General features: G+C 36.5%; 1 protein-coding gene across 5 annotated transcripts; it reads right to left on the bottom strand.

Annotated features, from left to right (window-relative positions):
- Positions 1–4,314: 4,314 nt before the first annotated feature.
- TBC1D15 (TBC1 domain family member 15) lies at positions 4,315–76,955 on the bottom strand. Of its 5 annotated transcripts, none has more exons than XM_036865467.1 (18): positions 76,883–76,955; positions 52,100–52,198; positions 51,563–51,637; positions 47,401–47,539; positions 42,404–42,614; positions 35,389–35,491; positions 34,346–34,396; positions 33,840–34,037; positions 32,604–32,732; positions 31,518–31,621; positions 30,479–30,573; positions 20,272–20,388; positions 14,479–14,579; positions 10,537–10,636; positions 9,688–9,785; positions 7,559–7,675; positions 6,930–7,016; positions 4,315–5,641 (listed from the first exon to the last, which is right to left on the bottom strand). In XM_036865467.1, exons 1-18 carry the CDS (start codon positions 76,910–76,912, stop codon positions 5,420–5,422), a joined length of 2,076 nt encoding a protein of 691 aa, XP_036721362.1. In that variant the 5' UTR covers positions 76,913–76,955; the 3' UTR covers positions 4,315–5,419. The 5 variants fall into 5 exon arrangements, with proteins under 5 accessions (XP_036721362.1, XP_036721364.1, XP_036721366.1 ...); XM_036865469.1 differs by having other exon boundaries at positions 14,479–14,519; XM_036865471.1 differs by having other exon boundaries at positions 14,479–14,516.
- Between the last annotated feature and the right edge of the window lie 44,941 nt (positions 76,956–121,896).

Here is a 121,896-nt window from a genome sequence, read left to right as displayed (position 1 = left end):
GTGAGATATTGCCAGATAAGGAGACCTTCAAACACAAGATCTTACCGATGAAGAGGGCCATGTGATCATGAATGGCCATGCTGATAAACAGCTGACAGATGAGACAAGGTCCACGAAATTAGGGAAGTTTTATGTTAAGGGCATCAATGAGTCCTCAACGTAGGTATCTGTCCTACTGAAGACAGTTGTAAAAACAAGAGAGAAATAATATAAGCCAGTCCTTAAACCACCTGGAAAATGGAAGTAGATCCTAGGAGGCTGAAGACTTCTAGGAAAAAAATATGGACAAGGTGATATAAATAAACAAAGGAGTATCCACGGTGCACAACTGGGTCAGACCCATCTTTCCACTCCTATCAACTTCCCCCACTACACACACATACTTCCATTTGTAGGCAAAAGATGAGAGACCCCGAGGACTTCTTACTCTTCCCTCCCTCCCTCACCATTCACCCTCGCCACCCTGGCCAAATAAAAATCCAACTGGGAATAAAATGTCATCAAAAGGAAAGCTAAGCTTCAGAGACGTAAAGAAATGTGTTTGAGGGGAAGGATAAAAGGAAATAAACTGAAAGTAAGAAAGAATTCTCCTGGTCATTCCCCAAGGTGAACGGAGAAGGCAGGTGAATTTATTAAAGGATAGATACGGGATGTGAGAGTATGGAGATATTTGGAAAAAAATCAATAGTGATTACTTTGAGATTGGGAATCAACAAAAAGTCTGATCTCTTTCCCTTAAGTAGCTTGTCTTTTTGGTTTTAAGCCATCATTCCAGCCTATCAAGTTTGTGTCACAAGCAAATTTGACATGTATGCCTTCTATCCTTAAAGTACACTGAATAGGAGAAGAGAAAAGGTTGAACTTTACAGCACAAAACCAACCTAACAATCAGTTTGGTTGGATTTTTTTTCCCATTGACATTTGACTCCTAGAGCTTACAGGGTACATTTTAGGTTCTTTGGCAGGAATTGTTCACTATTACTACCATCCACTCCTAATTCCTCCAACCTAACCACATGAATACCATACCAAAATAAATTTATGCCATAGCTAAAGTATTTTCTTGATTTGGTAGTATACTATCAATAAAAGGAAATGAAATGAGCCTGCCATGACTAACTTTTAAGAAACTCAAGCAGGCTTCTACGTAACAGCATTTTCTTTTCAACATATTCACAAACCAATGTCACGTACATAGTTAATGAAGTTGTCATCTATCCTGTTAAGTATCTACAAATGAATTAAAAAAAAAAAAAAAAGGTAGCAGTACGGGGGAAAAAAGGCTTAGGCTCACCTGAGACCTTAGAAGATCCCACGCTTTGAATGAGAAGTCTTCATAAAATTGGTTATGCCATGATAGTCAGAATGAGGGATGGGCCTGTGCTCACATGAAGAAAAGCTCCAAGCTATATCAACTCAAGTGGCCTCCACCACTTCAACCCGTACTACAGCAGATGAAAGTGAGCCTGCAACACCCATGGAAAAGAGATACACAATTTGGCCATACGACATCTAAAGCAACCTAAAAACAGCTCTAGTTTTTTTTTTAAAGCAGTCTACTAACCCATTGGGTCTGGTACCTCCAGACTAGTGTGGTGTTGGAAGTATCTATTATTGACTGTTACAGCAAAAGCCCATTTCTGAAGTTGATAGTCTTCTTAATTAAAAAAAAGCTGAAAGAGAACTGGACTGCTCACTGATCACAGCTAAGCTTACTGGAATTTGTTCTTTTCACTCTGTCTACTTTTTCACATAGAGAGAGATGTGAGGAACAATATACCACATAGATATTTGAGGAGAAACATATTTAACAGCCGACCTATTATTCTAACATTTCAATTCTAACTTTAGGGATTGAACTGCATTAGGCAAATATGATATTTCTGATTCCTGATAGTTCTTGAAGAAGAGACTTAGATTACAATCAGTTTTTCTTTACAGTGACTTTGTTAACAATGTAGCTTCCCATGGGCTAAAAGAGTGCTTTTGGATAACCCAAAAGTTATAGAAGTATGTCCAATCGCACTGCCCTACCCCACCCCACCTTTGCATCTAAGGATGACACACTGTTTTTCCTTAAGTCAGGACAGATAACCTGAAAAATAGGAGTCTATTTATAAAACAGTGAGAAAAATACTTGCAATCAGAGCAATCCTCAAAAATCTACAACTTAAAACTCGCATATTATAAGGACCCAAAGGGAGAATAGGCCAAATACATTATATCATTCAAATGGCAGTATTCACATTGAAAGTACAAATAAGTACAGATGTTTAGTACTGGATAATCACATTATATACTGATGGAAACCTTTCAGATTCATCTCAAATTTAATCCTGTTTCATGTTCAGAAATAAAATGACACTGAAAGTTTGTCTTCAAAATGTAAGAATGGAGGGGGAACCTATGGGCTAAGATGACTGTCATCACTTTTTACTAAAAACGGTGACCAGAACTAGGGCAAATCCACCCGAGAAAAATCAAGGAACTACTTTCTAAAAACTTAAGGACTTGCCTATCTGACCATAAGTCAAAATGTTAAACTATAAAATACACTATATAATGCCAGTTCTCTAACTTCAGGGAGGCTCAAGAACCACATGGAAGCCTGTTAAAATGCAGATTCCTTAACCTCACTTCCAAAGATTCTGATTCTGTAGCTCTGAAGTAGAGCCTGGATATGTATTTTGACAATACAGACCAAGAATTTGGAAATGAGCACTCTAAAGATATTTTAATTAATGGAGGTTCAGCATATAAAATCATTAGCGTGGGTCAAATTACGTCATTATCCTCACATTATACAATTTATAACAATGGTTTTCAACTTTTGGGGAAAATCAGAGAAACTTTTGAGAAACTATATTACCTTTCCTCCGAAATATGCATGTATACTCACAAGATTTCAAATACAATAAGAGGTTCATGCATCTTCTGAAACCCCAAGTAAAGAAATGCAAGCTGGAATGATGTTACCTATTACATAGTTACACACAAAGTCAAGTGAAATTCTAGGTTCTTCAGTAAACATTTTGGGTTACTTTATACAAAGTAGCTTTGATAATGGGCATAATTACATCAATTTCCTGTAAGAATTAGTTGGCATCCATAAAAATCTTTGGAAAGGTCAGGTTCAGCAAGAATCACTATCATTCTCAAAAAGTTGTTTTCCTTACTCAAAAAAGCTTTAGTCATCACCAAGTTTCTAACATTATAAAGAGGTGAAGAATCTTCGACACACGAAACAATCAAAATAGGAATGATCTCCAATGCAAAAAGGTTTCCCATAGACTCCTATCAGAACTGAAAATACGTTTTACAGCTAAATTACTTGAATTTTAACTTTAAATATCACATAATATAGCACACAATATTTTACATGTTATCGGCATGGACAGAGCATCTTGTGAAAACTGAAACAAATCTTTAAAAAGTTAGACTAAGACATTTACCTGAACTATCTATTTTAGCAATATCAAACAGCTCAAGTTCACATGGTATTTGATAACTGGATTTTGAGGACTCTAATTAAGTAAGACTTTACTTAGCACTACATTAGTATCATTTCCATATAAAAAATGGGCTAAAGAGAAATTCAGACTGTTTAGTAAAAATGTTTTTAACAAGTAGCTTTAAAATAATAGAACTTGACAAAAGTTCAACTTACTAAATGTATTACGATTTTTTAAAACTCTGAAGTAGATATTATATTACGTAGTAGAAAAAAACTCCCCAAAAGTCCCTGTCCAGGAAGAACAAGAAGGACATCAAGATGTTCTCAGCGATTTCCTCAACAGCAGGAAATGAAAGGCTGGAGATGCCAAGGTTTTGATCAGTTTACTTTTTTTTTCTCTGAATAGGCTGACTCATTATTAACTGATGAAAGATAACACACACATGATATTAAAAACTAAAAATCTAATGGTTCTACTATCATGACTGTCAGTTAATGCTCAAGTAAGAAAAAAGTTCTTTTGGTTCCCTAGCCTCTGGGGGAAAAAAAAAAAAATCTACCTACTGGACCATTTTAGAACTGTGTTTTTTATTTTACATTATTAACATCAATTGTAGGAAGCTGCTTTACTGATTCAGATAATTATATCCTCCAAGGCAACACTATGCCCAATTTCATGCTAATAAAAAGTTTCTTTAGTTCTATAAAGGGTCATGTTTCTTGCTTATTTCCACAATGCATTCAAATGACTGTTTCTATCACATAAAAATATACGAGGCACTGGGGCCCATCTTGGATTTTTTTCTTCTGATGAAAAACTAGCAGATTATTTCTAGGTGTAATTTAACTGAAAACACTACTTCAACTTCAAATTTATTTTAATGATATGTACAGAACTTAACAAATTACAATTAAAATGGAATCAGTTATGTTAATTACACATAACTTAATATCATGCAACACTGCATGGTAAAAACAACAGCTTCATTCATATACAAAAAAGTATTATTTTGAGACTCACGAATAGTATATTGAAATTTTTGACATAAGCTTTTTGTAAAGAGTATTTCATAAAAATTTAAAGACCTGATTAATCAGTTAATACATTATTAGGAAAGATAGTAAACTTTATTAGTAAAGTGAGACTACAAGCAATTAACTTGAAAATTATACCAGGTACAGGGTTGGATGTAGTCTCATGAAATAAATGTTTGGTTAAGAAAATAGTTTTGAAAAAGATCTCATATTGAAGCTATGTATTAACTTCGTGAAATCAGGTTATATAAATCAATAGTCAAGTTTATTCAGTTAAAGAAAATATGCCTATCCTTTCTTATACTCATAAATAAGTACTTATACAGTCTTTATATACAAGTGAAGAAAAATTCAATGTAAAAAATATACTGCCAATCCACTTCTTATGGTTGAAATAGCTCTTTATCTACACATTAAATTGCATTGATGAAAATGGCCAATTTATATCACATTCAACCAGCATAAATATTTAAGCTGTATTGTTGTAAACAAAAGAGAAAAACAAATTCTTTTATTTCGTCACTGGGTAACAATCTACTTCTCAACTTAGAATGCTATAGAAAGGCTCAACATTTAATCAAATCCAAACCCACTGAACTTGGAGTAAACAAAGTGAATGTTTTCAAAGTGCATAATTTCCAACTCATCCACTTGTAATATTTATCCAATTCCAGTTCATCAGCGAGAAAATAAAATGTACTTAGCTATAAAAATACTAAGGAATGTTATTGAAAAGGAAAGGCTATTTGGTAGAAGTAACTACAAAAATAATTAGTTTAAATCTTCGTAAAGCTTTAATGCAAGAACATCAGTACACTTTCTTTCCATAAACCTTAAAGCATGATCAATAACAAGATTTTAAATTTCCACCTTTCCAGTACTTGAAAAGAAGTTGCAACGAAGTGTCTCTTCAAAAAGCAAGAAGAATGATCATGCAGGTGTTACTCTGCTGACATTTGGGGACATGGATATCTCTGTTGGGTTGTCATCTCTGGCTCCACTGGCAGCAAGTACAGGCAAGGAGTTACTCTGAAATGCAGATGTCGGACAACTAGTCATGCCAACATTTTCATCTTCACCATTGTCTGAATCTGGTGTTGTAACTTCACTGTCCTGAAGCCCCAGGATCTCACAAACTGCTTGTGGCAACTCCTGAATAAGAAAAATCAAATATAAAATCATCATTCACCATAGAGGAAAAGTAATCACAAATTAACACTTCTATTTAATACTACCATCTAAGCATTTGCTTTAACAGTGTAATTGTTATGCACCCTCTCAAACCATCCTTCTCCACTCCAAATGAAACCCTAACCACTCGTTTTAGTAAGTGGTTCTCTGACCTTCTGTTCTGAATTAGCCACTCTCCACCCCATCCCACCACTCCCACAAGCATATTGTTTTCTAATATTCTACATTTATTTCATTCTCCTTATTGACACCATCTTTCTCCCTCAATACACAGAAGTTCCTTAAACATAAGAAGTATCTCACTGACAGGTTTTGTGTGTTTTTTTAAATTTAGTTTGGCTGCATTGGGTCTTCATTGCTGCGCACGGGCTTTTTCTAATTGTGTCGAGCAGGGGCTACTCTTCGTTGCAGTGCACGGGCTTCTCATTGCGGTGGCTTCTCTTGTTGCAGAGCACGGGCTCTAGGCGCACAGGCTTCAGTAGTTGTGGCATGTGGGCTCTAGAGCACAGGCTCAGTAGTTGTGGTGCACGGGCTTAGTTGCTCCGCGGCGTGTGGGATCTTCCTGGACCAGGGCTCGAACCCATGTCCCCTGCACTGGCAGGCGGATTCTTAACCACTGTGCCACCAGGGAAGCCCTCACTGGCAGGTTTTGAACAGAACAGCTATCAAATAACTGTGTGTAAAACTGAACCAAAATAAATATTTGGAACCATGATCAAATGACACAAAGACCAAATAAGAATTCTCATAAAAAATATAAAAACCAAAATACATCAAAAGTGTAATACTTTGGTTTAAATGCAGAATATAACACATCAACTTTGCCTTGTTTTTAGAGATTATTAAGAGTTTGACTGATACAAATGTAATGACATAGACCAAATACTCTTCATTTAATTATTTCTGATTAGCGTCTGTCTTTACTTAAAGATACTACATATTTAATATGAGGTCCTATTCTGTGTTCTTTGATTAGGTAATTTATCAATGCTTCTGCAGCCCCTTTAGTGTTTTCATTACTTTTGTCATTTTGCCTTATTATTATATGTTTCCTATCTAGCATAATTAACCAATTGTTTTCAATTAAGTGCTGTAAATTTATAATGGTAAACAAATGCTAGCCAATGCTTTGTGTCTGCCTTCAACTTGCTGCCAATTTTACTTCTAAAAGGAAAAATTATCTCTTGACCTCAATCCACCAAAAACATACAAACAAAAAAATCTTGTAATTACTTAAAACACTGTATACCTTGCATTTTACCATCTGTAGAGAAATTGCTTCTGCCTTGCATAGTACATCTTCCACATCAATTTTCATGGACAATTCATTGATATGCTAAAATAAATCAATAAAATAATCAATAAATAAAATAAAATAATTCAGTTTCAATGAAAATGAAACACTATTATATTCTACTATACAACTTATTACCAGTTATATTACACTGTAGATAAAATCCTTAAAATAACAACACCCTCATACTACAAGTAAACAGGAAATTTAATATATCTTTCATTAGATCATTTCAAGTTTTAAAGCTAAAGAATAGTTAATAAGCTTATGGAACATTAAATCCAGCAGTTGTCCCAAGTCTACTATCTCAAGTTATAAGCAAAAGAATTTTTTTAGAAAATTAAACTACACAAAAGAGCATTTGTTGAATTTCCTTTTCTTCCTAATTAGCTAGGAAAAATAACTGGCAATATGTACTTGCTGAACTGCCATTCTCAGAGAGTCAGTCCTAGTACTGACTGTTATTGATAAAATTTAAGTTACTTGAGGGATTCAATAATGCTCCAAGGAAATGTATGTATATCAATACCACCAAAAAGAGGAAAGAGCCAAAATATTAAAATTTAAGTTAAAGTAATAACTACCTTAAGTATTTCATTAAAGCCATAATGCTTTTCCATTATTTGCTGCTTTTCTGATTCCAGAATAGCACAACAGAGAAGAAGATGGAAATTTTTACATGGTAGTTCAGTCCACATTACCTATAAAAAATAGAACACCTATTTAGTAAACTCTATCAATTCTAAAATATTTTCCTCACAGATACAATGCTGAACTCTGAATGACTTCTGTGCAAAGCACGAGTTGCCTAGATGGAGTAGTCCACTCTTTTTCTAGTTAAGAAATGAGGTGTGGGGAAGGAAAGTCTTACTTTTACGTACGAAGTAACTATTATATTAATAGTTAATATAATATTAACTATTATATGAATATGATGAGTTCCAAATGTGGCTCTTTAGGTAACTACAGTAACACTGAGCCTAACCAGTATGATAAATGGTATTAACTAAGGAGCCACAGTCATGAGGTTAAAGTGTAAGGGTTAGAGGCATTTTCAGTATTTTTCTGAACCTTCAGTTTTTCACTTTTAAATCATCTTCAGTCTCGGTGGGGCGGGGGGCTGGGGGGAGGGGTACAGGGGAGTTAAATCACGGGAATAAAGATTCAGTTATACACTGCATGGAATCAAAAACACCCAGAGGTAGCTCTACATTCTAAACATCATATTATATAACTCAGAATATCCCTGACAAGAACTGGATTGACCACCCAAAATTTATACCCAAATGTATAAAACATTTGATCAATAGCTGCACTTCTTCCTAAGTATAGCTAATGCCCTAAAACTTAAGTTCTTAATTTCCCCCTGGTTAATGTACCTAATAATATCATTTTTTGGAAAGATCAAAAGAGCCATGTAGACACTACTATTAAAGCATACCTGAAATGTTTTTACTTCTTTTACCAGAAGTAAATTAAGTAGAATAATTTTCAGACTAAATCCAATTCTTGAAAGTTTAATTACAATGCAATTAACCTCAAAAGTTTCATTAAAAGTTCCAATTTATTTGGTAAACACAGACTAAGGAGTTATTACAGCTATGTTGATAATTTTTAAAAAGAAGTTGAGATAACAATTTAATAAAATTGATTAACTTTAAAATATGATTCTAGGTCAAGAACATGTGAGTTTTCCTTCTAATTTCAAACAAAGAAAGTGATCCTCCGTAAAGTGGTGATCCTTCAATCAGTGCATCACCTTCTCTAATGGCAGCACAGTCACCAGAAGTACAGGAGTCAATTTCCAGGTGTAAAAGCCTCAGGGTGCCCACTGTATACAAGTCTATTTATTATCCAAACAGATTATTTCCCCCATTCTTTCCTTGGGAATATTTCTGTCATCTTTACTTTTATAAAGATAAGGCATCAAGCAGTCATTATACCAATATTCTATTTCAAAAGCACATCCATCTGTTAACTTAACAATTAACAGATGTATAAGAAGAAAATAATAATTTTCTGTTTTTCATCAAGAGTTGCCCTGGGTGCAAGAGGGAATAAAAGGATATAAACCAAAAACATGATCATGAATATACTCTAGAGAGGGGAAGAGGGAAATGGGGCTTGGGGTGGTGCTTAAAGATATGAGCTATATCTTTAAATATATTTTGTCTTGGAAAGAAAGAGAAAAAACCAGAAGTGAATGCGGCAAAATATTTACATATGTTAAATGTGGATAGTAGGATATTTGTTATATTATTCTTAGTATTCTGCTCCAACTTAAATTTCTTTAAAAAAGCAAAACACAAGTCAGTTCCCTCCCAATATTTCAGACTACAAATAAAGTACTATCTCAATTGACTGGCTGCCAAAACTTCCTTAACTCTATTCAAATCTACACCCAAATGTGGCAGAGCCTCACATAAAGTCAAGCCTTCCAAGGAAAGAACACAGGCACAAGTGGTCCAGAGAACTGGTTCTGGGAAACCCACTGGCACCCAATCACACAAGGATTTGATTTACAGAAAAAAGCTCCAAAGACCACACATTCAGTTCAAGATGGTTAATTTTTAAGGAGAGACCACAAACCATTAGAATTTTCAGAACATAACTGCTTTAGAAATTTCAGTCAAAATATTATAATCCATTTACTCTACAGATACAAAATGTTTCCATAAAAAATATTAATTTTTACAATAATTTAAGAACTTACCTCCCATAATCGAAGAATATCTAGAAAACTAAATTCCCTTTTAAATCTGATTAAAAGCCATCTGAAGCAAAAATAAAGGTATCCAGAGTCCTGGGATTCTACACAGAAAAAAATATATATATGGCTTACTCTTATGCTAATTATCTCAGAATACAGTGACCTACTTCAAACTCAAATTTTTCTATTCATCTTAGGCTATTAAAAGTCCTATAAATTTAACTGCCTTCTACTAATTCAAGGAAACAATTTTAATTTGCAGGCTAACTTCTTTAAAAGAAAACCACCAAATAACAACAAATACAGTTGACCCTCCATATCTGCAGGTTCTGCATCCGTGGATTCAACCAAACATGAATGGAAAATTTTTGGAAAAAAAAAATTTCCAGAAAGTTCCAAAAAGCAAAACTTGAATTTGCCTTGCCTAGCAACTATTTACATAGTCTTTACATTGTATTTACACCTATTCACACAGCAGTTATATTGTGTTAGGTACACTAAATAATCTAGAGATGATCTAAAGTCTACAGGAGGATGTGCATAGGTTATATGCAAATACTGCACCATTTTACATAAGGGATTTGAGTATCCTCAGGTTTTGGTATAGGGGTGGCAGGTGGGTCCTGGAACCAATCCCCCACAAATACTGAGGGACAACTATAGTTCATTTTAAAAATAAACTGTTTTAAGGCAAAATTATACAAGGACAGTTTGGTCCCACACTTTTATTCCTCAGAGGAACCCAGGCAACATTGGTAGAGTATATACATCTTAAAAAGAGCTCTTTACATTTTTTCTCTGTTAGTATTACCTTACAATTTGCTGGGTATAGTTTTGTTTCATTAAACTTACCTAAGTAACTGCAAAATCCACTGTCCAACAATCGAAGTAAGGTACTTAGCTGAATTAGCTGGGTCTTCATGCCTTGCATTTGTTCTTCAAAATTTTGATGCTTTAAAAAAATAAATGTTATCACATAAGTTATATTTAATAAATATTTTATAGTACATAATCACCGATAACTATGCCATGAATATAATGACAAATGCTGGATTTATACCACACTGGTTATATTTTAAAATCACAACTAATTAAAATGCTAAAGCAACATTAAAAAGGAGGGAGAGAGAATCTTTGGTCTCAAACTAAGAATTATTTTTTCCCTCTATTCGTTTTTTTTTAGATAAAGAATAATGCAGAGACAGCAGGAGTAGACTGACTGATATATCAATACTTATTTCTTATGTCAAATAAGAGACTTGGTGAATGGAACACACATTGGAAAATAGACTTTTATCAAATCACTTCACTGTTAAATATTTCTTCAAATTAACATGAAATAAAATTAAGTTTAGCTTTAACATATATCGCATGTTAAAGAATTAGCTAATTATTTCTTAGATTTGATGACATTAGGGAATCTATGAAGTCAAAACCATTTTCATAACAACACTAAAACAATCTATGTATTTTGCACTTTAAATTCTCCCATAAGTGTAAAGGCTATATGATGTGTGATATTGCAATAGACTGCATACAGGAGCGGATATGCAAGTCAGCTGTGTTCTATTAAACTAAACTCCTAAACTAAACATTAAAGAAAATGAAAAATGGAAAATAATCCCTCTTCTCAGTAAACTCTGTTTTGGAAAAGTTACTTTTCATTAAAAAAAAAAGTATGTATACCAAGGTGTAGCAGGTTTACTGTCATTTTTAAATGAATGAATAAATAAATATTTATAAATTTCCTAGCATTAATTTTTCATATGACAAACATCAATAGATATAACCCACATAAACAAAAGCTCTTGGAATCCTCAATAATATTTAAGAGTGTGAAGGGGTCCTGAGATCATAAAGTTTGAGAACTACTGTGGTTACATGTTTTAAATAATCTTTGAAGTTTAAAAGATTCCCTACCAACACTTCAGTCAAGGTTTGGGGATGGAGAGTGCACCAAAATAAAGCCTTCTTAGATGATTCTGATCCCTTTAACCCTAGTGTTCTAACCCCTTTATGGTGAACTACTGCCCTAACCTTTGTGAAAAGCCTAAGAACAACATCCCCTCCCTCACACTTCTTTTTTAGTTTTTGAGAGAATAATAGTGTTTTATTAGAAGTATCTATCTGATTAGAAACCATTCATTCCTGGTAAAAAAAATTTTGAAAATTAAGGGCTACTGATTCTCAATAAAATGGCTTCTCTTCAGTGATTTAAATAGTTTAATTAGTGAACGAAATAGTTTTACAGACTAACGCAAGCCTTTGGGATATAGTTTCTTCACATTTCCCACATGGAACTATAAGGGAAAGGCAGAAATAACTCTTTGATTAACAGCATAATTTTTGTTGTGACATGACCAAAAGCTAAACTTGGTTTGGAAGTACCAACATGGCATAGCCACTGCTACCCACTCTGCTATAAAAAGCAGCACTCCCAAAACGACAGAAGCCAACTTCAGAAAAGTAGCTACTCCTGGAGAAAGGGAAATGAGGTCAACAGTGGATATACAAAGGGCATCAAGTGTAACTGTAAATAAATACGTGTGTGCATACATATACATAGGTATGTGTGTGTGTGTGTATATATATGGATGGGGGTGAGAAGGAAGGGTGGGACAAAACTATATGGCAAAATGAATGGTGGCTATAAGAAAGTTCGTCAGATCATTTTGCAAATATTTCTATATTTCGAAAACAAAGTCTATGCCTAGACCTACATTAGATGTAAGTATCAACAAAAGTAAATCTACAGACACTGAATTCAGCCTCACTAAAGTAGTTAAAACTTATGTTAAATAAATCCATAAAACAAAAAGGAGTCAAACAGCAGCACAGATTCAAGGACACCAAAACAACAGCAATGCAGTGAAAAATAATTGTGCGGATTATTTTGATTGTAACTTATTGCCCTTTCATTCAAATATTATGAAGCAAAAGATGTTAGCAGACAATATATTAAGAGATCTTTTTAGAATAAAGACTAGAAAAATCCCCAGACCATTCTCAATGGAAAAGGCAAACACAGAACATTTACTGTGAAAGAGACAGAACAAAGAACTTGAACCTTCATACACAAAAATGACAAATAGACTGTGAAGTGGTACACTGCAGATGTTCAGAAAGTAGTCTTTACATTTGACACCTAAATACATGCACACGTATGCATGTATGTATTTTTTTGGCACCACAAGCCAATATATTTGAACATGCCAATATTAGCTCAGTTTTATGAAAACTATTACTATAAAACACTAAATGCCGTATGTTTGTGCTAATTCTTGGAATACCTACTGTAAGTAGAGGTCTAAACTAAGCACTGGGGAAATATTCATGTGTTTATTCTACAAAAATCTGTTGAACAAAAACCTCATGTCAGGCATTAGGAAAATTCTGGAAGCATATCAGAGAACTAGTTAAATAAAGACATGACCCCTTTATCAAGGTGCATACTAGCTCTAGTGAAAAGAGGATAAACAACAAAAACACAAGGAAAGCAGACAAGTTTTTACACAATTAGTATCAGTTGTACAGACCTTTATAACAAATGCCTCAGGTTTCTAGAGCACCTGGGAGTAATTGGAACTAAGAAGGCAGGTAAAATCAATCAATCAAAAAGGTAAGGAATACAAACTGATATTACCATATTACTGCAATTAATAATCTTTCCAAATAATCCAAAAACATTAATTCATGGTAAAAGACTATATAATTTGAATATTACTTTAATAGTAAAAGAATATTTTAAAACTATCAAATCTTATCAAGTATGGAAAAGAACTAGGAGAAGTGAGGATGAGTTGGAACCATGGATAAGAGACTTGAGGAAATAGATAAAATTGGGACAAATTAGAAGGGGAAATAACAAATAGGCAAGCAAGAGAGGAAGAACAGAAGTAATCAAAAAATAGAAGTAATCAAAAAATTTCACATCTGTATCCCAGACTCTCCACTACAGGGAAACATTTTATATGACTACATATTCAAATCTTTATTCCTTTGCAAGCAAGCCATCTCAATATCCAACCATCAAGGCCCAGCATCAAGTATATTTATTTTATTTTGAAACAGTACAGTGACCTATGTAGTCAGGTCTTTGGATTTCATATGCTTTTATATGCTCTTAGCCCCTTTCCTTTTTTTTTCCCCTTTCTAATAGATTACTTGAGAAGACTGTGCTATTTTATTTTCCTGTTAATACTGTACTATTGTCCTAGAACTCTGTCTCCAAGATATATCAATGATAATAGATAAAATGTTCCTTATAATAATATGTATATATAGACACAGTTCAACTCTAATAATCGCATGCTTAGGAAAAAACTAAGAAGCTGTCAACGTTACAAATAGTTCAAACACATCTGGAGAAAAATCAGCCACTATAATGACAAAATACAAAATGTTCACAAAAGCTAAGGATATTACTTGGCATGACTAAGCTTTATCTCTGAAACAGATGATATGAAAGTTCAACTACTTCACAAGAACTGAAATCATCTTTTTCATCAATATTCTATAATGACTCATGGTTCTGCAGATCATAAGCATTTACCAATATTAAATCCTGATTATTCCTGTTCTATAGGCACTTACTATCTACTTTTTGTATTGAAAACAATACCAGCATTTCCAAGCCTCTTGAAAAGGCTATTTAAAAAAGAAACAAATGAACAAACAACATAGAGCAGTTTTTTTTAAGTTCTACCATAATTGGCTAAATATAAACATCAATCTTATATAATAAGATTATTATACAACTAAAATTTTCAAAATTAGTTTGGAATGGAACCTTACCATTTGGTCCATGTAGGAGGCAAAGCACCAAAAGGCATCTACTTCATTTTCCATCACATATAAAAGAGGGGAAAGTAAGTCACTCATTCCTTGCACATATCCTAAGAAGAACAGAAAAAACTAATCATATCTCTAAAAACCTAAGCTTTATATATCCATCTGTGCATATCACCACCATTTCACTTAAAACTGCATCTTTTTTCTTGTTTTCAGAAACTGGTAGATACTGATGTTCGTAAACAATGAGGAGGAAATCTAGCAATCAGGTGAGAAAGGTGAGTTGTTTTGTACTGAGATATCAACAGATACATAACTGCTAGCATGTGTCTTAGTGTAAATATCATTATCAAGAGAGGGTAATATTATTAAAAAATAATGTGCAAAAAAGCATTATGATAAAGAAGAGGGGTGAAGGGAAATCCAGAGGAATATCAACTTTAATAAATATTAAAAAAAAAAAAAGTCAAAGGGAAGAAAGTTGCAAGGCCAGAGTAGTCAACCACCACCAAACTACGAGGAATAAGCCCAGTAAAATAAGAACTAAAAAGGATCCAACTGCTTTAGCAACCAGACATTGGTAATCTACCCAAAAGAAATCACAACAAAATTACCTCTTTTAAGTGGTTGTATTTATGTTCTTTTTTTTCCCTTTTGCTGTTACTCTAGACCCAACCAATGCTAGCCAATGGTCTTACTTAATCCAATCAATATTTTGTACCTAAAACTACCATTTTAACCACCTTTCTCTTGTGCTCTTATAATTTCTCATCATGACACTAATTTGCAGCCCTAGATTAAAAGAAAAATTGGAAAGTTAAAGAATCAGGCCCCTCACTTAAAAAACAAACAAAAAATCTTTGTTTTGCTTTTCACCTGACCACGTCAAACGTCTTATTTTTTAGTTCCATCTTATAAAATCCTCAATTTTCTTAATTGTTTTACAATTAAATTTCAGACTTAAGATACAGATTCTTGAATCAACAAAGGAACAAGAGCTCTTACTAAGCCTTTTCACAGACATATCATTCAACTTTGGTAACTTTTGTACATTCGTTAAAGTTACATAGAGATTTTTTTTTCCCAGTGATAGCTTGGGAAGTCTGTGGAAAACATAGTCTTTCATTTGCAGCCAACACTTACATTCTTATCATTCACCAATATCTGTGTGCAATGAAGCCATTTAAAACAGTGTATATTTTTAAAAGGGGGGGTATATTTCTGCCTGCAGTCATACACAATTTTACATCACTCTTCCTATTCTGGAAGAAAACTTTAAAAATGACCCCAGGAAGCATGTAAGCCAAAGTCTCTTGAGAAAACTCAGATTAAAAGTATAACAGAAAGAAACAGTTCACTTCAGGATCTCCTTACACATAAAAGTTTAGCTCTATCTGCTCTTAGCCTCTACCCTGTTGAAACGGAGCAGGACCCTATGGTCCTTGCCCTCCACCTCCTCCGCCTGCCTTTTGCCTGTGGAAAAACTTTAGCCAAAGAATAAGTTTAACCAGAGAAGTGAGAAAATGCAGAAACAAAGGAAAACAGTCAAAGGAGACCAAATAATAATAGTTTAGTCATTAAGCATAGTCAAGGATCTTTAGTTCCTTCTTAAGGGCTGTAGATAATATTCTGAGCCATATCCTGAGGTCTGTCTTAAAGATACTGAAACCCCCAGCAGGTGGAAGAAGTTAACTACATGATGACCAGACTGCAGCCATGAGCTGCCACAATTCCGAGAACTGGCCTCAAAGAAATGGAAACAAACCGACCCTAGAGCTGAAGATTAGCTGTACCTAAAACAATCAAGATGATGCTGACCAGACCACTGATGACCAATTTCAAGATGGTCAGAGCTGACTGTGCTGTTTCTGCACAGAGCCCCTCCCTCTGTCTATAACAGCTCTTGCCCACTGACTGTCAGTGGTGGGAGTCGGCCTCTGGACAGACGTCCGCCCTTACCACCCCCAGACCCCAACACTGACAGCATCCAAAACAAAACAAACTTTCCTTTCCGCCAACCTGGCCTCTTTATTGGCTTTTGAGCAACGAGCAGCCGGACCCCACTTTCAGTTACACTATCATCTACTGCTACGCCTAATCCCTCCCAACCTCACTATGTCTACCCTACACCCTGCGGAAAAGTATGTCTCTACGCACGTTAGCACACACACACACACACAAACTTAGGTTCCCATGGCAGGTATCCAATTATTACAGTACCAAACAATGGAGTTACCAAGACATTTAGAGAAAAGTGCTAGAAAAAGTGGCATACGACATGATATCTAAATGTAAGCATTTATACAACTTTATTGCAGATGCTTTTTTAAAAATAATACACACGACATGATTAATTCTGTGTGTCAACTTGAGTGGGCCACAGGATGCCCAGATGTCTGGTTAAACAGTATTTCTGGGAGTATCTGTGAAGGTGTTTCTAGAAGAGATTAGCATTTGAATTGGTGAGCTGATTAAAGCAGATGGCCCTCAGCAATGTGAGTAGGCATCACCCAATCCACTGAGGACCTGAATAGAATAAAAAGATGGAGGAAGACTGAATTTGCTCTCTGCTTGGTTGGTTGAGGTGAGACAGCGCTTTGCCCTCAGTGCTCCTGGTTCTCATGCCTTCAGACTCAGGACTGGCACCTACGCCACTGGCTCTCCTGCTCTCAGGTCTTTAAACTATACCACCAGCTCTCTTGAGTCTCCACCTTATAGATGGCAGCCTGTGGGACTTCTCAGTCTCCATAATCACATAAGCCAGTATCTTATAAGAAATCTTTTTTTTTCTTTACTTCTTTCCCTGACTAATACAACACTTTTAAGAAAGAATAAGTAGGTTAGAAGGAAGACTAGATTGTTATCATCAGAACTTTCCTACATGGCAATGACACAGTGAAAGCAATGACAAATATGAAGGTTAAACCAATTAAAGCATGAAGGAAATTTATGTGAATTCAACAAAGTGGAAAAGAGTACCACTTTCCTGGGTCTGACCACATATAGTCTGTAACAGAAATATTTCAAAGCATGCTGTTCGAAAGATTTACAAAGCACCTTTCCTCTAGGGCGGAAAAAGTGCTTTATTATAAAGTTATAATGAATAAAAATTTCTAAGAAGCTAATTTAATCCTTTAAGTCTTCAGCTTTCTTACAGGATCACTACCATAAAGTTTTAGTTAAAGCAAGCAGTCAAATTAATCTTCATATTGTTGTTGCTTTTAATCCATTTTATTTTATACATGATGTTCTTTGGGGTATGTCATGAGTTGTGGGTGTGGAATTAATGTACAAATTCCTTTTAATTAAAGAAAGATTAAAGCTGTTTAAATTAGCATTCAGTGATGCTCAGATTCTGCACTAGTGCTGACTGATGAACATCTTAATCAGCACTACTACAATTTCTGAAGTAGTTCCCCCAAATTATTTTCATAGCAAAGTTGTTTCCGTGTGGAGGTGTGAGAAATGAACTCCTTACCATCCTAGTGTACACATTCTTAAAGAGAAAAGAAAAATTTCATCTATATACAGGTCAACATTCCAGGTTAACTGAAGCTTATTCGGTTATTAGAAGATCAATTTTATTTTTTTAAATCTTAAGAGGTGGAAATCATTTTTTTTTAACTAGACACTCTCCTGCCTTCTTACATACAGTATTTTGAGTATAATTTAACCTTTTACTGCTTATTCAGGATCAGATTATGAACATACACTGTAAAAAACAAAACAAAACAATACCTCCCATAGAAACAACTTAGATACAGTGTCTGCAATAACTAAAAATTGCTCTTCCTTGAGCTCTTCTGTCTGCTTTTGGTAACTTTTGTCTTCTTCCTCACTATTAATGAGACTATATTCAACACAAATACACCTACACCTCATCTATGGGCTAAGAAGCCAAACAACTCAATAGGAAAGAATCAACTATAAGAGTAAATTTACAGCCCGGATTACTTTGCTATGAGTAAAAAGCAAGAGATTTGGTCCAGTGCTTTATGAAAACTACCCTGACTTCTCCCAAGCCCAGAGTTCTTAATAAAATCCCTGGGTATGTTTCAAATAACTTAAAGTATTTGACTGGAAAGAATGTGGGGTTAATACAGACAAATGGAAACAGCAATTTATCCGAATAGCTGGTCTGGGACTCAGTTCCTGAAAAAACTGAGCATTCAGGAACTCCTTCTGAGAATATGCATTAATTCCTATCTCAAAATTACCAACTGAGAGTACAGGGCAATGCCTTTTGTTCCCTAGGACGACAGTCCTATTCCCCACAGTGGTTAACAGAAACTAAGACGGCAATGGGTCAGGGTGCTGAATGTGTAAAGGTAAGAATGCCAGGCTGAAATAAAGACCTGGGTCTCTACCCCCAGTCCAATATTTACTACTTGTACAACCCTGAGTCACTGTCTAAATCAATATAACCTTACTCATAAAGTGGGGATTATCTCCCCACTTCTTCAAAAGGCTTCTAATAGAATCAAAATTGAAATCCAAGTTGAGTAATAACAGCACTCTGTAACCTGAGAAGCACTCTACTAATATTTTCAACAATCCAATTTGAGGCTCACTATAGGTGTGATAGACAGGACTGGCTACATTTCACATTTTAAAGAGAAATCTGTGATATTCAACTATTGTCACCAGAGGCTGATGCTTCAAGATCCATAACAGAATTTACATCTTCCCCTAACTTACATATAAGAATCCAAAAGGAATTCACATAGATACAAACAGTGAAGAAAATGTACCCATAATTCAAGTTTCATTTGGGTTTAATATGACAAATACCCAATTACCTTCCCCAAAAGATGTCTCAAGCTCTATTAAGGTAATCTGGAAACATCTACTTTCACTATCCTCTACTTGGGAGTCACTAACATCAGTAGGTAACTCAAACTTTTCCATTCTTTATACTTATTTAAAGGTTGATGCTTAGGGAATTTATTGGTCCTTTAAAGAAACAGCTCAAGTTCTCTTGTCCCTTAAAATATTGGTTCCTTAGGCTTTCTATCCCTTAGCATCACTTCCCCATGCAATCCCCCACTCCCACCACCAACCCCAGTCTTTCCAACCCATTCTTGGTAGAAAACAGACTAACCAAGAAAAGAGAGTAAGCTCCACACGCCCTAGATAATTATCTGCACCATTTGTCTATAATATCAAATCAGCATTTTCTTCACAAGGGATAAAGCCTATCAAAAAAAGGTTCCCCAACTTTCTCAATTCACAGTACCCTTAGTGCCTCAGGAACTGTTTCCAAGGCATCCCTAGGCTCAAAAATATTACTAACAATTTCCATTTATTAAACAGATCCAAACAACTTAATATTTATATCCTATTTAACTTAACACCTGTTGGGGCACTACACTACTCAACCTTGGAATCCAATTGGATACCACCATCCTCATCTATTTTCACACAGTACTTGCTTATCATAGCAAGGCCAAAACTCTGCTTTGTAAAGATATAACTTCATCAGAAGGAGTCTGGTGATCTAATGATGAAAACCCTGAACTACTCCAGCTAGTAGTTAGAGCAGTGTCCTACAGACGTCACTGTATTTCCCTCAAATATTTAAATATCCCACATTGTCCCCATGAGTCTGCTGCAGCAACCCAGTGCTCCTTGGTGCACAATTTGGGAACCACAGCCTTTTAAGTTTCCAGTCCCCTGTGGAACACCCCTATAAAACTAGGCCACAGAACTATTTACATGTGCCTAACAGGTTAATAAATTTAAATTCTAAATAAACGTACATAATATCTTTAATTAGGATGTTAGAGGAGAACTTACCTAAATCAAAATCATACATACAGTAGGTCATCAAAATGTCATGAAGCAAAATCAACCCTGGATTATCTTGGCCTTCATAAAACTTGTTTGTTCGATCTGTTCTGTTAACATCTTTTTCTGAGGAAGAAAATCATCACATATTTGAAAACCTTTAGAATAACAGATTTTTATAAAGCTCACATCTTACAAGTACAGAGTTATTTTTCTTGTTATTAATCTTACTCTCTTGTCAAGCTTTTAAAATGAAAAAATTCATCAAATTCCATTTCAGATATGCAATAAAGTAACATTTTGGAAACCTCCTCTTGGGTATATTTTAAAATATTTTTCAATTTTTATCTAAACATAGAAATCTTTTAATTGAATAGCAGGAAATACATTCAATTAATTAAAACCAACACCAAGTAATAGTTCACATTAGTTAGCAATAAAAATGCCAGTCATGGGCTTCCCTGGTGGCCCAGTGGTTAAGAATCTACCTGCCGGTGCAGGAGACATGGGTTTGAGCCCTGGTCCAGGAAGATCCCACATGCCACAGAGCAATAAAGCCCGTGCGCCACAACTATTGAGCCTGAACTCTAGAGCCCGCGAGCCACAACTACTGAAGCCTGAGTGCCTAGAGCCTGTGCTCTGCAACAAGAGAAGCCACCGCAATGAGAAGCCTGCGCACTGCATCAAAGAGTAGCCCCCGCTCGCCACAACTAGAGAAAGCCCGTGCAGCAACGAAGACCCAACGCAGCCAAAAATAAATAAATAAAATAAATTTATAAAACAAAAAAAAATGCCAGTCATGAATACATGTGATAGGCAGTAGTATTTGAAAACAGTAATGAAAAAAGTTACTATGCAATCAAGTGTAATCAAAGAGATTTGTTTCATTCATAATTGCTTCATTCATTATGAGAAGTACTGTCAACTTCTTTGTCATGTTCCATAATCATCTTTAGGACAAATTACTTCTTCATTCTCATATATACATTATTCAGTTTACATATAAAATAAATAAATAAATAAATAGTTTACATATAAAATAAGCAATCTATTTTAATTTTGAAAAAAAAGAAAATCCACATTTTTCTGGAAACGATTTCAAAACGTTAAAAACAATTTTAGAAACATCACCAGGAGTGTATCTCAAGTTGTACTGACAATTCAATTAACAAACACTGATACCTGCTAGATGCATCTTGTTGTGAAAGACCTTACAACTAAAAAGGCATTCCCCGAACTTCAATCCCTCAGTAAATTACGAAAAAATAATTTAAAGAAATTTAAAGTGATTAATTTACTCTATAATCAATTTTGTTTAAAAGTTATAACTGTCCTCTCCCCCCATTAAATTGAATAATCTGAAAACATTCTCAATAATTGCTGTGAAGAGATGAGGAGGTATTTTACAACAAAGCAGAATCTAACGTGACATGAGTTTAGATTCTATAAGGGCATTTTAAAAATCAGCAGGACAGGGCTTCCCTGGTGGCGCAGTGGTTGAGAATCTGCTTGCCAATGCAGGGGACACGGGTTCGAGCCCTGGTCTGGGAAGATCCCACATGCCGCGGAGCAACTAGGCCCGTGAGCCACAACTACTGAGCCTGCGCGTCTGGAGCCTGTGCTCCGCAACAAGAGAGGCCGCGATAGAGGCCCGCGCACCGCGATGAAGAGTGGTCACCGCTTGCCGCAGCTAGAGAAAGCCCTTGCACAGCAACAAAGACCCAACACAGCCATAAATAAATAAATAAATAAAATAAATAAATTTTTAAAATGATATAAGGGAAGTAATATATCTAGAAACTATTCCTAGAAAGAAAATGAGCACTGAAATTTTTTTTAAAAGGTCTTCACTAAATCCAACTCTCTATCTAACTTGATGTAGCTAAAAAAGACTGAAGAAAAGCACAACCATGCTGACTGATCCATTTTATATTCACTATCACTAACCTCAAGTGGATCCTTAATGCTGCCTGGCAATCATGCTCTATTTCCCTCAGCATTCCCTCTCTCTTTTCATATAGCTGTTTTACATCTTCTCCTCTCTCCTCAAGCCTCCAACGTGTTACCTTCTCCCACACCTTAGCTCTGAGGATCTTGTTTCCTATTTCTGAGAAAACAGAAGTTATCCAAAGAGAACTTCCACAGATTCCCACTATTTTAACCACATAACTGCACTTGTACCCAAAGTCTCCCTTCTCTCCTATCATTATACATGAGCTTCCATGATTGTGGCTACAATCAAATACCTCCTCTTGTGCATGAAATCCATGCCCTATTGGCTACTCAAGGACACTGCTCTAGTTAATTCTTGCCTCCTTTTCTAGTTTCACAAGTTTTTCCTCCTACTGGACCATTCCCACCCAGCATTCAACCATACCATTGTTTCTCTCATCATCATAAAAACCTTTCTTAACCTCACTTTTCCCTCTAACTGCCACCCCATTTTCTCCCTGACTGTTTACAGCAAAACTTCTTCAAAGAGCTGTATACATTGTCTCCATGTCCTCTACTCCCATTCCCTCTTGAACTCACTCCAGTCAGGCTGTCACATCCACCACTCCACCAAAACTCCTTTTTAATCAAAATCTTCAGTGATCTCCTTATTACTCTGTTCAACAGTCAATCCGAGTTTTCATTTTACTTGACATCCCAGTCACTCCTTCTTGAAATACTTTCTTCACTTGACTTCAGGACAAACTCTCATGTTTTCTCTCCTTTTTCTCTGGTTCTTTTCTCAGTCTCTTTTCCTAATTGTCCCTACTTGTAAGTTAAAGTGCCTCAGAGCTCAAGTTATCAGACCTCTTCTTTTCTAAATGCACTTGCTCCCTTGGCAATTTCATCTAGTCTCCTACCATCTATATGTTGATAACCTCTAAATTTCTATCCCCAGCCCCTAGCTGTCCTCTGAATTCCAGCCCTATATATCCACTTCCTACTCTTAAGGACATTCAATAGGCTTTCTCAAACTTAATATGTCCAAAACTAAACTCCAAATATTCCCCTCCAAACTTGCTTCTCTCATAGTTTTCCCTGTCTGAATAAAAAACAGCAACTCTATACCTCCAGTTGCTCACCTTAAAAACTCTGTCATTCTTGAGTATTTGCTTCTCTTGTCTGACACTGATATATCTGCTAAACCTCCAAAATACATGAAGAAACCAACACTGAGGCCTCCCACCCACTCACTCCACCCCCCACCCTGACTCACTCCACTCTAGCCACACGGTCTCCTTGCTCTTCTTCTAACATGTGGAAGTCCTAAAGCAGAAACAAGTCTAGACCATGTTGTTCCCCTCTGCCCAAAATGTCCTTCACCCAGATAGTGGTAAAGCATACACCCTCTGCTTCTTTAAGTCTCTATTCAAATTTCACTCAAGCGCTAGCCACCTGGCTCAAGCAACCATCATCTCTCATCTAAATTACAGCAATAGCCTCAAATGGTCTTTCTACTTTCACCTTGCCCCTCAGAGCTATTCTCCATATAGTAGCCAGAGTGATTTGCTAAAAACAAGTCAGATTAGGTTACTCTTCTGCTCAAAATCTTCCATTGGCTTCCCATCTCTGTCACAGTAAAAGTTCGAGTCTCTACAATACACTACAAGGCTCTACGTGATCTGTACCTATTCCTCCACTGTTTCTTCTCTGACCTCATCAGTTTCTATACTCTACACCAACTCACTCCAGCCACACCTCCCAGCTGTACTTCAAACATGCAGAGACCCTGGAATGTAATGTAAACAAGTCTAACATGTGTTGTTCCTTTCTGCTTGGAATGCCCATCACCTAGATATCTGCATGGCTCACTCATTCCCCTTTTCAAGTTTCTACTCAAATATAACATCCTCAGTAAAAGCCTTCTCTCGTCACCCAAATTAAACCTGCAACATCACACATTAAATCTCCTAACCATCTTCCCTGCCTTATTTTTCTTATTTAGCACTTATCACTAATATACCACATATGTTACTTACTTGTTTACTGTCTGCTCTTCCCCACAAGAATTTTGTCTGTTTTGTTCACTGATGAATTCCCAGTGCCTAAAGGAGAGCCTCATATATAATATGCACTAAGTAAATATTTATTAAATGAATGAACATATGATTAAAATAATCAATGTGATTTCCAAAAAGACCCCTGGTGATTCTAACATGCAGCCAAAATTAGGAAACAGTGCTCTAAAGACTTGGATTCCTGGGCCTTCTTATCTACCTCTTTTTTCCCTAGGTGACATCATCTATTCCCATGGATGCTTATATTGATAATACCCAAATTTATATATCCTACCCAGACTACTCCAGATTATTCAACTAGCCACTTGACATTCCATTTGTATATCTCTCCTTAAGATATATATATAACATCTAATTCAATTTCACTATACCTCAGGCGTCTCAGTAAGTAGCACCACCAAATGACCAATTTCTCAAGCCAAGAAATGTAGTCCCATCCCTGATTTCTCTTTCCCCTTCATAACCCACATTTAATACATCAGAAAGTCTTATCAATTTTATCACCAAAATATAACTTGAATCCATCTACTTCTCTACATCTCCACCACCACCATCTCTTGCTTTGGAGTCATTCCTACTAATTGGTCTCCCTGTTCCTACTCTTACCTTGATTCAATCCAATTTCCACAGAGCAGAAAAAATGACTTTAAAATATAATGATCTTATTTAAAATACTCCAATAGTTCCTCTTCATACCTGACAGTCAACTTCTTGGCATGATCCACAAGGCCTACAGCTTATCTGTATATTTTTTTTCAATACAGAGAATTTATACCAAAACAAACAAACAAAGAAAACAGCAACAAAAAGCTTTTGGTAATTTTTCCTGAAGAATACTTTTGGGAAAAAATATTACAGGAAAAAAATGTTTTAAAATGAATGTATACATACTTCTATTAGTAGAAAGCACAGTATAGTTGAAAGGCCACTTAATAATTAGATCTGATTATGAAGGAGTCTATGCTATGGAACTAACTAGATAGATGACTTAAGACAATTTACTAACCTTTTCTGAGCTTCAAGTTTATTATCTGCTAAAAATGAGAAAATTGGACTAAATTTTGTTTCAATTCAAATTATATAATGGGCATATAAAACATCTAAATTTTTCTTCCAATCTCATGGAAACAGTGAAAATAGGACACAAGAAAGATTGAGAAGATCAGAGTCATCACTGCTGTTGCTTGACAAAAGGGGAAGAGTATGGCATGTGGAAGGAAAAGGCTTAACATACTGGATTAGTTTATCTCTAAGATCTCTTTCAGTCCCAATACTTCCAAGCAGGAAGAAACAGTCCATTATCATTTTCCCTACTGAAACAGAAAATAACAGGAGGCTTCAGTTGGAAACTTCAGATAACCCCATGCCTCAAGATCCCCAACCTTTTGTCTTAACCAGAGGAAGGACATAGTTTATTCTGGTCTAATTTATTTTTCAGGAAAAAAAGTTATTTTTCGACTGAAAATTGAAATTTGTCTTTATGTCTACACAAAAGCTGCCAAATCACTCAGTTATGTTAGGATTTCTAACTATGATTTACAGAATTTTTTCTTCCATAGGATGGTGGTGATGACCGTGGTGATAAAAACATCCCTCTATCTTTATTTATAAAGCTATAGATACACAAAACCAAATACAGCATAAGAATTTTACAAATAAGTTCCACTACTATTAAAAATTATCCTAAAATTATATGGAGGCTATGTAAAATACTTAACAGCATTAATACTGGGTACTGCCCTTATTAACCATGTGACTTGGACAAGTCATTTATGCTCTCAATGTTCAATTTTCTTATCTGTTTAATGGAGGTTATCAGGTAGACATATACAGCAGTAATTATGCATACCTTCAGTAACTTATGCCAACCTGGCCTTTATCATAAGAGCCAGACAACCCAGGAATTATTTAGAAATAAGTCTAATTCTTTTAAAGTAAAATTCTATCAAGTATCTCTTTTTTAGAGAATAGATATTCCCAGGTAAATAGTTACTCAATTCTTAAATACTGATAAAAAATTTACTATCTGGAATCATTTATTTAATTAAAAATAAAATATATGCATATTAAGAGAAGGTCTGGAGGGATATAAACCAAAGCCTCTTAACCACAGTTGTTATCTTTGAATGACAGAAACAAAATTTTTATTTTCTTCTTTTTGCTCATCTATAGTTTCTAATTTTTCTGTAATAAACACAAGGTGTTTCTGTAATGAGGAATAACAATAATTTCTTAACGAAAATTAACAAGTAAAGTTAAACACTTCTTTTTTAATTCATGTTTTGGAACTCAAAATGAAATATATCAGTATTTATACTGACTGAACTCATATTCTTATTGGAAGAGGAACAACCAAGAATATTAAACACACATTTTAATGTACTTTCCATTCTGATTTCTTTTTTTTTAACTGAAGTATAGTTGATTTACAATATCACATTAGTTTCAGGTATATAACATAACATAGTGATAAAATTTTTATATATTACACTCCATTTAAAGTTACTACAAAATAACAGCTATATTTCTCTGTGCTGTACAATATATCCTTGTTGCTTATCTATTTTATACATGGTAGTTTGTGTCTCTTAATTCCTACCCCTATCTTGGCCCACCTCTCTTCCTTCTCCCCACTGATAACTACTAGTTTGTTTTCTATATCTCTTAGTTTGTTTCTGTTTTGTCACACACATTTGTTCATTGTATTTTTTTATATTCCATATATAACTGATAAGAGTATTCGTCTTTCTCCATCTGACTTATTTCACCAAGCGTAATACTCTCCAGGTCCATTCACTTTGTTGCAAATGGGAGAATTTCATTCTTTTTTATAGCTGAGTAATATTCCGCTGTATATGTGTGTGTGTGTGTGTGTGTGTGTGTGCGCGCGCGTGCGCGCATACATCTTTACCAATTCATTTGTTGTTGATGGACACTTAGGTTGCTTCCATATCTTGGCAATTGTAAATAATGCTGCTATGAACATTGGGGTGCATGTATCTTTTCAAATTAGTGTTTTCATTTTCTTCAGATATATATCCAGAAGTGGAATTGCTGGATCATACGGTAATTCTATTTTCAGTTTTTTGAGGGACCTCCATACTGTTTTCCATAGTGGCTGCACCAATTTACATTCCCACCAACAGTGTACAAGGGTTCCCTTTTCTCCACATCCTCACCAACATTTGTTATTTGTGGTCTTTTTGATGATAGCCTTTCTGTCAGGTATGAGGTAGTATCACACTGTGGCTTTGATTTGCATTTCTCTAATGGTTAGCAATGTTGAGTATCTTTTCACGTGCCTGTTGGCCATCTGTATGTCTTCTTTGGAAAAATGTCTACTCAGGTCTTCTGCCCATTTTTTAATTGGTTGTCTGGTTTTTTTGAGCTGTTTATATATTTTGGATATTAACCACTTATCAATCCCATCATTTACAAATATTTTCTCCCATTCAGTAGGTTGTCTTTTCATTTTGTCAGTGGTTTCCTTTGCTGTGCAAAAGCTTTCAAGTTTAATTAGGTCCCACTTGTTTATTTTTGCTTTAGTTTCCTTTGCCTTAGGAGACAGATTCAAAAAAATACTGCTACAATTTATGTCAAAGAGTACTCTGCCTATGTTCTCTTCTAGGAATTTTTATGATTTCACACCTTACATTTAGGTATTTAATCCATTTTGAGTTTATTCTTGTATATGCTGTGAGGAAATGTTCTAATCTCATTGTTTTATACGTAGCTCTCCAGTTTTCCCAGAACCATTTATTGAAGAGACTGTCTTTTCTCCATTGTATATTCTTACCTCCTTTGTTGTAGATTAACTGACCATAAGAGCATGGGTTTGTTTCTGGGCTCTCTATACTGTTCCACTGATCTATGTGTCTGTTTCTGTGCCAGTACCATGCTGTTTCAATAACTGTAGCTTTGCAGTATAGTCTGAAGTCAGAGAGCATAATACCTCCAGCTTTATTCTTTTTTCTCAAGATTGCTTTGGCATTTTGGGGTCTTCTGTAGTTCCACATTAATTTTAGGATTATTTGTTCTAGTTCTGTGAAAAAATGTCATACATTTTCAACCCCTTCTCACTCTCTCCTCCTTCTGGGACCCCCATAATGCAAATGTTGGTATACTTCATGTTGTCCCAGTGGTCCCTTAAATTGTGCTCATTTTTTAAATTTGTTTTTCTTTTTGCTGTTCTGATTGGATGATTTCCATTATCCTATCTTCCAGACCACTTATGTGTTCTTCTATATCAGCCAGTCTGCTATTAATTCTGCTAGGGTGTTTTTCATTTCAGTCACTGTATTCTTCAGTTCTGATTCTTTTTTTATATTTTCTAATTCTGTCTTAAAATTCTCACTATGTTCATCTATTACTTTCCTTACTTCAGTAAGCATTCTTTTTTTTTTTTTTAAATGAGCGCACCATGAGGTTTCTCTTTACTTTTTTGTTGTTGTTGTTTATAATTCTTTATTTATTTATTTTTGGCTGTGTTGGGTCTTCGTTTCTGTGTGAGGGCTTTCTCTAGTTGCGGCAAGCGGGGGCCACTCTTCATCGCGGTGCGCGGGCCTCTATCACGGCCTCTCTTGTTGCAGAGCACAGGCTCCAGACGCACAGGCTCAGTAGTTGTGGCTCACGGGCCTAGTTGCTCCGCGGCATGTGGGATCTTCCAGACCAGGGCTCGAACCCGTGTCCCCTGCATTGGCAGGCAGATTCTCAACCACTGAGCCACCAGGGAAGCCCCAGTTAGCATTCTTATTACTAATGCTTTGAATTCTTTATCTGGTAAATTGTTTATTTCTATTTCATGAGTATTTTCAGGGGTTTTCTCTTACTCTTTCGACTGAGACAAATTCCTGTGTTTTCTCATTTTGCTTAACTTTCACCTAATTTCATAGAGAAACCGTTTAAGGGTGTCATTATGTGGGAGAACCCCCATACAGTTAGCATGTGCCCAGTGGCTTTGGAGGGAGAGCTGGATTTGACTTGAACACGGGTCACATCTTTCCTGAGAGCATGCTGGTAGCTATCACCTTGGTAGGAGGTGTGGTTGGAGACGAAGGGCCTAGGGCCAGAGCCAGGTGTGACCTGGGGCTTCGCCTCTGCTTGGTGGCTGTCACCTCCCTTTCAGGGAGAGGGCCAGGTCCAAGCTCGCTTCCTTCCCTCTGAGTGTGCACCCCCACGTATCTCCTCCACCAGGGACAGTGCTGGAACAGGAAGGGCTGGTGTGGGCATTCCGAGTGTGTAGGGGCATGGGCTATGGTGGTCCAGCAAGGGTCAGACATTCACACTGCTTCTGACGTTCCGCCTGTGTAAGTGCCAGTAATGGCTGCCCCCACCCTGCTCATATGCTGCTTCACGTCTGAGCTGCTTCTGTGTCTCACAGCCGATCTCCCAAGCGGGGCTGAGGTGTTTGCTTAGCTCAAGCCAGGGTGTGCATTGGGGCAGTCACAGGAAACCAACCAGCCACTTGTACAGTCTTCAATCCACCCCCTCCACCCTGCCTCAGGAGCAAGCAAGCATGTGCACATTCCTCAAGAGCAGAGTCCAGGCTTCCCACAGCCCTCCTGTTAGTCTCACAGCCCTCCAACCAGCCAAGAGGGCTCGTCTTCCCTCTGCTGGACCCCAGGACTGGGGTGCCCAATATGTGGCTCAGACCACTCATTCCCCAAGGAGGCTCTCCACCCATGTAATCTCCCTTTTCCTCTGAGTGCCCTCCCAGGGACACAGGTCCCAACCTCATCACTTCTCTTTCCTTCCCACTCAATATCGTGTGTTATCTTTCTTACTGTACAGGAGTCTTTTTGCCAGTCTCCAGTTAGTTTTAAGTGAGAACTGTTCCACATGTAGATGATTTTTGATGTGTTTGAGGGGGAAGATGAGTTCTGCGTCCTCTATTCCACCATCCTGATCTCCTCCTCTCTGAGAGAAAGTTTTATAACCTTTATTATCTGGCCCAAGTTCACAACAATGTCAGCTTTCTTGGAGGGCTAGAGAGCCAGATAGAGGCTTTGCAGCTAGAAAGAGTGCCCAAATCACATTCTGAAGGCCGCCCTAGGAGGTTCTAGGTATTTTCGCGGTAAGAATCTTTGCCACAAGCCTCTGATTTTTCATTTGGGCCCTAACTCTGTAGTATATACCTGCATTTCTTAAATCTTATCAACACTTCCATGCAACCCTCTCACCCATTTTCAAAATTAAGAAAAAATTACCAATAAGACTTCTATAATCTCTTAACCTCGAATTTCTCTTCTCCTGTTCCTCGCTGACAGATTTCCACTGTAGTTTCATTCTGAAGTATTCATCACTATAGAAAACAATTTTATACCAAAAAAGGTTATTTGAACACCTAAAAAACAAATTTAATGTATCAAAGCATTTATGGTGCTAGTGAGATGTAAATTTATAAATATGATAATGAAATGTTTAAAGTTATGATCAAAGGAAAAATAAAATCTTAAACATGTCATAAACTTTATTTAAACTACTAGAATAATTTAGGTATGATTTTAAGGAAACATTTACTTCAGTCCTTAATATCAGACCTAAAATTATTCCAGTCGTTAAATACTTTAGCCACTAAAGTTTCCGAATAATTACAAATACAAACCTATGAGATTTTTTTTTTTTTTTCAATGTGACATAAGAGTACCATTTTCCAACCAGATTACTACAGAAACTTGTTGATGTGAAAATGTCTTAGAAGGACTGGCAAACATGTTGAAAAGAGAAAGGACTGTCTGAGTTTGAATATACACATAATGATTGAAAGTGAGCTTTAAATAAAAGGTTAGACTGACAAACTGGGAATAAGTATACCTGGGAAGTTGGTCTGTGTTTCTTTTCAAGTCAAAAAAGGCCAGTTTATGTTATAAGAGCACCAGGAAAATAATTTAAAGGTAATTAACCTAAATAGCTAATACACTTATGAGCCATTTTTATAATTTCATAATAAATTGTAAAAATGAATCAAGATAAATGAGATATATTTAAAAATCAATATCTTTGTATGCTTAAAATGTTTATACAAGGGGACTAGAATTTTTTTACCATCATTCTACATATTCACCAATGTAACTGCAATGAAGTCCCTCTAATAAGTGTTCCTGGTTTGAAATTAACTACAGTGCTCACAATATTTAAATTAAAAAGATGAAAATAAAAATATGTTCCCCTACCCTAGTCTATTCCACTTTATATGGGTGAGTTACTTGGATTTCTTTAATGAGCACACAAAAGACCATTACTTACATTTTTTGTTTTTGTAATTGAGTTCTTTCCTCTTTGGTACTGTCCCAAGGAAAATAACCCAGAAGAAATTTCCATGCTTGTTTTCTCAACACATGACTAAGTCCCTGAAGAAAACATGCATATTAAACACATTTGTAAAAAATGAATGCAATACTTTAAGTTCACAAAACTTGCACATAAACAGAAAAACTACTATTTAAGACAGTTTTATATAGGCATACGTCATTTTATTGCACTTGGCTTTACTGCACTTCTCAGGTATTGCATGTTTCATTAAATTGAAGGTTTGTGACAACCCTGTGCCAAACAAGTCTACCAGTGCCACCTTTATAACAGCGTTTGCTCACTTCATGTCTCCACGTCAGTTTGGTAATTCTCACAATATTTCAAACTTTTTCTTTACTATCGTATTTGATATGGTGATCTGTGATCAGTGATCTTTGATGTCATTGTTATTATTTTTTTTTGTTTTGTATTTTTTTAATTAAAATACATATGCTGTTTTCTTAGACATGACGCTATTGCACACTTAATCGACTTAATACAGTATGGTGCAAACATAACTTTCATATGCACTGGGAAATCAAAAAATGTGAGTGACTCGCTTATTTGCAATATTCACTTTACTGCAGTAGTCTGTAACCGAACCCACAATACCTCCGAGGTATGTCTGTACATAAAAATAACTCAATTCAGTAAAAACTACCTTGTTTTTGACTTCTAGATTCTGAAGATGTAAGCAGCTGCCAGAAAGCGTAAACAATGAAGAGTGGACAGTAGACTGTATAGCAGACAGTGGAACTGATTAGTCTTTCTAAACCCAATCCTTACTAGATAAGGCAACTACCACTGAGGAACACAAATGCCTCCTTCATATAACCCACAGAACTTCAAGTAAGAAAGAATACCTTTCCATAGGCTTAATGGTATATCCCTCCAACCCAACCCTCAGGGATATCACAAACACCTCACTCTGTCCTACAGGGATTTTAAAGCAACACTCATCAAAAAGGAGTTCATCTCTCCCACCTCCCAAAAGAAAACGACAACTTGAATACCAACAGTTTAAAATACTAAAGTAATTACCCCTCTAAATATCATCTGCTTCATATTATCTACATTTAAAATTCTTCCTTCAGAATCAATGTTCTTAGTCCATTCTTCCAATGATACTGGCTCTCTCCTTTGAACAACAGGTCGGTCGCCCAAATCAATCTAAAATAAAAAGATAAGCAATAAAGAGTACACCTTTAACAAGTGAAATGAAATCAAGGTATATAGAAACTAAAACTAAAATACTATTACTCAGACATAAGTTCTAACATTTCTAATATTTTCCCTTAGTTTCCAATGTTTAGTTTATAAACTGCAATAGCATTCCATACATTTTGCCCTCCTACTAAATACACAAATAACTGGGTTATAAATTCAGAAACAAAAAAACATTTGTTGTTTTGGGTTTCAATTACATAAGTACAGAACATTCAACATGTAAATTCTAAAACAGACCCTTCACACTAAATAGTATGCTATATTATTAAAAAAGAGTATTATTCCATTAATCATATTTAAAATTAACTTTTCTTCCAAACTAAAATTTGTAGCTCTCAGAATTGATTCATGATCCATTAGCTCTACTTGGCATTTTCTACAGGTTTTCATTCAATTAACAGATGTTGGTAATTTTAAAATGCCATTTGCAAGATAAGCCCTTTAATTAAGTACTACAATTTAGATATTTTATAATGTTCTAACTATGTGCAGCCTAGAATTGTAGCAAATTCAAGTCTTGTTGAGCATATATAAAGATTTGCCATAATTCAAGGCCAAAATCCATCTTACTTAAAAAAGAAAAGATTCACATAAGAATAAAAGCCCACGAGTAGTGTCCTGACTAGCTGCCTGTGCAGAGTGTCTAAGAAAACAAAAATTAGGAACAGAACTAGGGGCAACATGCAAGGCTTACTATTTACTCGCTGCTATACACTCAATGAAACAAACAACCTGTGCATTATTATCAAAAGGTAATCAAAGAAAAGAGATCCAACACAGATGAACAGAGAAGTGTAAGTAGTAGTTGACGAAGAAGAGACCAGGAATTTGGTGGCAGGACAAGCATTAGTTGTTAGATATATTAGTGAGCAAAAGTTATAAAGGATTGTGAGAAAGAGGCAGGTATGACCAAAATTGAGTTTCTATTTCTATAACATTCAGTACACTTTTCAGTACATTCAGTACACTATTTCTATAACATTCAGTACACTTTAAAAAGCATTTCTCCTGCTAAAATACAAGAGCTATATTAATATAAACTCCACTCACTCTTGTGATGACTTCAAATCCTGGTTCTTCTTGCTGATTTATTTTTAAACCTGGAATAGCATCACTAAGAAAATCTGCCATCTCTGTAGGTGGTCGTTGATGTGCAGAAGGATCGCTGCCTCTTAAACTATCAAAAATGTAGTTTGTGACTTTGGAAAATCCTACCATAGTGGCTGTATAAGGGTCCTTTTTAATCTTCTATGCAGTAGAAAGAAAAATATTGGCAAAATTAATTCAGATAAAGAATAAAAATACCTCATGACAGGCAAAAGGGTAAAGGTTTTTAAAGGGGGGGGAAATCAGAACTAAAACAGAGTATTCTAAGATTATTTTAAAAGTTTATTTTTTTCTGGGAAGAAAAATTTAAATTTTCTAAGCCAATTTTTTCATTTGGTTAAAATAGTACATTAAATAGGAAGCTAATGCTACTGATTGAATTGCAGATAAACACATGATTTGCAGGCTTCATTCAATCTGCACACACCAGAAATATCTGCAGTGCTTACTTTCCACTGATGGACGGCCCACAACAGCTTTCTTCTCTCTAACAGTCCTGCCTACACAGAAAAAAGTATTTCTTGAAGTGGGTAGTACCACACTAGTCTAACACAAAATATTTGATAGCTAAGTTTAAACGCTCACAATATTTAAATATTAGTTGACATTTTAATCTAATTATATAACTGGTGAATCATGCCAACAAGAGTAATTTGTTCTGGACAGTGCTGTCCTAGAAAACAGTAAAAAAAAGTTTTTCTACTGCTAGAGTTACTTCTAAATCCCAAACTGCATGCTTATTCATATTTAGCAAAAATAGTTACTTCTTAAAGGTCTATCTTTAAAATGATTATTTTCACAATAAGAAAAACAGTTCCCTCACTTTTTATTTTAATCAGTATTTAGCTCTTTTGTCCTCCTTCCTAAAAAGTTCCCTCTTTATCTTCAGAACCAAAAAGAGATACCATGTGGGACAAAGAAGCACTCAAACATTTGTTGAATGAATGAGTGAATAAATGAATGAGTAAACAAAAATGTCATTAGTTTACATAGCAACCTGAGTGAAAAATAAATTATCTTTACTTCTGCCTGTGTTAAGGGCACATTTTTAGCCAAATGCAAGAATATACTCAAATACTTTAAGAGGAATTAGACTAAACTGACCCCAAATGAACCAACTTAAACAAAAAATAAAAATTCAAACCAGATTTTTGCATAAGCTTATCACTGATTAATTCGAAGTGGCTTACCCAGTGACTTTTCACCTAATCAGTGCAAGCTATGATAATAAAAATCTGATGTCCAATTTCAATTATGATAAAGGGGAAAATTGCTGTAAGAGTAATTAAGAACCAAGGAAGCTTCTGAGTCTTACAAATAATATGACACATATTATTCTTTCTATAAAATTACAGAGACTAGTTCCATAAGGTCTACACATGCAGACACTTGCCTCATTCTGTATCATCTCTGAGAAAGTGAGAGGTAGGATGCATACAAAATAATGGGGTCAGACAAACAGATTAATATAAGATAGACTAAAGAAACATACTTGTATTATACCATATGCTGGTTCATCAAGAAGATTTTCAAAAGACTGTGAAAGACTCTTATTCTGATAGTTCACAAGGAGTGTTCTTTTGTCTTGCGGAGATCTGTAATAAAAAGAAGGGATTTGTAGAAAACAGCACACCGCATCAATGACTACCTAAATAATTACTAATGCACAGTTATTTTTCCGTAACAACAAAAAAAAACCTTAAATGTCCAGTTCTAGAACTGTTTCCCATTAATTCAATATTAGCAAGTATTTAGTAACTATCTTAAATGAGTTCCAAAACTACATGGAACATGAAATATTAAATTAACAAATATAAAAGGGATGAAGTATATTTTTATTCTAGGTAAAGCCAAGAGGACTAAATTATAATGAACCCAAACTTTTGTTTAGAATTATAGTAGAAAATTCTTACAAATATATCTTCCATTATAAGAATATATCTTCTCTTATAAAGAAAGTTGAAACACACTTTAGGATTCATCAGTATATACAATATGTACACTACAGGAAAATGTCCTATTTTGAAATGGTTTCCAACTTCACTCCACAGCTTGGTAGTACTGCAATATAAGATGTTAAAAATACAAGATACAATGTCTTTATTATTTGTTAAAGATCATTAATTATGCTAACCATTATTATAAACACACATGGTTGTAATGTACAGTTCAGGTACAGTATATTTTTAATTCTTGCTTATTAAGCTCCGGATATAAGTTTTTCTCCACACTTCCTAATAACTACAGAATAAACAAAATGCTTTCCAAATAGACATCTAACTTGAAATAATCAAATGAATTATCCAGTCTTTTTTCTGTTCAGAAAGTTTTATAATTTAGTAAGTCAGCTGTAATAAATCCACAACTTTTGTGTTTAAAAACAAAAATTAAATGCATTATTTTGCTGCTACCTACTTCTAGTTTATTATAAATGTTTGAGATAAGAACTTTAATAACAGCTATCTCTTCTCAATTCTAACATAACAGGATGCAACAGCAATGCTGGGGGGATATGAAATCCAAAACAGATCTTATTCTTACTTAGAAACAGCACTCGATCATCAGAGACAATAGTAGCTGAATAAGCCCCTTAGCTTCTTAAAAGAGCTAGGTTGAGTCATTTGAAGTAGGAAAAAAATAACTTTTTAAACGTTCAATTTTCATTAATCACCATTTTTCTGAACATCTTCTGGGGGTCATGCTTAACATGAAGACCTATAGGTTCTCACAAGGCATTTCTTAATGATAGGTCAACTTGTAAACATAGCACCAGAAAAAGAAAAGTAACTAGTATAGAAACATTTTTTTCCTAACATAGTGCTGCTGGTGCTATGGTTATTATTCTTTGTTTCTAAAAATAGATTAAGTCAAATTTTTTCTTTATACTACAAATAAAAAAATGATCATGAAAGTCAAAACACTGGCTATGCATGCTGAAGGGGAACACATATGCAACCTTCAGTTATCTGTGCCCAGCCAATTATTATGGCTTCAGATCTAAAACTATGGTCACAAAGCTGGAGATGGGAAGAAGAAATGACTGCTCAACCAACAAAGAACCACAGACACTTTTTTAAAAACGAAGGATTTCTTTTATTTATACCTAATGCTCTGTGATGAGGGGCTGGGGGAAGTCACACTAGACCTGCTTGACACTGAAGAAATCAACAAAACATTTTTTTAAAGTATAGCAGTAAGAGGACAGGTAATAATGTTGTTAAGCAACTTCAGAGCTCACCAAAAGGGGGGCTGGCATTCCAGAATATTGTTACATTTCCACCTGCCAGGTTACCACACTGATTTAATCTGGGAAGATTAAATATTATATTTATATATTCTGGGGATATTATGGATTCTGGGAAGTTGATCACTCATGACAACATTATTCAAGGCTTTCAAAAACTCACTGCAGCAGTAAGATAGAACTTTTAATGATGCTAACATCAGCAATTCTATTAGATCCTACTAAAGGGCTTAAAGAAAACCATTGTCTAATATCACAACTACAGACGCATAACTACTAAAAATTCAGAAGTACTTTGGAGTGAACCTCTCCCAAAAGCTTCAGAATTCAGAAGTTTTAAAAGTTGAAGAATTTTTGTGCAATGAGATGTAATAGTAACTATTTTATATTGCTACCGAGAAGACCAATATGGAAAGCTAAAGAAATAAATAAAAATATCATTGCAAAAGATATAAAGCTGAAAAGGTTAATAAAAAATAAAAAGTACAGAACATTTACAACAAAACTATATAGTTTATTCCCATCCATATAATTTATACATATATATATATGTGTATGTGTATGTATATATGTATGTGTGTGTGGATATATGTATCTCACAAAGGGAATAAATAAGGGTCTAGGACCTAATCTCATAAATGACTGGTGCTATAAGATGATACAACCAACTTGGCTTTTTAAGGAAATATTTTACTGCTTGGATATTTATGTATTAATTTTAAAATGGCCCAATATATAAAATAATTTTAACAGAACCAATAACTTTCATTCATATCCTAGCAACCAACTTGGTTCCAGAAATGTAACAAAAATGTATGTGTGGCTCATTCTTTTACCCAACTGAACACCATGTTCTAAATGGTGATAACTCAAAGAACACTAAAGAATATCAATGAATAGGACAATTTGTCCCAGTAGATAAGAAAACCATTTGAGAAATAATAAGCCTCAAGAAGTTGGCCTATTTTGCACTGACTAATCCAGCTGATGAGATTGAAAGAAGGAACTGTGCATAGCTACCCAACCTTTACCTCGCTCTTTCAAGGCTGCACATCCCTAGCAAATCTGCAATTTCTGTTCGTCTGTATGGTAAGACCCTTAATTCGTTACGGGGAGTGTTAGGAAGACATCATGGCCACAGATGCAAGTCACATTCTTCAATTTAGGTTAATCAGAGAAAAAAGATACTGTGGTCTGCATCTCCCTCTATTGATGTTTTTGAACTAAGAAAACACAAGGATGACCCAGGAACAGAGTGGCTGGGATCCCAGCGAAGCTGCTGACACCAAGGTTTTCCTGGTCTACCCTTCTTCTTCTGGTCTCCACAACAATCTGCGACCACAGGAACATGACTCTGGAAGTACCATTTTGCTTAGGATAACTGCTCCAGAGACAGGAAATGATACCTAATAAAGTAAAAAATGGGGGTATTTGGGACTTTTCACTTCTTTGGACTTAATTGTGAATTCCATTTATTTAGATCGTAAGTAATGAACATAAAAAACAAGAACCTTTAACATCTCCCTAAGAATCCGATAATGGAAGATGCTTTATACAAATATGGGATTTATTTTTATACTGGTGACTGTTTATCTGGAATATCTATATTCTACCACCTGGACTCAGCATATATGACACAATGCAGTTGGGCATAATTTATGATGGGAAAGAGAATGGGGGGGGGGCTTATTTTCTGCCTAGTGTACAGAGGGGCCTTGGGGATAAAATATTTGATGTACTATTCTTACACATCTCAGACTATTCAGGGGGCAAAGAATAAACTGGCCCCTCAGTGCCACAGGAGAATACACAATGGAGAAGTGGCTGGTACTAAGGACGAAGCTTTTAAAGCTCACTTTACACAGCTACCTCCTCCCCCAGAAACAGCCACATCCTTGGCTGACCATAAATGTGATTAAGCCTAGTGGGAAGAGAGGACACAAAGTGTAGGAAGTCAGACTCCTCTGCTAGGCTCTTCTCTTTGACCACGTCATTAAAGGCTACAATTAATCACATGCTCACATTCTATCCCATTTTATCCTCTTCTTAGTTAATCTCATTCTCTCTCAGAGCTTCAATTACTACTAACACACACACACACAAACTTACATATTATCCTATTATATGCTCTCATCGTGCTATATCCGTGATTCATAGCACTTACTACAGCTGAAAACTTATGATTATTTGTATAAGCGATCTTTTTCTTTTCTGCAATAGTACAAACTCCATGAAGACAGACACCATATCTTTTTTGACTAAGTGCTCCTTTCCAGCACTTAGTATGATGTGCTGGAAAGAACACAGTGGGTCCTCAAAAAAAAAATACTTGTTGAATGAAAAAGTAGAGAGAGGGGAACACCATTCCCATGGCTTCTTGTTTCTAGGTGGAAGTATGCACTCCTATTAAAGAAAATCTTCACAGGGACACATCTGACCGCTGAGATCAGGAAAGAGTAAGGTGCATGCATGGCATAACCCCTTCCAGGCTCTCTTTATCTCTTGGATCTGCCTGCCAACAGAGAAGGTGGTTTCTAGTCTGCTCTCATTCATGTCATAAGTGGTCTGCCCTCACTAGGGAGACCTGTGGTTGTCCAAAAATGATAACTGGATGACTTCATTAATTTGGGCTGAATTATTATGATGCTACATATCTAAGCCTCACCAGTACAGAAAAGGAAACATAGTTTCACTTACAACCTTCATTAAAACATCACCAACACATATTTAAGGTACATATTCTCTTATAAGCACCTAAGTAATTGTTGAGTCTACCCTTGAACCCATCCAGGACAGAAAACTCTCTACCTCTTGAGCTAATTCCTTATAATTTCTACCCCTTGAGCTATTTCCTTCTAATTTATCTCTGAAGTCATACAAAACAAATCTAGTCTATTTCTTTTAACAATCCTTTTGAAATTATTTGTAGAATTGATAAGTACCATGCCATTTATTCATTCAACTAAGATTTACTGAATAAACACTATGTGCCAGGCACTCTGGCTAGGAATTTAGGAGAAAGTGTAAACAAGATAGATGCAATCCCTGCCTTTATGGGCTTATATTCTAGAGGAAAACGTAACAGAAGTAAACAGACAAAATGATTTTATTCTGTTAAGGGCCGTGAAGGAAGCAAACAAGAGAATGAGAAAGCAAAAAGGAATGGGGGTGGGAACCTACATTAAATGGGAGACTAAGCAACCAGAAAAGTCCTTCTGAGGAAGTGACATTAAACTGAGACCTCAGGGATAAGAAAGGGAGAAGAATATTCTAGACAAAAGAAATACATATAGGACCCTAAGACAAGAAAGAGTTTAGGGCATTTCAGGAACTGAAAGAAAACCACGTGGCTAGAATATAGAAGAGAATGGCATGAGATGAGGTTTAAGAAATAAACAGAGCTAAGATAGGGCAGGCCCTCACTGACCATAGTAATAAGCTCGGGTTTTATTTAATGGTGCACCACAACTCCTCTTCTTCAAGTTAAATCGCCACAACCCCACGTTTTTCATGATACCATTTTGATCCCTCTCATTACGCTAGCCATCTTTTTCCACGTAGTATAGTTAGTCTAACGCATCTAAAATGCAGTGTTTAAAACTAAGCCTAGTTCTCCAAAGTATGATCTTACCAGTAAAGAGTAGAGAGGGACTACCACTTCATTCTAGATACTATGCTTTCATCAACAGTCTCAGAATGAATGAGCTCTTTTGTAACAGTTACATCACAACACTGATTGATATTGAGCTTGCTATGATGCTAAAACCCCCAAGTCTTTAACAGCTGCTATTCAACAGCCAAGCCTTATGCCCCAGTCATGATAAATGCTCCTCCTGAAATCTACTTAACACTGTAGGTGGTAGCCTATTCGCAGCTTCTCACTTCAAGATCCAAGACCCACATACTACCAACCAGATCTGACTTTCTTATGATTACAGGTACTAATCAGCATGCCCAGTGCCAGCCAGAGGAGGTCAACATGGTAAGGGAAGAGAATTTCATGCCAAAAAACACAGAGTCAATATCTTTCAACTTTTGCATCACTCCTAGCTTTATATAATCTACATTTAGGCATGACATTACTCTATTAAAGTGAGGACATGATTAATGAAGTTAACAATCATCCCTACGATTCCCCAAACTAAAAATCTCAACTTCTCCCTTCTTTTCTCCTCCACATATCCAATCAATCACAAACTCTAACACTAAATATTCCTCCAACACTTCTTTCTTGTCACTCCCGTAGTTCATGCTACTACAAGCTCATCTAGATGACTGGAACAACCTGCTAACGTGATTTACAAGATCCTTCATGCCCTGGCCTTTACTCAGCTCTTTGGCTTCATCTTTAAATCCTGTACCCTCCCTTCCCCCACTATGCAGACCTGTGATACTGAACTACTCTGTTCTGTGATTATATCATGTTTTATATACCTCCCTCTATCTAAAACATCTCTCCATCTAAATATCTCCTTCCCTTTCATGCTAACATTCACACATTTGTCAAGTCTCAACCTAGATGTTACCTCCTCCAGAAAGTCTTCCCTGACCCTTACCCAACCCCCTGTCTGAATGAAGTACACTTCCTCCCTTCCTTGTACTTCCTCCATCTTATTTCTTGAGTTTATTGCTATTTACTGGTCAGCATCCTTCACAAGACCATAAACTCTCAGATATCCAAGAACATGCCTGTTTTGTTCACTACTAAAGATCAAACAACCAGCACAGTGCTCAGAACTTAATAGATACCACAACTGTATTTGTTGAGAGTGAAAGCGAGAAAGAGTATGCGTGTACAAATGCACATGGGTAAATAAATGTAAGACACAAGATTTCTGGAAAGTGAGAAAGCCCTAACTTCCACACTTACAATAATTTTATTTAGATTTGCCTGACTTAAATTTGTAGCATTACAAATGAAACTCTATGTTTAACAGAAACTACATATTAAAAGATAAAATTGGTAAATATATAATCCATAAATTATTGATGTATCATCATTCATTTGAATGTGTATTAAAATACTGAACCATTCTTTTCTTTAAAACAGTAATAAGGTGATAAGTTGCAGTTCCAAATTACTAAAATGGCAAAATTTTATTCAGTCACTCATCCAAAGTAGTCAATATTCCAGAAAAAACAAAGCTGCTTGTCCCTTAATATGCACATAGGTCACTGATACCCAATGACAAGTAAAAATAGTTTGCCTTGGGACCAACACAACAATCCGGTTTCGATAAGAAGGAAATAATTTGATACTTACTCACACAATACCACATATTTTTCAAGAGAGTCAATCAGTAGTTTGCTATCTCCTTGATGAAAGTGCAGAGCAGGGAGAACGACGTCATCCTTTAGACAGAATACCAAATACGACCAGCCCATACCCTCTTTGTTTTGCTTGATTGATTTCAGGTCTGTCAAACTGAACAGGAATGACCATTTGCTTTTCCCATTTCTATGACTTGGAGCATCTTAAAAACAAGAAAGCGGGGCAAAATATTTTTGTTCACCTTTTTAAAAGGTACTGACAGCACTCTTCGTGACTGCCTAACAGATATTTGTTGAACCTAGGGAACAACTACAGCACTGATATTACCATGGCTTCCACCTGTACTAGAAATGGCAACATACATTTTCTTAAAAGAATAGTTTTTAAAATAATTATCTTACTGCATACAAATTGAAAAAAATACTATCCTTATTTAAAATATCAGCTTTGCCCCAAAATGATCATGGCTTTGGAAGCAAGCAGGCCAGATTCAAACTGCAGCACCACCATCTTACTAACTGAATGATTTGGGGCAAATAATTGAATCTCTCTGAGCCTCAGTTTCTTCATCTGTAAAATGGAGATAATTATACTTACCTCCCAATGTTATTCTAAGAATTAAAAGAGATAATACTTGTCAACTAATGAGTACAGTGCCAAGTATATAGTAAATATTCAATAAATATTCATCTTTTCCACTTCCCTCATATACAAATGGCATTATGCACTTGGAGAGTCATTTAAAACAAAAAAACAAAAAAAACCAAAAACAAAACCAACCTTTATTCCTCACTTCCTTTTGGAATTATCTTTACTAGATTACATTGAGTGAAGGTAAAAGTATACCAGTATAAAAAGTAAGGGGGGAAAGGGGGTGTGTGTGGGATGAACTGGGAGATTGGGATTGACATATATGCACTATTGATACTATGTATAAAATAGATAACTAATGAGAACCTACTGTATAGCTCAGGGAACTCTACTCAGTGCTCTGTGGTGACCCAAATGGGAAAGAAATCCAAAAAAAAAAAAGGGGACATATGTATACATATAGCCGATTCACTTTGCTGTACAGTAGAAACTAACACAACACTGTAAAGCAACTATACTCCAATAAAAATTAATTTAAAAAAAAAGTAACATTGGAGTGAGTACACAGACAGACATTTGCAAAAACCCAAAGAGCAGTGGGGAATTGAGGATGAAAAGGTAACTAAGTTGTGAATGCTTCAAAAAGAATGAATACATTCAATCTTCCTGCTAAATCAACCTTCTACTAAATTAAGACCTCAGTTCAAACCAAACTATAGCTATGTAAAATAAAGCATTTCCTAGTGTGTGGGCTGTTTATAGAAGCTTAAAATACTAGGTTTGTGAATAATATTGCAATTGATAACAAGCAATGTAAAGATTATCTATTTAAATAAAAATTTAAAGAACAAGGGAAAAAAGTTATCTAATACTTATATTTAATTTCTAATCTAAAAATGTTATTTTACTTGAACATTTTAACGCAGACTTAAGCATGTCATGTCTCTGAAATTTTAAAAAACCTTTTCTCTAATGCTATTTCCTAAGAAGTGTCATACTATCCTGTTACTGAAAATCTTTATAAATTCCGTCCCAACACTATCAATTCCACAAAGATAAACTGCATAGATAATATCTGCTTATAGAACTTACTCAAAGGGTAGATCAGTCAGTACTGACCTGCATGTATGTCACCTTCCTATATAGTCAGAACACTACAGCTCCATCACCTCCAACAAAATCCCCTAAACTGACACAGAAATCTACAGCTTACAGAAACCTCTACCTGCAAGGAATGCAGACACCATTACTCTTTCATGGACACTTTAACAAGTTATCGTTTGAAACAAAGTCCAGAAAGGCTAAGTAACTTATCTATGCAGTGCCCTGCCTACTTCCACACCGGTTCAGATGGTGAACTCATATCTAAGGCTGGTACCAGATTAAGTACCATGTGCTCACTTTACGACACATCATGTTTCACTGCAATTTATACTACAGAGCTCATAACACCATTACAAACTAATATCAAAGTGAGAACAATTCTAGAATTCCAACATTTTATGAATCACTTAAGTGTGAATGCACCTGGACTACCTAGAAAGGATACATACTACTAGATTATCTGCAAAGACCAAAAATATTTTCACAGCAAAACAGCAATGAAAAACCAGATACAATTTTTTATCTTAAATTCCACAAAAAGTATTTAATCAAAGTAATGCAAGAAAATCATATGAAGAATATTAAATAATATATGCAGGCATATCAGAAGTTTGTGCATATTCAAATGTAAAAATTTTACACAGGTTTTTTCCCTTGTTAATGGAAGAGACACACGTTACATATTAAATACAAAAGAAAATTCCTCCCACATTTCCTCACTTAAAGCTCTGATAAACAATGAGACAAACATTACAAGTCAATCCCAGAAATCTCTTTTCTGGAGTATAAGCTTCATGAGAACAAGAACTTAATTCTGTTCACAGCAAGAGTGACTAGCACATAGTAGGTAGTCAAAGATGTGTTAAATAAATGAATAATCTACTAACCAAGTCAACAGAAAAGTAATCTGCAATTGGGTCTACCAATAATAGCTAACCAGAACTAGAAATTGTTACAAAGGAAAACTAACAGAATCCAACAGTTAACTCAAAATTTCCTTCTTTCTCCTTAAAGAAAGGTAAATAAAGCTAATTAGTTCTGATGAACTTACTGTGTTACCCAATATATGTAAAAAATAACTCCAACACACTGATGTGGGAAAACTGGCCATAATAGCAAAAAAGTAAACGAAACAATTCAGTAAGTCTCCATATGTCTTGAACAGAATTAACATCACAGACATGACATTTTATCTGAATGGGTTTCCAGAACATCACGGCAGTCTGTTGCTCTGGGAAGATACATTCTCAAAACATTTGATCTAATATATAAAAACAAAGACTTAGCAGTATATTTAAGAAATATAAAGTTTAAAAAGTCTTCAATAGTCAATTTTTTTAAAGGTTTGTCCCCATTTTCCTCTGTGAATCACAAAAAAGGTAAAAAGTTTAAAAATGTGAAGTTTATAATAATAAATAAAATAAAAATTTTATTTGGAAAAAATGCATTTCAAAAATGTAAAAAATTAAGGCAGAATTTTAAATTCTGAAACATCAAGCTTAGAAAATGTCTTCTTTAAGAAGGAGTTTTGATGAAATATGATTGGATGAGGTAGATAGTCTAGGATAAGATGGGATGGAATGGGATGGGATGAAACAGAGTAAATGTACTTCATTAACTCCTTGTTCTGTTAAATATGTGCATGTGTATGCACACTGGGCCATACTGTGCAATGTGTTTCTTACTGCTATCATAAAAATTTTTAAACAGTGGAGAAAAGAAAGAAAAAGAAATGTGTCCTTAACTTTTAATAATTACTAAATAAAGGCTCTTTACAAGGCATAATGCAATGCCAAGATACATAAGCAGTATTTAGATCTGTGGGTTTTTTGCTAAGCTACGCAGCTACACAGAGGTTCTCAACTCTGCACACTAAAATAACCAGGAGAGCTTTTGAAAAATACAGAAAAATAGGGATGCCCAGGCTCCATCTCCAGAGTCTGATTTCATTTGCTGGATGAAACCCAGGCACTGGTACTTTTTCCAAAAGCCTAACTTCCCCATGTGATTTCAATGTGCACCCAGTTAAAAACCATTAATCTAAAAAGACCTTTATTGTCAGATTATGCTTTTCTCAAACATGTAATGCTTCTTTTATGAAATTTTGAAAACTCACTCCTTTTGCTCATTTCTGTAACCTTTTTCATTTTCAAGGATTTAACAATATTAGGCAAACAAAAAATAGCAATTCACATAAACCAATCCTGAAGATCCAGCCTAGAGAAGTTAAAAATCCCTCACATGCTAAATATACTAAAATCCTGTGGTTTTACCCTTCCTTAACATTTTTGCATTGTTCTGGTTAAGAACCTTCTCTAGAATGGAAATGCAAAACAACAAAAAAAAGACATATATGCATGAGCTGACTGTTATCGAAAGTCTGTGACTTACTATTTCTTAATTGCCACTGTTCCCAAGAAATGATACAGTACAAAGTATAACTACTGTATGAGAATGATTCCCCAGGCCATACGTGAAAATCAATTTTACTTAGTAACAATGCTATATAAACGTATCAATACATATTCTAATCAATTTAGGCTAGACTTTTTGAATCTGGTAAATGCAGATAAATCCTAAACTCAGATCAAAAATCACTGAAAGATAAAATATCCTATTAGTTATAAAACACAAAGAAATCAATAGAAAAAAAATTTTAACTCTATACAGTATTTAATATTTTTTAAACATATCACAAATAGGCTGGCCACATCACACGTGGGCTAGCTAGATCATATCTGGGGTAGTATACGTGTTCTACCAGATTGCTAGGTTGGCTCTTTTTTGTTATCTACATGTAGATAGTCACCACACAGCAAACATAAATTTAATGTATATATAAAGGAGAACAGTTGCGGAACATATACAAAGGGGAGCTGCAATGAGCTGTGAAGATACCAGTAAACACTGAAATTAGAACGGCATGGTTTAGTGGTATACTTCATCTCCCCCTGGTGCTTTAGGATGAAATAACATGAGTTTTTTCTTTTTATTCTACTGGATTAAGAAAAATGTGCAAAAGAGATAGCCAAAGCAATTTTTTTAAGTCTTTCTATTTTCTGCCATTAATAACTACAAAACAGAACAAGTATTTTTAAAGCCTTTTTATGAGGTCACAACCAACAAAGCAACAAAAAGATGAAAAAGGAATATAAATAAAATGGGAATTATACATATTAATCAAAGCACCAACACATCCTTCTTCTAAGAAACATTAAAGAATTTTCTTTGCACTTTTGTTTATACTTTATAGTAGCAAACCAGTTTAAGATTTCAAACGATTTAATTCATACCTCCATTGGTATGTGGTTTCTTTTTAAATGAAATTGTATTAACCATGTCCCACTCTGCTTCGTAACTGTTCAGATGTTCCAATCCTCGATGAGCTCTTTCTTTTGGGGCCTGGGTCCATTCCACGACTGAACTGGAGTCCTAAAATAATTATAACATATAAAATATTTAGGGACTAAGACTAGAATTTCATTTCAATCAATAATGTCTTCTCAAGCTTCTATATAAATTAAGTTTGTAGGTTGTGGCAGATATCACTGGTGGGAAAGCCGAACACTATTTCCTATCCTTTTCTCCCTTGCTCAGCTGACCAAAAAGACAAGAAAACCTTGTCCAGATTCTCCTGCAGTTAGGGTTGCCAATGAAATATAAGCATAAGTCAACAGTAGGGCCTTGGAAATGCTTTTGCTTTCCTAATAAAAGCTTCATCCCTTTTTCCCTATTTCCTGCTTTTGATGAAGCTATGCTGCCTAAAAACATAATAGCCACCTTATAATCATAAAGACAAACACTGCAAATAGCTCCAAACCTCCAGGCTTCTGGTTATTTGAGGAACATACCCAATGGTGGTTACTTATTTAAACCACCATTGGTTGCACATGTCTCTTAATCAAAATTAGCTAAAAGCTACAAATACCATATCTACATGTTCAGTTTTAAAGAACTTTCTATTTTAAAAGAGAAAAAAACCAAAAGTCTAAAATGCTATGTTAATAATCTGACTAAATCAAAAAGTTTAACTTCTATTCAATAAAAGATACCACACATAAGTTAAAGATAAGCAAAACTGTGTGAAAATGTTTCCAAAACATATGGACGATGACAGAAAAACATCCAGAATACAAAAACAACTCCTACCAATTTACTGAGAAATCAACAAACATCAAAAGAGAAAAATAAGGAAATGGTATGAACGAGCAAATCAAAGAAGAAATATGAAGTGACAAACAAAGGAAAATGTCCAACTTCAGAAACAATCCAAGAAAAGCAAGTAAAGATGAATTTAAATTTTTCTGGCCCATTCAACTAAAAAATAAAAATATGGAAGACAGTGTGAGGAAATGCTGTATCTCACACTGTTGATGACAGTGCTAATTACTGACTCAAATGTACAATTGAGTCATATTTATTACAATTCAAAATATGCATGTGTTTCACCACAATAACTCTATTCTCATCATCTACTTTAGAGAAATACTCACACATGTATACAAAGAGGCAGATACAAGAATTTTCATCACAGAATTGTTTGCAAAAGTGAAAAGCTGAATATATCTCATCATCCATCAATGAAGGAATAAGTAAATAAACTAGCAGGTAGCCAATAAAATGCTAGGCAGAAGTTTAAAGACTGATATCTGTTCATGCGTATATATGTTCAATATGTAATAGTAAATAAAACGAAGTTAAGAAACAATGTATGCAGTATAACAACTACATGGAACATATGTAATTAGAAACACACTAGAGAAAACCAGGGATGAATGGATGGATGGATGGATAGATATGACAGGAAATGTGTACCAATAAAAGTCTGGAAAGATATACATTAAACAGGGACAGATTAGGGACAGGGTTCTAGTCAAGGAGGACTTCAACTTTCTATTATTTGAATTTTTACAACAAGAATGTATTCGTGTATTGCTAGTGTAATTCTTTTTAAAAATGGAAAAAGGAAGATTTATAGCAACAGGAATATATTATAAACAAAAGAAATTAGTAAGAAATAGAAACAGACTGAAGAATAGGGGGAAAAACTGAATGAATGAAATTGTAAAGTGGAGTGCTTTTTCCTCCGAGTCCTTCCTCTGATGTCATTTCTCAAGGAGCCCTCCTCGTTTGCCCAATTTAAAAAAATGCAACCCTTACCACCATCACTACCAACTCTCCCATCAACAGTAGGGAAAGCGCAGCAGCATTTACAGAACCCCACCCCACACAAAGGCTTGGAACTAGTAAATCAGGTACTTCTGGAAACTAGGATAAAGGTTAAGCTGAAAACGGGACTACTAACAAAAGTCTAGAAGGCTGAAGGTTTATTCATTGGAAAAGGTAAAACAGATTATCTGTGGATTAGGAGAAACCAGGGACACTGAGCAAAGAGATAATACACTGAAAACAGGAGAATTAACTGAAAGTTCATCTATATAATAAGTTGGCAAGACTCCCAGCTCTCTTCCTCCACTCAGTTCCCAGAACAGTGGAATCCAGCTTTCCCTCTCCAGGTAGGAATCTGTAGATTCTTCTCTGACAAATGACTAGCCCAAGAAAAAAGACCCAGGTTTCAATACCGGGGATTCCCCAAGGAAACAGCCTAGCCAAGTCACCCTGAGTCCCAACTATTAACAAACCTACCCATACATAGAGAGAGTATAATCAGTTTTTTGTGTTTGCTGTTAAATATGAGCACCACAATACAAAGATCACCAAATGTCAAAGGCAAGTGTTTACATAAAAGATAAAGTCCAAATGAAATAGGAAAAAAAAAGTCAATTAGAGGAGGTGGACTATATACAGAGATGAAAACATCTGAAAAACTATCCTTCAACTCCTCAGAAATAGTACATCCATGAAGAACAGGATGCTATTTTTTAAAAGGGGGGAAAGGGGACACATAACGAAATGTATTAGAAATCTAAAAAACAGCAAAAAGGAAAAAGGCAATAGAAGAACTGGAAGATAAAACTGAAGAAATTTCCTAGAAAATAATACACACATACACAAAGAATTAGAAAATAGTAAAGTAAGTATTAAAATATTACAGGACCAGTCCAAAGCATGTAGAGTTCCAGAAAGAAAGAAAATAGAAAATGGAGACAAAGAAGAAATCATCACTAAAATAATTCAACAATATTTCCTAAAAACTAAAGGACACAAGTTTTCACGTTAAAAAAAAGCCTATCAAGCACCCAACACACTGGATAAAAAAGACCACAAGGGCACATTTCCAGAACATCTAGAACACTAGAAGCGAAAAGGCAATTGTAAAAGCTTCTAAAGAGGAAAAAAACATAGCAAGGATCAGGAATCAGAATGCAGCAGACTTAACACCAATAAAGGAAATTAGTCAAACCTGAGACAATAACTTTCAAAAATATGAGGGGAAATTTATTTTCAAACTGTAATTCTATGCCAGCCAGCTATCAATTCAGAATAAGGATAGAAAAGTCTGAAAACAGAAATGTTTTTGCTCTCATACACCCTTTTTCTCAGGAAGCACTGGAGGTGTACCAAAACTAGGGAGTAAACCAAAATATAAGATAGCAGAGGATACAGGAAATGGGGATTAAAATATGGGAAAGAGGCAAAAAGAATCCCCAGGATAACTGCTGCACAGCAAGCCAAAAGAGCAACCAGTTCAGAAGGAACTTGTAAGAAGGCTCTGGAAGAAATGTCTCTGAGAAGATGACATTGGAAGATCGTCTATGTGATTAAATATTTTGAGAAGAAATGTGGACAACTGGGCCATAGTTTCAAGGTGAATTAGAGATAAGATAGAGCTAAATCTCTACCTTCCATAGTGAGAAGTCAACACATGATACAAACGTTAAACATAAGTTAATTCAACTATTCCATTCCTGGGTTTTCAAGGAAAAATGTATCCACACAGAAACTTGAATATGAACATTCACAGCAGCATTATTTACATTAGCCTAAAAATGAAAACAACCCAAATGTCCATCAACCGATGAATGAATAAACAAAATGTGGTACACATCCATAAACGCAATATTATTCAGCAAAAAAGAAAAAAAGGAAAGAAGGAAACAAAGTACTGGCAGGTGCTATAACATGGATGAACCTTGAAAACATTATGCTAAGTGAAAGAAGCCAGTCACAAAAGACTACATATTATATGATTCCATAGATAAAATGTCCACAACAGACAAATCCTCAGAGACAGACAGTAAATTAATGGGTGCAGAGGACTGGAGTTAAGTGGGAATGAGGGGTGACTGCTAAGAGGTACAGTTCCTTTTTTGGAAGTAATGGAAATGTTCAAAAGTTAGATATTGGTGATGGTTGCACAACTCTGTAAATATACTAAAAACACTGAGTTATATACTTTAGAAGAGTAGATTTTATGGTATATGAATTATATCTCAATAAAGCTTTTATTTAAAAAATGGCATTCCTTCAGACATGCATTTTTTTCTTAAATACCTTTCCAGCATACAGAATACTAGAAGAATCTAATGCATCATCCAATGGTCTCCAGTCCACTATTACTTCAGCATCCTAGAGAAAGAAATTATTAACCATATTTACTATTCAGCAATATCTTATATTTTTAGTCACCTATACTTAATTCCCTGAACTGAAAATGAAATTTTTAACCCCTTAAATTTATCAGCACGTTAAATATGGAATATCATATGTAAACCACTATTTGACAACAATGTATAGATTTCTAAACTCTGCCTTTCATTACAAAAAAATTATATTACTGCAACTTTTACATAAGTTTTAAAATATTCCATACCATTTTACTGGCTTATCTAAAGCATTTTATTTCTAACATCACTTCCATGTTAAATTTACAACCACTGCTCAATTACATAATTTTATCTTACATGTGAAATTCAAGCCTGCTGATAATGCCCCAATTACTATTAAATTATTTAAACAATTATTAAATAAAAATTATTTTTTATTTAAACATAAACAATTATTAAATAAAGTCATTTACTAGAAATATACCTTTTCTAAAACACGTAATATTCCTGAAATCAAGCTGTCTTGGTCACTGGTCTTTCCAAAAGATGAATGAATATACACCCCTTCCTGTTCATATATAATCTGGAATGGGAAAAATAAGATTAATCACACCATTTTTATTCAATACTATTTCAACATTTGTTTTAAAAAAACCTGGAAGAAATGGACAAATTCTTAGAAAGGTATAACCTTCCCAGACTGAATCAGGAAGAAACAGAAAATATGAACAGACCAATCCCAAGTAATGAAATTGAAACTGTGATTAAAAATCTTCCAACAAACAAAAGTCCAGGACCAGATGGCTTCACAGGTGAATTCTATCAAACATTTAGAGAAGAGCTAACACCCATCCTTCTCAAACTCTTCCAAAAAATTGCAGAGGAAGGAACACTCCCAAACTCATTCTATGAGGCCACCATCACCCTGATACCAAAACCAGACAAAGACACTACAAAAAAAGAAAATTACAGACCAATATCACTGATGAATATAGATGCAAAAATCCTCAACAAAATACTAGCAAACAGAATCCAGCAACACATTAAAAGGATCATACACCACGATCAAGTGGGATTTATCCCAGGGATGCAAGGATTCTTCAATATACGCAAATCAATCAATGTGATACACCATATTAACAAATTGAAGAATAAAAACCATATGATCATCTCATAGATGCAGAAAAAGCTTTTGACAAAATTCAACACCCATTTCTGATAAAAACTCTCCAGAAAGTGGGCATAGAGGGAACCTACCTCAACATAATAAAGGCCATATATGACAAACCCACAGCAAACATCATTCTCAATGGTGAAAAACTGAAAGCATTTCCTCTAAGATCAGGAACGAGACAAGGATGTCCACTCTCACCACTATTATTCAACATAGTTCTGGAAGTCCTAGCCACGGCAATCAGAGAAGAAAAAGAAATAAAAGGAATACAAATTGGAAAAGAAGAAGTAAAACTGTCACTGTTTGCGGATGACATGATACTATACATAGAGAATCCTAAAACTGCCACCAGAAAACTGCTAGAGCTGATTAATGAATATGGTAAAGTTGCAGGATACAAAATTAATGCACAGAAATCTCTTGCATTCCTATACACTAATGATGAAAAATCTGAAAGAGAAATTATGGAAACACTCCCATTTACCATTGCAACAAAAAGAATAAAATACCTAGGAATAACCTACCTAGGGAGACGAAAGACCTGTATGCAGAAAACTATAAGACACTGATGAAAGAAATTAAAAGATGATACCAACAGATGGAGAGATATACCATGTTCTTGGATTGGAAGAATCAACATTGTGAAAATGAGTATACTACCCAAAGCAATCTACAGATTCAATGCAATCCCTATCAAATTACCAATGGCATTTTTTACGGAGCTAGAACAAATCATCTTAAAATTTGTATGGAGACACAAAAGACCCCGAATAGCCAAAGCAGTCTTGAGGGAAAAAAATGGAGCTGGAGGAATCAGACTCCCAGACTTCAGACTATACTACAAAGCTACAGTAATCAAGACAGTATGGTACTGGCACAAAAACAGAAACATAGATCAATGGAACAAGATAGAAAGCCCAGAGATTAACCCATGCACCTATGGTCAACTAATCTATGACAAAGGAGGCAAAGATATACAATGGAGAAAAGACAGTCTCTTCAATAAGTGGTGCTGGGAAAACTGGACAGCTACATGTAAAAGAATGAAATTAGAATACTCCCTAACACCATACACAAAAATAAACTCAAAATGGATTAGAGACCTAAATATAAGACTGGACACTATAAAACTCTTAGAGGAAAACATAGGAAGAACACTCTTTGACATAAATCACAGCAAGATCTTTTTTGATCCACCTCCTAGAGTAATGGAAATAAAAACAAAAATAAACAAATGGGACCTAATGAAACTTCAAAGCTTTGCACAGCAAAGGAAACCATAAACAAGACGAAAAGACAACCCTCAGAATGGGAGAAAATATTTGCAAATGAATCAACGGACAAAGGATTAATCTCCAAAATATATAAACAGCTCATTCAGCTCAATATCAAAGAAACAAACACCCCAATCCAAAAATGGGCAGAAGACCTAAATAGACATTTCTCCAAAGAAGACATACAGATGGCCACGAAGCACATGAAAAGATGCTCAACATCACTAATTATTAGAGAAATGCAAATCAAAACTACAATGAGGTATCACCTCACTCCTGTTAGAATGGGCATCATCAGAAAATCTACAAACAACAAATGCTGGAGAGGGTGTGGAGAAAAGGGAACCCTCTTGCACTGTTGGTGGGAATGTAAATTGATACAGCCACTATGGAGAACAGTATGGAGGTTCCTTAAAAAACTAAAAATAGAATTACCATATGACCCAGCAATCCCACTACTGGGCATATACCCAGAGAAAACCGTAATTCAAAAAGACACATGCACCCGAATGTTCATTGCAGCACTATTTACAATAGCCAGGTCATGGAAGCAACCTAAATGCCCATCAACAGACGAATGGATAAAGAAGTTGTGGTACATATATACAATGGAATATTACTCAGCCATAAAAAGGAACGAAATTGAGTCATTTGTTGAGACATGGATGGATCTAGAGACTGTCATACAGAGTGAAGTAAGTCAGAAAGAGAAAAACAAATATCGTATATTAATGCATGTATGCGGAACCTAGAAAAATGGTACAGATGAGCCAGTTTGCAGGGCAGAAGTTGAGACACAAATGTAGAGAATGGTCATATGGACACCAAGGGGGGAAAACTGCGGTGAGGTGGGGATGGTGGTGTGCTGGATTGGGCAATTGGGATTGACATGTATACACTGATGTGTATGAAACTGATGCCTAATAAGAACCTGCGGTATAAAAAAACAAACAAAACAACTAATACTAAACTTTCATTGGGTTATTTGTATGGAAATATGTTAATATAAATGTTTCAGACATTACATGAAATTTCTAAAAATCTTATATGTTCTGGTATAATGTTATAAGTAATAATCCTAGTTATTACTTTAAAATGTATATCTCAGAAATAACTAATTTTCTTGTCAACTGCATTATTATGAACTTTCATCAAATCTTTAACCGTGGTCATTTTTAAGTCTTTTGTCATTTATAGACAGTTCTGGGTGTACTCTGATGATTTTGCAAATATGTTCCTATAAAAGGGTTTCATCTTCAAGAAATTCATGGAAAAGACTCTGACAAGTACAGGTTTCTGGTAACTGACTGTACTGCTGAACTGAATGAATAAGCATTTTCAGAACTCTAATGAAAAACTGATGAACTCATAAAAGTGCTAACAAAAGATCAAGATGAAAAAAAAATTAATTACATGGGACTGAGTGAACTGATGAGGATGAGTATAATTTTTGTGACTTTCTGTCTGAATTTAAAAAAAAAAAAATCCCACAAGGACTCAGAGGCAAAGAATATACAAATCAATTTTCACTGCAAAGTAAAGGAGCTGTTACAGTGGAGGATTACTGGACTGAATGTCAATATTATGACATAGTATGAGTGTGTTTCATGTTTGGTAATTGCAATCATTGTTGCTTTTGTTGTGGTCATCCATGTACAATGCTTGGTGTCAGTCTATTTATGTCTTGTAAAAAAAAAAAAAAAAAAAAAAAATTAAGAGATGTTTTCCTATAATGCCTGAACCAAGTTTCTGGTTATTTCATATAAAAATGTATTATCTTAAAAATACTACTCAGACTTAAAAGCACTTCAAACAAAGATAAACTAGAGGGAAATTTGCTTTGATATGCATGCAAGTTTTTTGGTTTAGTGATAATCATGATCTTGATCTTCTCCTTAAACAAAGATGTCACGCTAATTGTTATGTGACCCTATATGCAAATTCCACTTAACATATATTTTTAACAAACATTAAGCAAAGTATTGGGTTCAAACTGAAAATATCCAACAATAAGAAAAGATGAAATATAATGAAAAATTAATGATTTCTAACTATTTCATAACAGCACATAAGTTTATTTTGGTGTGCTTTTGTAGCACACTGGCATAGAAAATAAGATGGGAATATTAAAAAGTAATGATGAGGACTTCTTGGAAAAACTAGTTTAAACTAGTTCAAGCTCACAAACACTGAGTGCTTCTATATGTAAAAGCACGTAAGACTGTAGGTATAAGAATATGACTAAGACATGGTCCCTGAACAATGTCCTATGGGACTACACGGGAGACTTAAGTAAATTCCTGAGTAAACTGAAACGTTTATAAAGTTAAGCCTTATGTTCTAAAGGCATAATGTTATATATTAAGATTCTAGGGGGCTTCCCTGCTGGTCCAGTGGTTAAGACTCCACGCTGCCAATGCAGGGGGCGCAGGTTCAATCCCTGGTTGGGGAACTAGGATCCCACATGCTGTGCGGCACGGTCAAAGGATAAAACAACAACAACAACAACAAATATATATATATGGAACAAATTGGGAAGAAATATTTGTAACATATATAATAAACATTAAAAAAAAAAAAAGATTCTACTCCTGGGACCAATTTCAAACTATTAAAAAATTTTTTTCATTATGAAAATAAGTAAAAGGGAAATAAAAGAGTCACTTCCAGACATTACAAAACTTATGTAATTTTGACATAAGTTAAGTTTGGAATACAGTGTACTTTCTATTTATGTAAACCTTTTATTAATACAATCACATCTCTATTCGGAATAGCATGGGGACCAAGAACGCAGGACAAGCAACACAGGCCATCACTATCGCCCCCCAGTTGACATTTGTGGAACATTTATGCACTAAGAATTCCACGTTATAGCTTAATCCTTACAATAACCCGAGACCATAGGTTTTATAACTATATCATTATAACTACATCATTAGGATGAGGAGCCCATCTGTGTGAACAAGAAAACTGAAAGAGAAGTTAAATAACTTGCCTAAGATTGATGATACAAATAGTAAGGGGTGGTTAAGGAGTGGTGTGGAGTTTGAAACCCAGGCAGTCTGACACCAGAGAACTGTTCTCTTAGCCACTGCACTACAAAGCTCCCACATTACTTTTACTGCCTCTCCTGTTATGTTAATCACTTGTAATACAGACTTACATCATGTCAAGAAAGAGTCCTTCCAGTAATCAAGATCACCAGAGAAGTTTTGGTCTCAAAAACCCAAGATGGCCTTCAATGAAATAGTTGTTAAACACAAGACTAGCATTAAGCAGAAGGCAAAGACTGGGGGCAGTATGAGTTGGGGAGTGGTGAGAAACAACTCTATACTGTTTGTATAGAAATGAAAAATCAGATTTATTCATACATGTGCACAAAGATATGCATAAGAATATTCACAATAGTATTATTTATAACATGGTGGGTGGCAGAGTAGGAAAGGAGGAAAAGGAAGGTATGAATCTAAATGACCACAAAGAGGAAAATTCTAAAATATATTCTGCGATATTCATTCTATGGAGAATACTATTCAGAGTTAAGAGGTAGATTAAACAGACAGACATACATGGTCCAATTATACATAATATGATGACATTTATACTTTTAAAAGTTTCTCTATATCTGTGTAAAATACAGAGAACAAGCTCTGGAAGGACACACTTTAATGTTAACAAAGGTTACTTCCGAAAAAGACAATGGGATGGGGAAAGGTTGAAAGAGGAAATGTAACTTTCTATGTTAATGCTGAACTTATTTGAAAATTTCAAAGTACAAATATATAGTTATATATTGCTTCAGTAATTAAAAATTAATTTTAATGAGTAAAGTAAAAAGAGGGAATTCCAGAAGTATAAACTATAACCTTTCTGGACTTTCGTTTATCAATGTATAAAACGGACCACAAAACAGAAGTATGAAAAGGCTATGCGAAAAAAAAAATCCCTTAAAATCTCAAGCTTTTTTGACAAAAGATATCCAGAAACTTCACTTTAGCATATTTTCACCTAATACTCAGCTATCAATCAAGAACTCTATAGCTGAAAAAGGGACACTCATTTGCCAAGAAAAGCTTGGTATCATTAATAGTACAATCTAAGATTCTGTGGTACTATGAATACTAAAGAGATTCCGGAGCCTTTATGAAATAAATGAACCCTAAAGAAAACGAAACACTTCACTTAACTGAAGCACATTAAGCAGCTCTTCCTTCCCCATACATATGTTATTGAAGTGTTGCCTTATTCTCTTTTTCATTTAAGAAAAAGTTGAGTTTCCAAAGTAATTTAGGTGGGAAAATATCTTAAAAAGTATTAAAGTACCAGGTACCTCAGGAAAAGTCAAAACTGCTCTCATCTCACGTTCTGTGTTCTTAACTTTTTAGCACTTTTTGAGGGAAAAATTACATGCCCAAAACTTCACAATCCCAAACCCACACTTGTACTGTCTTTAGAAAGCAGTCATGTTCAGCTTTTTGATTTGAAGAGCGTGATATTACACGCTCTTACAATATTACACACTTGAGATATTACACGCTCAATACAAATTAATTCTGCAGAAGAAATAAAATCTGTAAATTTATCTTCATGTGCTACTAAACCTTATGAAGTCTTATAAGACTTAAAGGCACACAGGTACACACACACACACACACACACACACACACACTAGCTGCATTAGTACATAATCTATTTCAAATATAAGATAACTTAATAATAAATTTTAACTGAATAGCACTTTGTTTTCAAAGCACTCTGATCTCATTAAATCCTCACAGCCAAACTGAATGAGTCAGAATAGATCTTATTACCTCTATCTCCATTTTACAGAAAAATAAACTGAGACACAGACTTGTTCAGTGACTTTACATCAAAGGAAGGAGTGGATTTCATATTTCCTGGCATCTTCACCCTTAAATCTCAACTGTCTCAAGAAACTACCAGAAAAATTCTACATGTCTTCCCTAGAGGAAAGTGGTTTCTGAAATTGCTTAGACGTACAAAATAATGCTGCTTCAAGGACTAAAAACAATTTTTTTTTTTTAGGCTGCACCACGCAGCTTGCAGGATCTCAGTTCCCCAACCGGGGACTGAACCCGGGCCTTTGGCAGTGAAAGCGAGGTGTCCTAACCGCTGGACCACCAGGGAATTCCCTAAAAACAATTTTTAAATGCCTTTAATTTATAAATCAATACAGCAGCTAACTATTTAACAATTTGGCCTTTCAACAAAAATCCTTAATTTCTCCCCCATCTGAACTCCTAAACATTCCACAGAAAAAGCTTAGTCCCTTTTATAGCACCTTGGTTTGAATAATTCATTTTAATATTATAAGGAATGATTTTACTTATTTTTTTATTCATAGCATATATATGTTCATCACCACAGTCTGTGGATACATGTATATAATAAAATACAATTGTATCAACTACTTGAAACAGCTCAAAATATAGAAACAGAAGTCCAACTAAAAATTTGATCTCAGGGAATTCCTTGGCAGTCCAGTGGTTAGGACTCCACACTTTCACCGCCAGAGCCCGGGTTTGATCCCTATTCCCACAGGCCAAAAAAAAAAAAAAAAAAAAAGAATTTGATCTTATAACAATAGCATGAAGATAATATTTCTTCATTAAACTCTACAGTGAATTGATTCCTAAGCAGTACCATTCTTCCACAGGACATTCTGCTTCTCACATTTATCAATGGTAACGATTAATACTTGAAAAGCTATCTCCAAGCTTGTCTGAAATGAAAAATTATTTTGCTACAGAGAACAGTTATGATATCAGGAATTTCATCTAAGATAATACTTTCAGTAAAACAGGCTTCCAATTTCCTTACTCTGGTTTTGTTCATAATCTCTAATGCAAAATAAAAAGAAAGGTTCAAATGTTATTACTGGCTGTGTAATATTTCTATAATGCATTACTCTACAAAGCATTTCTACAGTATCACATTTGATCCTCACAACTCAATTAGATATGTGATATCATTCCCACTTTGTAATTGAGGGAAAAAATGCAAGGAAGTTAAGTGATTTGATCAAGGTTCTCCCATTACTTTGGGGTTCAGACTCAAGTCTGCTCTGATAAGTTTTATTTGTCCAAACAGTACATAATGTAAAAGGCCATCAAGTTAAGGCTTAGCATATGTGGAACTGACAACATTGTTCCAGTATCCTATGTGCTCATATTCCAATCTAAAGCAGTCACCAATTAGCCACATGAGTAGGTCCTCTGTGCTACAGGAAGCAAAGAAAGGGCATCAGTAATGCCTCTTTCTTTCCACTACCTAAGATTTGAGGGGAGACGAAGAGTTCATAGGCATAACAGGAAAATAATATGTAAGTCAGAAAGACAGAGAAGAAGAAAATTATATTCCAAGGAGGTCAAGGGTAATGAAAACTAATGTCAGGAAGCTGGCAAATGGAAAGCTATGAGAAGAAAAAGACTGAAATGAAAGTCTGCACCACTAGAGATGTACAACTTGTTTGAGACTCCTTTTGCAAACAATCCAGACTCTGTGAGTTATCAGCACCAAACATCCTGAATAGCAAGACAATGTATAGGCAGTGAAGACTTCCCATGATTGTTACCTTAGGGATACAAAGGCACTAAATGTAAAAATAAAACAGTCTAATCAATTCTCTAGCATATATACCCGAGATATTACTAAAAGTCTATGTCAAATTCTCCAACCCTAACAACTTATTAATTTGTGATACTTTATAAGGGAACAAATTACATGGCAAAAACATATCTGGAGTATATCTCTAATGGAAACAAAAATGGTGTTTTCATTTTATCTTCCCGTTCATATGGCAGAGAAAGCTGAGTATGAAAACTGTACACAACAGGACATATAGTTGTTGTCAAAAATCAGGATTTGGGTGGTTTGGTGTGTTTTTTGTTTTGTTTTGTTTTTGATGATTCCTGTATGTCCAATCTTTTGAAATAAAGAAGTACTATGTTTGATACAAGGAATTTAAATTCAAACGTGATTCAAGGAAAAATAAGATATCAAATACTATGAAAGACAAAGGTGCAACTGACTGAGAAAAACAAAACTGGAAGAAGTACCTAGTAATACTAAGTGGAGGACAGAGAAGGAGGACAAAAAAAACCCAGGAGAGCAGTGTTTAAAAAAATGCTAATAGTAATAAAGAAATGCAAGAAAGTAAGTACTATAAAAGTTAGGATAGTAGTTACTTAGGGGAACAGGGGTACCTGCAAAGGTCTATTTCTTGACCACCGTGGTGGTTACAAGGACGTTTGCCTTATGAGTCATTAAGTTATGTAAGTGTGATTTTCTGTATGTAAGTTTTGTTTCACAACCAAAATGCTAAAAGTTACTGGTGATAAACACAAAATGTGAAGTCTTAAACAGAATTTAAACCATATCTCAAGAATAATAGAGGGATACTGTCAGATGGAAATCATGACATGAATTCAACAATGGAAGGACAGGTCTTAAGGAGAAGAAAGAGAAGAAGAATAGATCAAGTAGAAGATTTGAGGGAAAAGCACAACCTATTATTAAGTGTCTCTGCCGCCCCCCCCCAAAAAAAAAATTGGTGGTGGGGGGGTGGTGGCAGGGACAGGGGAAGGAATGCTATTGTTGTAGAGACTACCAATGGAACAGGGAAAAAAGAAACTTTAATATAAATTACAAACTGGTATAACCTATTCTATAAATGTGATGATTACCTTCAGCTACCCAAATATCTATTGGAATTCTCTAAATACTTAGCATTTGATAAAATTCTTGAATGTCTTGCTAACTATATCACCTCTCAGAAGGTACAGAAGAGAATACAGACCAACGAGAAAGAAATATTTATTAACAAAAACTCTGGAGGAAAAAAGACCATCTCAAAGTTTGTAACAACTAAGGAAACAAATTTGGAACAAAGTAAAACAGTCAGCCTGATCTTGAAGGCGGGGGGGTGGAAGATGCATATAGAAGAGATAGGTATGAATCCCGCCAAAACTGGAGAGGAAAAAAACCCTGTAACAGCTTACACTTCCAGCCAAGAATCCCACCAAAAACAGAGGAAAAGGGACTTCCCTGGCGGTCCAGTGGTTAAGACTCTGTGCTTCCACTGCAGGGGACACTGGTTCGATCCCTAGTCAGGGAACTAAGATCCAGCACAGTGCAGTGCGGCCAAGGGAAAAGAAAAAAAAAAAAAAGAGCGGAAAAAAACCCTGTAACAGCTAACGCTTCCAGCCAAGATGGAGTAACAAGAGACTGGATTTACCCTCCCTCAAGGAAAATAAAAAGGCCAAATCTATGAAACAATGGTTTTCATCAGGTAATGAAGGACAGTGACTGCTGAGTGAAAGGAAACAAATGAGCTAAGTCATACTATTGCCCTAGCTTATTGTCTTGAGAGAGTTCCCAGCTGTGACAAAGGAGAGAAAACCCAGAAGATGCCCAGTGGTCTCCCTGAGTTGAGGACACAGAGCTGGGAACTGGGCAAGGCCAAGACAGAATACCAGAAAGAGAAAAGTACACAGATAGAACTCAAGAGATCTGCAGACATCCCCGAGTATTCAGCAGAGTACTGATCAATGCACGCGCGTCAGTAAACTACTTAAGGCCAGAGGAAAACCACCTGAAATTATTAGAAGAAACAATCTGCAGCTTACACAGAGCTGTTCCCATCGGTGTGGGAAACCTCATAATTCACAGAGCACTAGGTAGAGTACTCAGAATTGTCTTACCTCAGCAGCGGGGCAAAATTAGTTTCACATCAAATGCTGTGCTGATAAACAAGATCCTACTGCAGAGCACAGGGAACTATATTCAATATCTTGTAATAAACCATAATGGAAAAGAATGTGAGAAAGAAAAAATACATACATACATACATACATACATATATATATATATATATATACATACATATATATACACACACACACACACATACACATTAACTGAATCACTTTGCTGTACACCATAAACTAATACAACTTTGTAAATCAACTATATGCCAATCAAAACATAGACACATAAATAAATAAATGCTGTGTTGATCCCATCTAACAAAGTTTAAAAGCAAGACCCAAAAGTATCAAATTGTTTCCACATAAGTGCCTTATAGGATAAAACTCAAGAACATTTTATAGGAATACAGAAATATCTAGCACCTGAAAAGATAAAATTCACAATATCTGACATCTGGCTTAAAAACAAAAACAAAAACAAACCTAACAGACATGCTAACAATCAGAAAAATATGACTCATATGACGAGGAAAATCACCCAATTAAATATGACCCAAAGTGACATAAATAATAAAATTAATAGAGAAAGACATTAAAACATTACTATAACTGAATTCCATATGTTCAGGACACTAAAGTTAGAACTTGCTAAGAGAAGACATCAAAAACATTAAAAAAATCCAAACTGAACTTCTAGAGATGAAAACTACAATGTCTGAGATGAAATATACACTGAATTGGATGACAGATTAGACATTGCAGAGGAATAGTGAACTTGAAATTACAGCAATAAAAACTATATAAAACAAAATACAAAAAGGGGGGAAAGGGACTGAGAAAAAATTTAACAAAGCATCAATGAGCTGCAAGGAAATTTCAAGTGGTCTAGTATATGTATAACTGAAGTACCTGAAAGAGTTGATGGAAAAAAGAAACAGAAAAAAAAAATCTTTTTTGAAAAAATAATTGCAGAAGTTTTTCCAAATTTGATTAATACTATAAACCCATAGATATAAATACCAACGAACCAATGAACTCCAAAATGAAAGCAAGAATCACAAAGAAAACTAGATACAGGCACACTGTAATCAAATTATGCAAAATCAGTAATACACAGAAAATCTGAAAATCAGCCAGAGGAATAAACATTAAATATAATGATTACAGCAGATTCCTTTTTAGAAACAATGGAGACTGAAAACATTGGAGCAATACTTTTTTTTTCCACTTTATTGAGGTATGATTGACATATAAGAAGCTACACATATTTAATATATATAACTTGATAAGTTGACAATAAGTATACACTTATGAAACTATCACCATCAAGCCACAAACATATCCATCACCTCCCAAAGTTTCCTCCTTCCTCTTTGGAGCAACATCTTTAAAGTAATGAAAACAAAACAAAACAAAAATACTGTTCACCTACAATTCTATACCCAAAGAAAATATATTCAAAAAAGAAGGTAAAATAAAGACTTTTTTAGACATATAAAAGCTAAAAAAATTCATCACTATCAGACCTACACTACAAAAAATGTTAAAGTAAGTCTTTCAGGCAGAATAAATTACACTAGAAGGAAATCTGGATCTACATACAGAAATGAATGCCACCGAAAAGCGTAACTATGTGGATAAATATATTTTTCTTGTTAATCAAATCGCCTTCATTAAAGCATAAACAAGCAGATAAATGATTACATGTTTTTGTGGGGTTTGTAATATATGCAAAAGTAAAATAACAAAAATAGCACAAAAGCCAGGAGAACAGAAGTGACAGTATACTGTTCTAGGTTCTTATACCTTATGTAAAGTAGTATAACAACTTTTGAATGTAAATATCATAAGCTAAAGATGTACTCTGTAAGCCCTAAAGCAATCACTGAAATAGCAGAGTTATAGTGAATTAGTCAACAAAGGAAATAAAAAATAAACACAGAATAATGAAAACTACTGGACTAATCACAAAGAAGACAAAAAAAGAAAATGGAACAAAAGAGAGATGGGACAAATAAAAAACAAATAGCAAGATGACAGACTTAAACTTAACCATATCAGTAATCACATTAAATATAAATCACCTAAAGACTCCAACTAAAAAGAGATTATCAGACTGAATAGAAAAGCCCAAAATCTATGCTACCTACAAGAAAAGTATTTTAAATATAAAAGACACAAATAGGTTAAAAATTAAAAGATGAAAAGATATGCCAACACTAATCAGAAGCTAGAATGGCTATATTAATATCAGACAAAAATAAATTTCAGAGCAAAAGAAATGTTACCAGGTAGAAAAATATTTTCATAGTGATAAAATGGTCAGTGCCTCAAGATGACCTAACAATCCTACATGTTTATGCACCTAATACCAGACCTTCAAAAAACATGAAGCATAAAGTGATAGAATTGCAAGAAAAAATAAACAAGTCCACAATTACAGTCAGAGATTTCAAACCCCTCTCTCAATAACTGATTCAACAATACAGAAAATCAGTAATAACACAGAAGACGTGATAACACCATCAACCAACTGGACCTAATTTACACTCAAAACATTCCACCCAACAACAGCAGAATACACATTCTTTCAAATGTACACAAAACATTTGCCAAGACAGATCAAAACTTGGGCCATAAAACAAATCTCAATAAACTTAAAAGAATTCAAGTATATTCTGTGACCACAACGAAAGTAAGTTATAAATCAGTAATAGAAATATCTTCGGAACATTCTCACATATCTGGAAATTAATAACATACTTATAAATAACCCAAGGGTCAAGAAGAAATCAAAGGGAAATTAGAAAGCATTTGAACTCAATGAAAATGCAAACACATCGTATTAAAATCTGCGTAGGGCCACTGAAACAGTGCTTACTGGGAAACATGGTATTACATGCCTTTATTAGAAAAGAAAAAAGGCCTCAAATTAATGACCTGAGCATCTACCTTAAGAAACTAGAAAAAGAAATGCAAGTTAAACCCAAAGTAAGCAGAAAGAAAAAGAGTAGAAATCAATAAAATAGAAAAAAGAAAAATGGGGGGTGGGGGGTGGGAAGAGATTAATGAAACTGAAAGTTAGTTCTTTGAGAATAAAACTGGTAAAACTCTAGCCAGACAGATGAGGAAAAAACAAGAGACACAAATTACCAATATTAGGAATTAGAACTTTAACATCACTACAAATGTACACAAAAAAGATACTAAGAAATTTATGAACAATTTAGACTAATAAAACTGACAACTTCGGACTTCCTTGGTGGCGCAGTGGTTAAGAATCCGCCTGTCAATGCAGGGGACACAGGTTTGAGCCCTGGTCCGGGAGGATCCCACATGCCACGGAGCAACTAAGCCTGTGTGCCACAACTACTGAGCCTGTGCTCTAGAGCCCGCGAGCCACAACTACTGAGCCCGTGCTCTAGAGCCCGCGAGCCACAACTACTGAGCCCACAAGCCACAACTACTGAAGCCGGCACGCCTAGAGCCCATACTCCACAACAAGAGAAGCCACTGCAATGAGGAGCCCACACACTGCAACAAAAGAGTAACCACTGCTCGCTGCAACTAGAGAAAGCCCACACTCAGCAACAAAGACCCAACGCAGCCATACATACATACATACATACATACATAAGTTTATTTTTAAAAATTGACAACTTAGACAAAACAAATAAATTCCTTAAGAGACACAGCTACCAACACTCACAGATGAAAAAGATAACCTGAGTAGCCCAGTATAAATTAAGGAAATTCAATTTTTTTAATTAATTTTTATTGGAGTACAGTTGATTTACAATGTTGTGTTAGTTTCTGCTGTACTTTTTTTTTTGGCCGCACCGCGAGGTTTTGTGGGATTTTAGTTCCACGACCAGGGACCAAACCTGGGCCCTTGGCTGTGAGAGCACGGAGTCCTAACCACTGGACCGCCAGGGAATTCCCTGAATTTTTAGTTAAAAACCTTCCCACAGAGAAAATTCCAGGCCCAAATGGTTTTACTAGTAAGCTCTGCCAAATATTTAAGAAAGAAGTAATACAATCCTATACAAACTCAGGAAAATGAAGAGGAGGAATACTTCCCAACTCATTCTAGGAGCCCAGCACTACCCTGACACTAAAATCAGACAAAAACAAGAAAATAAAACTATAGACCAATATCTCACATGAACTTAGATACAAAAATTTTAAATAAAAATTGAATCCAACGATATGTAAAAAGGAAAATACTTCATGACCAAGTGGGGTTTACTCTTAGGGTTGGTTTAATATTAAAAAATCAATCACTATAATTCACCACAATAAAAAATTTTAAAAAGAAAAACCATATAAATCATCTCAAAAGATGCAGAAAAGGCATCCAACAAAATCCAACATCTATCTCAGACAAACACTCTCAGCAAATCAGGCATAGAAGGGAAACTTCTTCAGCTTAATAAACAACAACTATGAAACACTGAGTACAGCTGACATCATATACTTAAAAGACTGAATGCTTTCTCCTAAGATCAGGAACAAAGTATGTCCACCCTTACCACTCTTATTCAACACTTCACCTGAGGTTTCAGACACTACAAAAAAGAAGAAATAAATGGCATCTAGATTAGAAAAGAACAAGTAAAACAACTTACTTACAAATGACATCACTGTCTATGTAGAAAAGCCATTGCAATCTACAAAAAAACTACTAAAACTAAGTGAATTTAGGCTCAGGCAAGGCTCAGGCAGAGAAAATACATTTGCAAATCATACTGTATATGTAATAAAGGACTTGTATCCAGAAGATAAAAAGAACTCTCAAAACTCAGTGACAAGAAAATGAAGAAAACAATTTATTCAATAAAATAAAGTGGGCAAAAGGTATGAACAGACACTTCACCAAAGAAAGTATAGGGATGACATAAAATCACATGAAAAGATGCTCAACATCATAAGTCATTAGGGAACTGCAAATTGAAGCCAATTTTAAAAACCAACGTGCCAAATGTTTTTTTTTTGGGGGGGGGCACCATGTGGCATACAGTATCTTAGTTCCCCAACCAGGGATCGAACCCACACCCCCTGCAGTGGAAGCACTGAGTCTTAACCACTGGACCACCAGGGAAGTCCTCAACATGCCAAATGCTGACAAAGATGTGGAGCAACTGGAACTTTCATACACCACCAGTGGGAATGTAAAATGGTACATCTACTTTGGAAAATAGTTTGGCAGTTTCTTAAAATGCTAAACATGAAACTAACATTACAATCCAGCTATTCTACTCCTAGATATTTGCCCAAGAAAAGAGAAAGCACATACTCATACAAAGACTTATACATCAATGTTCACAACACCTGTATCTGTAACAGCCAAAAGTGGAAAAAACCCAAATGTCTATCAATGGGTGAATAGATAAGCAAATCGTGGTATACCCATACAACAGGATACTACGTGTCAATAAAAAGGAATTAACTAATGTTACATGCAGCAACATGAATGAACCTCAAAATAATTATGCTGAATGAAGAAAGTCAGACCAAAAACAGAGTACATACCATATAATTTCATTTATATAAAGTTGTAGAAAATGCAAACTAATCTATAGTGACAAAAAGCAGCTCAGTGTTTGTCTGTGGACAGGATGAAGGTAGTGATAGATTACAACAAGTCAGGAGGAAACTCTGAGTGGTAGACATGTCATTATCTTGATTCTGTTGATGGGTCCATAGTGTATACATACATCAAAAGTTAGCACATTATACATGCTATGTGCAACTTACTGTTTGTCAAGTGGCACCTCAATAAAGCTGTATAAAAAATAACTTACAGGAAAAGTCTATTTTTTTAAACTGCAAAACCCTGTATAAAAGTAAATACGTTAAGTAAAGATATTTTACTTTAAAAAAAAGCATAAAAGAAAGAAAAAAGAAAAAGAAGTTGATCCTGCCTCAAAAAAATTTAAAAATCACACCCTATCTGTTTTTCATTGTGGATTAAGTGTCCATAGGGAGCAAAAACTATCAAGGACATTCAAACACTTGCCACTTGGTGGTGCTAAACTAATTATCTAAACTTGAGTTGACAAACTTTTATTAGGCACTTATTATGTGACAGACACCATGGAGAACAGAAAAATAAACAAGATAAAGTTCCTTGCGTGTATGTATCTGGCAATGTTATAAAAAGGATAAAATCTTTACACAAGCTAGAATATTCTAAACTGCTCCCCACCCTCTTGGGAGGAAAAAAAAGAACAATGTGTAAAGGTACTAAAGAAAGGAAAAAAGTTCTCCATTTGGAATAAAATTGTCTCAGGCCCTTCAAGTTCTCCTTTATTCTTAAATATTTGCTAAGATGCATAAGCTGGTAATTATATTTATAAAACTTCCAATGACAGCCTGCTGATGGCAATAGAAAATGCAGATTTTTTTTTCCCAAAGGAACCATGTCCGACATAACTCATTAAAGGTGCTCTGGGGACCACAGCAAATGTTTTAGAATAAACTTACTGACCTCTAATTTAGCAAAAGTTAGAATGAAGTTGCACAATATAGTAGCAGATAATTTTTTATATTGCTACTACACTTAAGTGGGATTGGATTTTTATTTGTGTTATAATTATTATAATATTTTCAAAAACTAAAGATAAATGAAAACATTCAACCCAAATATTTGAAATTTACTCTTAGGCTTAGGGATAAAATTCTTGCCCTAAATCTCTGTCCAAACCTGGAAACCCAACACCTACCATACACAACATACAGTCTTGAACTTTAGGAACTGTGAATTTTATAAGCTAAATTTAACAACAAGAAAGTTACAAAAATTCAGTTTCTTTGAAATCATTCAGCATATAAATAATTTAAACTTTGGGTTAGAGACAGTATCACCAGGAAACGCCAGTGTAAGCCCTGAAACTCTAATGAGTTCTACACCCAAACATCTAAGCAGCCACTTGATATGTCCACTTGAATAATCCACAGGCATCTTATACTCAGTATGTTTTATCCTAAATCTGCTCTTCTGATATTCCCAACTCTGTCTAAAACATTCCATCCAAGCAGTATCCTAAATGCCTCTTTCACCATACCCATCCTACCTCCTAAATCCCTCAAATCTTCTCTGACACTGACCCCTCATCATGTCTAGCCTGGGTTACTAAAATAACATTCTGGTCTCTCTTCCCCAATCTAATCACCTTCCAATAATCTGTGTAAACTGTAAAATGTATAACCACTGCCAAAAATGATCTTAATAAAATGTACATCTGACCATACCACACCTGAGCTTAAAATCCTTCTGACACCACACTTTACATCTACAGCTATGCAACATCTGACACTCCCCAATACTTCCTGTCTTGGGCTCCTCTGAACTCACCTGTTCCCTCAAAACCTTGTGCCTTTTTGTGTGTGTGCATTCTGTTCCTTCTACTAGAACACGCTTTTATACCTTCTCTCTGCAAACAACTTCTATGAAGTCCTTCAAAAGAACACAAGTAATAGCTCGTCCAAACACTTCCAATCACCCCCATTCCACCTAATCTGATTTAGAAGTTTCTTTACTCATACACATTTATTAAGCACCAACTAGATGTGGGGAGTAAAAGGTGCTGGTGGAAAAACACACATCGTAAAAAGTGTCTAACTAAACTAGTAACATCATGTAAATCAATGGTCACAGAAGAGTGTGATAGAAGTATGCACAGGATCCTGTATGAGATGTCAATTTCAGTTATTTCTTCAATAGATGTACAGTGAATGCCTACAATGTGCCAGGCACAGAGTAAGCTTCTAGGTATAAATAAATAAGACTCAGTCACTGCCTTCAAAGCAATCTAATTGGGGATTAGGACAAGAAAACAGACAATTACAACATATGACGGAGGTTGAACAGGCTGCCACAGTAGACCCTAATAAATTATAGCTAACCTAGATGTAAGGGGCTCAGGCAGGATGAGAAATCAGGAAGGCTTTAACTAGAGTGACACACAGCCTGAGACCTGAAGAATGGCAATTTTAACTAGAAGAGGGCATATGTTCTTGGAAGAAGCTGTATGTTCTATACAGAGAGCAGTAGTTCAGTGCATGGCTGCAACCCAGATCAGACAGCACTAAGAGTTTAGAGACAAGAGTAGAGACCAGATCAGATCACACCGGGTTTTTAAGCATGCTCAGGAATTCGGGAGTTTGGAATTTACTCTGAAGACAATTATTTGTCACTAGAAAGTCATTAGAAAGTTCTAGCACGGGAATGGTATGTCAGACCTGCCTTTTCTAAGCCAACACACCGGCTGCAGAGCCAAGAATGAACAGCTGCAGTAATCCAGGGAGGAAGCGATCCATGGTTGCTTGAACCAAGGCAGTGGCAGAGGGATGAAGAAAGGGAGATGGCTTATAATATTTAGAAGGTCAAAATGATAGGACTTTGTGACTGATTAGATGTGGGAGATGAAGGGAAAGGAGTCAAGGACAAAACTGTATGCGGTTATTCACTGAGAGACAGAATACAGAAGGAAGAAAGTAAACAATGAGTTTTATTTGGGGTGCGTTAATCAGTAATGACTGTGTAACTCAAAGAAATGCAGAACACAGGTGGTTTTAAGGGTAACAAACCACACAAATTTTGAGACTGAAGACAGAGAAATATTGAGATACTGAGGATGGTACAATTCTCAATAAAGGGCAGGCAGCAGAACTGTTACTGCATCTTATGGGCATCAGTGTGCCAAACAATGTCAGACAGGAGGGCAGTATGGAAGGTATAACAAGGATTAAATGAATGACTTCTCTTATACCAACGACTACAGACACACCATAGATTGCACAAGAAACAGTAAATAGATTTCACAAGGATTTCCTTCCACCAAAAAGTGAAAATTAAAAGGCTGGGTTACAATTTTTCATTTAGTCTCAGCAGCATTTTTCATTATGTCCCATCAAAGCAAACAATATTTGAATTCTTCCCCAAAAAGTCATGTTTTTATTAAATCACAAATTGAAATGACTTGTTGCAGACTACTGTGCTGTGTCGAGAATAAAGAACTCAGCACACAGAAGGTACTGAAATGTTTGTTATAGAATGCTAGAAAAATAAAGAAGACATACTCATATTGTATCCTACACGAGGAAGGTTACTACCATGTTACAAGATCTAGTCTAAGAAAATACTCCAGGAAAATCTGCTAGATACTAAGAATATTAATCTTTCTTAAGCAAGGGGTTTCACAGGACTACAAGCATATCTAAAAGGAACTGGAAGGGACCAAATTTAAGCTACAAAATAAATTCTTACTAAAAATGCCATTAAAAAATCTCAAAGAAAAAATAACAGGTGATTTCCCAATTGTTTCAAGTTATTTTCAATAGAACCAAATTCTAACACAGTCACAGTAAAAACACAGACCTAGAGTGAAATGCAAATATACTAAAACAGGACTTTTTAACTCCAAGAGTGCTATTAGTGAACACACCTCTCTTCCTCTAGTCCCCCTTCATTTTTTTCTACTTTCTTGCTCTTTTCTCTTCACTGAATACCTACTATATGCCAGAATGTCTGCCAGACACAGGTAAAACATTTCAGGCCCTGCCCTCATGAGGATCAGTCTACAAGTCTCAAGAAAACAAACATTCACTAAAATTAGCACCACTTCAAGGACCTAAAACTCGTATTTACTTTCTTATTTAAACAAGGGAGTGGTTTTTAGTGAATGTTTTCCTTCTGAAGAACTGAAGTCTGTAATCTCCAAGGTAAGGGGCTATCTGATGTAACCCCAGTGCCTAAAACAGTGCCTGGAAGAAAGCAGATGCTTAATAAATATTTGTTGAATAAATGAATAAAAGTAAACTGCAACCATCAGAGGCACTGGGTATAAGGCCAAAACCTATTTCAGACTATCTCTTTTCTCCCGCCTTCTCTGCAATAAGTCAACTCATTCCATTAATTCAACTCATTCCATTAATTATCCTAAAGCAGGATAGCCTTTGCAGGCAGTGTCCCTATTTCTCCCTTAAAAATTCACAGGAGGATCTATATGAGAAGATGAGCGTTAGCTGAACCTACTGTGATAATCATTTCACAATATATATAAATCAAACCAATAGGCTGTACGTGTTAAGCTTATACAGTGATGTACATCAATTATTTCTCAATAAAACTACGGGAAATAAAGATCACAGCCAGGAAAAAAAAAATATTCACAACAGAATGTCAATCTTTCCCCCCTATTTGGCTGACTGTTAAAACATATGGTTCTATATATACATAGCAACAAAGAATAGCTGAACTCCAAGAACTAATCAGGGTTTATAATCAAACTCAAACCCACTTTCACAGGCTCAGCTAATAAAAATATACATATATGAAACACTGAATCCATCCACTCATGTTGACAACAACCTACCCCTGAATTCAGTCAAATCATCAGAGACCTAAATACATCAAATCGGTACCTTGTATTTACTGAACTACTTAGCTAGCCATTGGTATAAAACCATCAGCATACTAATGGGCATTATAGGGATGTGGGGTTTTTTTACCATAGGATACAATATGCTATATAACCAAATTCATTATAGTACATAGTATTAAGAATCTACAGAAGATTTTATCCTCGGATCTAATCTTCAGAAACTAGTTTTTTGGGGTTTTGCTCCTGGTTTTATTTTATTGTAGATCCTGTAATTCTTATTATTGATCAGGTTCCCCTCTTTGGCAAAACTGCAGTCCACTAAAGCATACAGTTTATTTAATAATCGTACTTCCAGTTCCATTTACCTTTCTTACCCTTATTCACTTTCCTTTTGTGTTTTTTCCCTCTAATTTATTTTACATAACTATATTGCTTTAATATTTGTGAGCGGCCTTAATCTCTCTGTAGAAAGTGGCAGCAAAAATAAACATTCAACTATTTCCAAATCAATAATAACCTTACAACTTTAAGACTGTCTGAAAGGTCTTCCTTAATAATAGTAATAATAGCAGCTAAAATTTAAGCACTTACCTGATGCCAGGTACTATTCTAAATGCTTTGCAAATATTAACTCATTTAATCCCCTCTACAACTCCATGATGGAAAATAATTATTAGCCCCCATTTTACAAATAAGAAAACTGGTGCACAGAAAGTTAAGAAATGTGACCAAAGTAACACAGCTATAAAGCAGTGGAGCTAGATTCTGAACCCAAGCAATCAGACTCCATCTCCTTAACCACTGCCGTACTGTGATGATTTTTCATTCATCAAAACTATGTGACTTCTGAAACAAGGTATTTTTCAAATCCTAAAATAACACTGAGAGTTAGAACTGAAGTAATTTCAAAAATGAAGTTCACACCCATACCAAAAACCATATTCTAAACCTTTAAAATTCTGCCATACCCAACCAATGACTTGCAGGGAAATTAAGATGATGAATAACACCTACACAGTATCTACTACGTGCCAGGCTTTGTTCTAATACATTTACTTATTAACCTTAAAAATCCCATAAAGTAGGTACTATTATCATCCCCATATTACAGATAAGGAAACTGAAGCATAGAGAGGTTAAATAATTTGACTGAAGTCACTAGCAAGTGTGAAGTTAGTTTTTGAAACTTGTTTGGCTCCAGAGTCCAAGCTCTTAACTGTTATCTTACACTGCTTCTCCATATGACAGAGATTAACTTCCTTCCCCCATCACTTCCTACATTCAAAGTTCAAAGCAAGCAAAGTAGACTTAGTAGAAAAGTTACTCTACGTCCCAGATCTCAACACCAAGAGGTTCTAATTCAACAGAGTTGGGTTGTGGCCCAGCACCTATATTTTTTAAAAGTACCACATGTGAGTCTTACGAGTCTTGGTTAACATTCACTGCCCTAGGTTTCTAAATTAGACAGGTCTTAGCTGAACCTTTGGGGTGGGGGGTGAGGAATAAATAAATACAGAGAGACACATACACACATATACACACTCTTTCATAAATATGTGTGTGTGTGTGTGTGTGTGTGTGTTCTTTGCTATTCCCCTGTCCCAAAGAAACAAGACTGGGAAGTAGGGAAGCATAAGATAAAGCCAGAAAGACAACATGGCTTTTTATGCCATGTTAACCAGCCTTGAGTATTATTTCAATGGGGACAATAACAAAATTAAGATTTTTTGTTTGTTTTTTAAAGCAAGAAACAATCAGACTTGTGCATTAGAAATAACTCCAGTGGTTGTGTAGAGGGGACAGTGGGCAAAGAGACTGTAGACAAGCAGAAAAATCAGCCAAGAGCTCAAGACTAAATGCCTGAATGAACTAAGCACTGAGAATGAAGAGGATGCAGCAAATTTAAGAAACCTCTTTAAGGTAGAACTGGTAGGACTTGGTTATTGCTTAGATGTTGTTATAGAAATGGACGTCTCCAAGTTTGTTTCACATGCAACCAGGTGAATGATGATGCCGTTAAACTAGATCTGAACTTGCTGGGGTAAGAATAAGTGGCTTTTGCTGGTCATCATAGAATTATTTGGGAGAAGGGCAGCTTTGGGCATGGAAAAATAATTTAAATGGAGTGATGAGAATGGGTATAAATCTGCAATGAGTGAGAATAAATGAGGTGACGAAGTAGAGTTAAGAAATAAAAGACTAATAAGTCAGATTATGAAAGGCAATGGCTGGAAGGAAAGGGTGGGAAAAGTCTTATATTTTACAACTCTGCTTCATCTCAAGGGTTCTATCAAAATCAATCCACACCTGAAAGAGTGAAGTGTAGTTCAAACAGAAAGGATCCCTTCTTGGAAAGTCCTAGATAAAAAACTCAAACAAGATAACCTTAAAATATGTAATGAGCCAAGCAGAAGATCAGCATCCACCCTGAAGACAAAACTGACAAGACAACCAAAGACCGTGAAAATCTGAAAACGATGACCAACCCATCATTTAAAATACTCAGTATGTAATTTTTTTTATAAAGCTTTTATTATTTCATGTAATCTTAGCAACTCCAATACAAGAAATAATGACTGGCACCACATCCATTCTGGGGATAAAGAAAATGAAGGACGGAGAATTCATGCTTGCTCAATTTCCCAAGGTCACCCTTCACAGTAACAGTACTGTGTTATTCTGGCTAGTGGTCCATACACTAAAGCACAAACGCTGTCAAATAATTCAAAATGGGATGGAGAGGGCACCATAAAGAAAATGAGTGAAACTCAAGGAACAGAGAAAGCTATCTGCGAAAAGTAAATAGTCCTTGGTGTTAGATGAGTCACTACCCGACCCAACTGTTTTCGAAATACTCGCGCAACGGGAAATGCTTCCAGTAGCATGCCACGACAGTCCTAACCAACAGGCATTAAGGATGTGTCCTCGGAACATGAACAGGCACTATGCGATAAAATAGCCTCCGCACCTAATCCTAATTCCTAACGAACTATCACGAGGGGGTCAATGACCACCTCCGTAAGACGGTACCACAGAGTCTCCCACGGGAACATCACAGATTTGTCTAGGAAATAAATACAGTAACTAACGCCTTCCTAGACAAGCGTGCGATGTTGTAAATCTCCAGCTCCCTGAGGGGAAACATGCCCTGCTGTTCACCATCACCAACCAACTCGGGAACCTGGTAAAATGGATCCAATACACTCTTCTTCTAAGTGCACAGCTGCAAAGCACCTGTGTTTCAGCTCTTCCCGAAGAGGACAAAGATGCCTTCACCAGAGTGAAGCAGAGGAAGGCAGAGGCCAGTTAGATTAGGAAGAGAAAAAATCCTGGAGTCCGAAGAGCAGACAGAAAGAGCTACAGTCCGAGAAAATCAAGCCAGAAAAAGAAAGGAACGGGGCAACCACCTGTCTCTTAAGAAGGCAATACAAATAAAAGCCCCTCGCCCTGGGACACAGCAGACCAGAACAGCGCCGAGGCCTAGCTGGCCCTGGAGCAGGAGCCGGGTCTCTTAATTCCCGGACTGAGCCGGCATTCTCGAGAAAACAGCGGACACCACCTAGTCATCTTCTCCTGCATCCTCCACAGGCTGTTCCTGATACAGAAAGGCCCTCGCATCCCTCTCCGGCCGCGCTCCAAGCAGCAAAAACAGCCCCATCCCGAAGAAAAACAGGAACTTTTCCCGGGGCCGTTACCTACCTTCCCGCTCACAACCCCCGCCGCCGCCATGTTTCCTGCGCGTGCCTTTGATGACGTAGCAGCGCCTCACGTGTCTCTCGGACTCACAACAACATCCGGCAAAACTAGGCTGATATCCGGGCGGGAAAGGGGCGGGGAGTGGCGGGAATGGCGAGGAGTGAGGGGCGGGGACGGGAGGAGCCGCCTGACGCATGTGCGCTGAGTAGGCCTCGGAGGCCTCTCGGGTGGAGTCGCTGGTGCATACTGCGCATGTGCGCATTTTCCTAGGAGGGTGAGTAATTTGAAGTGCTTTTGCTTTGGGGTTTGGCTGGGGGCGAGGCTCCGAGCCACTCGCAGGCCCTTTCAGCTTGGTATGATGGAAAGGACAGCATATTGGGACCCAGCAAACCTGCTGTTGGCTTTGTGGCCATGGGCAAGGCACTTCCACCTTCAGCCTCAGGGTCTCATCTGTGAAATTGAGATAGGGCTGTGGTGAAGATTAAAGGAGCCCCAGCCCTCTATCCGAGGCGCACACACAGAGACTTCTCGCCTCTGTGTGAAGTTTCTGAAGTTGAGTCTGGTAACTGCCACTCACACATGACCAAGAGCGAGGTATTTTGATGGGAACTGTGATGATACCACGCTCGTTGCTCCAGAGTCCAACGCACGTAGCTCACAGTTCCTACACAGTTGCTTAATGGCTGTTTGGAAACAGGTTTCTGAATTTATCCAAGCTTCAGGATGGAAAATGAGAATTACCCATGGAGTGGTTGTAAAGATTTCATGGGACAGTGCATATGTGGTAAGATGATTTGTTGAGATATTAAGATAATAATTTGTTTTGTTAGTGCTGTAAAAGAATGACTGGATACTTCCCCGATAGCTCTGGCACAAGATTTGGGACTTCCCTTGCCCTAGGGCGGAATAAAAGGCCCCTTTGTACCAAAACACCTGTGCCCATTGAGGTACTTCTCTCTTCACACAGTGAAGAGAGGTTAGAAGCTTTCGAGGTTGGTTGAGTAAGTGGCAACCAAAGGGAATAACAGAAGAGGAGAGTTGCTGGTTCTGTGAATATTGGGGACCTAATGGGTGAAGGAGGTGGCAAGACCTTCGATGGGAATGGATGTATAGTACTACTAGGAAGGCTGCATCAGAGATTTCAACCGTAGCCCAGACCCCATGCCCAAGCTTGGCATTCACTTGGCAAAACAGCTCACCTGCAAAGGGTAAACCAGCTGGGAAAATGAGCATATTAGCGGTAACCAACATTGAATGAAGACTTGAGGGCCTTCCCCAAATGTACTGGACTAAGTATGACTCCCTAGAACTTTCATGCAATGTTAGGTGTGATGTGTAGAGCCATGATAATGAACCAGGATAAATTTTCCGCCAGCTCAGAGTAACAGGGTGTGGTTACAGAAAAGTTTTAATGACATTTCTTATGCCCTGTGTTTTGGAGAAAAGTTGAAGCCCTTAGTAGAGTACTAGGAATAAGATACTCAATAAATGGTAGCTATTATTTATATAATAAGCTTGGGAATTAAAGGTTTCTCATTGAAAATTTGGCACCCTAGGTTCATCTGCTACTTCTTCATATTCTTAAACCTCATCCTGCAGCTGCCCCTTAAATTCTGGTGCTACTCATGGGCTCTCCTTAGACTTCTTTACTTTCTTCCAAAAGCTATTCCTGGGCTATTATCTTCATATTCTGATATCACCACCTCCTAAATGCTGATGGCTCCCAAATATCTCAAGCCCAAGTCTCTCTTTCTTTCCTAAAATCTAGAGCCTACACCTACTGCCCCTTTTTACTTGAATGACCCACTCACACCTCAAAAAATCCTAAATCTTTGCTACTCAAAGTGTAGTCTGCAGACCACCAACACCATCATCACCTGGGAGCTTCTTGGAAATGCAGAATCCCAGGTTCCACCCCAGAACTACTGCATCAAAATCTGCATTTTAACAAAACCCCCGGGTGATTTGTGTACACATTAAGGTTTGAGAAACACGGTCTTAAATGAAACTTAAATTTTGCTTTTGTTCTCTGAAAATTACTACCATTTGCTGAACTAGAGATGCAGTCAGACCACAGTTTCTCCAGGAAAGTGTTGCTCTCATGTTACCCCTTTTTGATGTGTCTTCTGGGGAACATCCCTATTATGTCTCTCCTTCCTATCCCCACTGCCACTCCTATGGTTCAGGTCTCTCATTACCTCTGGTTTGGACAACTACTGTGGCATCTTAATTCATTCTCTTGCTTTTGGCTTCATCTTCCCCCTACCCCATCATTTATATTCCTACCAGATTAATCTTTCTAAAACATAAACATGGTCATGTGAACTCCCTGCTTAAAATCCATCCTATCTCTTCAGGAAAGAGTACAGATTCTCCAGCGTAGCATAGAAGGTCCTTCATAAATTGTTGCTGCCTACCATTTTAGCTTTATCTTCCCAACTCAGACCCAGTTCTCAAACCATAGCCAAATAACTGCTGTTCCCTGACTGTTCCATACTGTGTCCCAAGATTGCTTCTCACTGTAGCAGATTGGCTTGGCTTGGATCATGGAACCATCCTTGAGCCAATCACAGTGGCCCAAAGTATATGATGTTCTGATTGGCCAGATTTGAATTATATGCCCACAGCTGCAGTCAAAGTACACAGAATGAGAGGAAGGATAATTCCCAGGGGAAAATCCAGGAACCATTCCAGAAAAAAGGGGGAGTGGCTGCTGAGCAAGCGAGCAGACATCAATTACAGAGGTTCCATTTCTGCACTTTCATGGTGTCACACTGTAAAATACTTAGTGGTTTACTGAACTGCCTTCCTTTCCCTACTAGGCTATGAATTATTGGAAAGCAGGGACTATGCTTTTTGTATGTGCAACCACCGCACCTGGCACAAATGCCTGACCCACAGCAGACATTAAATAAGGGTTGGTTTAACCAATTAATGTCAACTAATTCCCCATTTAGAAATGGCACAGTTATACTTTACATTCAAGAGGAAAGAGACCATTTTCCTTTCTCAATAATATCCTCTGTCTATAGGCAAAGGGAAGGAAAAAGGTCAGGATTTCAATGTAATTTGTTTCATGTTTTAGGTTTTTACTACAATAGAAGGAAAGAAGTCATAGTACACTTACATATAACAAGTTGACAGCTTTTTTAAAGCCACATGCATATAAATCTAATGTAAATAAAGTCAAGTTACCTATAACTTAAAATAATTACTGTTTTCATGGAATTGAGTAATTTTATAGTTTCTAAGTTCACTCCCATGAACTATATGGCCATTCACTAATTATAACTTATCACTCAAAAAGTCATATGATGCAAAAGAATCTTAAGAAGTACCTTAAAGAAACTTTGGACCTGGGCAGGACTTTAGAGATAGTCTTCCAGGTTTTTCAGTTGAAGAAATTGAGGCTGTTAGAGATTAATGGTTTGCCAAAGTCATGAGCTGCTTTATGGCTGAATAGAGACTTCACTAGAGATACGTGTCTTAGTCAGCCGTGCTACACTATCATCTTAAAGTGATCACTCCCCTCTCTAAACTACAGCATTTAATTAAATGTTCAGATTCTCTCTCGCCTCAGTTTGACTGACCTGCCTTTCAGGGCTTATCCCACATCACACATCATTTATTAAGATTCCCCCAACGTTGCTGCCACTCGTTGATCCCTACCTTGCATGAACCCTTACAACAGTCAGACTAAAAACTTTGTTTTAGCGCTTAACTATACAAGGTAGTGCCATGAAGAAAGCATAGACTTTGCTGACAGCCAAGAGAATGCTGGAGTTCGCTCGGGATAAATTGACCAGCTGAAGAAATCAGAGCAGTATTGACAGTTGGGAATCTCCATTGAAATGACCCAACCATGTCATTCTACCACGAAGAACAAAGATCAACAAGCCCCACCTATATACCTAAAACTTCCAATCAGCTTTTCATTCCAGTCTCTTAGATATGAACAGAGAACCATGGATCACTCCACATTTGAAGAAAATCTTTAAGCAGAAAGGCAGAGACCAAAATGAACAAACCAACAGCAAGCAATTAAAGACAAACAAACAATGCAGAGAACAGAAGAAAATGTTTTAATTATAATAAATTCCTTTAGAGAGATGAGAGAAAACTTTGAATCCATGGAACAATAAAATGTCAGGACTTCCCTGGTGGCGCAGTGGTTAAGAAGCCACCTTCCCATGCAGGGGACACAGGTTTGATCCCTGGTCCAGGAAGATCCCACATGCCACAGAGCAACTAAGCCCATGTGCCGCAACTACTGAAGCCCATGCACTTTAGGGCCCTTGCTCTGCAACAAGAGAAGCCACCGCAGTGAGAAGCCCATGCACTGCAACGAAGAGTAGCCCCTGCTCGCCGCAACTAGAGAAAGCCCACACGCAGCAACGAAGACCCAACTCAGCCAAAAAAAAAAAAAAAAAAAAAAAAAGCCATGTAAAGGAATATTTAGAGGACCAAAATGAGCTCTTAGAAATTAAAAACGTGATGACATAAATGAAAAAGTCCATAAGTGGATTGAAAGATAAACCAAGGAAATGTCCCAGATAGTAGAACAGAAAGAAAAAGCTATGAAAATAAGAGAGAAAAGTTAAGAAAATTAGTGGATTAGAACAGAATATCTAACATCCAAATAAAGGAGAGAGAGCAGAGAATATGGAGGAAAGGAAAATATTAAACAAAATAATCAAAAATTTTTCTCAGAAATGTCAGATGTGCATTTTCAAACTGTATCAGCGCACTAAGTGCCCAGCATAGTGGAAAAGAAAGACCAACAGCAAGGGACATAATTGTGACATTTCAGAACAATGGGAATCAAAAGAAGATCGTAAAAACTTGCATGGGGTGGGGCAGAGGAGGAACCATGTTGCATGAAAAGGACAAGAATAAATATATCTTTGAACTTGCCAGTAAAAGCACTGGAAGCTGTAGGACAATGGAGTAAACGATTTGAAAATATTTTTAACCTAGAATGTTATACTCAACCAAATAATCAAGTGTGAGAGCAAAACAGTTCATTTTCAGACACACAAGTTCAAAAAAATTGTATCTCTTACACATCCTTTCTCAGAAAGCAAATGGAGGCTGTGTCACACCAAAACAAGGCAGTTAATTACAAGAGAGCAACATGGAATCTCGAAAACAGGAAACAAACACAGGGGTATAATGCAAAAGGACATTTCTGTTGGGAATGTGAAATGGTACAGCTACTGTAGAAAACTGTATGGCAGTTCCTTAAAAAATTAAGCAGAATTGCCATATGACCCAGCAATTTCACTTCTAGATATATTTTCAGAATAATTGAAAGCAGAGACAGGTATTTGCACACCAATATTCATAGCAGCATTATTCACAATAGCCAAAAGGTTGAAACAACCTAAAAATTCATCAACAGGTGAATGGATAAACAAAATGTCATGTATACATACAATGGAATATTAGTCTTAAAAAGGAATGAAATTCTGATACATACTACAACATGGATAAACCTTGAAAATATTATGCTAAGTGAAACAAGCCAGCCACAAAATGGCAAATACTGTATGATTCTACTTACATGCGGTACCTAGAATAATCAGATTTATAGTTACAGAAGGTAGCATAGTGGTCTAGGGGTGGGGGGCTGGTGAGGGAGAATAAGAATCATTGTTTAATTGGTGCAGTGTTTCAGTTTGGGATGATGAGATGGACGGTGGTGATGGTTGCACAGAAGTGTGAATGTACTTAATGCCACTGAATTGTACATTTTTAAATGGCTGAAATAATAAATTTTATGTTATGTTTTTTATACCACAGTTTTTTAAATAATTAGAAAAAATAGGAGAAAAAAATTCAGGATATAGGGTTAACAGAATTCTTGGACTTGACATCAAAATCATGATCCATAAAGAAAAAGTCAATAAATTGGACTTTATCAAAATTTAAAACTTTTGCTCTGTAAAAGACTCTGTGAAAAGGATGAAGAAACAAGCTACAGACAGGGTAAAACATTTGCAAACCACATATCCCAAAGGACAAATACCTAGAATATATAAGGGACTCCCAAAACTTGACATTAAACAGTCTAATTAGAAAATGGGTAAAAGAGATTGCATTATTTTTCTATTGCTGTTGTAACAAATTACCACAATAGTTGCTGGAAGAAACCACATTTTTATTTTCTTATAGTTAGATATCACAGATCTCACTAGTCTAAGATCAAGGTGTCAGCAGGATGAATACAGCCCTTTCTGGAGGCTCTTAAAGGAGAATCTATTTCCTTGCCTTTCCAGCTTCTAGTGGTCACCCATATTCCTTGGCTCATGGCCCCCTATTCCATCTTCAAAGCTAGCAATATTCCATCTCTGAAATCTCTGCATCTCTGATCTTTCTTCCTAAGTCACATCTCCCCCTGAAAGGTTCTCCATATAAGGACTCATGGGATTAGATTAAGCCCACCTGTATAATTCTTGACAGTCTCCCCATCTCAAGGTCCATACCTTTTTTTTTTTCTTTAATTTATTTTTGGCTGTGTTGGGTCTTCGTTTCTGCGCGAGGGCTCTCTCCAGTTGTGGCAAGCGGGGGCCACTCTTCATCGCGGTACGCGGGCCTCTCACTATCGCGGCCTCTCTTGTTGCGGAGCACAGGCTCCAGACGCGCAGGCTCAGCAGCTGTGGCTCACGGGCCTAGTTGCTCCGCGGCATGCGGGATCTTCCCAGACCAGGGCTTGAACCCGTGTCCCCTGCATTAGCAGATAGACTCTCAACCACTGCACCACCAGGGAAGCCCATGTTTGCTTATTTCAAGGTCCATACCTTTAATCACATCAACAAAGTACCCTCGCTGTGTAAAGTAACATATTCTTGAGGTTCTGGGGACTGTGGCATATCTTTGGGAGGCAGTTGTTCTTCCTATCACACACGTCAACAGACATTTCACTAAAGAAGATATAAAGATGGCAAAATGAGCACCTAAAAGATTTTCAACTTCATTAATCATTAGGGAAATGCAAACTAAAGCCATAATGAGGTATCACTACAAACTTATTAGAATGGCTAAAATAAAAAATAGTGGTAACACCAAACCTTATAAGGATGTGGAGAAACTGGATCACTAATACATTGCTGGTGGGAATATAAAATGGTACAATCACTCTGGAAAATACTTTGACAGTTTCTTATAAAACTAAACATACACTTACCATATGACCCAGCAATTGTACCCTTGGGCATTTATCCCAGGGAAATGAAAACTATGCACATATGAAAACTTGTACATTGGACTTCCCTGGTGGCGCAGTGGTTGAGAATTTGCCTGCCAATGCAGGGGACACAGGTTCGATCCCTGGTCTGGGAAGATCCCACATGCCGCAGAGCAACTAAGCCCATGCAACACAACTACTGAGCCTGCACTCTAGAGCCTGTGTGCCACAAGTACTGAGCCCACACGCCTAGAGCCCATGCTAGCAACGAGAAAAACCACCACAATAAGAAGCCCATGCACCGCAATGAAGAGTAGCCCCCGCTCGCCGCAACTAGAGAAAGCCTGCGCACAGCAACAAAGAAAGAACCAACGCAGCCAAAAATAAAATTAAAAAAAAACACTAAAAACTTGTACATTAATATTCATGGAAGCCTTATTTGTAATAGCCAAAGCTGGAAACATCCCAAGTGTCCTTTAACAGATGAATGATTAAACAAACTGTGGCATATCCATACCATGGAATACTACACAGCAATAAAAATGAATGAACTATTGATATATGCAACAACTTGAATGGATCAAGAGAATTATGCTGAATAAAAAAAAAATCAATCCCAAAGTGGTTACGTGCTACATGATTCCATCTATATAATATTCTTGAAATAGCGAAATTATAGATATGGAAAACAGATTAGTATTTCCAGGGGTTAGTGATTAGGGAGGAAGGAAAAAGGGATGGGAGTAGCTATAAAGGGATGGCACAAGGAAGCTTTGTGGTGATGGAACAGTTCTGTATCTTGGTCATAGTGATAGTTACATGAATCTACATGTGATAAAGTTGCATTCACCAGTCACTATTCACACACGTATACAAATACGTGCATGTAAAACTGGTGAAATCTAGTACATTCTGTGGATTGTATCAAAGTCAATTTCCTAGTTCTGATATTGTACTACAGTTATATAGAATATTATCATTGGGAAAAAGTGGGTGAAATGTATATGGAAATTCCCTGTACGTTTTTTTGCAAATTTCCCAAGTTTATATGTATATTAGATATTTTTAAATTCAGTTGTATATTTTCACATGTATATGAGTTAGGATGCCTTTGGCTGCAAGTAGCAAGCAATTCAAATAAAAATGTATTAAATAAGTGGATTTTGTTTTGTCTTACATAGCAAAAATTCAAAAGATAATCAGGGTTGATTAACTCATCACCCCAACTTGGTCATCAAAGACCCAGCCTCTTGCTGTATTTCTGCTCTTTCATTTTCAGAATGTTGGCTTTTGTTCTAAAACTGTCCACTGAATCTCAAAGTGGCTACAGCAGCCCCATTAATCACATCCTTCTACAAAAACATGCAAAGGCCAGAAGAAAGTTTCTTTCATGGATTCCTTTTTTAAGGCTAATGAAAAGATCTCAGGAGTTGTTCTCTCAAACCATATTGGCCAGAATTGCGTCTCATTCTCATTCCTAAATTGTATGGCTCTGGAAATGTAGTAGGGCCCTGAATATACGGCTCTCAATATCAGAAAGAAGTTAGCAGCCAGTTAGCAGTTCCCTTTAAAAGAAAAAGGGAAAAATGGGTGTTGGGTAGACAGCCTATATGTCTGCAACACGATATGTACAGCTGGGGTTGAAAAATTTGTTTAACCCTTAGGCAATTGAAAAGTAATAGCTCTATAGTTATCCATTATATCTAAGGCCACTGTCATCTCCCCCATGAATAACTGCAACAACTGCCTTGTACTCCCTACCTAAAATATTGTTCCCTTCTAATCCTTTCCCCACAATGAAGCTCAGTGATCTTCTTAATCTTCTTTTTTTATTATTTATTTATTTATTTATTTATTTTGGCTGCACTGCTGGGTCTTCGTTGCAGCGTGCATGCTTCTCTAGTTGCAGCACCTGGGCTCTAGTTGCTGCGTGCAGGCTCTAGAGCACGCGGGCTCAGTAGTTGCAGTGCGTGGGCTTAGTTGCAGTATGTAGGATCTTAGTTCCCCAATCAGGGATTGATCCCAGGCCCACTGCATTGGGAGAGTCTTAACCACTGTACCACCAGGGAAGTCCCAATCTTCTTAATCTTCTTAAACTTCTAATGACTCCAAGCTATTTAGGTTCTCTGAACACTATGCTATTTCTTCCTTTGCTGATGGGGCCCCTTCAGGCAGGCATGCCCTTGCTTTCCATTTCCAAACCTATGCATTTCAACTAGGAAATGGCTCCTCATCCTTTAAGAGTCAACCAGGATATCAATCTTTCTCCTGGAAGGCTTCTCCACAATTCTTCATCATAGCAGTGATAGAGAAAAGAGTCTCTACTAATAGAATTGTAAGAGGGAGCTAGAAAAGCAATAAAGAGCAATTGAAAAACTAATAAAAACTTCAAACCCAAGGCATGGTTATATATAAGGAGTTTTTGAGTGTCAATTGTTTGTATCTCAGTGACAGCCTGTACATACCATATTTTTTTCTCTGATGTTATGATGCTTTGGAAATGAAAGACCTGTTAGGCAAACAATAAAATATAGCTTCCCAAACTGCTGATTATTCATAAAATGTTTCCATTTATTTCAGAATCATAACATTGCTAACTATTGAGAAATGGAGTTATTGTTGAAGCCTGAGGAAGTATTCTTGTTTTCTCCTGTCAAGGCACATATTACCCAGTATCAAATGTTTCCTTCTCGGCTTCATTGCTTACCCACTCACATTTTTCTCTCCTTTAATGTGTCATGAAGCTTCATGTTGTTAAATGCTTTTTAAAAAAAAAAAAACTTTATAAAATGAAGAAAGAAAACAGGAAATTTATAAGCTATTTGGGAGAAAAAGGAATATCAATGTAATAATCATTTAAATTATATTGGTGTGAATCTACAGCATTTCTCTTTTGTACTCTGATGAAGCTAATGGAAACAAAACTAGCAAATTCAAATATATGCATAAATTGAGCCCTTGAAAATAACAGTTGTTACAGTCTACTATTCCATCCAAAGTTCCAGGGGGTATGCTTCTCTACAAAAGGTGTTAAGGCATTATATGTGAATGTTCCCTACAAACAGCATGTGTGTACATAATTAGTGTACTTTCTCTTACTTCATGCCCCAACCTGAGTCAATATTAAACATTAAGAAAAGACATACAGTATACATGGAACCTGATTCAATTAGCTGATAGATTCAGGAATCATGCCTTCTAATCCTGTTATTGGGATTTAAGAACGTTTGAAGCCAACTACTTAAGTGAACTATTTGGTTTCCTTACCTGTTAAGGGCATAAAGGATAAAAGAGAAAAAACAAAAAGCCCTAAAGATCTACAGTGCAGATTCTAAACCAAACACCAAACTCCTAGGAGTATAAGAGGAATTCCACTTTCTACTTTAAGCAGTTTGTATTGTCTGAAATTTTAAAAGTCAGTTTATTTTTTTCCCCTCATTGTTAGAAAGTTCTTGTATTATACTGAAATTGGATTCCCTGGTGTGAGTGGAGGCTGGTAAAGAGTGTAATATATGGAGGCAATCTCGGGTAAATCCTTACCAGCAATATGACTCTGGGCAAGTGATTTAATCTTCTGATATTTGTTCCCCCAGCCTGTCAGTAGTTTCATCTGACAGTGCAATGATATATAAGATCCTGAACTTGTGTTCCTATGAATCAGAAGCCTTGCAGCTTAACTGGAGCAAAGCCACCAGATGCCACACAAACCAGTAGGAAGTCCAAACTAGAAATCTGGATGAATTGCTGGAGGCCAAGCATGGACCAGCTCCAGAGTGTGAACCTTCTGGGGGCTGTAGCCATAGGCGGGGGTTACCATCTTCCTGCTGACTGCTTGTAAGAACCCCACCAGGCTCCCATAGCATTGCAGGATTGGGAGAATCCAGAGAAAGCCACCCCTCTCCACGACACTGGCTCTATATTACTTTCAAAATCATCAAATAATCAGAATATTTTAAAGACACTATGCCTGGTGATTCTGTCTGTATCTTTTTTAAATGAGGAGAATCAAGAAATTCAAGCCCCCAAACACTCACTCCCTTTATTCTATACAAAAAATTTTTGAATATTTTACTTGAAGAGTTGGATATCATAGTAAAAATTTCCGAATAATTGATTTAGTTCTTCAGATATTCGCTACTCATATTTTCTTAGCGCCTATTCTGTTAATATGCTGTGCTAGGAACCATGGGAATCAAGAACACATGGGAGAAGCCCTGAAGAGGATCATTTAGGAACAGACTCAAGAGAAGTGCCGCCACTTAACTGTTGTGTAACATTTGACAAATCAACCAATCTCTGTTAGGGGTTACAGTAAAACACAGGGACTGAGTTAGATGATTTCTCCATCCCTGTGTTAGATTGCAAAAATACCCACAATTATCTATCCCTTCCTGTATGTATGCCTCTTTACAAGGTGTCTTTGCAGCTCCTTGAATCAAAAGGTGGAATATATTTTCTTACGCCTTGAATCTGAGCTACCCTGTGACTTGCTTTGGCAAGGAACGAAGAGCACTAGAAATTTATCTTTTGTATATAGGGTTTCAGAAAAAGAGGAAACCTATCCTTCTGAACTCCTCAAAGTACCACCAGACCTATTACTAAAGCAAAGCTATAACTAGCAGTTACTTCAGTAAGGGAGACCACTACCTGACAGAATCTTAGCAGTGTGTCAGAAGGGGGAAGTCAGAAACGGAATATTTATAGGACTTTGGATTCTGAGTTCAAGTGGTTTAAAATGGGTCTTTCAAGGCAAGGAGCTGATTAGGATCAGGCAAATTTGTGATATAATTGTTCAAAATTTAGTGGACAAAGAGAAGGGAGGATATTGAAATGATTCTTGTCACTTTTCATAAGTATAAATTGTAAATATTTGAAAACTAATTGCAGAAGTGAGCGGTCTACTGTCTCAGATAAACTGATCTGTGGGGTTTTCTAAAGTGAAATTATGTATTGTTTACAGCAGTATCCATTCCAGGCAAAATTTCCTCAAATAGCTAAGTCAATTTGACATAGGTGGTCTATAATCTTATCTAAGTCATATTTTTACAGATTCTGAATTCTTAATCCATTTCAACTTTATGGGCATAAAATTATTGATAATATCTTCTTGTTGTCTTTTATATTTCTTATGTAACTATAGTTATATTTTATCATTCATTATATTACTTATATGTGCTTTCCTTTTTCCTTGAAAAAAATTCCAGAAGTTTTTCTATTTTAAGATTTTCATAGAACTAATTTCTGAACTTGTTTTTTCTCTTTATGGTATCTTGGTTTTCTCTTTCATTGAATTCTGCTTTTATATTTTTTATCTCCTTCCTTCTACTCGCTTTGGGATTTATTCTATTGTTCCTTTTCTAATTTCTTAAGTTAAAACTTTATCTTATTACTATTCAGCCTTTTCTCTTTTCTAGTACAAACCTTAAATCTATAAATTCCTAAAAGAATCACTTCTGCTGCATTTCATGAGTTTTGGTATGTAGTATTTTCATTTATCATTCAACTGTAAGTATTTTTTAGTTTACAATATGATTTCTTCTTTGACCCATAATTATTTTACGTGTGTTTTTTAAATTTTCATATTGTTGGGTATTTTATTTTTATTCATACTTTCTTCCAGCATTATTTAGATATAATTGACATATAACATTGTGTAAGTTTAAGATGTATGTGTTGATTTGATACATATATATTGCAAAATGATTATGACAGCATTAGTTAATACCTCACATCACCTCATGTAGCAGCCATTTTTTTGTGGTGAGAACATTTAAGATCTACTTTCTCAGCAACTTTCAATTATATAGAAGTGTTAACTATAGTTAACTGTATTGTTAACTATAATCACCACATTGCATGTTAGATTCCCAGAATTTATCCATCTTTTAACTGGAAGTTTGTAGCTGTTGACCAAAAATCTCTCCAATTCCCCCAACTTCCAGCCCCTAGAAACAACCATTCTACTCTGTTTCTAAGAGTGTGGCTATTTTAGTTTCCACATATAAGTGATATCATGTAGTGTTTGTCTTTGTCTGGCTTACTTCACTTGGCATAATGTCTTCAAGGTCCATCCATGCTGTCACAAATGGCAGTATTTCCTTCTTTCTCATGGATGTATATTTATATCCCCATATCTTCTCTATCCATTAATCTCTAGATAGACAGTTAGGTTGTTTCCAAATTTTACCTATTGTGAATAATGCTTCATTGACCATGGAAGTGCAGATATCTCTTCAAGATACTGATTTCATTTCCTTTGGAGATATACCCAGAAGTGGGATTGCTGGATCAAATGTAGTTTATTTTTAATTTTTTGAGGAACCTCCTACTGATTTCCATAGTAGCTGTACCAATTTACATTCCAACAGCAGTGCACAAGAGTTCCCTTTTCTCCACATCCTCGCCAACACTTGCTATCTCTTGTCATTTTGATGACAGCCATTCTAACAGGTGTGAGGCAATATCTCATTGTGCTTTTGATTTGTATTTTCCTGATGATTGGTGGTGTGGAGCATCTTTTGACCAATGATGTTGTACATCTTTTCATGTACTTGTTGGCTATCTGTTTGTTTTCTTTGGAAAGAAACGTTTAGTTCCTCAGCCCATTTTTTAATCAGATTGGATTTTTTTCCTATAGAGCTGTATGAGTTATTTATATATTTTGGATATTAACCCCTTATGAAATATATAATTTACAAATATTTTCTCCCATTCCATAGGTTGGGAATTTTGTTGATTGTTTCCTTTGCTGTGCAGAAGCTTTTTAGTTTGATACAGTCCCCACTTGTCTATTTTTGCTTTTGTTGCTTGTACTCTTGGAGCCATATCCAAAAAATCCTTGCCAAGACCAATAAAAAGGAGATTTTCCCTATGTTTTCTTCTAGGAGTTTTATAGTTTCAGGTCTTATATTTACATATTTAATCCATTTAAAGTTAGTTTTTGTGAGTGGTGTAAGATAGGGGCTCAATTTCATTCTTTTGCATATGAATACCCAGTTTTCACAACATCATTTATTATAAAGACTATCCTCTGCCCGTTGAGTATTCTTGGCTTGCTTGTCAAATATTAGTTGACCGTATATGTGTGGGTTTATTTCTGGGCTCTCTGATTCTATTCCATTTGTCTATGTGTTGATTTTTATGCCAGTACCACACTATCTTGGTTTCTATAGCTTTGTATTATAGTTTGTAATCAGACGAGATCGGGTACATTCAGGGTGGTATGGTCATAGACTATAGTGTGTAATCAGGAAGTGTGAGGCTTCCAGCTTTGTTCTTCTTTCTCAGAATTGCTTTGGCTATTTGGGATCTTTTGTGGTTCCATAAAAATTTTAGGATTGTTTTTTCTATTTCTGTGGAAAATGCTATTGGGATTTTGATAGGGATTGCATTGAGTTTATAGGTGGCTTTGGGTAGTGTGGACATTTTAACAGTGTTAATTCTTTCAATCTATGAACACAGTATGTCTTTCCGTTTACTTGTATCTCCTTCAATTTTCTTCATCAAAGTCTTGTAGAAAAACAAATTAAGCCCAAAGTTAGTAGAAGGAAAGAAACAATGTATCAGGGCAAAAATAGATAAAATAGAAAATAGAAAAAATGAGCAAAACTAGGAGATAGTTTTTTGAAAAGACCAACAAAATAGCCAATCCCTTAGCTAGACTAAGAAAAAAAGAAAGAAGACTCAAATAAATAAAATCAAAAAGGAAAGAAGAAACATTACAACTGATGCTTCAGAAATAAAAAGATCATAAGAAAATTGTAAACAATTATATACCAAAAAATTGTTTAACATAGAAGAAATCAGTAAATTCCTAGAAACATACAACCTACCAAGATTAAATCTTGAAGAAATAGAAAGTCTGAACAGATCTATAACTAGTAAGAAGATTGAATCAAAAACCTCCCAACAAAGAAAAGCTTAGAACCACATGGCTTCAATGGTGAATTCTACCAATACTTAAAGAGAACAATGCCAATCTATCTCAAACAATTCCAAAAAATTGAAGAAGAGGGAGCACTTCCAAACTCATGTTATTAGGCCATGATACCAAAGCCAGACAAAGATACCACAAGAAAAGAAAACTACAGGCCAATATCCCTGATGAATATAGACACAAAAATCCTCCACAAAATACTATCCAGTACATGAAAAGAATCATACACCATGATCAAGCACTGGCTCAACATACAAAAATCAGTTAATGTGATACATCACAGTAACAGAATAAAGGATAAAAATCACATGATTGTCTCAATTGATGAATAAGAAACATTTAACAAAATTCAATACACTTTCATAATAAAATCTCTCAACAAACTAGAAATAAGGAAATTACATCAACATAATAAAAGCCATAAATTAGAAGCCCACAAGATAACATTATACACAATGGTAAAAAATTGAAAGCTTTTCCTCTAAGATCAGGCTCAAGGTATGGATGCCCACTTTTATTCAACATGGTACTGGAAGTTCTAGTCAGAGCAATAGGCAAGAAAAAGAAGTAAAAGTCGTCAAAATTGGAAAGGAAAAAGTAAAATTGTCCCCATTTGCAAACAATATGATCTTATATTTAGAAAACTCTAAGCACTCCATAAAAAAACTTAGAACTATTAAATGAATTAAGTAACATTACAGGATACAAAATGAACACACAAAAATCAGTTGTGTTTCTATACACTAACAACAAACTGGAAAAAAAATTAGGAGACAATCACATTTACAGTAGCATCAAAATGAATAAAATGCCTAGGAATAAACTAAACTAAGGAGGTGAATTATTTGCATACTGAAAACTACAAAATATTGATGAAAGAAATTAAACAAGACACAAATAAATGGAAAGCTATGCCATGTTCATTAACTGAAATACTTAATATTGTTAAAATGTTCATACTGCCCAAAGCCATCTGTAGATTCAATGCAATCCTTATCAAAATTCCAATGGCATTTTTTTACAGAAATAGAAAAAAATTCTAAAATTCATATGGAACCACAAAAGACTTCAAATAGCCAAATCAATACTGAGAAAGAAGAATGAAGCTGGAGGCCTCACACTTTCCGGTTTCAAAATATATTACAATACAACGCTACAGTAATCAAAACAGTATGGTACTGGCAAAAAGATAGACATATAGACAAATGGAACAAAATAGAGAGCTCAGAAATAAATCCACACATATAAGATCAACTTATCTTCAACAAGGTCCCAAAAATATGCAATGGGGAAAACATAGTTTCTTAAACAAATGGTTATGGGAAAACTGGATATCCACATGCAAAAAAACAAAATTGTAGTCTTATCTTACACCATATACAAAAATTAACTCAAAATGGATTAAAGACTTTAGACATAGACCTGAAACTAACATTTTTAGAAGAATGCATAGGGGAAGAGCTTCATGACATTGGTCTTGGCAACGCTTTCATGGAAACACAAACAAAAATAAACAAGTGGAACTACATCAAACTAAAAAGCTTCTGAACAGCAATGCAAACAACAGAGTGAAAAGGCAACCAATGGGATGGGAGAAAATATTTGTGAATCATATATCTGAAAAGAGGTTAATCTCCAAAATATATACGTACTAGAACTTAATTTTTTTTTTTAATGACAACAAATTTTTAATGGACTCGAATAGACAGTCCTCCAAAGAAGACATACAAAAGTCCAACAGGTATATGAGAAAATGCTCATTGTTATTATTCATCAGGGAAATGCAAATTAAAACCACAATAAGGTATCACCTCACACCTGGCACAATGTCTATTATCAATAAAAACCAAAAGACAACAAATGTTGGTGGAGAAATTGGAACTCTTGCACACTGTTTTTGGGAATGCAAAATGGTGCAGCTGCTATGGGAAACAGTATGGAGAGTACTCAAAAAATTCAAAACAGAATTATCATATGATCCAGAAATCCCACTACTGGGTATTTATCCAAAGAATTTCAGTCAGCATCTTGAATAGATATTGGCACTCCAGTGTTCATTGCAGTGCTGTTCACAGTAGCCAAGACACGGACACAAACTAAATGTCCAACAATAGATAAGTTGATACAGAAAATGTGGCATATACATACAATGAATACTAGTCATCCTTAAAAAAGAAGGAAATCTGAAATATGTGACAACATGGATGAGCTTTGAGAACATTATTCTAAGTGAAGTAAGCCAGTCACAGAAAAACAAATACTGCACAATTCTACTCATATGAGTATCTAAAATACTCAAATTCATAGAATCAAACAGTAAAATAGTGGTTGCCAGGGACTGGTGGGGTGGGGGGTAAACAGGGAGTTATTAATCAATGGGCAAAAAGTTTCAGTCAAGCAAGAGAAATAAGCTCTAGAGATGTGACTATACAACACTGTACTTATAGTCAACAAAAATGTATACTTCAAAATTTGTCAGGAGGGTAGATCTCATGTCAAATGTTGTTACCACACACACACACACACACACACACACACACAAAGTAAAATAGAGGATATGCATACTCTACAACCCAGCAGTTCCACTTCTAAATATATTCCCTAGTGAATCCTCCACGTGTATGAAGAGTCATGTGCAAGAATGTTCACTGCAGCATAATTTGTAGTAGTAAAAACCTGTAAACAACCTGAATGATCACCAGGGAGAGAATGTCTGTGGAATGCTATATGGCAATTCAAATGAATAAACTAGAGCATTTGTATTAGTATGAGTATTAGTATTGTTTTTAAAATAATGTTAATTTAAAGAATATTTTTGTAATGTTTTGTTTAAAAATGTTTTCCAAAAATCCATGGCTCATTTATTTTTATGCACTGCTTGAAAATTAGTCATTTTTCTCTTTTTCATCTTTAAATGAATCCTCTTTACTTCTTACAATGTCCTTCTCTTTTCATTTGTTAAGACATAATTTTATTGCTGTTATAATAGGAAGAACAATACTTGTTTCCTGCCTTGTTACACGATTGTATTTCCTTTCACAAATTTGTCATGGTATATTAAAACACAAATGAGGTAGCTATAATCAATGGCAGTGGAACTCTAAAATACAATTACAGTGCTTCACAATTCGCCTGGAAATGACAGATTGTAATTTGGATTACAGTGTATTACAATTAATGGTAAATTGCCAACAGCGAATACATTTAACCTCCCTTCACACTTGTAATCAGTCAAGCATGAGATAACGCATACCAGGGAACACAAATCATTACAAAATAAAAAGTACAGGCACTTGAGAAAGAAATAATGCAATATCCATTTCTGTTAAAGTCAACTTTCATTTAATGCTTTTGTTTTGGAATGTAAAAGGCAATTCTTGTGATAAACCATTTCATCAAATTTACTCACAAGAACCAGTTAATCTGAAAGAAAAAAACTTCTAATATATTTTATGAAAATAGCTTACTCTTTAGAAAGGACTAGATATAACTTATCCTTCTTTATTTTTTTTAACATCTTTATTGGAGTATAATTGCTTTACAATTGTGTAAAGCCAAGACACGGACAGTAGGCTTGGCTACTGCTTTATAACAAAGTGAATCAGTTTCACTTTATAACAAAGTGAATCAGTTATACATATACATATGTCCCCATATCTCTTCCCTCTTGCATCTCCCTCCCTCCCACCCTCCCTATCCCACCCCTCTAGGTGGACAGAAAGTACCAAGCTGATCTCCCTGTGCTATGCAGCTGCTTCCCACTAGCTATCTATTTTACATTTGGTAGTGTATATATGTCCATGACACTCTCTCACTTTTTCCCAGCTTACCCTTCCCCATCCCCGTATCCTCAAGTCCATTCTCTAGTAGGTCTGTGTCTTTATTCCCGTCTTGCCCCTACGTTCTTCAGAACTTTTTTTGTTGTTTTTTGTTTTTTGTTTTTTGTTTTAGATTCCATATATATGTGTTAGCATACGGTATTTGTTTTTCTCTTTCTGACTTACTTCACTCTGTATGACAGACTCTAGGTCCATCCACCTCACTACAAATAACTCAATTTCGTTTCTTTTCATGGAGGAGTAATATTCCATTGTATATATGTGCCACATCTTCTTTATCCATTCATCCGATGATGGACATTTAGGTTGCTTCCATGTCCTGGCTATTGTAAATAGAGCTGCAATGAACATTTTGGTACATGACTGTTTTTGAATTATGGTTTTCTCAGGGTATATGTCCAGTAGTGGGATTGCTGGGTCATATGGTAGTTCTATTTTTAGTGTTTTAAGGAACCTCCATACTGTTCTCCATAGTGGCTGTATCAATTTACATTCCCACCAACAGTGCAAGAGGGTTCCCTTTTCTCCACACCCTCTCCAGCATTTATTGTTTGTAGATTTTTTGATGATGGCCATTCTGCCCAGTGTGAGATGATGTCTCATTGTACTTTTGATTTGCATTTCTCTAATGATTAATGATGTTGAGCATGCTTTCATGTGTTTGTTGGCAATCTGTATATCTTCTTTGGAGAAATGTCTATTTAGGTCTTCTGCCCATTTTTGGATTGGGTTGTTTTTTTGATATTGAGCTGCATGAGCTGCTTGTAAGTTTTGCAGATTAATTCTTTGTCAGTTGTTTCATTTGCAAATATTTTCTCCCATTCTGAGGGCTGTATTTCGTCTTGTTTATGGTTTTCTTTGTTGTGCAAAAGCTTTTTTTTTTTTTTAGATTTATTGATTGATTGATTGCTATGTTGGGTCTTCGTTTCTGTGCTAGGGCTTTCTCTAGTTGCGGCAAGCGGGGGCCACTCTCCATCGCGGTGCACGGGCCTCTCACTATCGTGGCCTCTCTTGTTTCAGAGCACAGGCTCCAGATGCGCAGGCTCAGTAGTTGTGGCTTACAGACCTAGTTGCTCTGCGGCATGTGGGATCTTCCCAGACCAGGGCGTGAACCCCTGTCCCCTGCATTAGCAGGCAGATTCTCAACCACTGCGCCACCAGGGAAGCCCTGTGCAAAAGCTTTTAAGTTTCATTAGGTCCCATTTGTTTATTTTTGTTTTTATTTCCCTTTCTCTAGGAGGTGGGTCAAAAAGGATCTTGCTGTGATTTATGTCATAGAGAGTTCTGCCTATGTTTTCCTCTAAGAGTTTGATAGTGTCTGGCCTTACATTTAGGTCTTTAATCCATTTTGAGTTTATTTTTGTGTATGGCGTTAGGGAGTGTTCTAATTTCATTCTTTTACATGTAGCTGTCCAGTTTTCCCAGCACCACTTATTGAAGAGGCTACCTTTTCTCCACTGTATATTCTTGCCTCCTTTATCAAAGATAAGGTGACCATATGTGCGTGGGTTTATCTCTGGGCTTTCTATCTTGTTCCATTGATCTATATTTCTGTTTTTGTGCCAGCACCATACTGTCTTGATTACTGTAGCTTTGTACTATAGCCTGAAGTCAGGGAGTCTGATTCCTCCAGCTCCATTTTTCTTTCTCAAGATTGCTTTGGCTATTCGGGGTCTTTTGTGTTTCCATACAAATTGTGAAATTTTTTATTCTAGTTCTGTGAAAAATGCCAGTGGTAGTTTGATAGGGATTGCATTGAATCTGTAGATTGCTTTGGGTAGTAGAGTCATTTTCACAATGTTGATTCTTCCAATCCAAGAACATGGTATATCTCTTCATCTATTTGTATCATCTTTAATTTCTTTCATCAGTATCTTATAATTTTTCTGCATACAGGTCTTTTGTCTCCTTAGGTAGGTTTATTCCTACATATTTTATTCTTTTTGTTGCAATGGTAAATGGGAGTGTTTTCTTAATTTCACTTTCAGATGTTTCATCATTAGTGTATAGGAATGCTAGAGATTTCTGTGCATTAATTTTGTATCCTGCTACTTTACCAAATTCATTGATTAGCTCTAATAGTTTTCTGGTAGCATCTTTCGATTCTCTATGTATAGTATCATCTCATCTGCAAACAGTGACAGCTTTACTTCTTCTTTTCCGATTTGGATTCCTTTTATTTCTTTTTCCTCTCTGATTGCTGTGGCTAAAACTTCCAAAACTATGTTGAATAATAGTGGTGAGAGTGGGCAACCTTGTCTTATTCCTGATCTTAGTGGAAATGGTTTCACTTTTTCACCATTGAGAATGATGTTGGCTCTGGTTTGTCATATATGGCCTTTATTATGTTGAGGAAAGTTCCCTCTATGCCTACTTTCTGGAGGGTTTTTATCATAAATGGGTGTTGAATTTTGTCAAAAGCTTTCTCTGCATCTATTGAGATGATCATATGGTTTCTCTTCTTCAATTTGTTAATATGGTGTATGTATCACATTGATTGATTTGTGTATATTGAAGAATCCTTGCATCCCTGGATAAACCCCACTTGATCATGGTGTATGATCCTTTGAATGTGCTGTTGGATTCTGTTTGCTAGTATTTTGTTGAAGATTTTTGCGTCTATGTTCCTCAGTGATATTGGCCTGTAGTTTTCTTTCTTTGTGACATCTTTGTCTGGTTTTGGTATAAGGGTGATGGTGGCCTCGTAGAATGAGTTTGGGAGTGTTCCTCCCTCTGCTACATTTTGGAAGAGTTTGAGAAGGATAGATGTTAGCTCTTCTCTAAATGTTTGATAGAATTCGCCTGTGAAGCCATCTGATCCTCGGCTTTTGTTTGTTGGAAGATTTTTAATCACAGTTTCAATTTCAGTGCTTGTGATTGGTCTGTTCATATTTTCTATTTCTTCCTGGTTCAGTCTCGGAAGTTGTGCATTTCTAAGAATTTGTCCATTTCTTCCAGGTTGTCCATTTTATTGGCATATAGTTGCTTGTAGTAATCTCTCGTGATCCTTTGTATTTCTGCAGTGTCAGTTGTTACTTCTCCTTTTTCATTTTTAATTCTATTGATTTGAGTGTTCTACCTTTTTTTCTTGATGAGTCTGGCTAATGGTTTATCAATTTTGTTTATCTTGTCAAAGAACCAGCTTTTAGTTTTATTGATCTTTGCTATCATTTCCTTCATTTCTTTTTCATTTATTTCTGATCTGATCTTTATGATTTCTTTCCTTCTGCTAACTTTGCGGTTTTTTGTTCTTCTTTCTCTAATTGCTTTAGGTGTAAGGTTAGGTTGTTTATTTGAGATGTTTCTTGTTTCTTAAGGTAGGATTGTATTGCTATAAACTTCCCTCTTAGAACTGCTTTCACTGCATCCCATAGGTTTTGGGTCGTCGTGTTTTCATTGTCACGTGTTTCTAGGTATTTTTTGATTTCCTCTTTGATTTCTTCAGTGATCTCTTGGTTATTAAGTAGTGTGTTGTTTAGCCTCCATGTGTTTGTATTTTTTACAGATTTTTTCCTGTAATTGATATCTAGTCTCATAGTGTTGTGGTTCGAAAAGATACTTGATACGATTTCAATTTTCTTAAATTTACCCAGGCTCGATCTGTGACCCCAGATATGATCTATCCTGGAGAATGTTCCATGAGCAGTTGAGAAGAATGTGTATTTTGTTGTTTTTGGATGGAATGTCCTATAAATATCAATTAAGTCCATCTTGTTTAATGTATCATGTAAAGCTTGTGTTTCCTTATTTATTTTCATTTTGGATGATCTGTCCATTGGTGAAAGTGGGGTGTTAAAGTCCCCTACTATGATTGTGTTCCTGTCGATTTCCCCTTTTATGGCTTGTTAGTATTTGCCTTATGTATTGAGGTGCTCCTATGTTGGGTGCATAAATATTTACAATTGTTATATCTTCTTCTTGGATTGATCCCTTGATCATTATGTAGTGTCCATCTTTGTCTCTTGTAATCGTGTTTATTTTAAAGTCTATTTTGTCTGATATGAGAATTGCTACTCCAGCTTTCTTTTGATTTCCATTTGCATAGAATATCTTTTTCCATCCCCTCACTTTCAGTCTGTATGTGTCCCTAGGTCTGAAGTGGGTCTCTTGTAGACAGCATATATATGGGTCTTGTTTCTGTATCCATTCAGCCAGTGTATGTCTTTTGGTTGGAGCATTTAATCCATTTACATTGAACGTAATTATCGATGTGTATGTTCCTATTACCATTTTCTCAATTGTTTTGGGTTTGTTATTGTAGGTCTTTTCCTTCTCTTGTGTTTCCTGCCTAGAGAAGTTCCTTTAGCATTTGTTTTAAAGCTGGTTTGGTGGTGCTGAATGCTCTTAGCTTTTGCTTGTCTGTAAAGGTTTTAATTTCTCCGTCAAATCTGAATGAGACCCTTGCTGGGTAGAGTAATCTTCGTTGTAGGTTTTTCTCCTTCATCACTTTAAATATGTCCTGACACTCCCTTCTGGCTTGCAGAGTTTCTGCTGAAAGATCCGCCGTTAACCTTTTGGGGATTCCCTTGTGTGTTATTTTTTGTTTTTCCCTTGCTGCTTTTAATATTTTTTCTTTGTATTTAATTTTTGATAGTTTGATTAATATGTGTCTTGGCGTGTTTCTCCTTGGATTTATCCTGTATGGGACTCTCTGTGCTTCCTGGACTTGATTAACTATTTCTTTTCCCATATTAGGGACATTTTTAACTATAATCTCTTCCAGTATTTTCTCAGTCCCTTTCTTTTCCTCTTCTTCTTCTGGAACCCCTATAATTCGAATGTTGGTGCGTTTAATGTTGTCCCAGAGGTCTCTGAGACTGTCCTCAATTCTTTTCATTCTTTTTTCTTTATTCTGCTCTGCAGTAGTTATTTCCACTATTTTGTCTTCCAGGTCACTTATCCGTTCTTCTGCCTCAGTTATTCTGCTATTGATCCCTTCTAGAGAATTTTTAATTTCATTTATTGTGTTGTTCATCACTGTTTGCTTGCTCTTTCGTTATTCTAGGTCCTTGTTAAACATGTCTTGTATTTTCTCCATTCTATTTCCAAGATTTTGGATCATCTTTACTATCATTATTCTGAATTCTTTTTCAGGTAGACTGCTTATTTCCTCTTCATTTGTTAGATCTGGTGGGTTTTTGCCTTGCTCCTTCATCCGCTTTGTGTGTCTCTGTCTTCTCATTTTGCTTAACTTACTGTGTTTGGGGTCTGCTTTCGCAGGCTGCAGGTTCTTTTTTTTTTTTTCTTTATTTTATTTATGGCTGTGTTGGGTCTTCGTTTCTGTGTGAGGGCTTTCTCTAGTTGCGGCAAGTGGGGGCTACTCTTCATCGTGGTGCACAGGCCTCTCACTTTCGCGGCCTCTCTTGTTGCGGAGCACAGGCTCCAGATGCGCAGGCTCAGTAGTTGTGGCTCACGGGCCTAGTTGCTCCGCGGCATGTGGGATCCTCCCAGACCAGGGCTCGAACCCGTGTCCCCTGCACTGGCAGGCAGGCTCTCAACCACTGCGCCACGAGGGAAGCCCAGGCTGCAGGTTCTTAATTCCCGTTGTTTTTGGTGTCTGTCCCCAGTGGCTAAGGTTGTTTCAGTGGGTTGTGTAGGCTTCCTGGTGGAGGGGACTAGTGCCTGTGTTCTGATGGATGAGGCTGGATCTTGTCTTTCTGGTGGGCAGGTCCACCTCTGGTGGTGTGTTTTGGGGTGTCTGTGGCCTTATTATGATTTTAGGCAGCCTCTCTGCTAATGGATGGGGTAGTGTTCCTGTCTTGCTAGTTGTTTGGCATAGGATGTCCAGCACTGTAGCTTGCTGGTCGTTGAGTGGAGCTGGGTCCTGGCGTTGAGATGGAGATCTCTGGGCGATTTTTGCCGTTTGATATTACATGGAGCTGGGAGGTCTCTTGTGGACCAGTGTCCTGAACATGGCTCTCCCACCTCAGAGGCACAGCCCTGATGCCTGGCTGGAGCACCAAGAGCCTGTCATCCACACGGCTCAGAATAAAAGGGAGAAAGAAAAGAAAGAAAGAAAGAAAGAAAAGATAAAATAAAATAAAATAAAGTTATTAATATAAAAAATAATTATTAAGAAAAAAAATTTTTTAAGTAATAAAAAAAAAATAACGTACAGACAGAACCCTAGGACAAATGGTAAAAGCAAAGCTATACAGACAAAATCCCACACAGAAGCATACACATACACACTCACAAAAAGAGGAAAAGTGGAAAAAATATATATATCGTTGCTCCCAAAGTCCACCTCCTCAATTTGGGATGATTTGTTGTCTATTCAGGTATTCCACAGATGCAGGTACATCAAGTTGATTGTGGAGATTTAATCCATTGCTCCTGAGGCTGCTGGGAGAGATTTCCCTTTTTCTTCCTTGTTCACACAGCTCCTGGGGTTCAGCTTTGGATTTGGCCCTGCCTCTGCGTGTAGGTCGCCTGAGGGCATCTGTTCTTCGCTCAGACAGGACGGCGTTAAAGGAGCAGCTGATTCGGGGGCTCTGGCTCACTCAGGCCGGGGGGGAGGGAGGGGTACGGAGGAGGCGGGGAGAGCCTGCGGCGGCAGAGGCCAGCATGACATTTCACCAGCCTGAGGGCGCCGTGCCTTATCCCAGGGAAGTTGTCCCTGGATCATGGGACCCTGGCAGTGGCGGGCTGCACAGGCTCCTGGGAGGGGCGGTGTGGAGAGTGACCTGTGATTGCACACAGGCTTCTTGGTGGCGGCAGCAGCCTTAGCGTCTCATGCCCGTCTCTGGGGTCCACGCTGATAGCCGAGGCTCACGCCCATCCCTGAAGCTCGTTTAGGCGGTGCTCTGAATCCCCTCTCCTCGCGCACCCTGAAACCATGGTTTCTTGCCTCTTTGGCAGCTCCAGACTTTTTCCCGGACTCCCTCCCGGCCAGCTGTGGTGCACTAGCCCCTTCAGGCTGTGTTCACGCCGCCAACCCCAGTCCTCTCCCTGCGATCCGACCGAAGCCCGAGCCTCAGCTCCCAGCCCCGCCTGCCCCGGCGGGGGAGCAGACAAGCCTCTCGGGCTGGTGAGTGCTGGTCGGCACTGATCCTCTGTGCGGGAATCTCTCCGCTTTGCCCTCCGCACCCCTGTGGCTGCGCTCTCCTCCGTGGCTCCGAAGCTTCCCCCCTCCGCCACCCGCAGTCTCCGCCTGCGAAGGGGCTTCCTAGTGTGTGGAAACCTTTCCTCCTTCCCAGCTCCCTCCCACTGGTGCGGGTCCCGTCCCTATTCTTTTGTCTGTGTATTTTCTTTTTTCTTTTGCCCTACCCAGGTACGTGGGGAGTTTCTTGCTTTTTGGGAGGTCTGAGGTCTTCTGCCACCGTTCAGTAGTTGTTCTGTAGGAGCTGTTCCACATGTAGATGTATTTCTGATGTATTTGTGGAGAGGAAGGTGATCTCCACGTCTTACTCTTCGGCCATCTTGAAGCTCCTATCATTGCGGTTTTAATTTGCATTTTCCTGATGACAAATGATGTTGAGCATTGTTTCGTATGCTTATTTGAGTTCTGTGTATCTTCTGGGTGACATGTCTCTTCAAATCTTTTGCCCATATTTTATTTAGTTAGTTAGTTTTGAGAGTTCTTTACATATATTGGACATAAGCCGTTTATCAGATACATGATTTGCAAACTTTACCTCCTGGTTTGGCTTACCTTTTCATTCTTTTAGTGTCTTTCAAAGAGCAGAAGTTTTAAACTCTTTTCTGGATTGTGCTTTGGTGTTTCTAAGAACTCTTTCTTAGCTTATGGTCGCAAAGATTTTCTCCTTTGTATTCTTCCAAAAGTTTTATTGGTTTAGGTTTTAATTTAGTCTATGATTCATTTGGAGTTATTTTTTGTGTATGGTACAAGGTAAACATTGAAGTTTTTTGTTTGTTTGTTTGTTGCAGCACCATTTGTTGAAAAGACTATCATTGTTCCACTGCATTGCCTTTCACCTTTGTTGAAAATCAGTTGTCCGCAAATGGGTGGTTCTATTTCTGAACACTGATTTGTCTGTCTTGATGCCAGCACCGCACTGTACTGATTACTGTAGTTTTATAGTTGGTCTTGACATGAAGTAGTGTTAGTTCTCCAACTTTCTTCTTTTACAAAACTGTTTTTGGCTCTTCTATGTTCATTTCCATATGAATTTTAGAATTAGCTTGTTAATTTCTATGAAAATATTTTTTAAACCCTGCTAGAATTCTGATTGGGATTGCATTGAATCTACAGATCAATTTGGGAACAGTTGACATCCAACAATTTTTGAGTCTTTCAACCCATAAAGATAGTATAGCTCTGCATTTATTTATGTGTTCTTTAATTTCTTTCAGGAACCTTTTGTAATTTTTAGTGTACAGGTCTTTTGCCAGATGTATTTCTAAGTATTTCATGGCTTTGATGTAAATAATATTTATAATTTTAATTCTAATTATTCACTGCTAACATATAGAAACACATGATTTTTTATATTGAACTTGCATCCTACAACTTTGCTGAACTCATTTATTAGAAGGAAAAGTAAGATGAGGGAGGGCTTTGCAGAAGAATTCAGACTAACATAACTGCAATTTCATATGGTTCAACCCAATACCCACCCAATCCAAGGCACATATTTACCTTCAGTTATCTTAACTCGGTTGACAGATATTTTTAGTGAGTGCCTGCTCTTCACCAGGTGCGGTGCTAGGTGTTTCATGTGTACCTAGCAGTAAACCAAATGTACAAGATCACTGTTCTGGTAGAGCTTTTATTCTAGTGGGCACTTCTGGGCTTCAAGGAAATGAGCAACCTCCACTTTCCCTTTTGTTTCAAAATTCTGGCTACAGATTCAGTCTGACACTCTGAAAACCCCTAACCCTTTGCCCACCCTTAGATACACCGTCTCTAAAAATTCAAATCATTACAGTAAGTCCCCTACATACAAACAAGTTCTGTTCTGAGAGTGCGTTCATAAGTCCAACTTGTTCGTAAGTCCTGCAAAGTTAGCCTAGGCACCCAACTAACACAATCGGCTATATAGTACTCTACTGTAATAGGTTTATAATACTTTTCAGACAAATAATACATAAAAAACAAACACAAAAAATAAAACATTTTCAATCTTACAGTACAGTACCTTGAAAAGTACAGTAGTACAGTACAACAGCTGGCATACAGGGTCTGGCATTGAGTGAACAGGCAAGAAGAGTTACTGACTGGAGGAGGGAGAGGAGGTGGGAGATGGGAGAGCTGAAGGATCATCAGCAATAGAAGATGGAGGGCAAGCTGCAATTTCACTCATACCTGACATTGATGGCACAGGTTCTGGTTCCTTGCTGGATTCAATTCTATCTACCCTCTTGAAAAAATGATCCAGTGATGTCTGGGTAGTAGCTCTTTTTTTTCTCATTATAGATGACATGGTAGCACTGGATTGCATTCTGAACGGCTGCTGCAACCATCGTGTACCGTTCTATGTTCAGGTCCTGTGCCTCAAAAACTAACAGTGCCTCCTCAAATAAAGAAAATCCCCTTGCATTTCCTGTGTCATGAATCTCTTCAGTTCTTTTTTTTTAATTTTTTTAAAATTTATTTATTTTTGGCTGCATTGGGTCTTCGTTGCTGCGCGCGGGCTTTCTCTAGTTGTGGAGAGCGGGGTCTATTATTTGTTGCAGTGCGCGTGGGCTTCTCATTGCAGTAGCTTCTCTTGTTGCGGAGCACAGGCTCTAGGCGCACGGGCTTCAGTAGTTGTGGCACGAGGGCTCAGTAGTTGTGGCGCATGGGCTTAGTTGCTCTGTGGCATGTGGGATCTTCCTGGACTAGAGCTCGAACCCGTGTCCCCTGCATTGGCAGGCAGATTCTTAACCACTACACCACCAGGGAATTCTTCTTTTGTTCTTTAGTTACTTCTTCTTCTTGTCTCTCTTTGTCCTTCCTCTGGGCCTCCAATTCCATCAAGTCTTCATTAGTAAGCTCCTCATGTTGCACAGCAAGGAGTTCAGTGAAATCATCCTCTTGCAGATCTAGCTCCAGGTTCTCGCTGAGGGTCACTAAGTTGCTGAAGACCTCTTTGGACTCCTCATCCAAATCCACGAAAATCGTGAACAAACTGCGGGCAAAGCTTCTTCCAAACCCCATTCATGGTGATGGCCATAACCTCACACCAAGCAAAGTCAATGTTTTTTATGGCCTTGTAGATGTTACAGTCCTTCCAAGATTGTTGCAAGGTTTTTCCAGATTCGTCACTCACATTTACTGCCTGACAAAAAGTGTGACGTAAATAATATTTCTGGAAAGTCGCTATAACTCCCTGGTCCATAGGTTGGATGAGCGAAGTAGTTTTCAGTGGCAGATGCATTACTTTGACGTTGGGATGAAAGTCGTCCATGAATGGGGGGTGGCCCGGAGCACTGTTGAGCAGCAAAAGAATGTTGAATGAGACATTCTTCTCCAAGCAATATTTCTCTACCTCCGGGATAAAGTGATGGAAAAACCAGTCCTGGAAAATGGCCTGTGTAACCCAAGCTTTGGGGTTACTCTTCCAAACAACAGAAAGAGAACTTTGGTTATGTTTCTAAGGGCTCTTGGGTTCTCTGAATGATAAACTGAGAGGTTTCGGCTTCATATTGCTGGGAGCATTGCCACCAAACAACAGAGTTAGCCTATCCTTTGCTGCTTTATAGCCTGGCATCAGATTTTCCTCCTTACTGATGTAACTTCGGTTTGGCATCCTCTTCCAGTACAGTCTGCCTCATTCACATTAAAAACCTGCTTGGGTAAATATGTGCCTTCATCAATAACTTCTCAAAGTGTTTCAGGAAATTCCTTGGCAGCTACCGTATCTGCACTCACTGCCTCGCCACTTTTACGTTGTGAAGGTTGGCTCTAGCCTTGAACCGATGAAACCAGCCATGGTTGGCATTAAAAGATGCGCCCTCTGATTCTTTGCTGTGTTTCTTCTTCAAGTCTTCATAAAGGCTTTTAGCTCTCTCCTGAATCAGCATGAAGCTGAGTGGAACTAGACGCTGATGCTGATCCTGCATCCACACAATGAGAAGTTTCTCCATCTCCTCCATCACTTTTCCATGCTTCTTTGATATTATTGTTAACATATCCACACAGCAGATGTCACATGTTCCATGATCTTGTCCTTGTTCTTCAGAATCATGCTGGTGGCTGAAAGATTCATATTATAAGAATGAGTGACGTCTACCATCTTTTCGCCTTGCTCCACTATCACAATTATTTTCACTTTTGTTTCCATCGTTATCGCTTGGCACTTCTTAGCAGTACCAGCTACATCACTGCTGCTTTTATGCTTGTTCCGAACATCCTGGGCTTGAAATAAAGACACCGTACTACTGTACTCGATACAGTTCTGCACAGTAAAGTACACAAAAGCACAATCACTTGTAGAGGATGCACGCATGTTACAATGTACGCCAGACACATGAACTAATTTACGTGGCTGGACATGTGAATGCATGTTTGCAACTTTGAAAGTTCACAACTTGAAGTTTCGTATGTAGGGGACTTACTGTACTCAAACCCCTTGCCCTCCAGTCTTCCTCTCCTTTCACATTTATCAGTATAGGATAGGGATTGAGACCAAAGACTCTGAGGCCAGGTGCCTGGGTTTGAAATTCACTTTGCATTTCCCTTTGTGATTTGGGCTGTTAACTTTCTGTGCCCCAGCTTCCTCATTCATAAAATAATGATAATAATAGTATGTACCTCATAAGGTTGCTGAGAATATTAAATGAGTTATTACCTATAAAGTGCCTAGAACCTCCTGACACATTTAAGTTTTTAATAAATATTAGCAATTATGTACTATTAAGCACAAGCAAAATACCTTGCTTGTGTCATTTCACCCAAGGCTAATACTTCTCACCAACTGTATCCCACCCCCTCCCACCTGGTGATCTTTTTATAGATGATTTCATTTTTCCCACAGCATATTGAACATTCTGGCCCTTTTCCTAGAATTATAAACATGATCAAGAGCCGCCCACCTAAAATCCACCCATAATTGTGAGCATCTCTTCTCTCCTGTTTTATAATCAAATTAACTGAAAGTCCACACTGGTGCCTCCATGTTCTCCTATTCTCCCTTCTTTCCTTAACCTACTGCAGTCTTGCACCTGACCCCATCACTCCACGAAATTACTTTTACCAAGATCAAGTACAGTTATTTTCAAGATGCTTCTTGTGCGTTTTCCCATCGTACCCCATGACTTCCCATCCACCTGAAAATTATGACTTCTTTAACACCTCTTATTCTGTCTAACATAGTATAATTTTTACTTACTTATTTTGTTTTTATCTGTTTTCCTTGGTTAGGTTGTAAAATCAGGAAGGACAGGAATTTTGTCTGCTTTGTTTACTGCTACATACCCAGCATCCAGAATAATGCCAGAACATCATAGGTATTCACTAAACATGTGTTGAATGAATGAACACTGAATTGTGATATCTATTTTCCTGTCTTCTACATTAGACCAGGAGCTACTATGAATGTTGGAACTGTTGTTTTTGTCTCTTTATTAGCCCTATTAGCTCAGAGACTGACCCATAGGTAAAAGCGAGTATAATGAGGGTACGGGAGTCACTGTGGTACCAATATTTTTGGTAAATGCCTGTGGATGATATTCCATGGCCTAAGAAAGTGGTTTCTAAATTCTGCAACCCTAGACCTCCAATGAGCTGATACTAGGATTTTGTAAATGGAAATGGAAATTTAAGTTGGAAATGGAAATTTAAGTTGCTTAAAGAAACTATGTTAGTCAGCAGTCTCCAGAGAAATAGAACCAATTGGAGATCATCTATCTATCTGTCTATCTATCTATCTATCTATCTATTTATTGTGAGGAATTGGCTCATGCGATTATGGAGGCTGAGAAGGTCCACAATCTGCCATCTGCAACCTGGAGACGCAGGAAAGCCAGTGGTGTAATTCAATTTGAGTCTGAAGGCCTGACAACCAGGGGAGCTGATTATATAAATTCCAGTTCCAGGGCAGAAGATGAGATGAGAAGTCCCAGTTCAAGCAGTAAGACAGGAGAAAAGAGAGGAAGTCTTCCTTCCTCCACCATTTGTTCCATTCAGACAATTAATGGCTTGGATGATGCCCAGCTTCAGTGGGGGAGGGCCATCTACTTTACTGAGTCCATCAAAGCAAATGCTAATCTCATCCAGAAACACCCTCACAGACACGCTCAGAAACAATGTTTTATCCAGGTAACTGATGAATAAAATTAACCATCATGCTGTTTATCCCTTTAATTTGTATTATTTATTTTTTAAATATTTATCTATTTATTTATTTTGGCTGCACTGGGTCTTAGTTGTGGCACGCAGGATCTTCGTTGCAGCACGTGGGCTTCTTAGTTGCAGCATATGAACTCTTAGTTGCGGCATGCAGGATCTCGTTCCCCGACCAGGGATAAAACCTGGGCCCCCTGCACTGGGAGAGTGGAGTCTTACACACTAGACCACCAGGGAAGTCCCTAATTTGTATTATTTATTAAGATTCCTTGAAAATAGTTCTGCTGCTAAAGGAAGTTTGAAAATGGTAGGTTTAAACCAAAGATAGAGGAAGGAAAGAAGTACAAAGAAAGGACAGGGGACATAGTTCTCAAGCCTAAATCCACATTCAGATCACTTGGGGAGTTTCTATATTGATACCTGGACCCCACTCCCAGAAATGTTGATCAGGGCTAGGGACAAAGCATAGACATATTTTTGAATTCTTCAGATGATTCTAATGTACAGTCAGGGTTGAGAACCACTGAAATAGGTAATCCTTGAGAAATGGGGCAAGGCTACCAGGGAAAAAGAACGTCTATTGAGAGAAGCAAAATGTCCCCAATGGTTGCTTAATGTCCTCTTTAGTAATACTGAGCCATAGACAGTCCCTGTCACTGTTTTGTGTGTGTGTGTGTGCGTGTGTGTGTGTGTGTGTGTGTGCGGTTATGACTAGTAATTGGATCCAGACACCTGCGGTACATAAGAGCAAGACCAAGTACTCAATGGTTACTTTATGGGACACTAATAGCAACTTAAAAAAAAAAAAAAATCCTTCTTCCTTGCAGCTTTCTAAAAGGTTAATTATCAACCAGTTCTTTCAACCTTTATGTTACTTTCAGATGGTAAATTAGAAAGAGGAGCATGAATTCTATTAGGGGGTCATGGTACTTATTGTAGATTAATTCTTCTTATTAAATGGTACCTTGTTGTTCATTTTTCACCACAAAGCAGCTAACTTAAGCCTTGTTTCAAGCTTGCATATTGAGTAATTCTGGATAATTGCACGTAGAATAATAACCTTTATAAAAGGCACAGTTCAGTACAAAAGAAAATTCATTCTTGGAATGCAATTTCAAATTCATAAAGTGAAACTTAGTATCTTGAAAAGGGAGTATATGAGTTTCTTGGTGTAGTATTATTCCCAAGGGAACTTTCCATAATTCTGTGATTCAGTGTGGACTCAGGATAAATATATGCTACAGGTACTACCTGAGGCATGCTAACAAATTCACCACATTTGACTTATGAGCAGGTAAGTATGGTTAATCAAAGGTTATATAATTTTGGTCACAGGTACCTTGTTTTTGTTAGTATTCTCTTTATGAAAATACATTTCAATGACAGAAAAACTTTCTATGTAAAGAAGGATAGAGGGAGGAGCTTCAAGATGACGGAAGAGTAAGACATGGAGGTCACCTTCCTCCCCACAAATACATCAGAAATACATCTACATGTGGAACAACTCCTACAGAACACCTACTGAACCCTGGCAGAAGACCTCAAACCTCCCAAAAGGCAAGAAACTCCCAACGTACCTGGCCGTGTGGATGACAGGCTCTTGGTGCTCCAGCCAGGCATCAGGGCTGTGCCTCTGAGGTGAGAGAGCCAAGTTCAGGACACTGGTCCACCAGAGACCTCCCAGCTCCACGTAATATCAAACGGCAAAAATCGCCCAGAGATCTCCATCTCAACGCCAGGACCCAGCTCCACTCAACGACCAGCAAGCTACAGTGCTGGACACCCTATGCCAAACAACTAGCAAGACAGGAACACTACCCCATCCATTAGCAGAGAGGCTGCCTAAAATCATAATAAGGCCACAGACACCCCAAAACACACCACCAGAGGTGGACCTGCCCACCAGAAAGACAAGATCCAGCCTCATCCACCAGAACACAGGCACTAGTCCCCTCCACCAGGAAGCCTACACAACCCACTGAAACAACCTTAGCCACTGGGGACAGACACCAAAAACAACGGGAACTAAGAACCTGCAGCCTGCGAAAAGGAGACCCCAAACACAGTAAGTTAAGCAAAATGAGAAGACAGAGACACACAAAGCGGATGAAGGAGCAAGGCAAAAATCCACCAGACCTAACAAATGAAGAGGAAATAGGCAGTCTACCTGAAAAAGAATTCAGAATAATGATAGTAAAGATGATCCAAAATCTTGGAAATAGAATGGAGAAAATACAAGAAATGTTTAACAAGGACCTAGAATAACGAAAGAGCAAGCAAACAGTGATGAACAACACAATAAATGAAATTTAAAATTCTCTAGAAGGGATCAATAGCAGAATAACTGAGGCAAAAGAACGGATAAGTGACCTGGAAGACAAAATAGTGGAAATAACTACTGCAGAGCAGAATAAAGAAAAAAGAATGAAAAGAATTGAGGACAGTCTCAGAGACCTCTGGGACAACATTAAACGCACCAACATTCGAATTATAAGGGTTCCAGAAGAAGAAGAGAAAAAGAAAGGGACTGAGAAAATACTGGAAGAGATTATAGTTGAAAATGTCCCTAATATGGGAAAGGAAATAGTTAATCAAGTCCAGGAAGCACAGAGAGTCCCATACAGGATAAATCCAAGGAGAAACACGCCAAGACACATATTAATCAAACTATCAAAAATTAAATACAAAGAAAAAATATTAAAAGCAGCAAGGGAAAAACAACAAATAACACACAAGGGAATCCCCAAAAGGTTAACAGCTGATCTTTCAGCAGAAACTCTGCAAGCCAGAAGGGAGTGGCAGGACATATTTAAAGTGATGAAGGAGAAAAACCTACAATGAAGATTACTCTACCCAGCAAGGGTCTCATTCAGATTTGATGGAGAAATTAAAACCTTTACAGACAAGCAAAAGCTAAGAGCATTCAGCACCACCAAACCAGCTTTACAACAAATGCTAAAGGAACTTCTCTAGGCCGGAAACACAAGAGAAGGAAAAGACCTACAATAACAAACCCAAAACAATTGAGAAAATGGTAATAGGAACATACACATCGATAATTACCTTCAATGTAAATGGATTAAATGCTCCCACCAAAAGACATACACTGGCTGAATGGATACAGAAACAAGACCCATATATATGCTGTCTACAAGAGACCCACTTCAGACCTAGGGACATATACAGACTGAAAGTGAGGGGAATGAAAAAGATATTCTATGCAAATGGAAATCAAAAGAAAGCTGGAGTAGCAATTCTCATATCAGACAAAATAGACTTTAAAATAAAGACTATTACAAGAGACAGAGACGGACACTACATAATGATCAAGGGATCAATCCAAGAAGATATAACAATTGTAAATATTTATGCACCCAACATAGGAGCACCTCAATACATAAGGCAAATACTAACAAGCCATAAAAGGGGAAATCGACAGGAACACAATCATAGTAGGGGACTTTAACACCCCACTTTCACCAATGGACAGATCATCCAAAATGAAAATAAATAAGGAAACACAAGCTTTACATGATACATTAAACAAGATGGACTTAATTGATATTTATAGGACATTCCATCCAAAAACAACAAAACACACATTCTTCTCAACTGCTCATGGAACATTCTCCAGGATAGATCATTTCTGGGGTCACAGATCGAGCCTGGGTAAATTTAAGAAAACTGAAATCGTATCAAGTATCTTTTCGAACCACAACACTATGAGACTAGATATCAATTACAGGAAAAAATCTGTAAAAAATACAAACACATGGAGGCTAAACAACACACTACTTAATAACCAAGAGATCACTGAAGAAATCAAAGTGGAAATCAAAAAATACCTAGAAACACGTGACAATGAAAACACGACGACCCAAAACCTATGGGATGCAGTGAAAGCAGTTCTAAGAAAGAAGTTTATAGCAATACAATCCTACCTTTAGAAACAAGAAACATCTCAAATAAACAACCTAACCTTACACCTAAAGCAATTAGAGAAAGAAGAACAAAAAACCGCAAAGTTAGCAGAAGGAAAGAAATCATAAAGATCAGATCAGAAATAAATGAAAAAGAAATGAAGGAAATGATAGCAAAGATCAATAAAACTAAAAGCTGGTTCTTTGACAAGATAAACAAAATTGATAAACCATTAGCCAGACTCATCAAGAAAAAAAGGGAGAACACTCAAATCAATAGAATTAAAAATGAAAAAGAAGTAACAACTGACACTGCAGAAATACAAAGGATCATGATAGATTACTACAAGCAACTATATGCCAATAAAATGGACAACCTGGAAGAAATGGACAAATTCTTAGAAATGCACAACCTTCCGAGACTGAACCAGGAAGAAATAGAAAATATGAACAGACCAATCACAAGCACTGAAATTGAAACTGTGATTAAAAATCTTCCAACAAACAAAAGCCCAGGATCAGATGGCTTCACAGGCGAATTCTATCAAACATTTAGAGAAGAGCTAACATCTATCCTTCTCAAACTCTTCCAAAATGTAGCAGAGGGAGGAACACTCCCAAACTCATTCTACGAGGCCACCATCACCCTTATACCAAAACCAGACAAAGATGTCACAAAGAAAGAAAACTACAGGCCAATATCAGTGATGAACATAGACGCAAAAATCCTCAACAAAATACTAGCAAACAGAATCCAACAGCACATTAAAAGGATCATACACCATGATCAAGTGGGGTTTATCCCAGGAATGCAAGGATTCTTCAATATACACAAATCAATCAATGTGATACATACACCATATCAACAAATTGAAGAAGAGAAACCATATGATCATCTCAATAGATGCAGAGAAAGCTTTTGACAAAATTCAACACCCATTTATGATAAAAACCCTCCAGAAAGTAGGCATAGAGGGAACTTTCCTCAACATAATAAAGGTCATATATGACAAACCAGAGCCAACATCGTTCTCAATGGTGAAAAACTGAAACCATTTCCACTAAGAGCAGGTACAAGACAAGGTTGCCCACTCTCACCACTATTATTCAACATAGCTTTGGAAGTTTTAGCCACAGCAATCAGAGAAGAAAAAGAAATAAAAGGAATCCAAATAGGAAAAGAAGTAAAGCTGTCACTGCTTGCAGATGACATGATACTATACATAGAAAATCTAAAGATGCTACCAGAAAACTACTAGAGCTAATCAATGAATTTGGTAAAGTAGCAGGATACAAAACTAATGCACAGAAATCTCTAGCATTCCTATACACTAATGATGAAACATCTGAAAGTGAAATTAAGAAAACACTCCCATTTACCATTGCAACAAAAAGAATAAAATATCTAGGAATAAACCTACCTAAGGAGACAAAAGACCTGTATGCAGAAAATTATAATACACTGATGAAAGAAATTAAAGATGATACAAATAGATGGAGAGATATACCATGTTCTTGGATTGGAAGAATCAACATTGTGAAAATGACTCTAGTACCCAAAGCAATCTACAGATTCAATGCAATCCCTATCAAACTACCACTGGCATTTTTCACAGAACTAGAACAAAAAATTTCACAATTTGTATGGAAACACAAAAGACCCTGAATAGCCAAAGCAATCTTGAGAAAGAAAAACGGAGCTGGAGGAATCTGGCTCCCTGACTTCAGACTATACTACAAAGCTACAGTAATCAAGACAGTATGGTGCTGGCACAAAAACAGAAATATAGATCAATGGAACAGGATAGAAAGCCCAGAGATAAACCCATGCACGTATGGTCACCTTATCTTTGATAAAGGAGGCAAGCATATACAGTGGAGAAAAGACAGCCTCTTCAATAAGTGGTGCTGGGAAAACTGGACAGCTACATGTAAAGGAATGAAATTAGAACACTTCCTAATGCCATACACAAAAATAAACTCAAAATGGATTAAAGACCTAAATGTAAGGCCAGACACTATCAAACTCTTAGAGGAAAACATAGGCAGAACACTCTATGACATAAATCACAGCAAGATCCTTTTTGACCCACCTCCTAGAGAAAGGGAAATAAAAACAAAAATAAACAAACAGGACCTAATGAAACTTAAAAGCTTTTGCACAGCAAAGGAAACCATAAACAAGATGAAAAGACAGCCCTCAGAATGGGAGAAAATAGATCCAAATGACAAAGAATTAATCTGCAAAACTTACAAGCAGCTCATGCAGCTCAATATCAAAAAAACAACCCAATCCAAAAATGGGCAGAAGACCTAAATAGACATTTCTCCAAAGAAGATATACAGCTTGCCAACAAACACATGAAAGCATGCTCAACATCATTAATCATTAGAGAAATGCAAATCAAAGGTACAATGAGATATCATCTCACACCGGGCAGAATGGCCATCATCAAAAAATCTACAAACAATAAATGCTGGAGAGGGTGTGGAGAAAAGGGAACCCTCTTGCACTGTTGGTGGGAATGTAAATTGATACAGCCACTATGGAGAACAGTATGGAGGTTCCTTAGAAAACTAAAAATAGAATTACCATACGACCCAGCAATCCCACTACTGCGTGTATACCCTGAGAAAACCATAATTCAAAAAGAGTCATGTACCAAAATTTTCATTGCAGCTCTATTTACAATAGCCAGGACATGGAAGCAACCTAAGTGTCCATCAACAGATGAATGGATAAAGAAGATGTGGCACGTATATACAATGGAATATTACTTAGCCATAAAAAGAAACGAAATTGAGTTATTTGTAGTGAGGTGGATGGACCTAGAGTCTGTCATACAGAGTAAAGTAAGTCAGAAAGAGAAAAACAAATACTGTATGCAAACACATATATATGGACTCTAAAAACAAAAAAGGTTCTGAAGAACCTAGGGGCAGGACAGGAATAAAGATGCAGACATAGAGAATGGACTTGAGGACACGGGGAGGGGAAGGGTAAGCTGGGACGAAGTGAGAGAGTGGCATGGACATATATACACTACCAAATGTAAAATAGATAGCTAGTGGGAAGCAGCTGCATAGCACAGGGAGATCAGCTCAGTACTTTGTGACCACCTAGAGGGGTGGGATAGGGAGGGTGGGAGGGAGGGAGCTGGAAGAGGGAAGAGATATGGGGACATATGTATAACTGATTCACTTTGTTATAAAGCAGAAACTAACACACCATTGTAAAGCAATTATACTCCGATAAAGATGGTATAAAAAAAACCACAATGATATACATACCTATTAGAAAAGTTATAATAAAGAGACTGACCATATTAAGTGTTGGCAAGGTGTGGAGGAACTGAAACTCTCATACTGCTGGTAGGAATGTAAGATGGTACAATTACTTTGGAAAACACTTTGGCAGTTTCTTGAAAAGTTAAATATACACCTACGAAATAATCCAGCCATTTTATCCGTAGGTAGTTTCCCAAGAGAAATAAAAGCATCTGTGTTTACAAAGACTTGTACACTAATGTTTACAGAAGCTTTATTTTAATAGCTACAAACGGAAAACAATGCGAATGTCCATCCACAAATGAAGGAATAAACAAAAAGTAGTATGTGCATACAAAAGGATATTACTTAGCAAAAAAAAAAGAGGAATAAACACAACAACATGGATGAGCCTTAACATAATTATGCAGAGTGAAAGAAGCCAGACTCAAAAGTATACACACTGTATGATTTCATTTACATAAAATTCTAGAAAATTCAAACTAATGTGTTGTAAAGGAAAGCAGAGATTTGGGGAAAAGGATTACAAAGATGCATAAGTGAACTTTGGGTGGGGGGTGATGGATATGTTCATTATCTTTGTGATGATGGTTTCGTGGGTCAAATGTATCAAATTGCACACTTTAAATATGTACTTTATGTCTATTATACTTCAACAAAGCTAATTAATTTTTTTAAAACAGTATACACAGTTCTGCCCCCTGGCTTTTTTTTTTTCCAAGTAATATGCCCTGTTGATTATTTCCTTCAAATACACAAAGCTTTCTCATTCTTTTTTACAGCTACCTGTAAAATTCTATTATATGCATGCAATATAATTGATTTTACAATTCCTCTACTGATGACAGTTTACAAACAATGCATTGAAAAACCTTGTACAAACTCATTTCCTTCATATACAAGCATACCTATAGGATATATTCCTAGACTAGGTCAAAAGGAAGTATACTTACAATTCTGATTGCTGCTATCAAATTGATCAGTCAGTTTTCAATGCAGCAAACAGAAACCATTCTAGATATTTTAAACAGGAAGGCACTTGTTATAGGGAATTTGGTGCTTACAAAGTCAATGGAAGGGCTGAATGAGCAAGGTCTAGGAATCTAGGCTGAGTCTCCCAGAATGAATCCCACCGTGATACAGAACCAATTCACTAAGGGAGCTACTGTCTCTGGGGCCATCATACATGGAGCCATAACGGAAGCCAGAGGTCACCCCACAACCTCTCATTCCTGGGAAACTGGAGAAAAAAGATCTAATAGCACAATCCAGGAATTAAAGTATCAGACTAAGAAGCTGCTGCCACCACCACTACTCCTCCGTATCCAGGAAGTTGGAGGATGGACACTTAATTACTGCTGCATGGAAACATGTTTCCCACAACCCTGCAACATACAAAAACCTCAAGAAGATGGCCTTTGCCTCATTTCTCTTTTCAAATCATGCAGATAACATTTAACTGAGCAAACCTAATTAGCTTCCAGAATGCTAGCTGCGCACAAAAAAATCTGGGAAATGTATTTATTTCCCAGCTTCTCTGACTAGGAAGGTAAATTGGTGGTTGAGTGAGTAAATCCAGAATACCATCCTCAGTGGTTGTTCCAATTTACATCTCTACCAGCAAAAATACTTGTTCCTCACTCCTGACCAATGATATCTAGGATATAACAGTGTTTCATAAACATTAAAAAAATCTTGTTCAAATAGGTTAAAAAACTAGTTTCTCAGTATAGTTTTATTTTGTATTTCTCTTAATAGTGAAGCTGAACTTTTTTTTTTTTTTTTTTTTTCAGTTTAAGTCATTTGTATCCTTTTCTGTGAAAATTCAGTTTAGTTTACCTTTTTCCTTTTGGACTGTTGAACTTTTTCTTATTGAATTCTAGGAGTTCTTTAAGCAATGCATGACATGATTTGCAAATACTTTTTCTATATTTGTCATTTTTCTTTACTTTGCTTATAGTGGTTTTTGCCATGAAGAATTTATTTTATACAGTGTATAATTTATCGTTATTATAAATTTATGGTGAAAATCTATCCTTTTTATTGTTTCTGGATTTTATATCAAATTTAGAAAGGCCTTCAGAAAGGCCTTCACCACACTAAAATCTTTAAAGATTCCCCCCATGATTTCTTCAAGTACTTTAAACATTTCAGTTTCACATTTAAAACTGGATTTCATTCTGGTATAATATGAGGTATGAATCCAACTTTTTTTCTTCCAAATAGCTACCAGGTGTCTTACTGCCTTTAATGAGTTAAACCATATTCTCCCCCTCTGAAATGAAATGTCATCTTTGCTCTGTGCTGAATTACCACATCTGGGTCTATTTTTGACCTTTCTATTCTGTTCTAATGATCTGACTAGTCATATGCCAGTACCAAATTCTTTCAATTATTGGCGTTCTCTAATATAATATTTTGTAAGACTAGTCTGCCCTTATTGCTTTTTCAGAGTTTTCTTGGCTAGTCTTGCTTCTTTTTCACAGGAAATTTGGAATCAGCTTTCTAGCTTTAGAAAATCCTGATAGTTTTCTTGGGGTTGCATTAAGTTTATAGAATAATTTACAAAGAACTGGCATGTATGAGGTTAAGTCTTCCTATCCAAGAATGATATGCCTTTTCATGTGCTTCAACTTTCTTTTCAGAAAAAAAAAATAAAGTTTTCTTTTTGTGGTCTTGCATATTGTTTATTTCTAGGTATTTTCTCTCCTTTGTTCTTTAAAAGGGGCCTTTTCTTCAATTACATCTTTGAACTGACTATTGTATGAATGAAAGCTTTTAATTTCTGTGGTTAATTTTATACCCAGTGATTTTATTAGTTTTAGGATACTACTTTCAGTTGACTCTCTTAAGCCTTGTACTATCTTCTACAATTTTACCTCCTCCTCCATTTTTAATGTCTCTAAATTCCCTCACATCTGTTACATAATTTTCCCCTAGGTTTTTAAGTTCCTTGAGGACATGAATTATAGTAGTGCATTTTGTACACCTTTCAGAACACCAGTAAAATGCTCTGCGTAGAATGGTTTATGGCTGACCCTTATTATGAAAATAAAAACATGAAGTGCCTGCCATATTCTGAATCTGTCTGATTCATTCATTCATTCATACCACTTTTTTCAGGTTTCACTCACAAATGAAACCAAAACTGATTTTCTTCTAAAAAGAGATTTATCAATTCTGTTCATTCATAGCATATAATTCCTTTCTCCTACCACAATAAATTTTTTTTAAGTGTCACATATGTATTTTGCAACAAAGTAAGCCTTTCAGCTTATACGTTTTTTTCTTGGATTTACATATGAAATTGCAGGCAAAAAATAAAAATTTTAGTCTCGGGTTTGCTTAAACATTCTTGATAATATTCATTCATTGTCCATAACAGTTTTCCTAAAGCTATGTATGATTTCATGTAAAAACTATACACTTAAAAAAAAAAGCAAAAAAAAACTATACACATTATGTATAATGTGAAGGGGGAAATGGCCATTAAAGCTTAAAATCAGATCTAAACCAAAGATGTTTACATGCCTGAAACAGATTAAATTCTATACACAAGAAAATCAGTCTTCTTACTTTATAGTTAGAGATCTTGTTAAAATATTTCCAAACTACACCAGTTACCTAGATATCGGAAGGATAAATCAGTCATGTGTCCATCTTAAAAATACTACATCAAATCAGAAATTCCACTTGATAAAGCAAATGTTTCTTCCCCAGACCGTTTTCAAATGTGGTTAAAAATTCTAACTTCCAAATTAAATTTTCATAAGGTGAAGTAAAGCTAGCAACAATTGTGTGATACAGTGAAATAAGTTGAAAATTCAGGAAGGTACAGACAAAAAGCAGTGGGGTTTTTTTGTTTTGTTTTTTTCAGCCATGCTGTGAGACTTGCGGGATGTCAGTTCCCTGACCAGGGATAGAACTTGGGCCACGGCAGTGAAAGCCCAGAATCCTAACCAGAGAATTCCCCCAAAAAGCAGCTTTTAAAACTGCCCAGCCAGGGAACATATTGTATATGTATAACTGATTAACTTTGTTATAAAGCAGAAGCTAACACACCATTGTAAGGCAATTATACTGCAATAAAGATGTTAAAAAAAAAAAAAAAAAAAAAAAAAAAAAAAACTGCCCAGCCAAAATGAATAAATATTTGTAGATTTTCCTCCCAGGGCCATAAGACACTATCCCTCAGCCTAATTCTAATGTTCTCTTCAAACCTCATGGTGAGGTTCTTTCACTTCTTCAATAACTAATTCTTCCTTGTATCTTATATTGGACCTATATCCCTTGGAACTTATATTGACTGTGTATATACCACACTCCCAACTCCTAAAAAATAAGGCATACATCGACAGGTGAATGGATAAAGAAGATGTGGCACATATATACAATGGAACATTACTCAGCTATAAAAAGAAACAAAACTGAGTTATTTGTAGTGAGATGGATGGACCTAGAGTCTGTCATACAGAGTAAAGTAAGTCAGAAAGAGAAAAACAAATACCGTATGCTAATACATATACAAGGAATCTAAAAAAAAAATGGTTCTGACAAACCTAGGGGCAGGACAAGAATAAAGACGCAGACGTAGAGGATGGACTTGAGGACATGGGAAGGGGAAAGGGTAAGCTGGGGCGAAGTGAGAGAGTGGCATGGACATATATACACTACCAAATGTAAAATAGATAGCTAGTGGGAAGCAGCTGCATAGCACAGGGAGATCAGCTCAGTGCTTTGTGACCACCTAGAGGGGTGGGATAGGGAGGGTGGAAGGGAGACGCAAGAGGGAGGAGATCTGGGGATATATGTATATGTATAGCTGATTCACTTTGTTATAAAGCAGAAACTAACACACCATTGTAAAGCAATTATACTCCAATAAAGATGTAAAAAAAAAAAAAAAAAAAAGCCCAGAGATAAACCTACACACCTATGGTCAAGTAATCCATGACAAAGGAGGCAAGGATAAACAATGGAGAAAAGACAGTCTCTTCAACAAGTGGTGCTGGGAAAACTGGACAGCTACATGTAAAAGAATGAAATTAGAACACTCCCTAACACCATACACAAAAATAAACTCAAAATGGATTAGAGACCTAAATGTAAGACCGGACACTATAAAACTCTTAGAGGAAAACATAGGAAGAATACTCTTTGACATAAATCACAGCAAGATCTTTTATGATCCACCTCCTACAGTAATGGAATAAAAAACAAAAATAAACAAATGGGACTTAATGAAACTTAAAATCTTTTGCACAGAAAAGGAAACTACAAACAAGACGAAAAGACAACCCTCAGAATGGGAGAAAATATTTGCAAACGAATCAACTGACAAAGGATTAATCTCCAAAATATATAAACAGCTCATGCAGCTTAATATTAAAAAAACAAACAACCCAATCCAAAAATGGGCAGAAGACCTAAACAGACATTTCTCCAAAGAAGACATACAGATGGCCAAGAAGCACATGAAAAGCTGCTTAACATCACTAGTTATTAGAGAAATGCAAATCAAAACTACAATGAGGTATCACCTCACACCACTTAGAATGGGAATCATCAGAAAATCTACAAACAACAAATGCTGGAGAGGGTGTGGAGAAAAGGGAAT

The sequence above is a fragment of the Balaenoptera musculus genome, chromosome 10 (assembly GCF_009873245.2).
Source record: "Balaenoptera musculus isolate JJ_BM4_2016_0621 chromosome 10, mBalMus1.pri.v3, whole genome shotgun sequence".
NCBI lineage: Eukaryota > Metazoa > Chordata > Mammalia > Artiodactyla > Balaenopteridae > Balaenoptera > Balaenoptera musculus.
This window is presented reverse-complemented; position numbering and strand designations above follow the sequence as displayed.

Excerpts from the sequence above, each read along its gene's own strand:
- TBC1D15 (XM_036865467.1), bottom strand. The coding sequence starts at position 76,912 with ATGGCGGCGGCGGGGGTTGTGAGCGGGAAG. Across the intron at positions 35,492-42,403 it reads AAATATGTGGTATTGTGTGA|ATCTCCGCAAGACAAAAGAA; the intron begins GTAAGTATCAAA and ends TTTTTATTACAG. Across the intron at positions 20,389-30,478 it reads AGATTATAGAAGTCTTATTG|AAAAAGATGTTAACAGAACA; the intron begins GTAATTTTTTCT and ends TTTCTTCCTCAG.